We start from the raw sequence: 115,753 nt of genomic DNA, 5'->3' as shown, positions 1-115,753 counted from the left end.
CACTGTAGGGCCTGAGCAGTACCCCATTCTCAGGCCCCTGCATTGAACAACTGGCCCAGTTAGCTTAATTCTTAATCATCAGGTAGGACCGCCTCCTGAGCCCCACCTAGGAGGCCTACCCACCCACCTGCCCAAAAAAAGAGAAAGCAGTCACCAAGAGAAAAATTTTGAAAGAAGTTAGAAGGAAAAACTAAGGGAATGCTGTCTGACCTTTGTAAATGCCTTTTGTGGTGTCAGATATAGTGATACAATGGTTGAGTTTGCAACCTTAATTTGGATGGATAAAAAAAATCACATTTTTATACTTCATATTTAAGTGAAATTTAGCATTAGTTCCATCAGAATGTAGAAACACCATAGTAGGAGCGTGTAACTCACCAACTGAAAAATATGAACGCATTCGTTGTTGCAGATCTTATAATACACTATCACTAGGTCAGTGTGAAATTATTATATCTGTGATAATTATTATAGTTGGGCCAGAGAGATTGCACAGGGTTTAAGACAAGGCAAAGAGGTTAAGGCAGGGCAAGTGACAGACCAGAGATTCAATTGCTGGCAACACAAAGGGTCCCCCAAACACCATCAGGAGTGACCCCTGAGCACAGAGCCAGGAGTAGCCCTTGCGCACTATTGAATATGGCCCAGATTCTATGCTCCCTGTACTCATACCAAAGTGAATATATTAAAACCCTCTTTCAAAGTCTAAAACCCTAGTTAAGTTGCATTGGACTTGGAGTGATGTGGATGGACCCTGAGAACAGACCAAGGTTCGGCGGCCACCAGTCTTTGCTATCAGGCCCCCAGGGGTCGCACCCCTGGCATTACTGCTGGTGTTGATATCAAAGAGGCCAGTGGAAGCAGAGACTTCATTATCTTGATCTAAAGGAAAGTTAAACTTTTAAGAGTCTGGTTATAAAACTGGAATGGCCTTCCCTGTTTGGCACATGTAAAAACACTGCATCTTTGTCATTACTTAGCTTTCTCGGTACATTTCCTTTCCTTTCTAGCTAGATTATACTTTAATCCAGTTGTTTTCATGTTCAGTAAATCCAAACCATGTTTAACCGGTTTATTCATCAGAGAGTCTCTGAGGTGAAGAAAGTTTTGTCCTTTCAACTGCACTAGGGATTTGCTGTCTTCTTTCTGCAAAGGGGTTTTCCTGGACCTGTAATCTGAACACTTTGACCTGTAGGCTTGGGTTTTTTTTTTTTTCTCCTCTGAGCAAATTTGTGAAGCTTGACCCTTTGTATGCTGTGGCGCAGAGACAATGGAGTTTCATGAACATCTCTCTTGAGGACCGCAGTGGAAGTGAGGAATGTTAATCATTAGCTCTCACTTGTGCTGCTTCACAGACCTGTCCTGATGATGTTTGCTCAGGAACGTCTTAAAAGCTGCCTGCCACTGAGGACACTGGCTCCCTCACAGTAGGCTGCGATGGCAGATCCTCACGCCATTGTCAGGTGGAAGGATGAGTTGGCAGTACCTCTGTGGAACGTTCTTGGGCAATTGCTTGTCAAAGCTCTGAGCCCAGAAGCCCCACTTCTAGGAACACAGCTCAAAGGCTTTGTTTTGAGAAATGATATTCACAGAATAAAGATATTTTCTCTGAGCCTGAATGAAATGTCTCTGAAAGATTCCTTAGGAAACAAGTCACCTTGGATGCCTGGTTGTAGGTGAGTAGTCCAAGCATAAAAGTGAGACGAAAACATTTCACCCTGTACTCTTACTTTAAATATTAAAAAATAAACTATTGGGCTTGCTCTTTAAGCCCATATTCTCCCTTGAACACAGCTCATTGTCTCAGTGTTTTTTTCTTGCCTATTTCCACTCTGGAAAAGCCTATGTTCTCTCTCAAACATGTACTCTTTTTCTCTCCCTTCACATATTTCCAAAGAAGCTTCAATAAAAGCTTTCTTCAAAAAATAATTTTTAAAATCATTAAATAGAATAATTTTATATCTACAGAATTTTTCAAGATAATACAAAGTTCTTATCTCTCCTCACCTAGTTTCCCCTCATATTGACCTTGTCCATGAACATTTTGTATTGAAATTTTTGTCAAAACCAAGAAACACTAATGCATTGCTATTCATTGGAAGACATATTTTCCCATTTACCAGGTTCTTTTGCCAACATTCTTTGTCGCTTTCTGGAGCCAGTCCAGGAGACCACAGCCAGTCAGCCACCACGCCTCTCTAGTCTCCTTTCATCTGTGACAGAGCCTTTAGAATTTTTGAATTCTGTATCTTGTGACTATTAACTATTCAGGGATAAGTAAGTTGGCCAGGGCTGCCCAGGGATGTGTCTCAGTCAGAGCATCATGCAGGCTAAGACCCCACATCCGCCCCCCTCCACCCCCGCCCCACCCAACACTACCTAGTCAAGTGCCATGTGGTGGTGTCATCCTCAGCACCATAAGTGCCTTTCACTGGGACACCCCAACAAAGAAAGCCACAAAGGGAGAGAGTCCTGGGATTTAGAACTGTAAGAATCTCACAGTCAGCCTCTCCCAGCTGCTCTGCTTTCACACACAGGAAGGGAGTCAGCCACGGGCCTCCCTTAACCAGAGCCCGGAATGAAAACTGAGAGCCAGGGTGGGGAATTGGGGTCTGGGGAGGAGCAGAAAGAGCAGGTGCTTTAAGCACCCACTAATCTACCATTTGGGACCGTGGGCCAATAGATTCTTTTTTTTTTTTTCTTTTTGGGTCACACCCAGCGATGCTCAGGGGTTACTCCTGGCTTTGCACTCAGTAATTACTCCTGGCGGTGCTTGGGGGACCATATGGGATGCCGGGGATCGAACCCGGGTCGGCCGCATGCAAGGCAAATGCCCTAACAGCTGTGCTATCGCTCTGGCCCCTCAATAGATTCTTTTAAATATGTTTTCCTTATATACTTTCTTCTTAGGCAAGTACCCACAACTGACACACATCATTGAGCCCCTAGCCCCCCTTTTTTCCCATCTGGATTCTTTTGATTTTGGTTTGGGGGGCCAAAAATATATCACGGCTTACTCCTGGGTCTGTGCTCAGGGATCACTCCCGGTTAGCTCAGGCGACCATATGAGATGCTGGGGATTGAGTCCCAGGCGGGCAGAGTTGGCTGCTTGCAAGGAATTTATCACTGAACTATTTCTTTGGCTCTTCCCCTGGATTCTGCTCAACGTTCTGTTTTAAGATTTAAACATTTTCACCTGTCATAATTTGTCTAAAAGACCAAACGAAAATCAGTTCTTTGAGGAAGGAGTCAGAATTTCTGAGAAGTTATTGAGAAAAGCATTAGTTGAATAATTCCGTCCTTGATTTCTCTTTTTGTGCAGGAACACCCTCCATAAACCAGACTCACCCTTCCGGCCAGTGGAGGGGAGCCAGGGCAGGTGTGCTGGGAGAGAGAAGGCCGTCTCTATCATTTCTAGCAAGAGGACGTGCTTGTCCCAGGGCCCAAGTCAACACTCGCTACAGGAGTAAGCTAGGCATTGCTCCACTTGTGCACCTGCGCATTTCCGTTGTCTAAGCTGACAAAGCCTGAACGCTGGGGCTGGAGTAGCTGTATGACCCAGAGCTGCCACTCACCTGCCAGGACCTGCAGACTAAGGTGATGGGCCTAACCAGCGTGCGAGCATCTGAAGTTTCCAGGTCTCCTCTCTGCTATCTCTTCATTTGTGCCCACAGCTCTCCAGGAAGCTCTCTTGCTGGCATGCCTTTCTTTCCTGTGTATTAATGAGACTCCGTGGAAAGGGATTTCACCAGAATGCACCTAGGCATTCACAGAAGACAGCTATCTGCTCGTTACCTTCCAGATTAGTTTTGTTTCCACCACTCTGCAGCTCTGTAGATTTCCTGCCATCCAGACTAGATTACGGACCAGGGCGAAAGCTCCAAGTGAGGGAGGGCAGGCTCGGCATTCAGGAGGCCCAGCTCTGAGCCTGAGCCCTGCCTGGACAGGAGGAGGCGGGGCTCCCCTCTCCTATAAAGACTAAATTTAGTTGAGGCTTTAACTTAGGAAATATAAAAATTTTAAAAATTAATTGGTGGGGAGACATCCCAAGCAGGGCTCAGGGGGCCCAAGGACCACCTCTGGTGATATTTAGTCAACTGGGCTTAACTGTTCAGTGCTCGGACCTGGCAGTGTGAGGGGGTCACCAGGACCACACTTGGTGGTACCTGGAATCCATGCAGTTCTGAGAACCAAAGTTTGGTCATTGTATTGCAACACGTGCACCTCCCCCTGAGCCATCTCTAATGCCTTTAAATAAGCTAAATTTGGGGCCGGAGCTATAGTACAGTCATACGGCCCCAATCTGGGTTCAATCCCTGGCATCCCATATGGTCCCCCGAGCATTGCCAGGTGTAATTCCTGAGTGGAGAGCCAGGAGCAACCCCTGAACATCACCGGATATGGCCCCAAAACAATAAATTAAGGGGCTGGAGAGATAGCACAGCGAGTAGGGCGTTTGCCTTGCACCCAGCCAACCCGGGTTTGATTCCCAGCATCCCATATGGTCCCCTGAGCACCGCCAGGGATAATTCCTGAGTGCAGAGCCAGGAGTGACCCCTGTGCATCGCTGGGTGTGACCCAAAAAGAAAAAAAATTAACTAAATTTGTTCACTGTCGGTATAAGTATTAATAATAGAAACTAATATTAACATAAATAAATAATAATATAAAATTATTAAAGATAATAAAAACCATCTACCTTCTTTGGAAAATAAATGACTAACTTATCCATGATCCCGTATCTCTCCCTATGCAGATTTTCATGTTATGATATCTACACAAGAATCCTGCAGCTGTAACAAGTGTGAATGGATACAAAACATATTTGTGCTATATTCTACTACTAGAAGATTATTGGAGAATTCCATGATTTCCCACATTTTATTTATTTATTTATTTTTGGCTTTTTTGGGGGGTCACACACAGCACTACTCAGGGGTCACTCTTCACTCTGCACTCAGGAATTACTAGTAGCAGTGCTTGGGGGACTTCATGGAATGTCAGGGATTGAACCCAGGTCAGCCATGTGCAAGGCAAACAGCCTACCTGCTGTACTATCAGTCCAGCCTGATTTCCTATAATTTAGCATTAACACCAACACTGTGGTGTGTTTCTACATATGTGAAGCTCTTGCTTTATCTTTTGGTTTGTTTCAAGCCACTATTGCAGAAGTACGTCTAAAGATGTGAGAGAATAAATATTTGTGGTTGCTAAGTTGCTTTTTACAAGAGTTGTGTGACAACTTCCTGTCACAAACATTTTGTAAAAAATGCCTCATTCAGGGGCCAGCAACCTAATACAGCCGGTAGGGCATTTGCCTTGCAGGTGTCTGAGCCAGGTTCAATCCCTGGTACCCCATATGGTTACCTGGAACCTCCCAGGAGTGATCCCTGAGTGCAGAACTAGGATTCAACCCTGAGCACAGCCAGGTGTGACTTCAAAATAAAACAAAACAAAACAAACACACAAAAAAATGCCACAGGGTGAGAGAGAGAGAGAGAGAGAGAGAGAGAGAGAGAGAGAGAGAGAGAGAGAGAGAGAGAGAGAGAGAGAGAGAGAGAGAGAGAGAGAGAGAGAGAGAGAGAGAGAGAGGGAGGGAGAGAGAGCGCTCAATGCAAGCTCTCTGGTTCAGAATGCAAGGTTTGCATAAAGGAGACCCCATATCTCATGGCCCCCTAAGCTCGAAGCCAGACCCCCATCCCCCACCCCCAGTCCCAAGTGCAGAACTAGGAGCAGTCCCTGATCACCACCAGGTGTGGCCCAATAACAAAAGTTAAAACAAAACCCAGCTCACTGTAACACCTTTTAATTGGGAAGAGATTCCTCACTAGTCGGTGTGGATTCTTCCAGCTGGGAGGCGAGGTTGGTATTCTAACTCCTCTGCTGGCTTACTCTATAGAGATATTATTTCCAGATCTTAGCCAACTATTTGGGCAATATCTGCTGACCTTATCCTCTCTGGTATTTACTGCTCACATTTCTAAGCTATCGTGGAAGCAGTGTTATACAACAGACCGCTACCATTTTCTTTCTCAGACAACAGAGTTAGAGTTTCATTTGCAGGTGAGAAGAATTTGTGTTTGTTTCATAGCCACATTCTGCAATTCTGAGGGTGCTTAGCTCAGTGCTTGGGGGTCACTCTCCAAAGTGTTCTAGGTGGCCCTTAAGGTGCCATCCACCAAACTCAGGTCTTCTGCATACAAACTGGAAGTGATTTTTTTTTTAGGTTTTTATTTTATTTTTTTAAATTTTGTTTAAGCGAGGCCTGGAACAATAGCACAGCAGGTAGGGCATTTGCCTTGCACGCGGCCGACCCGGGTTCGATTCCCAGCATCCCATATGGTCCCCTGAGCACCACCAGGGGTGACTCCTGAGTGTAGAGCCAAGAGTGACCCCTATGCATCGCCAGGTGGACCCAAAAACCAAAAAAATAAAAATTTAAAAAAAATTTTTAATTTTATAACAAGCCAATCAGAGCCTTGTTATAACCCATTTCCTCTCCCCTCCCCTCAAATCAACAATTTTACTAGATTCTATGAAATAGAATGAAAAGTTCATTTATTCTCTGGGCCACATTCTGCCGTGTGCTCAGGCGTTAGGAAACACCCAAGGTACCTGGGAAGCTACAGGGTTCTGGGGATTAAGCCCAGCCTCCCCTATGTGAAACATGAACACCAGACCTTTGAATTATCTCTCCAGAACTGCAAAGTTAATTTTTATCTCCAGGCGGCAGGTCTGAGTTTGTGAAAAAGTCTGAGTGAAGTGTGACTAAAATACTAAAATATAATACTTCAAAATAATATTATTAGGGGGCTGGAGGGTTAGCACAGTAGCTATGGTACTTGCCTGGCACATGGGTTACCTGGGTTCAATCCCCAGCACCCCATGTGGACCCCAAAGTTCTGCCAGAAGTGATTTGTGAGTACAGCTGGGTATGCCCCCAAAACAAAATTCAAAAAAAGTGTCTTTTAAAGCCACTTTTAATGTGTTTTATTTTATTTTATTATTATTATTATTATTATTTTGCTTTTTTGGTCACACCTGGTGATGCACAGGTGTTACTCCTGGCTTTGCACTCAGATATTACTCCTGGTGGTGCTCGGGGGACCATATGGGATACTGAGAATCGAACCCGGGTCAGCTACGTGCAAGGCAAACACCCTACGGGTACTATTGCTCCAGCCCCTCAGTGTTTTATTTTAAATTTTATAAAGGGCCGGAGTGATAGCACAGCGGGTAGGGCGTTTGCCTTGCACGCGGCCGACCCGGGTTTGATCCCCGGCATCCCATATGGTCCCCCAAGCACTGCCAGGAGTAATTCCTGAGTGCAAAGCCAGGAGTAACCCCTGAGCATCGCTGGGTGTGACCCCCCCCCCCAAAAAAAAGCAAAAAATAAATAAATAAATAAATTTTATAAAATACCCCTTGGGGTCAGAGAGATAGTACAGGGATTAAGAAGTCCCTAGATGAGATGCTCCCCACCAAAAAACCCACCCTTTTACCTCTGTCTCTGTGACACTTTCCACATATATACAGGATACTGTGCTGAACCCCACTGTGCTAGACTGAACTTGACTCCCCATATCTTCCTGCAGGGTCAGGGATTAGGTGGAGGGAATTCAGCTGTGGCCCCAGGTCACTCAGATTATAGCTCCCCATAAGCAGGAAGAAACCTCTGGGATGGGAGAAGCGAGTTATGGCTCAATTGCAGCTTGTGGAGCTCTGAGACATCAGAAAACCAAGGGGCCCTGGAAGGAGCGTGTGAAGCTCTGAAGCTGAAAAAACACAGCATCTGTATCCACAACCCTTTCAAGCCAACTCAAGGTGCCAGTGTATAAAAACTTCATTGATCTGGCTGTTGAACAGGGCTCAAAGGGTTGGAGCACATGTTTTGCCTGCAGAAGACCTGCATTGGATTCCTGAACACACAGGGAGGGGCCCATCTCAAGAACAAAAAAATTCACTGATCTGGGTCTGGAAGATTGTTTTGTTTTGTTTGCGGGGGCCACACCTGGCAGTACTTAGAGCTTACTACTTACTCAGAGATCATTCCTGGTGGGTTCAGAGGATGCTATGTGGTTACAGGGATCAAACCCAGATCTGCTACACGCAAGGCAAATGCCCTATAGGCTGTACTATCTCCAAGGGCTGAAGGGCAGGCCTGAAGGCACAGTGCTCTAGGCTAATCGCTAGCACTGCAAGGCCTCCAAATAAATAATTCTGTGATCTTCCCTGGCCTGTGTTCTGCAGAGACCTTCCCACCAAAGGGAGCAGGGGGTGGACCAGGGGCAGCTGGAAGTGCTTCCTCCTGTCCACCTTCCAGATAGTAGGTGGGAGCTCGCTCAGCTCTGGGGGACGCCAGCCACAAAGACCTTGGCAAGTCAATCCTGGGTGCCTGGCCTCTTCTGCACGGCGACCCACCCCTCCTCCAGCCTCCCCACAGCCTCTGGATGCTCTGCTCCGAATCACAGGCTGCTGCCAATTACAAAAGGACTCTTAACTCTGTTTCACAGCCCCTTGATTGATAGCACTGGTGAGTGAAATTATAAGCCTTAATGATCACGTTAATTTCTGGGGAAAGGGAGGCGGTCAGAAGAGCTCTCAATCATAAGCGCCACAATCAGCTGGGTGAGTTCAATGACAGGCCAGGGCAGCAAAGAGGGGAAAGAATTAACTTTTTTAAAGGTCACCAGTGAGTAGGGACAGAGCAGCCAGTGCTCAGGGCGGAGGGGCACAGAACCCCCTGAGCCTGAGCTCATGCGTCCTCTCATGGCTCTGACCCTCATATTTGGGGTGTTGGGGATCGAACTCCAGATCTCACACACACAAAATGTGTCCACATTCTCTGAGCTAAGCCCGTTGCTTCCTCTTTTTTTAATGTTTTAAATTTATTTTGTATTTTCTGCTTGGGGAACATAAACAAATACTACTCTCAGCTCTCTGCTCAGGAGTTAGTTTCTCCTGACCATGCCAGGGGACCAGGTGGTGCTGCGGGTCGAACCCTGGGCATCCACATGAAAAGCATATGCTCAGTCTATTGAGCAATCTAACTTTAATACTCCTCATTATTTTGGGGGTGACCATTCCTGGTTATTCTCAAGGGCCATAACTGTTTGTGCTCGGGGACGACATCTGGTGATACTTAGGACACATGGTGCAGGATTCAGACCAGGATCACAGCCACCACAGCAGTATACAAAGCAAGCACCCTACCTACTGTTCTATCACTCCGGCCCAGCTCCCTGTTCTTAACTGCACCCTGGAACCAACCCACTGGGAGCCGTTAAGCTCCCCAGTGTATGTCCAACAGACTGAGAGAAGCTTGACCAAGGGCTGGAGGAGCAAACAGCAAATATGAAGTCAAATTTGGTAAGAAACATTCTGATCAGTCCTGGCCACCAAGGAGAATTTCTTCTGAGAGTCCCCTGGCTCCACACAAAGACAATGATGATGAGGGAAATGAGTTGCGCCCAAGCTCAGTGCTCTTTTGCATAAATAGAAACAATGCACAGAGGTGATCTGTCTGACCTGAAGTCACATGGGCCATAACTAGAACCGCAGCGTCTTCCCTGACCAGTGCAACTTCCCCGGGTCATGGCTGGGCCAGAGCACAGAAGATGGACAAGATCTCTGAGTGCCAGAGCTTCTGCTGCCTCTGGGTCCTGTTTCATAACTGACACACACTAGATATATGAGCACCACTGACAGAATAGCGTTGCTTGACTTCCACAAGGATCAAACCTGTAACCTCCTCAACCCACGACCCTCCTAGTGATCTCCCAGAAGGACATTGCCGCACTCGGGCACTTTAGGAGACGCCCAGGCTCTGTGACACACTGTGGTTTCTTCATCAGAGAGGTGGTCCACAGTACATGGCTACTGAGCAAGCCCAGTTCAGTGGCAACTGGAAGTTCTGGTGACTCCCCACTACTGAAAGTCGGGTCAGCAGTATTGGGAAAACCACTGCCACATTCCAAAGTGAGAAAATATCTAACAATTAAACTGGTGATGTGATTTCGTGGTCAAATGTGCACCTTGCATGCATGGGTTCAATCCCTGGTGCCACAAATAAAACAAACAAAATCTGGCAACATGACAACCACACATGCGCGTGTGTGTGCGCGCGCACACACACACACACACACACACAGTATTTGAGAGCGGGGCTGGCACAACAGTACAACACTTAGGAAGTTTGTTTTGCATGCAGCCCAGCAAAAGTTCAATCCCCAGCATCCCATCTGATTCCCTGAGCCCTACCAGTAGTGATTCCTGAGTGTAGAGCCAGGAATAACCTCTGAGCATCACCAGGTGTGACCCAAAACCAAAAAATGAAAACTAAAATTTGTGGGATCAAAACTGTAGTCCAGGGGTTAAGAGGCTTAACTTCCATGTAGCTGACTTCAGTTTGATTCCCAGAAGCACCTCTGGTTTCACAAGCACTGCTGGGGTCACTCTGGAGCACAGAGGAGGGAGTAATCCTGCTCCAACACAGCTGAATGTGGCCTAAACCCACTTTCCCCCAGAGAAACAATATTGGGCCACAGATAATACAAAGGTTAAGGTACTTGCCTTGCATGCTGCTAAAACCAGGTTTTATTGTTTACTTGTTTTTGGTTTCAGGGTCATATCCAGTGGTGCTCAGGGATTACTCCTAGCTCTATGCTCAGGGGTTATTCCTAGCAATGCTCGAGGACAACATGGGGTTCCGGAGATCAAACCTGGATCAGTAATGTGTCAGATAAGCACTATCTCTTCAGTTCCTGTGTATCCCAGTTTGATTCCTGATATGTTCCCCTGAGCATTGCCAGAAGTGATTCTTGAGCACAGAGCCCTGAAGTAGCCAGATGTGACCCAAATGCTCCCACACTAAAATAGATAAAACAGAAGAAACAACATTTACCAGGACTAGAGAGGCAGTACAGTGGGTTAGGCACTTATTTGCCTTGCATGCAGCTGACCCAGGTTCTATCCCCAATATCCCATATGGTCCCCTGAGCCTGCCAGGAGTGATATGAGCATGGAGGCAGGAGTAAGCCCTAAGTACCATTATATGTGGTTAAAAATAAAAAATAAAATAAAACAGCATTTGCAGCAAAGTCCTTGGAGTTAGTTTTTCAACTAAAAATTAATCAATTTCCTTAAATGGTTATAAAAATATGATTATATTGTGAGTGGCATAGGACTCTTAGAGATTTGTTGGGGAGAAGGGGGTGGTCACACCAGTAGTGCTTAGGGCTTGGTTCTATTCAGAGCTCAGAGATCACTCATAACTGATCTTGGTGGACCTCATGGGATGCCAGGGATCAAACCCTGATTGGCTGTGTGCAGTGCAAGCATCCTAACTGCTCCCCAGCCCTATAGCATCTTTGGAACAGAAAGTATCTGTCCTGTTGCTTCGACATTTTCATTTATTAACTTTCTTTTTTTTAATTTTAAATTCTTTTATTAATTCACCATGTGGAAAGTTACAAAGCTTTCAGGTTAAAGTCTCAGTTATACAATGCTCAAACACCCATCCCTTCACCAGTGCACCTATTCCACCACCAAGAATCACAATATACCTCCCCCCTTCCCCCCACCTCCCCAGCCCCCCACCCCGCATGTGTAACTGGTAAATTTCACTTTACTTTCACTTTACTTTGATTACATTCAATATTTAAACAAAAAAAATTCACTATTATTGATTTGGAGTTTCTCTCCCCTAAAGTCGATCTGCTGAAAAGAAAGCATTTGGTAATTTGTTTTCCATTGCTGAGAATGAAGAGATATGAGGTCAGGAGGCCGCACTAGCAGCAGCATAGTTTTGGATTTCTGTATTTTAGTATTTTAGTAACTAAGTCCAGAGAAATGTCTGCCAGGAATCGCAACATTGTAAGCTTATACCTCTCAGCTACTTTATATTCCACATATGAGTGCGATCTTTCTATGTCTGTCTCTTTCTTTCTGACTCATTTCACTCAGCATGATACTTTCCATGTTGATCCACTTATATGCAAATTTCATGACTTCATGTTTTCTGACAGCTACGTAGTATTCCATTGTGTAAATATACCAGAGTTTCTTTAGCCAATCACCTGTTTTCGGGCACTCTGGTTTTTTCCATATTGTGGCTATTGTAAACAGAGCGGCAATGAACATGGAAATGCAGATGTCATCTCTACTATACCTTTTTGCCTCTCCGGGATATATTCCCAGGAGTGGTATTGCTGGGTCAAATGGGAGCTCAATTTCTAACTTTTTGAGAATCGTCCATATTGTTTTCCAAAAGGGCTGAACCAGTCGGCATTCCCACCAGCAGTGAAGGAGAGTCCCTTTCTCCCCACATCCACGCCAACACCGGTTGCTTTTGTTTTTTGGGATATGGGCCAGTCTCTGTGGTGTGAGATGATATCTCATTGTTGTTTTGATCTACATCTCCCTGATAATTAGTGATGTTGAACATTTTCTCATGTGCCTCTCAGCCATTCGGATTTCTTCTTTGGAAAAGTTTCTGTTCATTTCATCACCCCATTTTTTGATCGCGTTGGCAGTTTTCTTTTTGTGGAGTTCAACCAGCGCATTGTATATCCTTGTTATCAACCCTTTATCGGATGGGTACTGCATAAATATCCTTTCCCATTCTGTAGATTGTCTTTGTATTTTGGTCACATTTATTAACTTTCAAACTTCCTGGTGACATGGTACATTGCAATAAGTAACCTTGTCTGAAAAAACTGGGGAGCTGATCTCTAGAGATGGGTGACACCCACTCAACCAGCCCTGTAGACATGGTCATTGAGGCATTTTCATGATAGGAACAAGCATTCTCTGTATTTTCCGAACAGCTTCTGAAGTGCTCATCAAACTTGTGTCTGATTAAGCACTTTTAAATTCTAAGCAAGGAAATGGGCCCTTTCAGGCCCTCTTGGTGGGAAAACGAATTGATACCCTTTTTGAGAATCATTTGGCTCTATGTATCAAATTAAAAATGCATATAATATTTGACCAAGAAATGCCATTTCTTAGAATCTCTGCTATTAAAAAAAAATCCCCTGTAACTCTTCAGAAGATTATATAAAATGGTTCTCTATGGGCTGGAGTGATAGCACAGTGGTTGGGCATTTGCCTTTCAGGAGGCCGACCCAAGTTTGATTCCTCTGCCCCTCGGTAGAGAGCCCGGCAAGTTACCGAGAGTATGGAGCCCGCGCGGCAGAGCCTGGCAAGCTACCCGTGCGTATTGGATATGCCAAAAACAGTAACAATAAGTCTCTCGATGAGAGACGTTACTGGTGCCCGCCCATCAAACAAATCGATGAGCAACAGGATGACAGTGGTTCTTTATAGTTTATTTTTTTCATAGACAAAAACTGCAAGTAACCCAAGTCTATTCATCAGGAATAAATTGGATAAACTATAGTCCATCTATAAAATGAAATATTTTACAGATGTTAAAAAGAAGAAAGTAAAGCCAGAAGATCCACTAGGAGAGAGAGCCACACACTCTGAAAAAAAAAAAAACAGGTGTTTGTAGAAAATAGAAAATAGGTGGCTTTCATTTTTATATTATTATTATTTTTTGTTTGTTTTGTTTTGGGGCCACACCTAGCAATAATTAAGAGTTACCCTGACTCTGCACTCAGGAATCACTCCTGATGGTGCTTAGGGGGTCATATGATATGCCAGGGATCGAGCTCTAGTTGGCTGCATGCAAGGCAAAGGCACTACCCACTATACTATAGCTCTGGCCTCGCAGGTTTCCATTTTTTAAAAACAATAAGATGCCAACCACAGTGCAAGTTCCTGGATTCAGTTTTTGGGTTGCTAATTTGGATGAAAAAACCTCAAACGACTGAACACAATGGCCACTCAACACCTTTATTGCAAACCACAACACCTAATCAGAAAGAGAGAACAAAAGGGAATACCCTGCCATAGTGGCAGTGTGGGGTGGGGGGAGACGGGACTGGGGAGGGGGGAGAGGGATGTTGGGTTTACTTTTGGTAGAGAATGGGCACTGGTGAAGGGATGGGTTATCAAACTTTGTAAGGGAGAAACATGAGCACAAAAATGTATAAATCTCTAACTGTACCCTCAAAAAAATAAATAAATAAATAAATAAAAATAAAATAAAATAAAAAAAGAAAAAACCTCGAACTATAAATGAAATTATTTGGGGTCCAGTCAGCTTCTGAACCCATTACCCTTTTTTCCCCCGTAGTATCGAAGAAGAGCTGAAGGTTATTCAAACACAAGGCCTGGAGCAATAGGACAGTGAGTAAAGCACTTGTCACATGCATAGCCCACCTGGGTTTGATCCAAGAATAAGCCCTGAACACTGCTGGCATGCCCCCCAGATAAAAACCTAATTTAAAAAAAAAACACAACATAATGGGGCTGGAGTGATACCACAGCAGGTAGGGCATTTGCCTTGCACCTGGCCGACCTGGGTTCAATTCCCAGCATCCCATATGGTCCCACCAGGAGTAATTCCTGAGTGCAGAGCCAGGAATAACCCTGGTGCATCGCTGGGTGTGACCTGAAAAGCAAAAGTAATTCCTGAGTGCAGAGCCAGGAATAATCCCTGTGCATCGCTGGGTGTGACCTGAAAAGCAAAAAATAAAAATAATAAAATGGAAAAAAAACATAAGGCTTTGGTGTAGTATAACTTATATATACGTGTGTAATATACATAGTAATTTGAACACAAATGAAAGACTTCTAATTGTTATAGTACATTCTTTTGAAGACCCTTTCCAGATTTACAAAACAGTTTGTCAAAGAAGAAGCAACTAAAAACTTGACTTTGACAGTAGTAATAGTAGTGATCGCATCACAGGACTCATCTGCTTGTTTGTACAATCAATTGCGTATTTAGGATATATACTGTAAATTCACAATGTGGTGTGGGTGCTGTGATGATGCAAGGATGCCTGAGTTTGGTGAGAGCTGTTTCCAACCCTCCCCAGCAAAGAACAGGAACCACGGACTGATGGTGAAAATGGCCCGTTTAATGTAGAGTTGCTAGCATCTGAAGGGGGGTTGAGGTAAGGACAGGTGTGATTGGTCACTTACATAAATAAGCATTTGGCTGAGGAAATTCTCTTAGGGAGATCAAGAAGACACTCTGTCTCCCAGGGACAACTACATTGCTTTTATGTTTCCCTCTAATTATAAGTTATCAATACTTCCAGTTATTTGGACAAACACAGTAAGAGACAAAGATCCCAACACTTAGTTCTCTGGGCTGAGAGCAAGCAAGGCTTTTACTGTAAATCCCAGACTAAATTCTCAGGCCAGTTTGGCTAGTCCTTCCCCTCAGGTTTCCTGTCTCTTAGGTTGTAACAGTTTGCATCAAGACCATGCATTTTTGCTTTCTAGAATGTCCCATTTCGATACCAGGTAGCTTTGCCACTTGCCCCAGGTCCATCCTAGTCCCATGGCAGGACCTCCCTTTTGCGGGGTTAGGAACTACAGCAAATACAGCCTGAGTCAAGTAATTATGACCAAATAATTATGCCCAGGAGCAGATACATTTCAGACTCAGTCAACTCCCAAATATTAGGAGCATAGCAATAATGGTCTTTCTGTGTTTAACCAAAGAACATTGCTCTATAGTAAAATATAAAATGGCTATAGGGGAAATAAGTTAGGGATGCTAGCAAGAGCATGTTAGACTTCTCTGGGAGGAAGAAAAGAGGCAATTCACTGATGAAGCCTAAAACACTTAGGGTTGATATCCAACATCTCTCCCTTTTCTGTTTATGAAACACAAAAAACTGAAATAACGAGGAACAATTCCATCACAAAAGTTTCATTTTTGTTCTAAAACGTCAATCCACCCCTGGGGGCTGGAGCAATAGCACAGCGGGTAGGGCGTTTGCCTTGCACGCAGCCGACCCGGGTTCGATTCCCAGCATCCCATATGGTCCCCTGAGCACTGCCAGGAGTAACTCCTGAGTACAGAGCCAAGAGGTAAACCCCTGTGCATTGCTGGGTGTGACCCAAAAAGCAAAAAAAATAAATAAATAAAATAAAACGTCAATCCACCCCTGGACGCAGAGCAGTACTTGTTGTAAACTGTCCAATAGTCCTGCACTGTCCAAAGGTGATAAGAGTCATTTAGTCACATTTTGATGAAATCATGTGTCTGGATAGAGGTTTGGAGAGTTGTTCCTGCAAGAACAGCGGTAATGGTCACAGAAAGAGTCCCAAGAAAGTAACAATCAAGACTTAGCTGAATTGCAGGTAGCACTGGAGCAGGCAACTGGACTTTTAACTCCAAGCTTTTAAAAATGTTGAGCATCAGGTCTGATCTGTAATGGTAGAGATGTCATTCCAGCAAGATTCAGTGGCATGGGACTGAAGAGATAGTACAGAAAGTAGGGTGCTTTCCTTGCACAGAGCCAATCTGGATTTAATTCCTAGCATACCTTTTTCATCCCCAGAGCCCAAAGGAGTTATCCCTGAGCACAGAGCCAGGAGTAAGCCCTGAGCACCACCAGGTATGACCCCAAAATAAAAACAAAATAAAAAAGAATCAGTGGCAGTAGAGATGGCACATGTATTTCTATGTTCATTGCAGCACTGTTTACAATAGCCAGAATCTGGAAAAAACCAGAGTGCCCCAAAACAGATGACTGGTTAAAGAAACTCTGGTACATCTACACAATGGAATACTATGTAGCTGTCAGAAAACATGAAGTCATGAAATTTGCATATAAATGGATCAACATGGAAAGTATCATGTTGAGTGAAATGAGTCAGAAAGAAAGAGACAGACATAGAAAGATTGCACTCATATGTGGAATATAATGTAACTGAGAAGTACAAGTTGGCAACGATGCAACTTCTGGCAGATATCTCTCTGGACTTAGTTACTAAAATACTAAATTACAGAAACCCAAAACTGAGAGGCCGCTAAGTGTGGTCACTCGACCTCATACCTCTTCATCCTCAGCAATGGAAAACAAATTATCTAATGCTTCCTTTTCAGCAGGTCTGACTTTAGGGGAGAGACTCTCCAAACAACAATAGTGAGTTTTGTTGAAATATTGTATGCAATCAAAGTGAAAGTAAAGTGAAATTTATTAGTTACACAGGCGGGGGGGGCTCAGGGTGGGGGGGCTAGGGGCGTGGGGAGTTAGGGGTGTGGGGGGGCGAGGTGGAGCTATACTGGGATTCTTGGTGGTGGAATATGAGCACTGGTGAAGGGATGGGTATTCGAGCATTGTATAACTGAGATTTAAACCTGAAAACTTTGTAACTTTCCACATGGTGACTCAATAAAAAATTTAAAAAAAAAGAATCAGTGGCATATCACAGGAAACGTCTTTTAACTTTATTGGAACCATTTCATTTTATCATACTAAATATTTTATTGTATTATGTAATCAATTCTCACAGCTATATCCCAAACTAAGACTATTTTAAATAGTTTAGATGATTACAATTGATTTTTTGTTTGGGTTTGGAGACCATAGCTAGAATACTTCTGGTTTCGTGCTCAGGGGTCTCTCCTAGCGGTACTTGAAGGACCATATATAGTATCAGGGAGTAAACTGGGATCAGCCACATGCAAGGCAATTGCCTTTACCCCTGTTATATCTATGTGTGCCCAATATAACTGATTTTCTTACAGGTCAGCAGACATCCTCTCCTTCACCTTCCTCCATGAGAGAATTATGCTTCTCTGGAGGTTGGGTTGAACTTGTGTCTGGTTTTTGCCAGCACGAAGAGTGTATGTGACCAGTAGGAGCTTTAAATGTGTTGCTCCACGTCTTGTTCTTTCTATTGTCATACAAAAGTATTGGTTGAGGGAAGCAGCTACTCCAGAATAAGGAGGTTACAGAGCACCTCTGTTTTTGTATGGTTATTTTTGTTTGTTGTTTCTGTGCCACAACCAGCAGTGCTCAGGAGTTACTTCTGGCTCTGCACTGAGGAATTACTCCTGACGGTGCTCAGAAGACCATGAGGGATGCTAGAGATGGAACCCAGGTTGATCCACCACAAGCAAGGCTACCTGCTGGACTATCACTCCGGCCCCAGTAGAACACCTTTTAATGCAATCTGCAGCCTGTCTCATGTGAGCAGAAAAAGCCTTCAGGGCTATTTACTATTCAGTTTTACAGAAACAAAATTTTTCTAGTAACAAGGGACCTATCTGGAAATTGTTCTTTACATTGTCATTGTTCTTATATTTGTTTCTGATTCTTTTCTGTTTCCTTTTTTTTTTTTTGAGTCACACCCAGCGATGCACAGGAGTTACTCCTGGCTAATGCACTCAGGAATTATTTAATTATTTCTGGCGATGCTCAGGGGACCATATGGGATGCTGGAAATCAAACCCAGGTCGGCCGCGTGCAGGAAAATGCTCTACCCTCTGTGCTATAGCTCCAGCCCCTGTTTCTGATTCTTACATCAAATAAAATAAACATTTCCAGAAATATCTAAGAGCCCTCTTGGCATCTTCACCAAAAACACCACTCCCAGAGGTAACTATCATTGTTGTGCATCATAGGTCTCTCAAACTCATTATTTATTTATGTACTTATTTATTTACCTTTGAAGTATTTGGACCACACCCACCAGTCTCAGAGGCTATTTCCAGCTCTGTGCTCAGTAAAGCATATGCGGTTCTGGGAACCAAAGCAGGACTGGTGTCATGTGAGACAATACTTTAACCCCAATACTTTCTCTCCAATCCTTCATGTTAGTTTTAAACATTTACTATATGGTTAGAGATCTACAGACACTAACTCAGTATTGTTCTGTGTATTGTAAAGCTTTTATGTAAAAACCAAACGTAGGTATCCTCTGAGAATCATTTCCCACCTGCCACCACCACCAACTGGGTTAGATTTACCCATACTCTGGCTCCAGTTTCTACACTGTAACGACTGTGACTCTGTGCAGACCACACAATGCATCCATTCTCTGTTGGTGGACGTGGCAGTTATTAAATCCTAACAGTATTGCAAAGAACATTTTTGCATGTAACGTAAGATTAACCTTGCTGCAGAATCAATGGGCCAGGAATGTATGAATGAATAAAATTCCACAATTTCCACACGTGCAAACACTAAGGTCAGTTCAGCCAAATTGTGCCTCTGTGCTAGACTCATTTGTTTATTTGTATTTTTTTGGTAGTGCCCAGAAACTACTATAGTAATTCAAGTGCTTCCTGCGTGGGATGAACCAGGGTGCACATAGTGCACTTTGGCCCTCTGAGCCGTCTCTCCACCCGCTGTGTCCAACTCTGGCTGGAGCCACTGCCCAGAGGAGCCCACCATATTGTAGACTTGGGCATCTCTGATTTCCCCTGCTGTTTTCCAGCTATGGGTTCCAGAGACTTACTGGGAACATCTGAATGCACTTTCTGCTGCTCCTTCCATCTCTTACTCCCCATAAGTAGTTTTTCCCATTTTATCTCTTTGATCATTAAATCAAGTTTTCGGTCAGGACTGAAATGTTGGCAAGAGTTAGGAACAGAGGAGTGAGTGAATGACGGCTTGGTTAATCGCCTCTTTCTTCCTCACACAGCAATTTTTCTAACAGATGCAATTACATTGGAGAGCTGCAGAGAAGGAAATCTTATGTTTTATTTCTTTATTCATCATTTAACAAATGGAACTCACTGTAAAAAGGAAATTGCCTTTGTAGTTCAATTTTCAAGGCTACAGTGCTCTGAGCTTCAGGTTTTAAAGCAGCAGCTGCCACCACCTTGAATCTAGTGGGTGGGAATCAGCCAGGGAGGGAGACGAAGACATCAGGCAGAATTCATGTAAATTCAATATATTTTTATTCTTTGTAAATACAATGAGTACAACCTTTTAACTTCACAAATCAGTTAATTCACTTTGTACAAGAAAAGTTTTACTCATCCTATGATAGTCCAAGTGCTGAATATTTTTTCTCAGTGCTAGTACCTAATAAATCAAAAACGTGAAAAGTACAGCAGCTATTTTTAAATGCTTGTTTCTACATTTCCATAAGTATAGATTCATACCAAAGGAGCAGCTTATAGTATAGGACAGTGTGTGTGTGTGTGTGTGTGTGTGCACTAGCGTGTGTGTGGGAATGCCGACACACACTCATTCAAGGCTTTACTAGAAACCAGTTTTCTGAAAGGCATTGAAGAGTCTCAATGTTAGCAGTGGACCAATCAAGAAACCTTTTAGCATCCATTCCCATGAAGTTCCTTCTGCCATGAATGTGTTCACTCTCTGGTGAGACTCGCTGAAACATGCGTTTGGACCCCCCACTGCCTTTGGTTTCAGCACTATGCTAATGGGACAGCGATCTGCCTCACTCATTCATCTCCATTTTATTTGGTTTTGCTGTTTTGATTCATCCCCCCTTATTTGTGTTCTTTTAGTAAAGCTCTTCTGTTTTTGAGATGTTATCCAACCTGAAGTCTTGGCGATAATCTCATTTTCGTCCACCAATTCCTTTGATAAGGTTGCCTGGCCTATGGTATTCAACAAAAAGAAAGAGAAAAAGAAGGGAAAAGGAAAGGAAAATGATAGAGAAAAAGCAAACCTCACGGCGTCAGCTACCTTTCACTTAGAAAATCGGTTCTGAAGGCCACTTCATGATGCATCACAATAAAAGGGAAACTTTTGATAAAACTCTTGATTAAAAACCTAACATCATTTTTAAAAGAAACTCTGACATAGGATAGATAGTTTTCAAGGCTGCTGCCTGATGTTATACATAGAGCTATATTTATTTACCCAACCTTATAGGCTAAAAAAAGAAAAGAAAAGAACAGAAGAAAATTTTACTAGTGTTCCAGCTTCAGTAGTCAGCCTGATCTTCTGGGTAGGTGGTGGGAAGGCCGTTGGCATCCCCCGAGCTGGTTCCTCCCAGGCCTTCAGTAGCAGTGAGCTGTCTCTGCAGAGAACCTGGGGTGCCCCTCTGCTTTGGGGGCTTCCCTCCCCTTGTAGAGGCTGCAGGTCAAAGCTACTGGAAGTGTTTTGCGTCAATTGACTTGTTTTTTCCTGAAGGCTACACATTCCCAGGTTAGTTGAGGTTCACTCTCCATTGGGTAGAAGTTCATCTGATCTGTCCCATCCTAGATAGTAGGGCCTTGGAGAGCTTAGATGTCACTGGATTTGTACATATCTGAAAGCAGTCTTGTGATTGGCACATTGCCAATGGTTTTTTTGAAAAACACTTCTTCTATGGTTGATGGGCTAATAGATCGTAAAGCTGGCAAAAGCAACAGGAGTTTTCCAAAGCGACAGGGTTGAGTGGGATATCTGGAATATGAGAAGCCATGAAAGCAAGGTCAGATCTGCTCTGAACAGGAATATCTCAACCTCAAACACACACTATTTCCAGTATAATTTCCTGATTAGGCCTCATTAATAATACAGTATTCCTGTAACCAACTTCTAAACTGCCACCATTGTCCTTGCTTCACAAGTAGGATAATCCAGGTATAGAGAACATAAATGATCACTTAGTAACTGTCTCTCCATTACCAAAGAAGTGTTTTGAAAAAAATGGAGGTGGGGCATATTGGAGATGTCCAAGTGCTACTCCCAGCTTTGTCCTCAGGATAATAAGAATGGAATTGGGGTTGGCCGCATGCAAGGATGCATTATCTCTCTGTTCCCAGGGGGAAAAAATCTTAGGAAGCATTTTACTTAGTTTAGGCCAAATAATACATCTAAGATTTCTAGTGTAGCAAGCAATCATGGAATTTACCATCAAGCTAGTGAACACACTCATGTTTTCTGATTCTCAAGGTTCCTTCACAAGGCCATTTCCCTCACATGAAATGGATTCCTTTTCTAAGTAATTCTCCAAATTACTATGCAGGCTTATTCTCAGTCACTCTCAGGAATAATTTCATCCTTATTGCACTGCATATTAAAGACGTAGTTCTGTTGGGTGGCAGTGCCCAACTTTCATGTCAATGAAATCGGCACATAATTAAAGACCTGAGAAATTGCTTAACAATTTCTTCCCTTGATTTCCAACAGACATCTGTGCTCAGATGTGCAAAATCCACGTTCAGCTACTTTCAGATGCCTCAAAGCCACCTTCTCACCATGTCTCCAAGCTTTTACTGTTACTAGCTTGAACTCAGATGTGAAGATACTCGAACATGGTGAGCTCTCCCAGGTAACTCACCGTGAAACAGTGAACTCTAGAGACCTCATTCTGCACCTAAGCAAGGCTCAATGCATGGCTGCAAGATGCTGAACATGAACAGATGTTCAGTTCAGCCACATGTCAGTAAGCTGCTTGACTTGATTTGCACCTTCTGCAGTCAGGTAAGTAGCTTTCACACTTGTCCCTTAACTTTAGGCACATGAGAGTCCCCCTCTCTGGCGCTAAGGAGATAGCACATCATGTAGGGCACTTGCCCTGCATGCAGCCAACCTGGGTTTGATGCCCAGCACCCCATAAAATCTTCCGAGCAGTAACAGCAGTGACCTCTGAACAGAGAGCCAAGAGTAAACCCTCAGAACTTCTGGGTATAGCTCAAAGTTAAAAAACAAACAAACAAACAAGTGAGCCATTTCTCTTCAATCTGATACTAGGGGTATCAACCATTCATTCCAGGCTGCCAGCAGGCCAGCTGGGTGGGTTCATAACCCAACTTCATATACACATGTGGACATATGGCCACATATTACTATTTTTTTAATTTTGGGTTTTGAGGCCACATTCAGCAATGCTCAGGGGTTATTCTTGGCTCTGCATTCAGGGATCTCTCCTGGTGGGCTCAGGGGACCATATGGGTGACAGAGATTGAACCTAGGTTAGTAGCACACAAAGCAAATGCCTATCTGCTGTACTATCTCTCTGGCCCTGACCACAGTCCACTCACTTACTGATGGACCATAGAAGTAGGGGGGGGGGTGATCTACATTCTAGAACTAACTAAATCCCACCACTCGTTCTTCATGCGTATCTCCATCGTTTCCTGAGAAACAGCCATAAGGCCTGTGTCTCTCTCTTACTTTGGCCTCCTCAGTACTTCTGCTTCCCTTCTCAGGATCAAAGAAGAGAAATCTCACAGCAGTGGGAGGCTGCAGCCCCCGGGGCAGGCTGTTCCTTGTCTGCAGCACCCCACTCAAGTAGTTGGAGAAAGCACAGAGCTGAGGAACTTTTCTCAGAAGGAACATATTTGGGGAGACTCCATTGACAATTGACTCTTAATTTCCTGTGAATTAATGATGCATTCCCTTACTCACCCATTTAGTTAAAAAATGACTGGTTGGTCTGTCCATAAGAATTAATTGTCTCTGTGTAGTATTTGTGTTACTTAGAAACACTTTACAAGGTGGTTGTGTATATTTGTGTGTGTGACAGAGAGAGATAATGAAAGAGAGAGAAAGAGAGAGAGACACATGGACCCCCATGTGTCTCTTTCTGCAGATAGTATAGCAGAAAGATGGAGAGAGAGTCTACCAGTGGTAACTGATCTTTTTTTTTTTTTTTTTTTGCTTTTTGGGTCACACCCAGCAATGCACAGGGGTTATTCCTGGCTCATGCACTCAGGAATTACTCCTGGCGGTGCTCAGGGGACCATATGGGATGCTGGGATTTGAACCTGGGTCGGCTGCGTGCAAGGCAAACGCCCTACCCGCTGTGCTATCACTCCAGCCCCGGTTACTGATCTTTTTAATCTATGCCCCTGCCAACATTCACATAAATAATTGGGAGTTTTCTCTTTAGATATAAGCATGGTGTCATAGTATCATGCATTTGATCTTCAGGCATAACACACCCACATAGCTTGTGTGACATGCCAATTCCTAGCCTTCTCCTTATGTCCTCATAAATAGCTTACAGAGCTGTAACAATCAGCTCCACTTGCAATGTGAACAATTAACGTACAATTAGCTCAGTTTGCAATGTTAACTTCTCATTTCAATTTCAGATTTTATTTTTCCTGACAGGAAAGTACTAGAGGAGAATGTTCACTGATTTGAAGGGGCTGGGAAATAAGGCATATCAGTTTTGTCACGTGTGTGACTCTAGATATTAACATTAAATAATAGCTGTAGCTGATATCATGAAATAAGAATTCCAAGTCAAAGCAGATGAGTTTCTTCTTCCATGAATTAGTTCCTTTTAAAGGTGACAGAGAAGCAGTATTCTTGCTGTTTCTCTAAAACTGACTTTAGCTAATTCGGGGCTTAATTCTCAGAGGTCCCCCAATAAGTAGCTCCAGGCACTTTCTCATTCTCCCTCCCCACTTCTCTGGCACCTGTAGCAGCTCCTTTGCCAGCACTCCCACTGGTTCACATTGCACCCTCTCTCCCTGTTGAAATCTGACCTTCAAAAAAAACAGCTCATGTTTTTTCAATCAGAGAGATAGTGGCAGGGGTAAGGCACTTGCTTTGCATATGTTTGACCCTAGTTTGATCCCACATACCACCTCATATCACCTGAGCACCATCAGGAATGGTCCCTGAGCACAGAGGCAGGAGTAACCCCTGAGCACTGCCAGGTGTGGTCCAAAATAAAACAATCAAAAAGCAAAGCAAAACAACCACAGTAAAAATTTTTTTAAAACCTCCTCAGAATTTGTCCCCTCCATCATTCAGCCTTTCCAAATCTTCCCTCTGCTTCTTTATTTCTATAGTAAGGTCATTGTAGTATCTGGCATAAGAACCCTGAGTAGAAGCTCTTCAAGCAAAGACTTGGCCAAATTAATCGCCTGAAATCATCATTTTAGTTTGACATTCTCTATACCTTAATGCCTCTAAGTGTTCAAAGTTAATTATAATGAACAACTTAGTCTTTGGTGGGGTGGAGGGGTTGGGGGGGTTGGGGAGAGGCTGGCAAAAGTGCCCAAATTATATGCTTCTCCTTTTTGTGTTTTGGACCACATCCATTACTGTGGAGTGAGGGGCTACTTCCAAGCATGGTGCTTGGAAGTCATTTCTTGAAGTTCTCAGTACTAGAAGTTGAACTAATACCTTGCATGGAAAACATGAATTTCAGCCTTTTGAGGCATCTACCCAGTCCTGTATTGCTCCATTTTATAAATTTTTTGTTCCATTTTTGGGCCACACCTGGCAGTGCTAAGGGTTTAGTCCTCCCTCTGAGTTCAGGGATCACTACTGGTGAGCTGAGAGTTCTTATAGGGTATCGGGCATTGACCCTGGGAAGGCCACATCGAAGGTAAGTGCCCTACCTGCTGCACCATGACTCCAGCCACTCATTTTATAATTTTTAACAAATATTAAATGCCTGCCATATGCTTTTGAAACTTAACAACGAATATATTTTAAGTCATGGCATTTTAATTTAGAAAAATGTATATACTTGCACTATCACTCAATGTCATTTTTTTCTATGCCATGGAAAGGGAACAGTTTTATTAATTAGTAATCAAGGAATTTAATAAAAAGTAAGGAGATTCTAGTAAAAATGGTATTAGTCCAAATGAATACCATTGACTCGGCATTTATCTGACCCCACAGGTAGAGAGGCATTAACATATTTGGTTTCATTATTCCTAGCACATCTGTGAGTGAGGTTGAGATGACAGATAGACGTTTCTAGAAGTTCTCCTTTTGGATCAATCTAGACAATAAATAAGAATAGCAGGGGACCAGAAAGACAGTACAGTGGTTAAGGCACTTGTCTTACATGTGGCTCACCCTATTTGCCCTACCATAGCATATAGTACCCTGAGCACAGAGCGAGATGACCCCTGTGTACAGAGCCCAGAGCAGCCCCCAAGCACCCAAACCCCTTCCACCATAACAAGCAAAATCCGCGACTCTATTATAACCTCATATCTACTAGGCTTTTTACTGGGGGAGGGGGGTGAGGAAGAGGGCACACCCAGTGATGCTCAGGGTTTACTCCTGGGCTCTGTGTATAGGAATTACTGCTGGTGGTGCTCAGGGAACCATATAGGATGCTGGGAATTGAACCTGGATTGACCATGTGCCCTACACCTACTATCACTCCTGCTCCTACAGCCGTAGGAAGATACCAGGGTTCTAATAACTTGCTTTTTCATCGGAAATGGAGTCAGAAAGTCTATGTTAGTGGGTTTGACCAATGGGTGAGCCAAGAAGAACATTGCTGAACCTCCAGAGGCCACATGTTTCTACTAAGAGACAAGAAGAACATCTGCCAGTGGGCCCTGTCAGCCCATGTAATTAGGTGTTACTAGGACTCAAACTCAACAGACATCTATAGGCAAAGGCAAACAGCAGTTATGATAAGGTGAAAGACAGCTTCTCCAAAAGTTCTCCGGTCCTTCCATTTGCCATTTGCATTCAAAGGAGGGCACTTGCCTTTATTGAAAGGATGACTTGGGTACCCTCTACCATGTCAGTCATAACACATTAGCCTTCATTTTTGACCTTTCCCTACCTAGTCCATTTCCACATGTGTGCAGCTATTTAGATTGGTTGACTCATTCATCCAGGACTGCAGTAATGTGCCATACAATGCTTTCTTTCACTCTGACAATATAATTTGATTTGTCCTTCCCACCCAACACTGAGAGGTAGGTGAGGACACCGATTCTACTAAATTAACTGGCTGGCAACAGGATAATTAGTCCCAGTGTTTGAACTGGCTTATTACCGCTGGCTCCTGAAAGCACAATGGCAGCAATTTGCTTAAGTACATGTTCAAGGCAAACAAGAGTCACCTGGTGTGGATGTAGCTGTTGAGCGTTAGCTGCGCCTCGTCTTGAAGAGCGGCGATGGCGGCAGCATTCCGGAAACTTCTCAGCTCAGAGCCACTGTGTGTAGGAACTAGAAATGAAGATCAGGCACCCATGATCAGGCAGCACAGGAAATATGACTGGGCAGAGTGCCTTTCTCTGGAAGGGGATGGAAGCAGGAGAGCCCTCGGGGTCCCACAGCCATGGACGATGAGCCCACCCGAGAGAAGCAGCTCCCTTCAAAACCCTCAGGGTTACGTCTCCTCTTTTTGCGTGGGACAATCTCGACAATGAGGTGGCTGTATTAACAATGAGGTGGCTGTATTAACAAGGGGGTCACCTATGTGCAAGGAGTAAAGGACAGGGATTTCGGTCTGCTCACCAGCTTTGAAAGTGACGATGCATTTTAGACAAGCAAATTCAGTAGCATCTAACCGGAGCTGTCTAAACCGGGCCACCACCTCCTGTAAAGCCTGTATTTCAGAAATGATCTTGTTCAGCTTCTGGGAATCTGTGTTGTCACCGTTCATGCCTAGAATAAAAATATGGAATAAATGCTTTAATATGAAGGCATTTTCATGATTTAATATTGATTTTTGACAAAATCCTGCATATCAATATCTATTCAATTGTCACTCTAAGATATCTGATCCCATGTAAACTGGCTATATTGTATGAAAGTTAATATAAAATCTTCTCTTGGATGATAACAAACACAGTAATTTGCATTTAAATAACAATGCAAGCAGTCATGAATACAACAAAACAACATTATTTGCATTTAAATATAGATTTATAAATGACAGGTATACTCTATTGTTCAGCAGGAATTTGTTATTCTTTACATGTTGTTCTTTTTTCAGTAATGTATTTTTATGGTAATTTCTACAACAAAGTCATTAAATTGTGCAATTCTTACCAGATACAGCCAGTAGAGTGTTAGCATCAACCGGAATGGCCCATTGTGCTATTCCTAGAACAAACAGTTCTCTCCAAGCATCTTCCAAAAGCATCAGCTGTCATACAATAGATGTATAATATAATATAGTGTGTAATTTATAAATTTATAAACAATTTCAATATGTAAATTTCCATTATTTAAAAAAGAGTTTTAAATGCCTGTCTTGGTCATTTTCCCTTTGAATATTCTATCTTTCCTTTATTTTCCCATATTTTTCTTTTTGTTAAAGGTGCTTATAGATAAATACGTGCTTTGGGGGCTAGCCATTCTAATTCCCCAAACTTCACTTACCCTGGAAAAGCATTCATTCTTTTGGTCTTAGCATTTGTTTCTGACCACCTAGAACCTTTGCTCAGGACTCAAACTCTATGAAACACCAGTCAGAGCTCAGCAGGTGGGTTTCACGTATAGAAAATACTCAGATTATCAGGGTTAGAATTCCAGACTAAGCCTGGTGATCTGGGCCCCATCTCCTGGATGGCTGAGTTGCTCGGGAAAGAGAGAGAAAGAGAAAGAGAAAGAGAGAGAAGAGAGAAGGAGAGACAGAAAAAAGGAGAGAGAGAAGGAGAGAGAGAGAAAAGGAGAGAGAGAAAGGAGAGAGAGGGGAGAGAGGGAGAGAGAGAGAGAGAGAGAGAGAGAGAGAGAGAGAGAGAGAGAGATCACTAATTCCCAAGAGGCATTCAGGGAAATCAGGGTGTAATTATGTTAATCAGGTTTTGCTGAGTTTACCTCATCTCACTGCCTGATTTTTCTGAGACTCATAAGTGGACAGCATCAAGGTGCTTGTCATTTTCATTCTAATAAAAATGTGCTACTGAATATTTAAAATGAAAATGTGGCTCCTTTTCCAAATTAATATACTGGATACCACTTCACCACAGTTTACTTGTTGTTAAAGGGCTTCCGCCAAAAGCTAAGTGGCAGGCAGTAAGGAAATTTTGTTTGGATTAAAGAGTCTGCAAATACTTGTTTTGAGGGAAAAATAGCCAACACACATACACACACACACAGTGGTTGAAGATAACTAGTAAACCTGATCAGAGAGAAAAGTCTGATTTTCTGAAAAACCTTTTTAAAAAAACAGTGAATTGTGGATTTTGTGAAAGAATTTCCTTTTGGGATCTAAATTGAGTTATGAAGGTTTGTGACCAAAAGCACAAATAAACAAAGATTTGGTTTTCCAATGCTTTAGTTTTAGTTTTAATTAATTAAATATAGAAAACAAAATTTTTAAGTGCAGGGTAAATGGTAGCTAGTTCTGGTCATATTTAAAAGCCCAGACCACAAAAAAAAAATTCCAGACTAGATTAAATGTTTTGAGCATATTGCCAGTTCTCTCTGTAGGAAACATACTTCATATTAAGGGGCACTATTATGCTTTAATTAGGTATAAAATGAATTAAAGAAACAAATCCTTTACTTTCGGAACTACTTATTAGTCTTTTGGGAAATTTGTCATTAGTTTTTATAATACACCAGTGTGAGCCAATGGCTCTGAATATTTTATTTTCCTTCTTTCCCTTAAAGTCAAAAAATTCTGATGGAGGTTATTACTGATGTTCCTGGTAACAAGACTTCTTGGTTAGGTGGGGTGTAATTTTTATCAGCATACCTTTCCCTCCCTCTTAATGCAATTTACAGTCACAGAATTATGCACAATACCTATCTGTTTATAAAATTCTCAAAAGCACTTAGAGAAAGGAAGGAAGCTAACTTGCAGAGCTGTGCTGTGTACCCCTTAATTCTACATGCAGAAATCCAAATGGCTAACCCTGAGTATCACAATGGAAAACAACAATAAAGCTGCAAATATAAGACAATACTCTCATCTCCTATCTTTCTCAACTTCCAGGATCTTAAGAAAATATTACTGGGCTGGGGAGATCACTCAATGGACCAAGTAGATGCTTTGCATGCAGGAGGCCCAGGATTCATCAGGCACCACCAGGAGTGACCCCCTGCTCCCCGAACCCAGCACAGGATCTGGAGGAGTCCCATGAACACCACTTGGTATGAACCCCAAAACCAAAAAAGAAAATCTTGTTTTATTAGCAATTTAAAAATAAGTATTGTTAAATTTTGTGATTAAATTTGATGTTTCAGTTACTTCTTTTTTTAAAAAAAAAGGAGCAATGTTCTCATATGTTATTTCTTCATATGCCATACCCAGCTTCCTGAAAATAACATAATTATGTTTCTTAGTAAGGACTCCATGCAAGATATTTTGAACCCATAGGAAGAGGCTTCAAAAATAATTTTCTCATGGTTGTCTAGAATGGTATTTGGTCTCCGAGGGCCCCTAATACATAAAACTATGTGCTTTCTTCCCCAGCACCCTGCTCCCACCTCCCGAACTCACTGCCCTCCTGTTCATACCTGGTCCTGCAAGGACAGCGTGGAGAAAGCAGGCACACTCTTAGCCCACTTGATGCTCATAAACAGGAGCCTGGCAGCAGACTCACACACAGACTCTGTGGCCACCTCATAGAGATACATTGGGGTCCCATTCACTTCGTGGGGGTACTAGGCAAGAAAGAGAGAGAGAAAGAGAGAAAGACCGGGGAGTGAGGAAACCACAGCCCTGCAAGAAGAACAAACTTTTACATTTTCTCATTAGGCAGGGTGCGAGGTTGAATGTGGTTGCTGTGGAATCATGCAGCCGCCATAGGCTGATGAAAAACAAACATCACTATCTACAGAGTTTGGGAAATAGACATTGTTGGGAGAGGCCCATATCCACTTTTTTTGGGGGGTCTCTTCCTTTCAGGGGGGCATCTGGCTTTTCTCTCCCCTGCAGTAAATGTTCCCTGGGCTGCACCCACTGCCAGGCCTATCTCCAAATGTAGACAAGAGCTGCTTACATTTGTGTAAATAAAAATAGATGTGAAAAAAGTATAAATTAATAGGCATCCCAAACACAAATATGCATATGAGTATTTTTAGAAAGGATTAGTATATTATGGAAATATTTCAATTAGACATCTTAATCATTCACAGAGCACTCCCATTCATAACTGACAACATATTCATAACACTACTTTCCCAAGCTTATTATACACATCAAGGGTAAGAAAGCAATATTAAATATTGTGCGTGTGCATGTGCCCAGGTGTTTGGCTTCCCTGCAGCGTGGGTCTGCAGCTGGCCCTCCTCTGGGGGAGATCCTGAGCCCTTCTGGGTTTCGAGTGGGGGCTCCGGGTAGGGACAGGCAGAAGCCTAGAGTTCCGAGGGAGTTGGCCTTTGAGACCATTCAAGCTTTGGCTCTGCTCCTACTGGCTTAATCCTCAATGTCCATGGGACTCAGGAGTGAGTGAAGGTAGAGTGGAGCATGAGGGCAGCTTCTTCAAACTGTTACTAACAGGCTGAGGCTGACCTTTCTTGTATTAGGGACCCACAGTTTGCTCAAGAGAAAAAGAAGCCTGGGATGGGCAACTCAGGGGCTCTTCTGCTTGTCTATAAAAAAAAACAAATGTCTGGGCTGGAGATAGGTAAGGCATTTGCCTTGCATGCTACGGATTCTGACTCTATCCCTGCACAGCTGAGAGTGATTCCAGAGCACAGGTCCAGGAAAAAGTCCTGAGCATCGGCAGATGTTACCCAAAACCCAAAACTAAAATACAAGCAAATGTGAGAGATAGTACAGAGGGTAGGGTGTTTGCCTTGCACCTGAACGACCCGAGTTTGATCCTTGGCATCCCATATGGTCCCCGAAGCCCCACCAGGAATCATTTCTGAGTGCAGAGCCAGGAGTATCCCCTGAGCATTGCAAGGTGTGAACCCAAAATAAAATAAAACAAAAAAAAAACAGAATAAAATAAAAGTTAAAAACAGACAAACAAACAAACAAACATCTGTTCCTCTGGCCTCTTAGAACGTGTAGGCTAGCCCTCTCTCAGATTGGGTTCCAAACTAGGAGCATTTCTCCAAGTTGCAGGTTCCCAGCACCCAGATAAAGGTCGCTGAGAGAGATTCTGGGTTGAACCCTCATCCACCTGCCTAGCCAGGTCAGAGAGTGACCTAAACTCACACTCAACTGTCAACGCCCCTGGCTCAAAGGAGCAAGATGCCTCTGCAGAGCCAGGCAGGCAGGACCCCACTCCTGGCCTTGCCACCTGCTGCCCGACACAGCTCTCGGGTGCAAAGGCCGCGACCTCCTCTCTACCCTCCCGGCACGCGTCTCCCTGGGCCCCCTGTATGGCGCCTGACCTTGGGCGTGGGCTGAGCGAGGCTCACGAGGGTCTGGCGCTCGGGCGTGGCGGACACAGCGGCCAGCTCCAAGCCGTGCGGCTCCAGCTGCGTGACGGCTGTGAAGAAGGCGGGCGCGGGCAGCGCGGCCGAGGGGAAGTGCGCGGCCGCCCCGTTCTCCTCCTTGTGTCCGCGGAAGTAGAGGGCCACCTGCTTGCGGATGGTGGACGTCCGCGGCCCGCGCTCGTGCTGCACGGCTGCAGAGACAGGACGCACGTCGGGGGAGGTGGGAGATGGGGGATGGGATTGTCGCAGCCTCCATCACCCTCTGCCACTAGCCACGCAACGCACACTTGCACCGGCCAAGGCACCCCGGGAGGTGGGGAGAGGGGTACGGGGCACGGAAAGGGTCTCACTCCTGCATTTGGAAGCTGAGGCCAAGATGAGGAACCCACGGGTGAGGAAGAGGTCAACCCGCAGGCCAGCGTATAGCGGGACTCAGGGCTCCTCCCTAGCCAGGTAGCTCGCGGGGAGTCCAGACCCCTGGTGGGAGGAAGTGTCCTAGCCCGCGCCACCCGCCCGCACCGCGGCTCTGTGCGCTCGCGCCGTCGCCTTCACGATGGCCTCTCCCCTTCCACCTGCCGCCCCAGCCCAAGATGGTTATTTGGTCTCCGAGGGCCCCTGCAGAAAAGGACCTGCGCTGGGTTGCGGGGTCAGGGGATGGGGGTGGGAATCTGCAGGGGGTGAGCATTCAGGGAAGCCCATCCCCAAGTGTGCAGGAGAAAGGCAAGGGAGATGTGACAATTACCACCAACAGTTTCAATAAACAAATTAATTCAGGGCAATCTTTCGCTCGTGGAGCTTGACAACTTGTCAATACACACGTTCAACAGGTCTCCTGCTCCCTCCCTAAGCGGCTCCCTTCCTCCTCTCCCCCCAACGTGGGCGCCTTAGCCAGCTGCCATTTGGCCGCCAGGAGGTGGGCCAGGCTAAGCCCCACTTGAGGCCCCACCTGAAGCTCCCGGCCCTCTCTGCGCCCCCAGTCCACTTGGATTGCTCTCTAAGTACTTCCTAGTTGTCCAGGGGCCTTCTGCGTTGTTCACGGGTCTTCTGGGAGCCCAGAGCACCCCTGGGCTTACCCATCCTCACCAGCAATATTCTGTGGAACCGAGGGAAGGGCCTGCAAAAGCCCAGATTGCTGCATCGGCCGCACCAGCTCTTGGAATATGCATCGGGTCAGCCCACCCTCCTCCAGCACCCCATTATCTTCTGCTCCCCGAAGAGATACCACAGAGTGCGAGATCCTGAGGGCGACTCACCACCGGCAGGGGGGTGATCACCATGGGGTGAACGAAAATTAGGAGAGGGGCAGACAAGATTGGCTGCGGACGCTCCCCAAAGTGAGGGGTTCCGGAGAATGCTGCTCTTCTGGGGTGGGTCAAGTGGGGGTATGTTTCTTGAGTGGGCTTTGCCCCGGAAGTCTGGGGGGCGTGTGCAGAGAGGAAAGGAAGACTATGACTGAATGCCCGAGGCCAATTCCCAGCATCTGCGAAGAAGTGCAGGACCTAGATGATTGGCATGCGTTGTGTCGTGCATTTTTCCGTATATGTAATTTACTTACTACTCAATCAACATTAGAGAATAAAAGGAGGTCCTGATTACCATCTTTGTTCATGTTGACTTCCAAACACTTCTTCAGACGACACGCTCTGCACTGGTTTCGGTGCGTCTTGTCCACAGGGCAGCCTCCCTGGAACAGAGTGCAGATGGTCAGAGATCCAGAGGCTTTCAGACTTGGGGGAACGGGGTCTCGACGGGTGGGGACGCTAGACCCAGGGAACTAGTGAGGAGCCAGGTGCAGAGTGCCCAAGGCCTCCCCGGGAGCAGCTAGCCCTGATGCACTAACAAGGACCTTTGTCAACAGCACAATCAAGGTGAAGGCAGGCTGGAGATCCCGGAGCGACCCTCCAAGAAGGCCAGGCTGAAACATGGAAGAGGACAAGGAAGAAAAGTCCTTTCCTCAGAGGAAGTCAATCTGGAGGCCCTAGGCAAAATTCAGTTCCGCCTCAGCATGCCTGCCTACAGCTACCAGGGTTGAAAGGCGAGACTTTTCAGGACCTAAGACAGCGACCTGCCAAATTCAAGGAAGCAGGGATGCGCCGTGGGGAGCCAGCGGGTCCTCCTGGGTCCCTGCCACGCCCCCTTGCTGCCAACTCTTCTGAGTTCAGGTCTCAAGTTTAACTTCTTTGAGTCCTTTTCTGAGAGAGCCCATTGGTCTACCTGTTACATCACCTTACACTGGCCTTGAAACTTGCAGCCTGTTGTTGTCTCCAAGACGAGCCTCAGCCCAGAGTCCTAGAAACCATAGCCAGTCCCAGAGGTGAGGCAGAAGACAGGGAGGCAGGCAGGACACCTGAACGATGAGGCTGGGAAGGGAAGAGGCCCACTGTCTGAGTAAATGTAGAAATAGTCACCAAATCAAATATGGCCAGGAAGAAAATGCGGTTGCCTATCTGACAGAAATGGTAACCGGTTCTGAGACCAATTGAGCAAAGGGTAATTGTTGTTTTAGAGATATTTATTTGATGGGGCTGGAGCAATAGCATAGTAGGTAGGGCGTTTGCCTTGCACACGGCCGACCCGGGTTCGATTCCCAGCATCCCATATGGTCCCCTGAGCACCGTCAGGAGTAACTCCTGGGTGCAGAGCCAGGAGAAACCCCTGTGCATCACCGGGTGTGACCCAAAAAGCTAAAAAAAATTTTATTTGAGATGCACGAGAAAATAATTGTCTTACCTGCTACAATTATGGGAAAAATATTGGCCATTGAAAGAGGAAATTTAGGGGCTGGAGTGATAGCATAATAGGTAGGGTGTTTGTCTTGCACGCAGCTGACCCAGGTTCAATTTCCAGCATCCCATATGGTCCCCTGAGCACCATCAGGAGTATTTCCTCAGTGCAGAGCCAGGAGTAACCCTTGTGCATCACCAGGTGTGACCCATAAGCAAAAAAAAAAAAAGAGGAAATTTAGGGGGCCAGAGAAATAGTACAGGAATGAGGTGCTTGCCTTACATGTGGCCAGCCCTAGTTCAATCGCAGGCATCATATATGGATTCCCAAGCCTGACCAGGAAGGATCCCTAAGCATATGAGTACAGAGCCAGTACCTGAGCATCCTCAAAAAAAAAGGGGGGGGAACTTATGGAGAAGGTTTTTATGGAAGTTTTTCTGTAATAATAGGTGTTACTGAAGGAACATATCATAGATACAGAGTCACATCTATATAGGTGTATTACACACAGACACAAGAAGTTTGCTACTTCCTATGTAGATATGAATTGCTATTCAGTGTTACACTGCAGTGGAACTGAATGACTAAAATTAATATATTTCATTTTATGTTGTGATCTAAATATATATATATTTTCTGATGTTGATGTTGGAATGATTATGTTTTCTAAAATGTCCCATAGGAAATAAATCACACACTGGAAACATAGTTTAAGGCAACTGTGCCTTCTGGTTTAAAATTGTGTTGATTAATTTAAGACAAAAATAGAAGGATGGGGGCTGGAGCAATAGCACAGTTGTTAGGACATTTGCCTTGCAAGTTGCCGACCTGGGTTTGATTCTCTGCATCCCAAATGGTACCCTGAGAACTGCCAGAAGTAATTCCTGAGTGCATGAGCCAGTAGTAACCTCTGTGCAACACTGATGTGACCCAAAAAGAAAAAAAAAGGACAGAAGGTTATAACAATTTATAACTGTCCTAATTAGCGTTCATAATAAATTATGATATTGTTTGCCTTATCTTAAGATAAAAGAGAGAAAGGAAATAATTTTTGTAACCAAGTAAATTCTTCAGGACATTAGAAGAGAAGTTTGATACCAGGGACATAACCCAGGGACTCAGGCATGTGGGGCAGAAGCTCGATCACTGGAGCCACATACACTTCAGTGCATTTTTGTTGGTTAATATAATAGTTCAACATAAAGAAATTTAAAGAATTCATTGTTGATGCAGCATTAAGTCTTCTCAGAATTTATTCTTTTAGTGTTCTGACAAACAGCTAAAACAGAAACTTTCGCTAGTTCTTAAGAGTGTCTTCAAATTAGATTATATGTATATAAATTTCCAGAGCCTGAGAGAGCTTCAGATAGGTCCATTTATTCTTTTTGCAAGGAGAGGACCACCAAGACTGATGAGTCTATTATCACTCCTTTACAAGTACTTGGTCTGACATCGGTGCATTTGAATTGACAGCTAACCCCCTTTGAAAATATCAAGGATAGCCTTTGAGATATTGATTCCCCAATGTTGTAACATTACTTAACATTACACCAATATCAAAGATAACTGGAAAAGAAACCTGCTCCACGATGATGGCCCACAGTAATCCTACAGTCCTGTGCAGTTATAAAGGTACAATTCTGTATACACGATTGTCCAAATGGTGAAGCATGAACATGAACAGATAACAGGGCCGTAGAATTCAAAGTAATGCATCCAAATGCAAATATTTTCTGTTTGCCATTAACCCAAATCTACCAGAAACTGATAAGAGAGCCTGAGAGATAGAACAGTAAGGCTCTTGCCTCACATACAAGGTGACCTGGGTTCAATCCCCAGCAACCTATAGGGTCTACCATGCACTCTGAACACAGAGCCGGAAACTAGCCCTGACCACCTCCAGGTGTGGCACCAAACCAAGAAGAAAAGGAAGGAAGGATGAAAAAGAAGGAAGGAAGAAAAGAAGAAAGGAAGAGAAATTCACATGAATTGACAAGGCTTCAAACAACAGAAGGTAGAATAATTCACTAGCATTGTGTGTATTAACACATGCATACTATGTAATATTAGAACACACTGCAGATAATTAAGCATCTTGCTTACAGAGAATGACTTCTGACTCATGCACATGCTAAGATTCGGGAGGAGTCCAGGTAGAGATGTGTGCTGAGGGTTTGCTAAGGAGAGGGCAAAGTATGAGGGCTGGAAGACTGATCTTCTAGCTAGAAATAAAACTGTTATTCGTGGGAAAGTTAGTCTGAGGAGCTCTGATGACTCTTTCTGGAAGCTTTGGCTCGAAATCACCCATGCCAAACCCAACCTCCCAGCACATCTTCTAAGCAGAGAAAGAGGAGGAAGTGTGTAGAAGTTCCCCTTAAAGACTCATATTTCTTGGGTATCTTCTCTTTCTGCTCGCACTGGCCTTTTCTGATGAGGCCCAGCAAACCAGCAAAGTCTTGTGAGTGGGTGAGCCCCATTTCCAAAGAAGCCCTACAGTTTCTCCAGAGTTGAAAGGACTCAGTCCCTCACCAAACTCTTCTGTTCCAAGAGGTCCAAAGCCTTTTACTTCTGCCATCTCATGTAATGGTGGGGTCCCTATGCATCATGGGTGCTGCTAGCAACCAAGATGGGTTGGGAAGCAGGGAGCAAATATATATATTTGGTATATATATGTATATATACATATACATACATACATACATATATGTATATGTATATATATACCTTTGCTACTTGTGGTTTAGATCAGAAGTTCCCCCAGGTCCCCCTGGGCCGGCTCTATGCCATTGGTAGAATGTGGGTCTCCCACAGGGTCAAAATCTCAGATGATTAAGAAGGGGGAGGGGTGGATGTAGGGACATTGAGATCGCAGACTTTCTTCTGCATACTCCTCTATCTTCCCTTCCCCTGGTCAGTCTTTCCCAAGCTGATGGCCTCAGAGTTGAGGCCAAAAGAAGGAGAGAAGATAAAGGGAGTCTAACTTCTCAGCTAGCAAAGCCAGAGGACACTGGGCATAAACAAAGCAGGGGGGAGGTCGGGGAGAGGAGCCGGCAGCTTGACCCGGACCACAGTACCTGGTTTCCCGATTTGCAGACATAGGTCCTATTCCTTCGGATGCTCCGTTTGAAAAACCCCGAGCAGCCGTCACACGCGTAGACCCCGTAGTGTTTCCCGGAGCTGCGGTCGCCACACACTTTACAGGGGATATCTAAAATTCGGCCTAAAATCACAGGAGAGACCGGTGAAGGGGTGGGGGGGGGGAAAGGATGCAGAGAAGGGACCAGGAGAAAAGGAGGGAGGAAAGGAGGGAGGAAAGGGGAGAGGGAAAGAGAGAGAGAGAGATGCTAAGCAATCTGACCTCTGAAGGGATTAGCACCGGAGCTGCGGTAAAAGCAAATAATGAAGTGATTTTATAGCCAAACTTTTTTTCCTTGAGCAAGTGTCAGTTTCCTACAATGAGCATTACTCATGCACCGCTACATGTATTTGGGTCTGCTCTAATCGCTGAGACCCATTTCGGAATAAAAGATTACAGCAGGCCGGGGCGGCAGCAGGCCCCGCCGCCGCTGCCTTTCTGCTCCGAGAAAAGTTGGGCCGCCTCCCTCCCCCGCTCTCCCTCGGAACAGAGAAAGTTGTTAGCGAGCGCGCGAGGAGACAAACTTGAAATGCAAAAAGGAAAAGAAAAACAAACACGGCTGGAACCAGGAATGGCAGCTGGAAGGCAATCGAGTTTTCTCGGCGCTGCCCGGCGGTTGTTATTATTAGGATTATTATTGTAATGCTAATACTAGGATTATTAATGATAATAAGGGGAGTGCTAATTGCCCAACTTTCGCTTTACCTATTTAAGAAGATTTTTGGTGGATTGCCTTTGAGAAATTATTTCTTTTAGGAAAAAAATTTTTTTTTCTCCCCAAAGTAACTAGTACAGGGCTAGGGGTGCGAAAAAACAGGTTAGCACGGATGGGTCTTCGCACACCCCTCTAACACTCTCCAAGTTTTTCTTCTCTACAAGCCTACTCCAGCCGCCACTGTGTGGGTCTCTCTCTCATCCTGTTTTTCCGTCGCCGTGGGAGGCAGCTTTTTTTCAAAGGCTCTCACTGGTCCCTAGATGGGCCCCTACCCCCATAGGCCTCTACTGCCGCCAGGTTTAAGAAAACTTTCCCTCACCCGACAAACCCCTCCACAAAATGCGATGTGGCTGCTGCACCTGGAGACATGTTGGAGGGTTCCAGGCAGTGTCCCAAAATTCAGAGCACAAGGAGGTGTTTTCCTGTAAGATTCAAGAGTCCTAGAAACTGTAGCAGTCCCTCAGGACTTCGAAATCCTCCCTCCCGCAAACAGAGCAAATCAATGAGTCTTCACATAATTAAGACTTTAATGATGAGGAGGATAGCTAATAATACGAACTAATAACAATTAACTTCTGAACATTTCCATTTCCCGCCTCGACCCGTCCGAGGGCCTCCCAGCTGGGCTCCCTGCGACCTCCGCCTTGAGGGAAACTCGACAGCTGCTTCCCCAAAGAGCTCACGTTGGGGACCGCGGCGCGGCTGGGGTACGGACAGGCTGGGCAAGGCACGCCTAAAGCAACGGGGTTGGGGGAAGCGTTGGCAAGGTGGGGGGGGGAGCCTACCCCACCCCCAGACGTCAAGGGTGGAAACTTGAAGGTGGATCTCAAGGGGTCAGGATGGACTCGCGACTCCAGCCCGGTCTTGACGGAGCAGCCAGAGTGGGGGTGCAGGGAGGCCGCGGGCGAAGGGTTGGGGAGGGGATGCGGGAAGGACTAGGCCCGGGCGGCCTGGGTAATTACAAGCCCGCCGCAGCACCTGCCTATAGAGCCACCAGTGACCCGTCAAAAAGAGTAGCATGGGAATTCGGACGGCGACAAAGGCCGGCGGGGGAGGCTCGCTGCGCGGCCACTAGGCCCGCGCACCCCCCTCCCGGGCAGAATGGGAGGAGAAGTGGTGCTGGGGAGAGGGAGGAGCTGCGGAAAGCCCGGCGAGGCCACCGCCGGTCTGGTCCCTTGCCCCCTGGGGCCTGTCACCGCGCCCCAGGAAAGGACTGTAGCAGGGTTCGGTGCTCGGCGGCTCCGCGCTACTTCTTGCAGCCGCGCGCTGGGTTTCCGCAGGGAGCATCCTCTCGCCTCTGCAGAACGCACGCCCTGCGGTGGCTGCACTGGGTTGCCCGTCTGGGGTCTAGCCATCCTGTCGCTCAGCTTGTCCTGCTCTTCCTCCCTCAACTTCCCTTGACACGTTGGGTGACTCCAAGGCGGGGGAGGCGCGGAGCTGGTGTTTACTCTGGCCAGTCCCAGGCAGACAGGCCAGTCACGCACATCCCCGACTGGGATAGACCACTGAGGGGTGGGGGCGGGGAGGATAACCCTCCTTGGGCTCCTGGAGGCGGGGCTCTGACACGTGCCCCCACCCCCCGCCAGACCCTGACTGCGGTGCGCCCCTCCCTCCGTTGCAGATTCCGAGCAGCTGCTGCCCCCCCCCCCCAACCCCCGCGGTGCGAGCGACGGGAAAATTCCAGGGCAGAGAGGGCCTGCGTCTCAGGCTGCCACCCCAGACACGTTAAGGTGACTTGGGGTCACGGTGCGATCTGGTGGGCCCGGTTGCAAAGCTCTGTGGTGGGCTGCCGAGCAAGCTCCCAGTGGAGGCGAGCGGGAGCTTCCTGGGGCGGGAAAACCGCCCTTAACTTCCCTCCCCAGGGGGTCCCCTGGGGCTTTTTGTGTGTCATAATTGCCTAAAGATATATGGCAGCTTCGATTACTGTAATTACCATCAGAGGCTGTTGAAAGAAGTTAGTTGGGGCTGCAGGGGTGACTGGCCGGGGTCTGGTTACCACCCAGGCGGGGCTGCGGAGTGACATGGCCTTGCTCTCCCGCCGAGCCAAGCCGAGTCCGCCGGGCGTCAGCAGACGGCGCGGCCCTGCTGGGTGCTGACCTCGCCCGCCGCCGGGGGACCGGACGCCGGCAGATTCGGCCAGGCTGCCGCCGCCCGTCTGCAGAGTCCGAACGCAGCGGCGCGGCCCCGGGAGGGGGGTCTGCTGTCGGGCGGCAGCGGCCTCCCCACCTGCACCGGGGCTCTAGGCTTCTGAGGCCCAGCTCAGGGTCTAGGGAAAGTCTTCCCTCCAAAGTCTTCCCTCCAACCCCAAATGATTCACGGTGCCCTTTCCCCTAAAAGTTAGAGGGCCCTGGGACTTTTAGCCCCACAGAACACGGGGGCGCGGCCTCCAGCTCTCAGCCTGCCCCTTCCCTCGTTTCCATGACTCTCGCTTTGGGCGCTTCCCCGACTCCACTCTTCCCGCTGCAGACAACAGCCGCGTCTCCTTCCTGGCTTCCAGGGAAGGAAGCGAGAGCTTGTCATCGGACAAGCGAGTCTGGGGTGCGGGTGGGGGGTGGGGAGCTCTGAGGCCCGCAGGCTTTGCTGTTTTGCATCAGAAACCTGAAAGCAACAGGAAAGGTGTTCTCTGGCGCCTGGTCTCCTCCGAACGAGCTTCACAGGAAAGATCCTGGCTGCTAAAAGCAAGGGGGAAACCCATCAGCTGCCTGGAGCCGGATCTGCAGGGCCGCGGAGGCCCAGGCTAATTGATGACTCCTGTCCACAACCATGGACTCTGCATTCCAGCCAGGTTAAGGCTCTTGCTCTCCTCCCTCTGCTCTGCTTCTACAGATCTCCTTTTCTTTTCGTGCAAGTGTGTTTCTATCTGTATTTTTTCAAAAAGCAGCTGCACCCACACCACAACGCACGGACCAAATGAAAACCTTGAGGTGAATAAAGAAACACATCCCTCTTAAGCACGACTTCATTATAAGTCTTAAGAAGTATCTTGGACTCCCCAACTTTTCAAAGATTAGGGCACAATATGGGCAAATGCGGTGTGTGTTAGGGGATGAGGTTGGGGGGTTTTGGGGAAAGCACTGAGCCACCAAAATGCCACCATGAAAAAACTACAAGGGCCCATGGGAGAAGTTCAGGATATTGAGAGAAAGCAGGGGCCACCCCCTGCTTGAACCCTGGGAATTGGCAGTCTCTGGCCACCGGAGGGCGGGAACTGAAATTCCCCCTGGAGATGCCAGCTATGCGGGTCACCAGGCCCTAGTGCCAACTCAGGCCTGCAATAGAGCCGGGTTCCACAGGCTCTTGTGCATGCGGGAGCCAGGACCCAGCAGAGCACGGCACTTTGTAGCTGCCGGTGGTTACAAGTTAGCCATGGACCTGACTTATCGAGGGAAAGCCAAGTACTAAGGAACTTTGAAGGAGAGAAGTGCTGCGAAGGGGCCAGGCCGCACACTTTTGCCTCTGCCTAGTTCTCCATTGCGGGGTTGGGGTGGGTTGGGAGGAAGACTAAAATGAGGAATTTGCTCCTTTTTGCTAAAGCGGGTCCCCATACTTTAAATTCCCCAGTTATGACCTACGCGGATTAAGGGAAATGTGACTTTTAAATGGTTTCTGCTCTCCTAGTCTGCAGGATTATTTGAGAGAGCTAGAAACGGGGTGCAAAACATTCCATTCAAAATCCGCTTTGCGCAGAGTTGCTTTTGCGCGCCCAAGCTGGGAGTTTGGAGCAGCGGTTCCCTATGGCTGCAGCACGAGCTGCGGCCTAGTTCCTGCCCCTGGCGCTCCCCCCTCCCCCCAACTTCTCGCACCTGGAGGCTAAGTAGAGGCCCCTCACAGCATCGGTGGGTTGCAGGGGTCGCGACCTGCCTCGGAACCAGGGAGAAAGGGGAGGAAATCAAGCAATGCTGAGTGGACCAAATTGTTCTTCCCTCCCTACGAAACGCCCGGACTCCACAGTGTAGCAGGAGCTGGGCGAAAGCACACGCCGCTTGAGTTCCTCTTGCGGGTTAGCAGCGGCGGCGCTCGCTGCAGGACCACAGGGGCCTCCCCGCCCGCCCGCCCGCCCGCCCGCCCCAGCTTGCACGCCTGAGCCCCGCGGCGGCCCGAAAGGTACCCACTTGTTGATCCGGCGGGCTTGCTCATGCTGGCGGTCCCGGGGCGGAGTGGCTGGTGGGCACCGCCAGACTCCCGGCCAGCAGCGCCTGCCTCCCCGCCGGGCGCCGCGGCTCTCCAGCCGCCCTCCAGCCTGCGAGGTTCTGGGGCGGGACAGGTGGGTACCGGTTGCGCGCTGCGCCGCTCGCCGGGCACTCAGAATTCGTTCCACTGTAGCAGTGTAGGCATCCTTAAGTTTCTTCCCGGCTCTTGCAAAACCGCAGCTGCTGGGAATGTCGCTTGATACCGGACACACGCGTGGACAAACAAATGGAGAGACAGACAGGCGGCTGGAGGGCGAAGGGAAGGGAGAGCAAGGAAAGGGGTATGGAAGGACAGAGATGGAGGTACGGAGAAAGAAAAGAAAAGGTCTTCCTAGAGAACAAAAAGGGCAAAACCCCTCTCTTTCCCCATTCCTGGTCTCCGCCTTCAGCGTTAAGCAATGCGGAGTGTGGACAGCGCTCCGCAGACCGCCGGTCCTCCAGCGAGGGAAGGCAAACGCGCGCGCAGGCTCCGGCGGGCAGGCTGGGCGCTGGCCGACCCGGGCGCGGGGTAGGAAACTAGATCGCTGGGAAGGCTTCCGAGGGAACCGGCGGCCAGGTCCGGGGTTTCGGGCACAGCCGCACACACGGCGGCAAGGGGTCCCAGAAGTTCATTACCCCGTGACTTTGTGCCTGTCGCTGCGGGCTGGGTCCCCTGTAATATCTCCAGAAGCTCTCTGACAGGCAGCCGCGGGGAGGGGAATAGGGCGTCCCTGGCCCACTTAGCTTTTCCCCCAACTCCTGGCGGGGTCTGACGTCAGCCATGTGCGGGGAGGGGATGGGGAAGAGGGAGGGGGTTAAATGCTAATGATATTAATGAACCTCCAAGCGGCTCCCAAGGAAAATGCAGGCGCTCTCCCAGCTGACGAGTTCCAGAGCGTGAGCCTGGGAGTGTGGCTCTGTGCGCGCATGATGGTGAGGACCGTGCAGCTCTTGTAATAAAAATGAAGTCTGATATTTCGCGGCCAGGTGGAAGTGGGGGAGAGAAATAGTTTTCTCAACAAGCGCTGGCCTCCTTCTGTGCTGAGTGCCAGACAGATACGTGGAGAAAACTGGGCGGTGTGTGTGTGTGTGTGTGTGTATGTGTGTGTGTGTGTGTGTGTGTGTGCATATTTATGTGTGGGGCTGTGCGCGCTATGGCCATGTGAATGGGTTCATTCTAGGTCCCGTGCCCCTTCTCATGGGTAAAACTTGGATCTGGCCCGAGGTGAGTAATGATTCATTTTACAACTATCTGCGGAAAGTTAGAGCTGAGCGCGCCTTGTGCGGACTCTCGCTCGGCCTGTGGGGCAGGGGACTAGGGTGGGGGAGAGGCCGGAAGCTCTGCGTCCCTGTGGCCTTGGTGCTGTTGGTCTGCTCGGAAGGATGCTTGCAAAACCCTGCTTCTCAAGGCAAAAACCCATGGGGGAGCAGGGAGAAGCTTTTGGTTGTTTCCAAGATCGGCATAAAGAGGCTGCAAAGCAGATATTTTTCTTTTCTTCCTTCCGCTTGTCCCTAGTGGCTTCGCTCCCTTTCCTAGACCAAGGCATCCGCCACCGTCCTACTTCCCCTCTCCCCAGCCCGGCGCGGTCTCTCTCTCCACGTTTGCTGGGCTCTCTCCAGACGCGGTCTGTGCACCAGGCCGAGAACGCGCACGCCCAGGAACCCGCGGTCCCAGGCTCTAAGAGATTAATTCTTATTGAAGCTCTCCCAGCAGCTTGAACTTGTCGAACAAGTGCTCGGTCAGAGCTTGGGTCCGGGAAGAGGTCAGGGGTCAGGCCTTTGGCTCCCCCAGCCTCGGCGACCTGTTGGGGCGAGGGTGGGGGAAACTGATGCCCGCCGTCCACAGCGTCGCTCTCCCAGCCCTGTCCCCGCGCTTTCTGCTGATCTGGGGTCGACCTGGACTTTTGCTCGGAGTGTGTGCCAGGGCATGCTCCACCCCGCTCCCTACCCCACGGACCTAGGCGCAGGCTGTGCACTTCAGACTTTGGCTGCAGCACGTGACCGCAGGAACTTTCCACCCACAACCCGGGCTGAGCTGCAGCCTGCCCCCCTTCAGGCGCCTCGCGCCACCTGCATCCTCGCAGCCGCCCCACCCAGGGCTCGGGAGCTGCGACCTGAGCAAGTAGTTGTGTGTGTAGTGGGGTGGGGTGGGGATGGGAGGGTGTCTCTCTTTCCAAGAGACCCGTCCTCATTTCTCTGGATTGAGGTGCGACTAGCGAGTGGACCTGAGATTTTGTTTTGCTTTGTTTTGAGACAGGGCACAAAATCAACACTGTTGAGAGGCAAGTTGGATCAAAGAAGTGGAGTCTTCAAACCAGCTCACTGAGGTAGTGCCCGCTCAAACTCTGCGCCCCAAAGGAAAGTGGTTTCTGATGGGCATCTGAGAGACAGTCACTAGCTTGCAGGATAGTATTTGGAAGCAGGGGTCATGGCTCCCACCACTGGCAGAATGGAGACTCAGAGCTGAGAGCTAGGTCAAGGACAAAGAACTTTAAGTACCTAAGTCTGGGCAGAAACTGGAGTTGTCTTCAGGACTAGATCCTGACCCGTTCCGGACTTCCTGCTCCAGGGGACGGGGTAGAGGAGGTTAGGAATCTGGTGAGAAGAACTGGAAGCCCGTTTGTTTTTTGGGAGGGGGGGAGCCGTTCTGGGGTTTGAAGTTCCCAGTAGGGGATTCTGGGCTCCTGGGGATTCCCAGTGGTCTCTTCCTCCCCAGTCCCTGGCACTTTCACTCCTGTTTAATCATACTGCTGCAGCTTCCCAAAGTGTTTGAAAAGCGGGGAAAACCCTCTCTCAGTGACAACTTTAGAGAGGTGTCAAGAAGTCAAGTCACGGGGCTGGAGTGATAGCACAGCGGGTAGGCGTTTGCCTAGCACACAGTCGACCCGGGTTCGATTCCCAGCATCCCATATGGTCCCTTGAGCACAGACAGGGGTGGTTCCTGAGTGTAGAGCCAGGAGTAACCCCGTGCATCACCAGGTGTGACCCAAAAAGCAATAAATAAATAAATAAATAAATAAAAGAGGTCAAGTCACTAGAAACACATACGCGCGCACACACACACACACACACACACACACACAAAACCACACACACCCCTAGAGCAAAGACATAGAGTGAGCAGTGAGCAGTTCATCCTGAGCACACAGCTGTGATTATCCTGTATAAATCACAGTGCTGCTCTGAAATCACTCCCATGACTTCCTGTCATGACCAAGTCTGGGGAAATTTTTGGCTAGGAGGGAGGGACTAAGGCCTGACCCAGGAACAGGTCCAGGAGAAGGCTATAGGGACACTTTCTCCCCGCCACCCTCTCACCTTCAAGCTTCTGTTTTTGACAGCCCTGCAGGGTTTGGGGACATGAAATCTAAGGTTAGGACACTTGTGGAGGAGGGGGCAGAGATGGGGGGGTGGGGTAGTGGAGTAGTATCTGTGTCTGTCTCCCGGAAGTCTGGGAAAGAAAGCCTTTGCAAGCCAGATCTGTTACTTTTAATCTTCCTATCCCAGGGCTCCAGCATGCTGCATATGTGTTGGGTGAAAGAAGAAAGATTTGCAGATTTCCCAAGAAGCCACTGGAGGTACAGCAAGACTGACCACTGAGAGCCAGAGGTGTAGGTTCGGATTCTATTCTAACTACCTGGATAATTCTAGGCATGCAACACTACTTCTCTTGGCCCCAGTCCTTGAAGACAGATAGTCTCTCCATAAGTCTAATTTCAAAGCCATTCTCATGCATCCATGAAAGGAAATGACTGGTAAGAGGGAAAGGCCACAAATGCCAGAAATACCTTTTTTGTTTTAGTTTGGTTTGGTTTCGAGTCACACTTGGCAGTACTCAGGGGCTCCTGGCAATTCTTAGAGAAACTATGCAGTGCCAGGACAAAACATACATGAAAGGCAAGCACTTTACTACTGAGCCATATCTCTATCCCCATTGAAATAACTTTTTTTTGGTTTTGGATCACACCCAGCAGTGCTCAGGGCTTGCTTACTCCTGGTTCTGAACTCAAGGATCTTTCCTGGTGGGCTTGGGGGACTATATGGGGTGCCGGGGATTGAACCCAGGTTGGTTGCATGCAAGGCAAATGCCCTACCCACTGAACTATCACTCTGTCCCCTTAAAATATCTTTTGGATCATCTCTGGCTGTGTTCAAGGCTTATTCCAGTCTCTATGTTTAGGGATCACATAGGGGACTACACGTAGTGCTAAGATTCTAACTAAGGTTGGCTGCATGCAAGGCAAGCACATTGCCCCTAATACTATCTCTCAAGTCCACCAAAAATAGCTTTGGACAGAAATAATATTTGTATTAAGTACAGGGTGAGCTTTTATAGCCTTAGCTTGGGAGGAGAGTGAACCACATCTTGAAAATTCTGCTCCCTCTATCAGGTCCTGCAGCATCTCTTCATTCTCTTGTGAATACAGACATCTCAGCCAAACCAAAATCAAAATTCAGAGGTATTATCTTTTATCACAGGTTGTTTACATTTTGGCCTTAGATAAGAATAAGACCACACAAGATATCCTGGGGGATCCAGTAGTCTTTCTTTTCTTTTCTTTTCTTTTCTTTTCTTTTCTTTTCTTTTCTTTTCTTTTCTTTTCTTTTCTTTTCTTTTCTTTTCTTTTCTTTTCTTTTCTTTTCTTTTCTTTTTTTTTGTCACACCCAACGATGCTCAGGGGTTACTCCTGGCTCTGCACTCAGGAATTACTCCTGGAGGTGCTTGGGGAACCATATGGGATGTGAGGAATTAAACTCAGGTCAGTCACATGCAAGGAAAATGCCCTACTAGCTTGTACTATTGCTCCGGCTCCAGTCTTTCTGTCTATCCACTAATTTATCCCTTTCAACAAGTATGATTTCTACCTATCTACTAGGGGTGTGGGAGATTATTGATATAACTCTCTTCTCAAGGTTCAGGGGAAAACAGACATATAGGAGGTGACAAGGGCTTTGCATTTAAGTAGAATACAGGGAATTCCGGGGAAGTGTACAGTGGGCTATGCCCTGGAAAGCTCATCCTGGTTATGGAACTCTGCTTCTGAAAACCATCTTGTAATACAGCTCACTTTTATGCTAAGGTGAAGTGGAATCTTGTTCACTAGGCTGCATGAGAGAGGTACCTTCAGAACACTACCCAAGCATCAATTCTGTCTACTAGTTTCCCTAAAAGTGGCATCACTTTCTCCATTAACTGTATCCTCCTTTTCTTCTAAAAAAAAATAAATAAAAGCAAAAGAGAAAGGAAACACCCAATAGTAAGCAGAGCTGATGTACTTATGGAACAGAGAGCAGTGGCCAGCCCCCACACCCCCTCTAGTTCTGGCGACTCATTCCTTTAAAAAGCCTTCACCTTTCTAACAAGCTAGTTTAAGAAATAACCAGACTTGGAAACACCAATGGAGGTCATGTTCTAGTTTGAGAGTCTGTTTCCGAAAGGCATCCCATTATAAGCTTTGTCTGTGTGTTTGTTTCAGAGGAGGAAGACAAATGAATGAATGATTTTCACCTGTGTTCAAGTCCTAACCCAACTATGGTGGCTTTTTTCTCCTCCAGTGGGTGGAGAGAGCGTGTGTGCATATAGGTGGATCCCAGAGCTGAGTCTTGTATTAAGTACAAGCACAGCCAGGATTTGCTCACAAAATGAAAGGCTGGGATCCATCAGACTTGCTCTGAAGTCTCTACAAGTTATTTTATTCCTTCCTGATTGGAAACATCTAGGCGCTCTAGATCCTGGATGCTAGAGCTGCAGAGATTTGGGATGCCATTTCTTAGTTATGTGTTGGTTAAGGGTTGTCTTTTATTCCCCACTAGATGGGAAGACATACATGGCCAATGGGAAATTCAGTGACACAACTGTCTGCATGAGAGGAAACTTGTTTTTTCTTGAAATAAAAAACTAAATTTTTTCACATTCATTTTTTTTTTACATTCATCCTCCTTTAGGGCCATATTAGCAGGAGAAACTTGGGCAGAGGATTAGAAATATTTAGAGTCTCTCTGCATTTTTATTTAATTCTTACCCCAAGAATAATCAAGTAGAAACTTCCTTCTCCCATCACTTTATTTCCTATGTAAAACAATTTTGTTTACATCCTTCCTTGTTCCAGAAATTTGTCATGACTCACATATCAACAGGCTTTCATTTGGACCTGGGCTCCCTTCCTATAAGAGATGCAGCATTCCAGTATTTAAAACAAACAAGGTGAGATGTTACCCAAAGACCAAAAGAGCAATAAAAAAGATATTTCTTCTGGCCCCAGGGGGATAGGTCATAAGAGACTAGGCTCTTCCTATTTCCCAAAAGATCTCAGAAATGAAGATCAGAGGGGACATAGGACTCAGTTTTCCAAGGAGGCAGGGAGCTTCTTGAAGGCAGAAATGGATCTGATTCATTTGCCCTGAGTGATGCTTTTAAAGTGTGGAATGCATAGTTTGGGCTGCCTGACAGTCCTCACAAGAAACAAGGTTTGGGGTGGAAGAATAGGGGGAAGGGACAGGTGTTCTAGGTCTCCAAAGCTTGGGAAGCAAGGACAAAACCAAATGTTCTAAAATCAAAGAATAACTAGAAATCAAGGAAGCAGACTGCGTAAGGCCAGGGCTATAGTACAGCAGGTAGGGCACTTGCACGTAACCAACCTGGGTTCTATCCTTGGGACCACATAATGGTCCCCCTCACCCTGCCAAGAATGATCCCTGAGCACAGAGCCAGGAGTAAGCCCTGAGCACCACACACACGCAGCAGACTGTGGCCCAAAAACAAACGAAAAGCAGACTGCATTCAAAAGGAGATTGTCCCCACCCTTTTCAGTCTCTTAATTTCCCTATGAATCATGCAGTTTGATTTGGCTTCCGAGTAGCTCAGAATCACTGAGCATAAGGAGTCACACTCTTCTAGAGATAGAAGCGACCCGGGCACCCATATCTCTTGATAGATCTCAAATCTGACACTCTTTGAAATTCTCATTCCTCTGCATTGAATTACCTCCCACTTCCCAGAAGGCTCCTAGAGGCTCCAATTAAGGTAATTCACTCACTTAACTAGTGAAGTAATCAGAATTAAGCAAAGCGGTTTGTGCATTGTGAACCAGTAGTCCAGTATTTCTACAACTTCTGATTCCTTTGCTTCACAGCCTTTTTTCCAAATTCCCTCTCCACCAGTACTCAATTTTTGCTGTATCCCTGGGGACAGAAAACCTGTGAGTTCTGTTTCTGTTTTGAAGAGATGATTTGACCTAAAAGAAGAGCTACTTAGAGATGCTAATTGTAAATGCTGAGGAAAAGTCAACGGTTAAATGATCACTAGATTTGGTCAATTGACAATCTGCACCTTCTTTATTAAAAAAAAAAATACCCTCTGTTCCCTCTCCTAGGTTCAGAAACCTGCTTTATCCAGATTACTGCTTCACAACTAGCAGGAACAATTATTATGTAAAATGAGATAGCCAGAGTATAATTGTGGCTAATATATTTGAGAACAAGCTATGATTTAAAAAAATATTCACAAATAAGTGTATCAGGACCACAATGCAGCGAAAAGCATCATACATTCTAGTATGCTTTGTTTCCAAATGATCTAGTTCACACAGTACTCTGTTGTCCTATTCTAGTAAGTAATTTCAGAATTCACATCACTTACAAAGATGCCTAGTGGCTATTTAGGGAAGTCTGATTAAAAAAAAAAAAACCCTTCAAAACAAAACAAACCTCCCCCTCTCTTCTCCCTCCTCCAAACCCCACAAACCCCACGTGCTTTGTGCAAGAGGGAGTCAACCAGTGGGATTCACAGGAGGTCCCCAAGTCAAATGCTGCAGCTGCGATTTTAAAAGGGGTTGGATAAACTACAGCCGTTAATAACATCTGTATCTATGCAAGCTAAGATGATGATAGGGGTAATCAGATCTCATGCTTCAGGGCATAAGATGATTGCCTGCTGGGAGGAGGAGGATTTGGCTTTCAGGTACAGCAGTTCACAGCTCAGGAGGTAGGTTGCAGACATTTTGCCTAGTCTCTGAAACTTCAGGTATAACTGACATGACTTTGGGAGAGATTAAATAGAGATTTAAAATCTAACATTCCTATCATAAAAGAACACTGAATAATGAGAGATATGAAATACCCACATATACATTCAACATATGTGTAACATCTCACAGCTACAATAGACGTATTTAGCTGCCTTTTTCTTTTGAAGACTGAGGTTCTTGGATATGTTTTGACAGTCTATTTGAGCAAAGTGAATACTTCATAAACATTAAATAACAATAATGAAAACAGTGGAAGCAATTCAACTTTAATCTGCATTTATCGTTAACTGAAATGAAGTATAATCGCCCCAATATTCATAATTGCCTAATTTCTCTCCTTAGATATTTCTCTCTTTAGATATGTATTCCCAGTTGCATTATCCAAAAACCAATTTATATTGCATGTTTGAAATCCATAGAGCAGGCATTCATTTTAATATTTTGATAACTAAAGTAATTTAAGATACTTAATATTTGCTTAGAAGTGAGATAAATTATTAAAAAATAACCTTACCTTTTTAAATTTTTTAAATATTTTTAACCGCCTAGAGGGGTACACTTTAATATGGTTGCAGTATGGTTAATTAATTTTTAAAACACATGCAAGCTTAAATAGAGTTAAAGAGCTCCATTTATTAGAACACATAAACCCATGCTGAAAGGCATTTAGTACCCACATCTTAGAGACACATAATCTTTCAAAGTTGAATCTAGTACAGTGGTTAGGGTCTTTTTGGCATGAAGGACATTTCTTACAACTGGCTTCAACATTATTACTAAATCATTTACTTCTGCTCTATGTTGAGGACAGTTCTGAATGTTTGAACTTAAATACAATTTTAGAAGCAGTCCTCAAACAGGTTTAAAGTGTGAACTCCAGCAGCTGTTTGGCTGCCGCTAGCCCAATGCATCATAGTTAATAACCATTATTCTGTTGTCTGGGTTGTTTGTTTAAATACTATTGACACTGTGTATGTATTGTCATCTTCTCTAAATTGTAGCTCTTAACCACTGAAATCTTGTTAAAGACCACCTAGGGTTTCCTCTGTATGATGCTGAAGTGTGTATTCACCTGATGGATAAACAAAAAACAGATTTTCTTTTTTTCCCCCCTTTTCTTTTTTTCCTTCAATTTTTCTCTCCTGCAACTAGCAGAAAATTTTCTGGACTAAAGAAAGATTACTTGAGTACACTAGAAATAGACACGGTGGAATCCCTAGCTTGGTATTTCTCCTCTAGAGATAGAAAATGAACAAACCCATCAACTGATTAATACAATTCAGTTCTGCTTAAAATTCACAGATCTGTTTGGTATGAGGCTGTATTTTAAAAGACGCATACTTGCCATTAAGTGTGAAGAAATCAGTAACTATTCTTTTCATCAGCAACATATTGGGCTTTTTCTTCCCATTTAAATTTTGCTTATTAACTGAGGTCATTTGGGAAAAGAATTGCTCGGGTTAGGTGGGGGGAAAAAAAGAAAAGAAAAGCTTACAGCCCAGCCCGACTCCCAAGTTGAGAGAGCCCCTGATCACTGGCCATTGAGTACAAAGCGTTTCTATCTTGACTTATGAGGGGACAATAGGTGGCCTTACAGAGGCCCCACCTGGCATTCGGCACGGTTGACATCTTTGTTAAGGAGGAGCTGGAGGGCAGACGAGCGACAGCACGTGCACAATCCGGAACTTGTTGCCACGACCCACCTTCAGGCGAGCTGCACGCCGTTCCCAGGCCTCGCCAGATATTTGATTACAAGTTAGGGGTCTGGGGAGGAGGGAGGTGGGCTTTAGGAGGTGGGGAAAGGAGATTCGATGTGTGCAAGGTCCGGAGTGGAAGGGTGCTGCAGCATCCTTGCATTCCAGAAACATTCATATTGCAAAATCACGGAGCCTAACTTAAAAAGTACGCCAGGAAGAAGGGGGTGAGGGAGTCCCCGCGCACTGAATCCCGAGTCGTCCACTTACGGCTGGCCAGAGTCGGGCCGCCCCATTTTATAGGCGGGTAAACGGAGGTCAGGTCCGCGGAGCTTCGGGCTCGGCAGGTGGCGGCGGGGAGATCTGGGGACCCCCCGCGTGGGGTGCTGGGGGGGGGGCGGCGAGGAGGGCGGCGCGGCCGCGGGTGGTGGGACATCCTGTACCACTCCCCACCCCAGCCCCCCCGCACCCCCCAACCTTCAGGCCGGTGGCTTTTTGCTTCCTTCCCGAAGGTCGCTTCTGACAAATCTATCTATTTGGGGCAAATTGTCAGTGAGAAACTTCCGCTCGAACTGCCCGGGACAAAACCGGCTGTTTGAAAAGGGTAAATCCCGCGGCCCGGCGCGGCCGAACAATGGGGCGCTGGTGATGCTGCGGCGGGGGCGGCCGGGCGGGCGGCACAAAGGGCGGATTAATTGGGGCCGCGGCTGAGCGGTTCGCGCTAGCTCCACTCAGCCCGCGCCGCGGGGCGCCCCATTGACTGGGCCCGGAGCCCCACTTTTCACAAACTCCAAACAAAAGTCAATTTCTTTTTTATAAGGCGGGGGAGGGGGCCGCGGCCAAGACGGAGCTGGCTCGGCCGCCTCCCTCCCTCCCTCCCGCGGCTGGGGCGGGGGGCGGAGAGGGGGGGGGGATACCCGGGCGGAGGAGGAGCCGCAGGGAGAGAGGGGCATGGGGGAACAGGGGAGTGGGGAAGGGGTGCGGGTGTGGCCTGGCTCCACCGCCCCCCTCTCCAACTCCGGGTCGGGGGTGGCGGGTTACAGCCCTTCCCAGGCTTGGGGCGCGGGGAGATGCCTTTGGCTGGGGGTGGGGGGGAGCAAGGAGAGAGAGGAGGGTTGGGGAAGGTTGGGGAGGGGGCGCGCACCAGGTTGGGAGGGGTGCAGGCATATGCGACAGAAGGCACAGTTGCAGACTGTGGTCTTCAGCTATTTATGCAGCAACTACTACATTCTTCATGAGAAGGAATCCCAGCGAGTTTTGCTACCCAGAAGTTGGGGGTGGGAGGCTGCCCCCCAGTCCTTCAGCAGATAGGAGGGGATGGAGAGAAGGTTCCCCCCACCCCCCATTCAGTTCTCCAACAAGTGGTGACCCGCAGTATCAGGAAGAAGCTATCTGGTTACTCTGCAGGCGCCTAGTAGCTAGGAGCGGGACTGATGCTGATTATTTTTAACGTAGGATTAAGGCGGTCTCTGTTGCGGGAACCGCGCGCAGGCACCAGGAGTCCCTTCCCTCCTCTCAGACTTCTCAGGAGAGGGCGGGCGGGAGGGCTCTTTAGCGGAGGAAGAGCGCAGTGGCAGGACTTTTCACCCTGGAACTTGGCCCACTCCCCCTGTCTGCAGGCCCCCGTTGCTAGCCGGGTAGCGGTGGTGGTGGCTTCCCTGACACCGATACCCCGGGTCCTTGGGGTTAGTGCAAAGACCACATTCTTCCCTTAAGGACTGGTTCCTCAAGTGGAGGGCCGGCGGGGCGGCCCACGTGCTGGTGGAAGGGAGGCCATTTGTTGGGCCAAGGGCTTGAGCTAGGAAACGCCCAGGCTTTTCATTTTGGTGGGGAAGGCTCCAGCTCTGAGGCCTTGCAGGCACTTGTGCGTTCTAAAGCAGGCGGATTCAAGTCTTTCCAAGCTGAGCTTTAGGATGGCAGCCCTCCCAGAGCGTCAAAACAGGGTAGTGACACCAAATGGACAGGCTGGGCGAGCCAGAAGCTGAATGAGGCTCAGTAAAAAGGGTTAAGAGAATTTCAAGGACTGGCTGAAATGTGTCGGAGCACAAAGAGACCTAGATATTGACACCTGGGAACCAACAACAGCCGCAGATGACATTATCTGCTGGCAGATTTCACCCTGGGCTCCTTTTCAACCCCAGAGCCGAGCTGTAGATTGAAAATGATATTCTCCGGGGCCAGACTGCGAACCTTTCCAGATTTCTGTTGAATCAGAGGCTGTGAAAATCAAGGGCAAATATTTATCTAAAGATGTCACAACTTTGAATTTCAATAATAACTTATCTGCTAATCTCAGATGGAAATCTAGAACAGCTGTTACTCCATTGTGTATTTTTAATTTCCTCGAAGATAAATTTGGGAATCAACATTTTTTTCTTCCCTCCGTTCAGTGTGCTTCCTTTCTGTTTAGTGAGGATGCCTCTGCAAGTTAAAGTCAAGTAGGTGGCAGTATGTTTTGTTTATTATGAAAGTCTTTTAAAAAAGACTTAAAAAAACAACCAAAAATATAATAACTGTCCTCTACTGCCAACTGTGATGTGGCTGAGTGTGAATAGCTGAATGAAGAGGTAAAGATATGACTTGTATTATTAGGGAAAAAGAAAACACAAGTATAAGTCAGTGATGAAACTTCCAAGGTGAAGGGACCATTTGATAGCAATAACTGTAAGTTTAGACAGAATTGGTGGCAAGATTTATTATTTATTATCTATAAATAGAATGCTGATATTCACAGTTTCTAAGAACACACAGGGCAACTGCTGATGCTTTTTTGTTAGTGGGGATGAAACCCAAAGCCTCACACATGCAGAACAACTGCTTTACTGTTGAGCTACAACCCTGGCCCTTCTTGTCATTTTAATTTTTTATAGGTGAAGGTCTTCAAAGAGAAAAAGACCAGGTAAGTTTTTTTTTTTTTGGGGGGGGTCACACCCAATGATGCTCAGGGGTTACTCCTGACTCTGCATTCAGGAATTACTCCTGGCAATGCTCTGGGAATCATATGGGATAGCCCAGGTTGGCCATATTCAAGGCAAATGCTTTAACAGCTGTCCTATAGCTCCAGCCCTACACTAGGTGACTTTGATAAGGTTCATCCAGAAAGGGGTAAAGGGGTGGCATGCTGCCATCAGGTCTATCATCACTTCAATGTTGCTTGGCTTTTAAGACATATCTTATTGGATATTTTTGTTTGTCTTTGTTGGACAGGAGTGATAGCACAGTGGGTAGGGCATTTGCCTTGCACGCGGCCGACCTGGGTTCAATTCCTCCGGCCCTCTCGGAGAGCCAGCAAGCTACCGAGAATATCCCTCCTGCACGGCAGAGCCTGGCAAGCTACCTGTGGCATATCGGATATGCCAAAAGCAGTAACAGCAAGTTTCACAATGGAGACGTTACTGGTGCCTGCTTGAGCAAATCGATGAGCAACGGGATGACAGTGCTACAGTGACAGTGCTACAGTGCTTTGTTTTGGGTTTTTGGGCCATACCTGGTGGTGCTCTGGACTTAGCCCTGGCTGTGTGCTAAAGGATCACTCCTGGTGGTGCTTTTGGGAATCTTATACTGTGGCAGGGATCAAATAGGGTTTAGATGTGTAAGAGGCATCTAACCCCTTTGCCATCTCTCTAGCACCAAGGGTTACATTGCTATTATTTCTTTCTTTTTCTTTTTTTGAGACAGGGATTGTTTTGCTTTTTGTTGTTGTTTTATTATTTCTCTCTCTGGCACACACCCAGCTATGCTCAAGATTTATTCCTGGCTCTGCATTCAGAGATCATTTCTGGCAGGTCTTGGGGTGTCGAGGATGATGAAACCTGAATCAGCCATATGCAAGGCAAGTACCCTACCAGCTGTACTATCACTCAGGCTTCTTGCTTTGCTTTTTTTTTTTTTTTGCTTTTTGGGTCACACCTGGCGATGCACAGGGGTTACTCCTGGCTCTGCACTCAGGAACCACCCCTGGCGGTGCTCAGGGGACCATATGGGATGCTGGGAATCGAACCCGGGTCGGCTGCATGCAAGGCAAATGCCTTACCCGCTGTGCTATCGCTCCAGCCCCCTTGCTTTGCTTTTTAATTAAGAATTATTTTGGAATCATTCATTGTGGACATCACTAGAGAAAAAGGCTCTGGCAATAAACTATTCCCTCTTAGTCTTGTTGTCTGAGCAAAAAGTGCTCAAAAAGAACGATGATGATCTTGAGTCTTGAGACTAAGAACTTAGCATTGCCAGGAAAGTACAGAAGTTGGGTTTCTAATAATGGCAGAGCAGGTGCCAAATACAGCACCAGACTGATAAGTAAAAACCCAAAAGAAGGAACCCCCCACTCAGGAATGTTCTAGATGTAAATCAATAAGGGAATAGCCCCTGAACACTGCTTGGTGTGGTCTCAAAACAAACAAAATAATGTTCATATCCTTACAACTATGTTTTAAAAATAAATTCTCGGGTCATAAAGATAGTATAGTGAGCAAGGTATACTGTTGCTTTTTGCATTATTGACCCAGGATTGATCCCTAGTACCACATGTGGTCACTGACAGGAGTGATTCCTAAACACTGCAAAGTATTGCTCTCAAATTTAAAAAAAATTAAATAAGTTCTTAGTATTATCTGTAAGAATCCTTTTGCCCTCCCAGAATGTATCCCATCTCCACACACTCCCCTCTCACACACATTACACCACAAATAGTCATCACCCTGAAATGTTTTACTCATTTGCTTTATTTTCAGTTTTACTACCTGGTTGTAGAGAAATTACAACCTGTAAGGCACTTGTTTTGCATGCAGCCAACTCAAGTTCCATCCCTGGCAACACATATGGTCCCCTGAACATGGAGCCAGGAGTAAGCCCTGAAAATTGCTGGTGTGGCACAACAACAGCAGTCAAAAATAGTTTTGCTATTTGTTAAGGTATATCTAAATACTGAATAATAAAGCATGAAGAGGTGCTTCATAAAAAACTTCCTATAAACAGAAGCACAAAAAATATAGTTTTCAATTATTTGCCTAATGCTGGCATTCAATTAACATTAACACAATGGGGTTTATTTTATTTTTATTGTTGTATAGTATGCGACTATGTAAGTACATCACAGGTGATGAGTTCTCACAACTCACAACTGTGAATGGATATTTGGGTTTTCCTTGATGCCTGCCCATTCCTTTTCCTTCCCTCTCATCCTCTCTTCTCCCCCTCTCTTCTTTCTCTTGTAAATCTGAATACTGCTTTAAATCTCTCTTTTTTTTTGCTTTTTGGGTCACACCCGGTGATGCTCAGGGGTTACTCCTGGCTTTGCACTCAGGAATCACTCCTGGCAGTTCTCAGGGGACCATAGGAGATGCTGGGAATTGAACCCGGGTCAGCCGCGTGCAGGGCAAACGTCCTACCCACTATGCTATCACTCCAGCTTCTGCTTTAAGTATCTCTTGATTTTCTTCTAGCATACAATTGAAAGAATTTCTTTAGTATCCTGGCTTAGAACTGTTTTTATTTAATTTACAAGGCACTACTATAAAATTGTTTCCCTTAGTGGCTGTATTAATAAAGCGTGTGAATCCAGGACCTCACACGTGCAAGGCATGAATTCTACCATGGAGTCACATCCTTGGCTTCTCCTAAGTTCTCTTATAAATGTTTTAGAATGCTACCTTCCATATCTAAGTCATTAATTTAACTGGGTTTAAATTTTGTGTATGGTGTGAGGTAGGGTTCCAATTTTGTCTTTACACATTTGTTTAATAAGTTTTCCTGGTATTGTTGATTGAACCTTTCCTCATGTACCTCTAATATCCACTCTATGATAAAATCAATTCTTGCCATTTACTCGATTCTTTCCAGGTTTTCTATTATACTCCAGTTTTCCCTTTGTCCATTTCTCTGCCACTATCCCACTGTCTTACTTTCTGTACTTAGTGGTGCTCCAGGATGCTCAGAGGACCATGTGATGCAGGTGTGGATCTCAGGATCCACCCCTGAACTATCTCTCCAAACTTGTATATCTCCCTAGTCTTCTTTTGTTCATTACCTAACTATTTTTATGTTTTCACTTTACAAGTTCATTAATATTTCCTTCTTCTAAACTTTAGAAATCCTGATGGCTTAGGGTCTTAGAAGTCTTTTGATCCTTTTCTAGTTTTGGGATCCAGTATAGCTTAATCTCCTCCTCTCCCTTCCCCAAGTTAGCTACATTAGTGGTCAAATGGTCAGCATTCATTTAGACTTATCCTCATCCTCACCTGTATCTTTGTTGAAGTTTTCCCTTCTTTTGTAAGTGCAGTCTTTGCAATTTTCTTTAATGTTGACAGTCTCTAAACTTTTGGTTGACTGAACATACTTGTATTTTATACTCATGCTCGAAAGATGTTTCACTGAGGTTATAAATCTTGACTTACATTAGTCTTTTTCTGCACACGTTGTTAATATGACCCCACTGTCTTGCTTTGGTGATTGTTGCTGCTGGCTGGTGTTCGGTCTATGCATGCATGCTTGAAGTGATATGTATTAACTGTTTATTTTTGTTGCTTCTCCTCTCCCTCTGACATCTGCATTTTTACAGTAGTTTTAAATCTAGATTTATTTGTATTTATCTTTTCTGGGATACAGTTTGGCTTCCTGAATCTAAGCATTGGTGTCATAAACAATATTGGAAATTTTCAGTTGTTATCTGTTCGGACATTTATCTTCCTTATGCTATTTTTTAAAATTTCTTTATTAACCTTGGTTAAGAGACATAAAATTACTAACTTTATTTTAAATTTATTTTTATTTGTTTATTTTGGGTTTTGAATCACACCCATCAGTGCTCAGATCTTAGTCCTGACTTTGCACTCAGGCATCACTCCAGGAGAATTATATGGGATCATATGGGGTGCAGGGAATTGATTGAACAAGGGTTGGGTGACTGCAGGTAAGGCCCTGCTTGCTGTACTATTTGCTCCTGTCCCAAGATATATAAAATGATTGACATATATTTCATAATTTATTTTTCTAAAAATATTTTTTTTCAGTCCACTAGCTCTATTTTCAGGGCCAGAGCAATAGCAAAGAAGATAGGGCACTTGCCTTACATGCAGTCGATCCGAGTTCAACCCCTAGCATCCCACATGGATGCATGCCCAAGCACCACCAGGAGTGGATTCCTGAGTGCAAAGCCAGGAGTAACCACTGAGCATTGATGGTGTGGCCCAAAAAAGCCAAATAAAAAAATAAAGCTACCCCAAAACACTAGTTCTTTTTTCAATTAGGTGTAAATAACTACTTAACCCCCTCCCCCATAAAAATAAGTATTTTCTTTTTTATTTTCTGAAGTACTGATTGGTTACATTTCAGTTCTGCTTGCATGTTTCTTGATTACATATATATATATATACATATATATGCGTATATATGTGTATGTATATATATATATATATATTGCTTTTTGGGTCACATCCAGCGATGCACAGGGGTTACTCCTGGCTCTGCACTCAGGAATTATTACTTCTGGCTGTGCTCAGGGGACCATATGGGATGCTGGGAATAGAATCTGGGTTGGCCGCGTGCAAGGCAAAGGTTCTACCCGCTGTGCTATTGCTCCAGTCCCGATAATATCTTTAAACTCTTTCTTTCTTCATTAAGCATAAAAATTTTTATTTGGTCATGAACAGTGTCAGTATTTGATATTTCTAAGGAATTTCCTTTACTATGGACTGCCCTCTCCCTCTAGTTCTCACTTCACGGTGCCATGTTTCTTTCTAGATTTGGTGATTTTGTTATTGTTGTTGTTGTTGTTGTTGCTGGGGGGAGGCACACCCAGCAGTGCTTAAGGCTTACTTCTGGCAAAACTCAGAGGATCATATGGGCTGCTGGGGATCAAACTTGGGTCAGCTTCATGCAAGGTAAGTGTATTAACTTACTCACTGGAGACTAGCTATGTCTCCAGCCCTGTCTTTTTCTTCTTTGTGATTTTTTTCTTATTTGGGAGGAGGGGTTGAGGTCATACCCAGCAGCAGTTAAGGAATACAGGCTCTGTGCTCAAGGTATACTGCTGGAGTAGTGCTCCTGTGTTCCTCAGCAGTGCTCATAAAACCAAGTGGCACTAGGGATCAAACCTGGGCTCCAGCATGCAGAGCATGTGCTTTAGACCTTTGAGCTCTCTCTCTCTCTCTCTCTCTCTCTCTCTCTCTCTCTGTCTCTCGTTCCTCTCTCTCTCATCCCTCTCCCTCTCTATCTCTCTCTTTCTCTCTCACCACTGATTGTAGGCAAAATTTTCACTAGCCCTTTCTAGTCAAGTCACCTGGTTATACTACCAAATTTGGGATCCTTTATAATGAAATACTTGCTATTAGGATGAAAAGTTTGTTTTGGTTTTTGGGTCACACCCAGCAGTGCTCAGGGCTTACTTTTGGCTCTGAGCACAGGGATCACTCATGGCGGGGCTCAGGGAACAACATGGGGTGCTGAGGATTGAACCTAGGTCTGGCTCGTGCTAGGCAAGCACCCAATCTGTTGCACTGTCTCTTCAGTCCCAGGATTAAAAGACTTAGAGCTACACTACTTGGTCTGAATCCAGAGAGAAATCTGCATGAGACCTAGTTGTGGTTATGTTTCTTGAGGGAGTTTTTTTCTATTCTCCTAACATCAATTTCAAGATAGGCAAAAGCCATTGCATAGCACCCATGTTTGGAGAAGGGTTTCTCTTACTAATTTATCAATTTTACACTGAAGTTATAGCCCTTCATGGTGCAGGTTTTATTTTCCTAATAGGTCCCCCAATTTGAACAATCCCTCAAAATTATCTCAGAATTAGTGTGTCCAAGTTAAAAAAGAAAATTAATTAATTAATTATTGTTATTATTATTATCTTGGTTTTGAGGCCACACCTAGCAGTGCTGAGGGCTTACTCCTGGCTCTATGCTCCAGGGTCATTCCTGGCAGGTCCGGGCACTGTACCGCAAGTGCCCTACCAGCTGCACTATAGCTCCAGCTCTTAAAGAGAAATTTTCAGCTTCACATGACCTGGGTGCTTGCTCTCCTATCCAGGTTTCTGCTTCCACTCACTTTTGGGACTCTGAAGAGTATCCCCTCTGTTCAAACATACCATGAGGTATTGCAAAATGGGGCTGGAAAGATAGATGGTAGGGCTGGAGCGATAGCACAGCGGGTAGGGCATTTGCCTTGCACGCGGCCGACCTGGGTTTGAATCCCAGCATCCCATATGGTCCTCTGAGCATGGCCAGGGGTAATTCCTGAGTGCAGAGCCAGGAGTAACCCCTGTGCATCGCCAGGTGTGACCCCCAAAAAAAGCAAAAAAAAAAAAAGATAGATGGTAGAGCAAAGAAGGTCTTCTAATGATTGACCTGAGTTCAATCCCTTGCATTTAATATGGTCCTGAGTACTGCCAGGAATGATCCTTGATCACAGAGCCACTTTAAGGACTTGGTCTTTGAGATTCTGGACTGGTAGTGTGAACCTTGCCAATCTAGCAGGCTGGTAGTTTCAACAAGAGCTCAGGTTGACAGGTCTGAAAATTCCTTCCTATTGGGGAACCTCTAAAGTTATTTTTCTTAAGAGAAAAAGATCTTTTTTTGAGATGTGGCCCACAGTGTATGAAAGGTAATGTGCTTGCCTCAAAGTCTACTTACCCAGCTCTAAGAGGCTCCTTCATAGTAACACCTAGGTTGGGGTTGAATCAAACCTGGCACCATAGCCTAGTCGTGGTGGCACATAAAATTAGTCATCATCTGTGTATGTATGTATGGAGTGGGGAGACGAGCATGTGCATTTCTTGCAGGAGGCCTCAAGCAACAAGCTGGAAGTAGCCTCCTGTCCCTGCCAGATAGAGGCCAAATCCAACAGAAAAACGATAGTCTCCACAGAATCAAAGTCACCAAGAAGCTACGGCTTCTTGTGATAAGGTGATAGCAAAGGGGCACAGTAATGCTCTTGGAAGGCTCCTTTTTTTATGTACTTGTTTTGTTTTGAACCACACCTGCCAGTGAACAGGAGCTACTCCTGACTCTTGGGAGGGTCACTCAGGGATCACTCCCATTGGACCTTGGGGAACCATATGGGTTTCCATATGAACCCAGGTCAGCCAGCAAGTGCCCTATTTTCTATACTATCATTCCCGCCTGGGCACAGTAATGCTATACTTAGAGGCTTCGATGAAAACCAGTCGAAGAGACACTGACTCTCCTCTTTTCTTTCTGTCTTTGGTCACACTCAGTGGTCATCAATGAATACTTCTGGCTGTGTAATCCTGACAGTGTTGAGGATTGAACCTAGGCTTTCTGCATGCAAAGCTTGTGCTTCTTGAACTCTCCCCCTGCCCCTGAACATCCTTTTTTTAAAAATTTATTTTTAATAAGTGAGTCACCGTGAGGGTACAGTTACAAATTTACCCATCTTCATGCTTGTGTTTCCCTCATACAATATTCGAGAACCTATCTTTCCACCAGTGTCCATTCTCCACCACCAATGAACCCAGTATCCCTCTCACCCTCCAATCCTGTCCCCCTCACCCCACTCCACCCCGCCTCTGTGGCAGGGTATTCCATTTTGTTCTCTCTCCTTTTGGGTGTTGTGGTTTGTGATAGGGGTATTGAGTGGCCATTGTGTCCAGTCTCTAGTCTACTTTCAGCACGCATCTCTCTTCTTGCGCGGGGTCCCCAACCACATTTTACTTGGTGTTCCCTTCTCTACCTGTGAGGCCAGCTTCCAAGCCATGGAGCCAACCTCCTTGTATTATATACTACTATTCTTGGATGTTAGTCTCCTACTATGTTATTTTATATTCCACGGATGAGTGCAATCTTTCTATGTCTGTTCCTCTCTTTCTGACTCATTTCACTTAGCATGATACTTTCCATGTTGATCCACTTATGTGCAAAGTTCATGACTTCATCTTTTCTAACAGCTGCATAGTATTCCATTGTATAGATATACCAAAATTTCTTTAACCAGTCATCTGTTCTGGGGCACTCGGGTTTTTTCCAGATTCTGGCTGTTGTAAACAGTGCCGTGATGAACATATAAGTGCAGATGTCATTTCAACTATAGTTTTTTGTTTCTCCGGGATATATTCCCAGAAGTGGTATTGCTGGATCAAATGGAAGCTCAATTTCTTATTTTTTGAGAAGCGTCCATATTGTTTTCCAAAAGGGCTGAACCAGTCGGCATTCCCACCAGCAGTGTATAAAGGGTCCCTTTCTCCCCACATCCTCTCCAACAGCGGTTGCTTTTGTTCTTTTGGATGTGTGCCATTCTCTGTGGTGTGAAGTGGTATCTCATAGTTTATTTGATCTGCATCTCCCTGATGATTAGTGATGCAGAGCATTTTTTTCATGTGCCTTTTGGCCATTTGTATCTCTTCCTTAGAAAAGTTTCTGTTCATTTCTTCGCCCCATTTTCTGATGGGGTCTGAACATCCTTTTAGGAAGCTAACAAAAGATTCTATTCTCACGACCTAGGTGCTTATTCTATGTTGTCGCAAGCATATTTTTCCACAGACATGATAGAAAAAGGAAAATAAACCCAATTGCTTTATATTCTATACCACATGATCCAAATTATCCTGGAAAGCTGTATTATTTACTCAAACTTGCAAAAGTTTGGCAAGTATCTGAAACTATATAGGAAGAGAGATGAATTGAGGAAATTAGTTTCTTCATGACTGGGGGAATAAAAATAAGGTTCACCCTCCCATTAGAATCCAAAGGGTATTTTTATGTAATTAAAAGGATTCTTCTTTTTTTCTTGATGGTCATGATTTTTTAGATCCTAGAGATGATACAAGCACTGTAGCAATGTAGCACTGTCGTCCCGTTGTTCATTGATTTGCTCAAGTGAGCACCAGTAACATCTCCATTGTGAGACTTGTTATTACTGTTTTTGGCATATAAAATGCACCATGGGTAGCTTGCCAGGCTCTGCCGTGTGGATGGGATACTCTCGGTAGCTTGCCAGGCTCTCTGAGAGGGACGAAGGAATTGAACCCAGATAGGCTGGGTTGGCCATATGCAAGGCAAACGCCCTACCCACTGTGCTATCAGTCCAGTCCAGAGATGATAACAGAAAAACAAAAATTCACAAATTGCCTGGCTACCCATATACAGAATGTGATGTTTTCTTCACAGCGGTAGCAATAATAGGCTTTACTCAAAATGCTTTTTTGGTAGCAATACTAGGCTTTACTCAAAATTCTTTTTTGGGGAGGTAGGTGGGAGGTTGGTGGAGGGATGGTGGTGGGGTGTAGTGTCTACAATCAGGAAGAAAGGAGGTAGGAGATTTCTGAAGTCTCCATGTTCCTCTCACTTGATTTTGCTCTTTTTCTCTCCCTGTCATGATGAATTGAGCATTGTCTCAAAACGAAGCATCATTGCTTTCACATAGAACAGTGAAAGCCCCCAAAGGAATGTCAAAATTCATACACAAACAAGAGATGGAAGAGAATGTGAGCAGTTGTTATCTGGATGGCGGAACTGTCAATTTTTTTTATGTGCTATATTTTTCACAGTTTATAACCTTATATACAACACATAATCTTATAACCTTCCGTTGAGAACATAAGTTATTTTAAAATTCATTTTGTAGAGAAAGAACCTGAACTGTCTTGAGGAATTTCTGTTTGAAATATGTTTTCCCTATGCATAGTATATAAGACTGTAAAAAAATCAGATAAGATATTCCAGTGTCAAAAAAAACCCACCCTGTTTTCATGCTGACAAAATTAAAACCCATCAAATGGTAACATATTAAGGTCATTTGATAAATGTGATGAATAGATTTTATATTTTATCAGCAGAATTTTGGGGAGAGGCTCCCCTAGCTGTGCTTCCTCTGGGGTTCTGCAGGTGACCCTGCAGTTCCTGTTTATCTGGTGGCACTTGAGGAGCTTGTAGGGACAACTATGTGGTCCTGGGGATGGAATTCAGAGCCTGTACTCCAGCCCTTTAGGCTGTCTCCGTGTGCCCTTTTAGACAGATTTTAAAATCTATTTTGCTAAAATTAAAACTTAATTTCAAATTTAAGCTGGATTTGGTTTATGAAATATAGGCCTTAATAAGCTGTTGTATCTGAAACACATGCTTTGTATGTGGGAATCCTAGGTTTGATCTCCAAAATCATATGATCACCCGGCCATTCCAGGAGCAAGCCCTGAACACAGAGCTTAGAGTAAATCCCCCAGCCTCGACTACAGTACTGCTGGGTGTGGCCCCCAAACAAATTTACAAAAAGCTACAGTGTGTTTAAATACCTAGAGTAGGAGACAATATTTTTTTTTTCCTGAAGGCTGTGTAGTTTTGTCTATTTGTTTTAATTTGGGGGGCACGTCTTATTGTGCTCAAGGATCACTTCTAGTAGTGTTTGGGGGCCCATATAGAGTGACAAGAATTGAACCCTGTACTATATCTTCAGTCTCCTGTGATTCTTTGACCTGTGCAATCATAGAGAGGCAGGAAAGATCAGTTTGGAGGCAAGGCGATCCAAGGTCATTCATTCTTGGGAGTAATCACATTAAATAGGAAGTGTGGACTTTTATGAACCCAAATCATTCATGAATTTCTCTGCAAAAAGTAAAGATTAACTAAGAAACTAGGAAGAGGAAAGGGCTGGACTAGAAGTGACATCACAACTGTGGGGAAGGGATTTGGCATTTGGTGGTGATGAAAGTGCAATAATTTTGTATATGAAAATCATAAACATAGGTGCTCGCTTCGACAGCACATATACTAAAAATTGGAACAAAAATCATAAACATAGGCCTGAGAGATAGTACAGGAGCTTAGGAGCTTGCCTTGTATGTATCCATACTAATTTGATTACAGGCATCACATATGATTCCCAAAACACCAAAAGTGATCCCTGAGCACAGAGCCAGGAATAAGCAAGCCCTGATAACCACCAGGTATGGCACAAAACAAACAACACAAAATTGTAACCATGTTACTTAACATACAACTGTAGCACTGTCATCCTGTTGTTCATCGATTTGCTTGAGCAGGCACCAGTAATGTCTCCATTATGAGACTTGTTACTATTTTTGACATATTAAATACGCCAAGGGTAGTTTGCCAGGGTCTGCCATGCGGGCAAGATACTCTCGGTACCTTGCAGGGCTCTCGGAGAGGGGTGGAGGAATCAAACCTGGGTCGGCTGCGTGCAAGGCAAATGCCCTACCACTGTGCTATCGCTCCAGTCCATACAACAAAAAGTAAAAATAAAGAAAGTAGTATTAGTGGCAAGACCTCATAGAACTTGATAAGCCTTTCTGAAAAAGAAAACCAGAAAGCCAAAAGGTTGAGTAATAGTAAAGTAGTCTGCCCTAGCATTCATTCTTTTCTGGGGGTTATATGGATGGAACATCACAGAGAACAGTGGCCACTGGAGAAGGAGAGACATTAGGATGCAGAAAAAAACTGCAGAGGCCCTTAGACAGAACTAGAGAATTCTTTGCCATATGTGGATACAGAAGTGCATGTATAGTAAATTAAACTCCTCTGACATAGGACCTCTGTATCAGGGGCTGGGTCTAAGAAGGCTGCTAGACCACTTGTCATTTTAATGATAAACTGATCTTTTGTCCCAAGAAGCACAACTCAGAATTGAGAATTTAGAAATGCATAATCAAGACTGTGTGTGTGTGTGTGTGTATTTGATGATGATGATTATGAAGAGGAGGAGGAGGAGGAGGTATGTTACTCTATTAGAGCTTGATGTGACAAAAAGAGAAGCGAAGGAGCATTGAGAGGAATAAATGGAGGTGTATGATTGGATAGACAGCTCAGTGGGATGAATGATACTTTAAGTTCAATCTCTGGCACTACAAGTACCCCCCAAGCATCAGTGGAAGTAGCCTCTGAGCGCTTCAGGTTGTGTTTCCCAAAACAAGCAAGAAAGGAAGTGTAAAATAAGAAGGGGGGAGAGTTGGAGCAATAGCATAGGGATTAAGACTTGCCTTTCATACGGTCAATCCCAGTGTGATCCCAGACTTATATATGGTCTCCTGAGAACTACCCATAGTGACTACCCCCACCCCAAAATGGAAGAGAGTAGAGAAAAGGACGGGAATTACAAGGGGGAAAGGGGGAGAAAGAGGAAATATAAATTGGGGCTGGAGGGATAGTACAGTGGGTAGGGTTCTAGCCTTGCATGTGGCCAACCAGGATTAAATCCCTGGCATTCCTTGTGGTCCCCTGTGCAATGACAGGAGTAATTCTGGAGTACAGAGCCAGCAAAAAGCCCTGAGCATCATTGGGTGTGACCCCAAACCTCTACCCCCAAAATAAATTGGGGCCAGAGAAATAGTCAAGGGTAAGGCAATGCAACCAACCCAGATTTGATTCCCAACACTGCATAGGGTTTTCCGAGCACCACCAAGAGTGATACCTGAGTACAGAGCTAGGAGTGACACCTGAGCATCATAGGGGGTAGCCCCCCCAAAGAGAAAATATAAATTGGATAAGTATATTAAATTGGGGTGAATGGGAAGTAATGAATCTTCTGGAAAGTTTTTTTTGTGGTACTGTGGATCAATCTCAAGACATACCCTTTCCATTCAATTACATCTTGACCTTCCCCACCAACTTTTAAAATAGAGAACCCATCCCATAATCAAGATATAGACTTTCAGTGGAGAAAACATGTACCTTCTTAGTTGTTTGAAAACTTCTTCACTCTAGGGGTATATCATCCCTTTCGGGGTAGGGGGGCTTGTTGATAACAAGAACAAAGGGGCTGGAGAGATAGATGATACAGCAGCTAGGGGGTACTTGCTTTTGATGCTGCCACCTGGCTTAGATCCACTACACTCTATATGAACCCCAAGCCCGCCAGAGTGATCCCTGAACTAAAAGCCAAGAGTAAGCCCTGAACACAGTTGAGTGTGGTCCAAAACACACACACACACACACACACACACACACAAAGCATTAGAAAAAAAAAAGACCAAACAATAAGATCAAAAAGAGAAGACACTGGAGCCAGAGGGCTAGTACATCAGGTAGGGTGTTTGTCTTGCAAGCAGCTGACCGAGTTCGATCCCTGGAGTTCCATAGAATCCCCTGAGCCTGCCAGGAGTGATCCCTAAGTGCAGAGCCAGGAGTAAGCACTGAGCAGCGTTGAGCATAAGCACCCCCCACCCCACCCCCCAAAGAGAGAGAAGGCACTGATAAGGATGGTGAGCAATGCTGAGATCACCATCCACGGCTGGTAGTTTTGTCTGAACTGCTCCATTAATGTCCGCCATTAGAAGATTCTTTCTCTCCTACCTTCTGTTGTCTACTTTTGTGGGGTGAGCAGAGGAATAATTAAGGATTGATGTGACTATACTGAAATGATTCTATAAGAGATGCTCTAATCTCTTCAGTGAAAGACTTACTTGCTCACCTTACCCCCACTTTCCCTTGGCCAACTGTATTTTGCCTCACAGGAGCAAACAGGAAGACTAACTGAGGCATACTGATGGAATAGAAACATGGACATCTAAGCATCAAGCCCAGATAAAAGAAATTGCTTTGGAAGAAAGCAATGGAAAAATCTTACACTTTCCTTTCTTCTTACGTTTGTCTTTTCTCATAGCATTTGGTGTCAGGCAGGACGAGTGGGATACACTATTTTGCAGTATACACTATTTTGTTTGTGTATTATAAATGGAGGGAACTTATGTGTTGTAGCAGATATTTTTCACGTATTCATAGCTAATTCAAAAATCTTGTGGTTACAGCGGGTAACTACATAGCTGTCTTGCACATAGCTGACCCAGGTTTGATCACTGGCATCCCATATGGTCCCCTGAGCACTGCCAGAGTAATTCCTGAGTGCAGGGCCAGGAGTAACCCTTGAGCATTGTTGGGTGTGACCCCCCAAAAAGCCAAAAAATAAATACATAAAAATTAAATATTGGACTGCAGCGATAGCACAGCGGGTAGGGCATTTGCCTTGCACACGGCCAACCCGGGTTTGATTCCTCCATCCGTCTCGAAGAGCCTAGCAAGTTAATGAGAGTATCTTGCTCGCATGGCAGAACCTGGCAAGCTACCTGTGTCATATTCGATATGCCAAAAACAGTAACAATAAGTCTCACAGTGGAGATGTTACTGGTGCCCGCTCGAGCAAATCGATAAACAACAGGATGACAGCACTACAGTGCTAAAATCTTATGGTTACTGACACTAAATTTCCAATGTTTTTGTTTCCATATCTGACTATTGCTAATTTATTTATTTTCAATTTAGTAATTACAACAAGGTCAAGGTCTTTTGTTTGTTTTTTGGACCATACCCACCAGTGCTCAGGATTTATCCTGGCCCTGCACTCAGGGATTACTGAGTGGGATTACTCTTGATAGTGCTTTGGGAACCATGTGGAGTGTGGGGGGATTGAACCCTGTTCACAAGCTTTCCTATCTTCTGTACTATCTCTCCAGCTTCAAATTACATAGTTTTTAAAAAAATACTCAAGGCCTGAGTGATAGTACAGTGGATAGGGCATTTGCCTTGCACACAGCCAATTTGGATTTGATCTCTGGCATCCCCTAAGCCACTCCCGGAGTAATTCTTTAGTCAGAAGCAGGAGTAACCCTGAGCATTGCTGGGTGTGACCTAAGAACAAAACAAAAAATAAATTTAAATAAATAAATTTTAAAGCACTCAAGATGTTTATTCATGTCAGTTGGTTAAATACAAATATGTGTCCTGACATGTAGATACAAGATCTTAAAATACAGGAACAACAACAAAGGGGTGATGAACCCTCCTCTCCGTTATGTGTGCCAGAAACTTTGCAGCTTTAGGTCTCTTGTCTCTTTTAGCCCACTCATCCCTCTTATGAAATAGTTGTTGCTTTAGGTCCATTTTATAGATCAATAAACAGAGGCCTGTTGTAGGGACTACGAATCATTCATTAAAAAAATTGTACCGGGGCCGGATCGATAGCACAGCGGGTAGGGCGTTTGCCTTGCACGCGGCCGACCCGGGTTCGGTCCCCGGCATCCCATATGGTCCCCCAAGCACCTCCAGGAGTAATTCCTGAGTGCAAAGCCAGGAGTAACCCCTGAGCATCGCTGGGTGTGACCCAAAAAGCAAAAAAAAAAAAATTGTACCAAGTTCCATTCATGTATTTGTTCTAGAATGTGTTGTTCATCTGGACATGCTCCTCTAAGATAGACTCTGAGCCTTCATGAATTTATGTACTGGAGAATAGAATCTTCATTCATTATAACTCAAATGACAGCATAAAAACTGATCGATTAGAAAAATTATCTCTTGGGGCTGGAGCAATAGCACAGTGGGTAGGGCGTTTGCCTTGCACACGGCCAACCCGGGTTCGATTCTCGGCATCCCATATGGTCCCCTGAGCACCACCAGGAGTGATTCCTGAGTGTAAAGCCAGGAGTAACCCCTGTGTATCGCCGGGTGTGACCCAAAAAGCAAAAAAAAAAAAAAAAAGGAAAATTATCTCCTTTTCTTCCTATGCTAGGGAGTGAACCCATGGCCTAAAATGTCTGAGACATATACTCTACAACTAAACTATATTCCTGGCCCAAAATAGTCTTTTAATATTTTGCTCATATGCATTTGTGAAGGTGATTCTGGGGTCTTTTAAAACTATAATTATGGGAGGCATTTGCTTTATAAAATTTCTCTTTATGGTTTTATTGAGCTAAAATTCATGCACCATAAAATTTACCTTTTAAAGTCTACTATAAATCATTAGTTTTCTGTTTCTTGTTTTTAACTTTGGGCCACACTCAACTGTGTTAAGGGCTTGCTCCTGGCTCCAGACTCAGAGATCAGTCCTGGTGGAGCTTTGGTGACCATGTGAGGTTTCAGGGATGGAGCCCAGATCAGCTGCGTGCAAGGTCTTACCCACTCTACTAGCTCTTCAATCCCTCAACCAAATGATTTCCAATGCCATTTTGATAGATTGGACTGAGGGTGAGGAGTGGATAACATTAGCTCCAGGCTTTAGTTCAATGACTTACAATGCGGAGAGAGGCCAAAGAGCTGAGTACAATGCTTTGCATGTGGGAGTCCTGGGTTTCATCCCCAGCATCTCACAGTCCCGAGTACTACCAGGTGTGATCCCTCAAATAAGGAGCTGAACATTGCCCAGTGTGGTACCCAAACAAAATAGACAAATATAAAACTCAGTATGTGGGAATGCTGTGAACAGAAAGGATTTGTGCAATACAAGATCTTATTTGATTTCTTTATCTTTTTCTTGGCACATCTCAAGTGTTAGGAAATATTTCCACAATTTTGAAGCTTACAGCATTTGTCCCAATACACATGCTGATGAAGTCTCTGAATGTTTTATTTATATCTTAGCAGTTTGTTGAATTTTAATTTTGAACAATTAAATCACAGAGTGCATTACTCTGTTTTCATTTTAAATATATATAAAGACTTCAAAGAGACCATAAGTATACCTTCCATTTGAGGGATTTTTTTTTTTTTGGTTTTTGGGTCACACCTGGCAATGCACAGGGGTTAGTCCTGGCTCTGCACTCAGGAGTTACCCCTGGCGGTATGGGACCATATGGGATGCTGGGAATCGAACCCGGGTCGGCCATGTGCAAGGCAAACACCCTACCCGCTGTGCTATTGCTCCAGCCCCTGAGGGATCTTTTAATCTAGGCTGACTTTGAGAAGCTAAAACTATTGATTGAGTATCTGGAAAGAAATAAGATACTTTTGAGTCAGTGCTGCCCTTCAAGAGTGCAGAGTGAGGCACAGAGGAGATGGGAAAATGGCAATCTTCTCGTTTATTAATTTCAAGTCATATTTTAATAAATAATATAGTTTCATAGTAGAAAAGTTATAGCTGCAAAGTTATAGCTGTGGCATTCCCTGCTACAACTGTGCTTCAGTCCATCAGTTTTTTTCTCCCAATATAACTACTAGAAGAAAAGTTTTGTGAATAGACAAAAGACAAATGATACTAGACAAATGGTACTCTTTCCTTATGAAGGGCACTGCATACTTCACAAACTATTATGCTCCTTAATATTTTTGTTTGTTTGAGCCAAATAACTATTTTGGAGACTATTTCAAATGGCAATTAGTGAACATCTAACATTTTTTGGTGGGGAAGGGCATACCCAGCAATGCTCAGAGCTTACTCATGACTCTGAGCTTAGGGATTACTCCTATTGGGCTAAGAGAACCAAATGGGACACAGGGGATCAAACCCAAGTCAGCTGCATGCAAGGCAAACCCTCTCTAGCTGTACCATCGCTTGGGTCCCACTCATTTATTTTTTATGGCTGCCTAGTATTCCATTGGATGGATGTGCCATAGTTCTTTAACCAGTCCTTTGTGGCAGACTTTCATCTTCAATCTATCCTGAATGGTGCTGCCAACATGAACTTTATTCATATCATTTTGCACATGTACAAGAGTGTCTTCAGAGAGAGAGAATGTGCAGTTGTATGGCCTTCACCTTGAACTTTCCCAACCCCAGTTTGATCCCAAAAACCATATAAGATCTCCCCAGCACCGCTCAGTTGTGACTCCTGAGTACAGAGCCTGGAACAGTCCATAAGCATAGCTGGATGTGGTCCCCCCAAAACCAAAAATTAAAACATTTTGGACCCCCAAAGAGCTCTCTTTGGAGAAAAAGACCTGCTCATTTGCTAATAAGGGTCTTTAAGATCCCCAGAAACCTTCCTCTTGGGCATTCTATTTGGAGCCTTTCCTGCCAGAGGCGACTGGGAGATGCCTGAGTCTGGCCAGCCCGTGCTCCCTCCTCCAGCGCTCTGGGATCTGTGGTTCGCATTTGCTCTCTAAACTCCACTTCTTTTGTGAACTCTCAGAGGCTTACACCAACCCCCCACCCCGAAGGTAATTTGAGAGTGCTGCTGAATTTAGATGCATTTTGCTAATTTGTTTTTATTATGCATAGAAATATTGGTATAAAAGGTGTTGCAATTATTTTCTAAGGGAGGGACCTATGCATTCTCTGCGGCCACAAAGCTTTCAAATGGAGTTATTTTTCTCCACCTCTATAATCGTCCTCCCTTTTAAGTACCCCAGCCGAAGAAGTAAGTTTACAGCTCGGCCAGGCACAATGGGCCTCTTCACTTTTTAGGTTTGGGAGACCTGGGTGACCTAGGAAAGTTAATTAGAAGGTTAACAAAGACGAAGACAGAGTCGAATCCGTCGCCTCTCCCGCAGCCAAAGATGTCATCCATTAATTAGGGAAATCGTTAAGGTGGCCTTTCGAGGAGCCATAGAAATGCTGTCGTTGGCGGTCGACAGTTTTGATCAGATTTTCTTCGTCCCCAAGAATGCTCCCCTCTGTGGTGCGAGATGCCGCGGCGGGCCGGGCCGGGCGCGGGCGCGGGGCGGGCGGGGGAGGGCCAGCTCGCGGGCGCGGTGCAGTTCACCGGCGCAGATTGGGACGCCTTTGATTGTCAGGCGGCCGCATGCCTGCCCCATGAGGTAATCCTCATTGAACCTGCAGCGAGCGGGAGGGAGGCGGCCAAGGCTGCGGCCGCGGCTCCCGCCTCGCAGCCGCAGCCGCAGCCGCCGGGCCCGGGAGCTCGGAGCATTGCCGGGGTCCCAGCGCCCCAGGGCTGCGCTGCCCGGGGGACACTCGAGTGGGGCTGGGCGGGGGACGCGGGTAGGCTTGTCTCCTTGTTTTGGAGAGTAAGATTTCTCCTCCTCTCTCCTCCTTACCTGAATTGATTCTCCCTAACACCAGCTCTGCTAAATAAAACTTTGCATCACTTGGCCCCCCTTGAGAAGGGCTAACAGAACGCCCCGGGGTTTTGCATTTTGCACAGACGCCTCCTCTCTGCCCCGCAGCTGGTGGCCTCCTTGCCTTCACCTCTGAACTTCCAGCTTTTTTTTTTTTTTAAGGGAAAGTCTGCAGGGTTTTCGATTTGGTATTATATACGTGGAAAGATGGTATTGGTTCTGAATAAGGAATGCTTTTGTGTTTTTTTATGTGGAATTTTTGGAGGGTTTACTTTCTTCTCTCTCTCTCTCTCTCCTTTCTTCCCCCCCCCTTTTTTTTGCATTTAAACCTTTTTAAAAAAATTTTAAGCCTACTACAGGTGGTCTATGTTTTCATGTTCATGAGATCTTGCTCTCAGCGCCGATTTCCAGCTTCTGAACTGCAACTCTGCATGCGGGACTTATTTTCCAAAGGATATTGCATTAGGTCCCACGGGTTCTCAAGTTATCAGGACATTTTTCTGTAACGAAGTAACATCTTTTAAGGAGTTTGGAAGTTGGTGCACAGTTCTCCTTCAGGCAAAGGCTGGGACGGGATAATACCGGCCTTGTTTGCCATGCAAAACATTTCTACGTGTTTTGGCCTTTGCTGGATTGGTATGAAGCAAATACTGTGCCTAGTTTCATCCACGTGGAAAATGACTGTTTTGCAGCATTTTTCCCAGGGCCCACTATGGGGACAGCTGCTGTCCCAGAGAGAAGGAAGAACCCCTCTCAGCTTTTACCATTATTCAAGAAAAACCTAAAGGGCCCAACAAATTTGTGAAGTCCCATCAACTTCTTTTTCAGCCAAGCAGGAAAGGACTTACTTTCTCTCCACAAACATCCCTCTATCTGCTTCCTCCCTTCACCTCACTGGAGGCAAGTCCTGGCCAGTCAGGCCACAAAGACTCAGCCAGACCCTCTCTCTCAGGTTGAGAGCACTGCACTCACGGGAAAATGAGGGAGGGTGGTATCCCCTAACATGGCAGAAGAAAATGTAGTGCCTCAAAAACTCAACTAGGTACTTTTAATTTATTACTTATTTATTTTTAATTTTTTAGGGCATCATTTGTCTCTATTTTATTAGTTTTTTTGATTTGTATGATTTTATTTTTATTAAGGAACTATGATTGATAATGGAGTTTTATTTCAACACCAATCTCATCACAGTGTCAACTTCCCTCCAACGTATTTCCATATTCCCTCCTCATATTTCCTCCCCACTCCAACCCTTAGCCCATCCTTGCCTCAGTTGGGTCATTTTTTAAAAATGCATGAAGAGGGGCTGGAGCGATAGCACAGTGTCTAGGGCATTTGCCTTGCACTCGGCCGACCGGGGTTCGATTCCCAGCATCCCATGTGGTCCCCTGAGCACCGCCAGGGGTGATTCCTGAGTCCAGAGCCAGGAGTAACCCCTGTGCATCGCCAGGTATGAACCCAAAAAGCCCAAAAAAAATTGCATGAATAAAAACAAAATATACATTGTAGTATAGTGTAAGCCAAAGTTCTATGTGCCACCAGCACCAGAGTTTAGATAAAACTCCACTGTTGCTATATCCAGATTCTCTGTTTCCTCCCAATTCTTTGTGCCTTTGGTCTTGGAAGTTTCACTCCATTGTTTACTTTGCACCTGTGAAATTACAATACTTGCTAGTCCAGCAAAGTTACTGCTGCTACCTCCAGCAAAGTCTAAAGGGCCCTCAACGAATTAAGAGATGATCAGTGGTTGCTCAGTGATGGCACCTTGGCAGGATCTCACAGCCCACTGCCCTGGGATGTCTCTGCTCCACTAAGTTTGCTCCCTAAGGCAGCTGGGTGCCCCCCCTCACCCCTCACCCCTCCTCCCCCGACCCTTAACTGCTTGTTAAAATCAACTGAGTTTTTTTTTTTAAATTTCTAAGACCTGAGCTGCACTGAATTCTCTTTTTGGACAGAAGTGTTGAGGACCAGAAAGAGTCTTTTCTGAGGGCTTCACGGAAAGCTGAGGGGCTAGGACTGCCCCTGACCGCAGTCTTGATTGTCGCCTCTGTTGCCTCGGTATACAATACACCAAACTAAAGAGGATGATGTTTCTCAACACTTAATTGCTGTTGGAATTAGTCTTGCCATGCCAGAGATGTCCCTGGATTTTTAGGAAACCCAGCAGTGCTCAGGTGGTTCCAGGGATCAAAGCAGGGTTCATCACATGGAAGGTAGCATTGGCTCTGGACTATCCCTCAGCCCTCCTATATCTTCCTTTTGAAGGACAATGTCTCTTCTATGCCAGTCTCATTGCATTTTAGAAGCAGATACCTCACCTGGTTTCATAGGAATTTTGCCTTAGGATAATTTATACCTCCAGTCTCTCCTATTTCTGATTTCCATGGACCTTTGGATTCACTGAAATACTGAAGCATTTATATGAGACTCAGGGCTTTAGAGTTGATACTGGCATAAGTTAAGACTTTGACACTCTTGGGATGGTGTGTCTACATGTGAGGGGCACATGAATTTGAAGGGACTGTTGACTTTTTTGTTTTTGGTTATTGTAGTGCTTAGGTTTTTGGTCCCTCCTGGCAGTGCCCAGGGCTAGCTGCTGGCTATGTGTTCATGGATCATTCCTGATGGGACTCAGAAGATCATATGTGGTGTTGGGGATTGAACCAGGACTGACTGCATACAAAACTAGTGCCACAACCCTTGTACTATCTCTCAAGTCTCTAATGTTGGGTGGGATATTAAGGACGAATGCTTGTATCTACTTACCCTTAAAGGATATCTAGACCCCTAACTTCTAGTTAATTCCCAGTGTGACTGCTATTTGGAGACAGGCCTCCCCCACCCCCACCCCCAATAGCGCAGCAGGTAGGGCATTTGCCTTGCATGTAGCCAACCGAGTTCGATTCCTCCGCCCCTCTCAGAAAGCTCAGCAAACTACCAAGAGTATCTCGCCCGCACAGCAGAGCCTGGCAAGCAACCCGTGGCGTATTCAATATGCCAAAAACAGTAACAAGTCTCACAATGGAGACGTTATTGGTGCCCGCTCGGGCAAATAAATGAGCAACAGGATGACAGTGACAGTGACCTACTTTTTTTTGACCATTCCTCGTGATTCTCAGAGGTTACTCTGGACTCTCCACTCAGGAATTACCTCTGGTGGTGCTCGGGTCATCTTGGTGGTGACCAGAGATAAAACCCAGGTCAACCACCTGCAGGGCAAGTGCTCTGCGTACTTCACTATTGTTCTGACCCCCAGGAGACAGGACCTTTGAGGAAGTGATAGGAGCATACCCTAATCCTCCAGGGCTGGTGCCTTTTAAAAGAGAAAGCAATATGAGAGCATACCCTTTGGTATGTCACATGAGGACACAGGGAAAACCTCGAGCCAGGAAAAGAACCATCATCAGAACCCTAACTGATCAATACCTGGCTCTTTTTGTTTGGACATACCCAAGGGTCCTTGGGGCTTACTCCCAGCTCTGCATTCAGGAATCATTAGGACTCAGAAGGCTATATGGGGTACCAGTTATCAAGCTCAGGTTGGACATGTGCAAGGCATTGGACATGTGCAAGGCAAGTGCCTTTCTTACTGTGCTATCACTCTGCCCACATAACTGGTTCTTGAATGTCTCCATTTTCAGAACGGTGAACAAATTAATTTAAGTCCCAGAATATGGAATTTTATTACAGTAGCCAGAGCTCACTAAGAGAAGAAACACAGAATGGAGACAGTAACCATTGCTCTTAGTCATATCCTCCCCCGGAAGACTCTGCCCCATGTCCTCAGCTTCTTCCTCTGGACCAAGCACTAAGTTGACTCCAGAGACTCTATTTATGAACCCCCGAAACATTTCACACTTAATTGTATTATTAGTAGTAGTATTTTGGTTTTTGGGCCACACCTGATGTGCTCAGAGCTTACTCCTGGCTCTGTACTCAGGGATCACTCCTGGTGGGCTCTGGGGATCATATGGGGTGCCAGGGATCAAACTCGGGTCAACCATATGCAAGGCAAACCCGTATCTACCTGCTGTATTGTCACACTGGCCCCACATTCGCACGTTAAATCTCACAAATTAGAGCTATATTGAGGTCCAAAAGATTTTGCCTTATTCATTCTTTTTTTTTAAATTGAATCACTGTGAGATACAGAGTTACAAAGTCATGCATGATCAAGTTTCTGTAATACAATGTTCCAATACCCATCCCTTCACCAGTGTATGTTTCCCACAACTAATGTCCTCAGGTGGGGAGGGTGGCAGGAGGGAAACTTGGAAGGCTTATTCATTCTTTGGGGAATAACTCATGTTAGATAATTTAGTTTAGTAAAACCTATCTGGAAAGCTGGTTGAGATGGTGATGTAGAAGCTCAAGGCACTTTGAACAAAAGGCAGGCCAAATAAGGGTCACTGTGTTAGGACTTTTCAAAAACGGAGGTTGGTCTGGGGATGTAAGGCCCCTCTGTGGGGGAATGGCTAAGCAGTGGGTAAAGGGAAGTAATGGGCAGATTGAAGGAGATAAGTGGAGTCCTGTGTCAGTTTTCCAGACCAAATGTAAAAATATATTTGTATATTTTAAAAAATTAGTTTAACCACAAATGTGTGGGGGCCTGAGGGTAGGTAAGATAGAGAAGAAGCCGCTATGACAATAATAGGTGGGAATGATCACACTGGACAAGATCTGTCAGAGTTAAAAGGAGAGAGAGAGAGAGAGAGACAGAGACAGAGACAGAGAGACAGAGACAGAGAGAGAGAGACACGGAGGGATGGAGGAAGGAAGGGAGGGAGGGAGGGAAGGAGAGTGGGAGGGAGGGAAGGAGGGAGGGAGGGAGGGAGGGAGGGAGGGAGGGAGAGAAGAAAAGCATCTGCCAAAGATGCAGGCAAGGGCTGGGGGGTAGGGGTGATGAGAGGGAACCTGGGGATACTGGTGCTAGGAAATGTACACTAGTGGAGGGATGGGTGTAATACTGTATGACTGAATAGGAATACTGTATGACTGAAATTCAATAATGAACAGCTTTGTAAGTGTTCTAATTTTTTAAATTAGTTTAAAATTATTTAATAAAAATTAAAATGAAATTTAAAATTATTTGGGATTACTTTAAACTTATATGTGAAATGATTTGATAAACTGAGAGTATAAATTATTTTATTTATTTGGGGGTTTTGAGCTACACCAGGAAGTCTCGCGGCACCCATGGCCATGCTGGGTGAACACAAATGGTGCTGGGGATCACAATAGGGCTAGCAGGATGCAAGGAAATGCCTTAATTCCTAGATTTCTCAGGCCCTGAAAGTATGTTATTGTTTTACTCTTTGGCAATTAAGATTTATCCTGTAGAAGTTTGCTCAATGATTTCTATGGTTTGAATGAGCGCCACATACAAGTATAGGAAATTGGGTGGAATACAAATTCCAGATCAAAATTATAAAAGCTAGTTGTTGATTATACTCACCCTTCCTTCATTCCTCTTTCCCTTCCTTCCTTCCTTCCTTCCTTCCTTCCTTCCTTCCTTCCTTCCTTCCTTCCTTCCTTCCTTCCTTCCTCTTTCTTTCTTTCTTTCTTTCTTTCTTTCTTTCTTTCTTTCTTTCTTTCTTTCTTTCTTTCTTTCTTTCTTTCTTTCTTCCTTCCTTCCTTCCTTCCTTTCTTTCTTTCTTTCTTTCTTTCTTTCTTTCTTTCTTTCTTTCTTTCTTTCTTTCTTTCTTTCTTTCTTCCTTTCCTTCTTTCTTCCTTTCCTTCTTTCCCCTTCAGCTTACTCCTGGCTCTGGGGTCTTTCTCAGAGATCACTCTTGTCATTGCACTGTATGCAGTGCCAGAATCAATTCCTGGATGACCAACTGCAAGACAAGTACCATATCCCTATTCTATTTCTCGAATCCACTAATTACTGTTATTATTTTGTCTCTTGGGCCACACCCAGCAGTCCTCAGAGCTTAATCAAGATTACATTCAGAATCACTCCTGGCAGTGCCCAGGAAACCATATGGGGTGCCGGGATTAAACCCAGCTTAGTCTGCTGCAAGGCAAACACCCAATTCACTGAACTCTTTCTCTATCCCTAACTACTGATTATGACCTTTCTGCCCTATTCAGTTCTGTTTTTCAAATTTCCTGTAGATACTAAAGATCTTTCATCAAGAATAATAATTAAAAATACCAGTGGGGTGGGGGCAGGGGGTGAAATGATAGTACAGCAGGTAAGGCACTTGCTTTGCATGTGACCAAACCTGGTTTGGTCCCTGGCACTATATATGAACCCCCAATCACCACCAGGAATAATTCCTGAGTGCAGAGCCAGAAATAAGCTCTGAGCACCTCCAAGTGTGGCCCCCAAAACAAAATTGAACAAACACAAAAGAAAGAAATACTAGGAGCATTTTCTCTCGAAGCTCAGGTACATGACTGGAAAGTCTAAAATCAATGTGAAAAAGATGGAGCTCCCACTGACAGGCTAATTGAGTGAAGTGGGCTGACAAATTTCTAGGCTAAACAGCAGGAAGGGCACTTGCCTTGCTAGTGGTTAACCTTGGTTCAATCCTTGGACCAATCACATGTGGTCCCCTGAGCACAGCCAGGAGAGCACAGAGAGCCCTGAGCACTGCTGGGTATGGCCCAAACCACTCCCCTCCACCCCCCACCCCCAAATAAAGCAACCAAACCAAAAAGAATAATTTTTTTTCTTTTTGCATCGTGGAGACACTGCAATAAAGATGTCAGAAGCAGGCTGATGGCCTCACTCATAAACCAAGCTTGTGACAGCAAACCATTAAGGCTGCTTGGTAACTGCTAATGGAATGGATTCAATGTACAACATAGAGTTACTAATGTTCTGCTTTACCCCTGTCTTTGCTGGACCATGAGAAAAAAAAATCCCACAACAGTTGGTTGTATAAGCAAAATTCAAGACAAACAAACTAAAAAAAATAAATCTACCAAAAAAATTTAAATTAAGAGGTCACAAGCCAGGAGCAGACAAAAATCAGAAAAACATTTTCTAATCAGGAAAGCCAAAGAAATCAGGGCTTTTAGATAATAGCGGAATTAGGGTTTGGATAGTGGTATTCTTTCAACCAACTTTTCACAAATATCTCCTGGAACAGGCCCAAGGACTGAATCCTAATTCAGCCTACTCTTTTTCAGATGTGATTGAATTCACTTGTTTAGGTTTCTGCCTCCCCCACCTTCCAGCCTATGGCAAGGAACTTCTGCAGCTCTGCACAGGGCATGTTCCTAAAGATGAAGTCGGTTGGATCTATTTGCATTTCTCTTTCCCAGCCCTGATCCCTTCTTCAGGGATCTGGTCCCTTCTTCAGCAGTTATTATCTCCCCATTTAAGAAATTTCCTTCCGCTTCCCCTCAGAATTGCTCACCAACATCTCCACCACAAACACACACTCCAACTGCCTCTGCACAGTCCCTCCTGTGACATGCGTGAGTTCATCAGCTGGGACGGCATCCAGTGCAAGAAACCATGAAATCATGTGGGTCATTGATGATAGCCCACCAGGGGACATCACCTGCATTGCTTGTGGCTGGGGGATTCAGGCATGGGGTTGATAGCTTCAATCAAAGATCAGTTGATCAGGCACTAATAAAGGACTTTAGTGGTTCCATTGGATTGTTGCTTGGGGTCACGGGAAAGGGTTGAATGGAACACAGGGAGAGGTTACAGTGAGTCTCTTGGGACACATTCCTTCCCCCATTAGTCTCAGCGAGGCAGCTCTGGGGAGCAATGTGAAGGTCATGGCCACAGGGAGAATGTGACTTGCTAAGTAGCCGACCATCCACCAGAATCCCCCCCACACATGCCCCCTAAAGTTTTCCCCGGCAGTTGAGCTGGCTCCAGCTAACTTCCAAGTTTTGCATATATTCACTTACTTCTCTGCCTGACTCTGAAGTTCAAAATATGTTCAAAGGAACGTGCTCCAGGGGAAGTGTAAGAGGCACCAGGCTCCTTCCTTTTCCTGCATGCAAGTGTAGAGGAAGTTGTTAAGCAGGAATATAGAAATAAGATTTCCTTTACTCTGTGGGGATGGGTAGGCAAATAGATTCTCTTTTCTGTCAGAGGTTAACAAACAATAGTTTGAAAGACACATTCTCACACAAGCACGCGCGCCCCCAGCACCCTGCATGTTTGTTCTTATACTCACATTTCATCCCTGAGGACTCCCAGGCCTTTGGGATGAGAACCCACCATCACCGTGCAGTAATCTGGTGAACATCCAGTGAGCTGGTGGGCCCCTCGAGTGGGAATCTCTGTGCGTCCTGCCATGGCAACCCAGAATCTCGCTGTTCAGTTCCCCAGTGCTGCCTTCGACAGGCAGCAAGGGAATGTGGGATCCTTTGAAACAGGCTTCTTGAGGCAGAGCCCGGGGAGCCAGTGTGAAGGGTGTCAGCGGCAGTGACACGCCCCAGGGGAAGATGTGGGCTAGCTGGGCTCCATGCCAACAGCATGCCCGGGAGAGCTGCTGGGAGAGGGAGAGGGTGCTTGCTGGAGTCTGCTTGCTCCTGAGCATCTATTGTCTTTCTAAAGTGGTGCCAACATTGCCGGTCAGGTCCTGCCTCCAGGGCATTTACTAATCATTAAAGTATTCCTCTGCAATGAAGTCCTTCTCAGACAGATGGAAGTGTTGTGTCTCCACAGCCCGTGAATCCAGAGCATTGTTCCCATTTTATGGATGCAGAAACCAAGGCTGCAGAGTGGTATATGTGACCAAGGTAAGGCTGTACCAAGAAATTGCAGACTGCTTTAGAGACCTTTTCCTTGTATGCCTCCATCTAGGGCTTTTGTGTGTGCTATATTCCTAACAAAGAACAAATCTCTAACACAGCACAGAACAATTAGGTAACAGCACTGAGACATGGAGCTTCTTAGTCTGTTTTTACAACCCGGTTAGCCAAAATAAAGTGGCAAGGAAGGGCTGGATAATGTGTTTTTAGTAGTTACAGTTTCATTATTGTACTAACAAATATTTCTTGATGTATTATAGCACTGTATAGCACTGTCGTCCCATTGTTCATCAATTTGCCCGAGCAGGCACCAGTAACGTCTCCATTGTGAGACTTGTTACTATTTTTGGCATATCAAATATGCCAAGAGTAACTTGCCAGGCTCTGCTGTGCGGGCAGGATATTCTCGGTAGCTTGCTGGGTTCTCTGAGAGGGACGGAGGAATCAAACCCGGGTTGGTCGCATGCAAGGCAAACGCCCTACCCACTCCAGTCCTCTTGCTGTATTAACAAATAAAAAATTCTGTGCCAGTCACTAGGATAGGAGTAGAGGGACACCAAGATAAAAAGGACACATACTCTATTTTCAAGGGACTTCACTGATCAGAGTTGTTCAATGGCTTCCCACAGGTGCCTGGGTAAAATCCCAAATCTTTCATGAGGCCCCAAGGCTGTTGAACATTTGTTCTCTGTCTCTAATAGCCTTGCTCTGTGCCAGTTATACTGTGCTCCGTTCAGTTTCTCAATCAGATGAAATCTTCTTCCTTCCTTCCTTGAGGTCTTTGTGCCTGGGTGTCTTCACAGAAGAAATGGTGTGTGTGTATGTGTGTGTGTGTGTGTGTGTGTGTGTGTGTTATCATGAAGAATGCACAAGAGATTTCCACGCAGAAAGGCCTGGGAAGAAGACAGAGATAGTAAGAGTGGCTGGGGAAGTCTTCACAGAAGAAGCAAACTGTTCTTAATACTTAGCTGCTATTCTCAAGCTGTAGACTAGAGTTGGGGAGGAGCAGAGAACCGATTGAGAGCAGGACCCACAAACCGAACCTCAGAAACTGGAATGATCCGTGGGAGAGGAGGGCAAGGAAGGGTGGGGTGGGGGTGGGAAGGAAAGGGAGATTGTTTCATGGAATGGAGTGGCTGGCAGATCTCAATTCCATTTGCAGCTCCACCGCTGCTACTTTCATTGTGACCTTGAAAAAGTCAGCTTTCTTTTCTGGGCCTCTAAACTTGCGTGTGGAGTGGAGGAGTGGAGGGTGGAACAGGGGATTTACAAATCTCTCCTCTCCAAATGAAATGTGCCCTTCGGAGTTCAGAGGATGATAGTGTTGCAGAAGCCTGACTGGATGGGAGATGCTGGGAGAGAGGAGGACTCCCAGCCGCCAGGAGGGAGGGAGGGAGGGACGACGGGGGGGGGGGGGGGGGGGGGGAGAGAGAGAGAGAAAGAGAGAGAGAGAGCCCAGGCCTAGTGGCATCAGAGGCTGAGCACCTGGGACCCTGAAGAGGGGCGACTGGAGGGAGAGCCTGAAGCCAGTGGTGCAGTCCTGAGGGTCCCCCCAAGATCACACTAAACCCCACTAAAGGAATTTTCCCAGGCAACCTGTCTTTACCTCCTTCCTCCCTGCTCTCACAACCTGGAGTGGAAACTGCAGTCCAGGAGGGGAAGGAGCTCTGGGTCCAGGTCGAGAGAGTACAGGAGGTGGGGAAGGCCCTGAGGGGCTCTCAGCCCCGGCCAAGTGACAGCACCAGCCTGTCATCACCCCAGGGTTTTTCTCTTAGTGACCCCATTCTGCTCTGTGGATGTCACTTGTTTTCTCTCCCTTTCTCTTTTGGAGCTTTTTTGGGGGGGTGGGGAGAGCCGGGCAAGGAAGGTGGGAGGAGCCTTTTCTTTTCCACAGGAGTCTTCAGAATTACAGTTCACAAACTATTCAGTAAACTGACCGGCCTCAACCTTCCCTTCAACGGCCTAATCTTAGGGGTGGATCTATGTGTTTTGTTGCCTGTCAGAAACAATCGCCCCGCGGCCCATTACATTTACAGCACGTCGCTCTTTAATTGGTGTAACACGCTGAGGCCTGAAAGGAGGAGAGGCCCACAAAAGCGCCGTGAATGAGCCCGGACTCACACAAAAACACTCTGCAGAAGTTCAGGGCTGGCCACTAACAAGGAGGTAGGGAGTTAGTTTGAAAAGGGGGTGAAGTTCAGAAATGTGTCACCTTGAGGAGCCTCCCATCAAAGCAATGGTCGCATTGACAAGCTGCAAAGAAAAAAAGTTAAACCTTCTGGGCCTTGGACTTGCCCGCTGGAGGTAATTCTTTTTAAACTTGAGCAGGGCTTAGAAGAGCGGAGAGTCATTCTTGGGCGCCTTCTCTTCCCCACCCTGTCTGTCTTCTCCCCTCCTTTACTGCAGGGTGGGAGAGAAATAACAGGGCACCTCCCACCCCAAACCTGTCCTCCCCGCCCTCCCCCAAGACAAATGGTTTAAAAATATAAACCTATCTAAAAAGTCAGGCATGCGATGCAGCCCATTTCAGCCTCCATGGGAACTGCCTTTGGTCTGCACTCCTGCCCTCACAACCACCCCCACCCCATTTTCTAAGCAGACATGGGGGGTAGGACAGTTTGAGCACCCAGATTCCAGTAGAGGTGGGAGTATGTGTGGAGGCTCACCTTGGATGGGGGAAGGGGACTGGTCTTTTGGGAGGGGAGAGGGAGTCTTACTCAGAAGGTCCCTTTGGTGGCAGTCCTGCCCCAGGCTCCCTGGACGACGAACGTGGTGATGGTGTGATGGGGACAAGGGGGACCCAGATTTCTCTCCTGCCTAGGAGACCGTACTGCCCAGGCCAACCGGTTTTACTTGGATTCAGTTCGCACTCCGTAGGGACGGAGGAGAGACGGGGTTTGGGGGGCACCTGCCATTTCTCTGAAGTCTAGGGTCACCTGTTCCGTGCCCTAGCGCACCAGAGATGGGGCCGCACCCTGCTCTCCTGACACCCTCCCCTTCACCCTCTCTGCCCTCCTAGGCTGTGGGAGAGGGATGTGTGGAGTGTGTGGGGGTGGGGAGGAAAGTCCCAGTCCCACCTGCGCGCCCCGGTGCAGACAGAGCACCTTGTCCACTTTCCGGGTGCGCGCCCGGAGCCCCGGCCCCATCTCGGCCCTCGCGCCTTTGTCTGGCTACGGGACCCCCCGCCCCCGCGCTCTCCTGTGAACCGGCTGCCCCGCGCCGAGGCGGGAGCGCTTTTCAATGAGGCGCCGCCGCTCCCTCCAGATTTGTAATCCGCCAAAAAGCCGCTGATTGCCGCAATCGTTACTTTTCATTAAAAAAACTTAGAAGCAATTTGGGAGAACCCTTCTCAATGAATACATTTACCCCCGAACGGTCTTTATTCTCCGCCTCCACTTGATGAGTTTCTCTGGCACGAATCCGTTCTTACAGGCACAGAATGGGCAATCCCTTGATCCCCGTCAATTGTCATCCCGAGTCGGGGCCACTTTGACCGCCAATAGTGGGGAAGTCAGAGCTAATCCTCCGAAGGAATCACGGGAAAAGAAAGGCAACAATAACCAAGTCAAGCGTAAAAAATGAAAGAGAAATCTCTATTATCACTCACTACATTTCCCAGCTATGTACTGAAAAAATCAGCTCGCTTGTCATTCGAGTCAGACACCCGCACAAGACTCAGGGGTCGTGGTGGGTTGGTAGACTCACACGACGTCAGGAGCGAGATGTGAGAGCCGAAGGCCTCTCTCCTGCCGCTGCCAAACCCCCTCACATCCGCCACAACCATTAAATACAGACTGACTTTATTCAGCCTGGGGGGGCCGGGGCTGCGGTTGCGGAGGTGAGGGAGCCCCCTCCCACGGTGCACGGTTACACCCCACCTTCCAGGATGGTGGGGGGTGGGGTGGGTGAGGTATGGAGAGGGCGAAAGAAACGCATCCCTGGGAGTGGGGGGACGCCTCCCTTGCAACTCAATCAGGCGCGCGAGAGCCCCAGCGCCACCCCGGGCGCCCGCTCCATGCAGGGAGCCAGCCTGCAGCCCCGCGGGCGCACCCTCGGGTGGGGGCGCACGGCGCCCGCAGCACTCCCGGGGCCTAGCCGGCCGCTGGTTTAGACACCCCACGTCTGGGACCGCGCGCGGGGGTGGGACGGCTGGGGTTAGGAAGTCCGAGAGGCCGCTGAAACACCCCTCAGAGAGACCGCGGGGCGCGCAAACGCGGAGACTTTACATGCGGCTGCCACTTTGCATTATCCGCCGCGGGCCTTGATGCCGAGACGCAGCGAGGGGCCGAGATCGTGCGAAAGAGGCCCCGGAGGTGGTTTCCAGGCTGGACCCCGCATCTCTCCCCCGAGCGGTGGTCCCCCGCAGGCGAGCACCCATCTCTCCGGTAATCCTAAGAAACTTGGAAATCTGGGAGCGCTCGGGTGCCGGTGGCAGAGGAGTCTACATCGACCTTCAGCCTCCGCGACCCGAGGGCTCCCGAACCACCTTGGGCCGAGAAAGAGCCGCAGGGCCAGGGAGGAGGTGCAGGGCCCGGCTGGCCCAGCGACCTTCCCACGTGCGCTTCTCTGCTTATGTTCCAAATTGGTTCTTGGGGGGCTTTAGGCTACTTCTCTCCCCCCCTTTTTTTGTGATTGTGCCACACCTGGCTGTGCTCGGGCTTACTCCAGACTCTGATTAACATCACTTCTGATGTTGCTCAGGGAACCCTATGTGTTTGCTGGGGGATCAAACCGGTTGGCCGAGGGCAAGGCAAATGTCTATGGCTGTACCATCTCTCGGCCCCCCCTAGGCTACTTTTATTTTCCCTGGGCGGGTCCATGACACAAGCTTCAGTGGCCAAGAGCTGACCAGAGCTTCTTCTCTAGGGCATTGGCAGGGCAAGTGAGGAAGGCACAAAAGCATTTCCTTCCTTGCCTTCTTCTGCACCCAGGTTCAGGGCTGGCTGGTGTGTGTGTGTGTGTGTGTGTGTGTGTGTGTGTGTGTGTGTGGTCTCTGTATCCCTGCAGTCTTGCACCCCAGTCTCCCTCTGTGCCATGGGGCTGTCCAATGTCAGGGTCCAGCTCCCACATCTGCCTCTGCTGAAACGCTGTTGCGCTGATCCCTATGTAATACCTCCCCAGCCTGTCCCTTCCCCAATTCCAGACACACACAGTAACATGTGTGTCTGCACAAGCCACACACCTCAGTACATCACTTACAAGCACCTTCTCGCCGTCACTCTGTGCATTGTGCACATGGTGCAGGCACAATCTGCTCATGCAGCAAGAAGCTCAAAATTCACACATCACCACCAGCCCTGGACCTCCTCAGGTCCCCACAGCCTTGCATACAACACACACACTCACACACTCATGGCCCTGGGTGTTGGAGACAATAAAGTCCAGAATGGCAGGTCCAGGGAGCTGAAGGAGTCATAGCGGGGTGCTGGAAGAGGTCATGGACTCCAGCCCTGGGATCCCACTGGTCCTCATCAGAGCTGGGATCTCTACCTTGATACCTCAGCAAAAACCACTGTGAGGCTCTCCTACGTGTATGTATGGGGTAGGGGAGAGGCTAGAAGGGAGGGAGGGGGCAGAGAAAGAGGGGATACAACTTGATTCACTCCCACCCTCACACCTCCCAGGTCAGACATGTGTGGCCTAGAGGTCTGGGTATTAATGGCCAGCCCAAAAGCAAGGACTTGGCCAGATTTTTACAGAAACTGCCATCACTGCTTCCACCACGATCTGGAAAGGGTGCTTGTGGAGAGGGCGACATTCTGCAATCCTAATTAGTGATTTTTGTCCCCTTGTTACTGGGCTCGGCATCTCATGCAAATGAACTCTTCATTTCAGCCACATTACCCCGGCTCCAGAATTAACTGACTCTTATCTTTAATGATATGCCGCTGAAGTTCTCCGAGCCCGGCTAGCTTTTTATCTTGATTACTCTAATCAATAAGAAATGATAGAGTAGAATTATAAACTCTATTGGCTTTTAAATGTTGCCGACAAGCCCTCTAGATGCCATTCCCGTTCATTGTTATTTATTAAAATGATCCTCAGACGAACAGCGGATGCAAATAGAGAGGAGAACAAGAATTAGCCTTGGGATCGGTCCCAGGCAGTTTCAGACAGACTCCCAACCCCCAGCCCCAGGGAAGATTCCTGTCAGTTGGGGCTTGAGAAGGTGGAAATGGATTTAGACAGAAAGGAGAAATTATAAAGCTCTAAAAGAAAATCACTCTTTTGGAGGTGCAAAACAAATATTTTTAAAAAGAAGCATCGGCTTAGATACCCCATCTGGAGAGTCCTAAAGGCGAAAGCTTTGAAAGGACACTTTGAGGCAAGGGTGCCTGGGACTCCCACATGCCTACTACCTCCATGCCTTGCCACCCCCAGCTCACAGATGTTTGCATATTAATAGCCGTGTGTGTGTGTGTGTGTGTGTTTGTATGTGTGTGTGTGAAATTCCAGACAGAAGTTGGGAAATACACATACAAACCATGTACACACTCAGTTCTTAGGAGAAAGATGGGGTTTGAACCCCTTTTCATCTGAACACATTACCTTTGTTTTAGCTGGACTGTCAGACTCTAGCCCAGGGAGTCATTGGGACATTGTGAAGCTCCTTGACGTTCAACACCAAGTAGGCTGACATGGAGGAGAACTCATGCGGAGAGCTAGTACTCCAGGTAAGGCTTTGCTTGCTAGCTGGGTTTAATCCCAGGCAGGGCTTATCGTTCCCTCATCACCCCCATGCCAGGAATAAACCGTGAGCACTGTGGATATAACCTGCCCCCTTCAAAACAAAAGCACTTCCAATGGGACCTTATGGAGCTCATAGACATCCACCACTCAGTAGGTGGAGACCCAGGAGATACGTTCTGACTGGGAGCACTGCATGCCACTTTATCACAGGTCTGGTACCTCATGCCATCTTCCCACTGGCACTTCCCTCACAGGCTTCATCTGCACTCTTTTGAAGAAAACAACTGGAGGGTACACACATTTCCTCTGGTCCGTGCAGAGTGAAAGAGTCTAGACTTGCAGGTGGGAAACCTCCCTCCCCTCTCCCACCAGTGGTTTAACTCTCTCTCTCTCTCTCTCTCTCTCTCTCTCTCTCTCTCTCTCTCTCTTCTCTCTCTCTCTCTTTCCTTTTTGGGTCACACCCAGATGCTCAGGGGTTACTCCTGGCTCTGTACTCAGGAATTACTCCTGGGTGCAGGGGGGGGGGGACCATATGGGATGCTGGGAATGGAACCAGGTTGGGCACGTGCAAGGCAAACGCCCTACCCTCTGTGCTATCACTCCAGCCCCAGGTTTAACCCTCTCTTCACCCATAACCTCAGCTCTGAGTTTGACCGGGATGGGTCAGGAGTTGCTGAGAACACAGAATCACATATAGTGGACCCGGTCTCCTAGAGATGTAATAAAAACCCACTAAGAGTCCACACCACACCAGGGCGCTTTGTGAGGGAACGTGGTCCAAGTTATGAGACACCGAGAACATTTCCCTGACTGGACTTCCATGACTTGCCACCCCCTTCTAGCTTTGAAGGAGTTCTGGGTGCCCCTGGCGCACCAAATTCGAAAACAAGAATGCAGAAAATGCGCGTGCACATACACACACGCGGCGACCAGGCCTGCCTAGTCCAGCGGCCTCATGCAGCTCCACCACAGTGCAGTCACTGGTTTTCGCTCACCGCTTACCGCTTGGCGACCACTCCCCAAAACAGCCACGCGGCCCCCTCTAGTTCGGTCAGACGCCCCTTCCCAGCACAGCACCGGTTCTCGCCCAGCCCAAGCATACTCAGTGGAGAAACCCTCGAGCCACGGACGCACCCCCTGGGGCCTGAGCATCCGGTTGGGGGACTGGACCCTGAGTCCACTGTGTCCAGGCCTCGGCCGCTCCGTGGGAGAAGGTGGGAAACGCAGACGGGCTAAGCTTTTTTCCTTCCTCTCCTTCTTTTAAAAATGACACGTGGGGGGAAGGGCTGAATGTATCGAAATCATGTAAAATTTCTGTTCTTAGCAACATCCTTGTTATTAGGAATGATGACTAAACCGCCAGGATTATTCTGGACTGTAAGTTATCAAGAGCCCACTAATTTCACATTAAAGCCCATTGACTGCGACGGCGTGATTGAAGGGTTTTTAACAATTAACATAATCAGAAAATGAGCTGAGATAATTTTTATTCAACTCATTACTTTTTAATCATGTATTTCTTTTAATTAATATCTTCTTCGTGAACATAACACAAAGCGGAGCCCCAGCGCTGGCCCAAGCCAAGCCCGTGGGACTGGATTTGACACAACCAAACATTTCGCCAGCCGTATGTATTCATCGCGTGTCTATTGTGGTGTTCGGGGGAAATAGAAAAATCTTGTCCAAAAGTCACCATGGTGTTTTGAAACACAATTTAAAGGAGGGTGTGTACGTGCGCGTGTGTGTGCGTGCGCGTGTGCGTGCGTGTCAACTGGGAGAGCGCACGCCCTACGCTTGTAATTCAACCTGACTTTTATATTGGGGCTCCTCTATGGTTTACAGCCAGAGGGATGTAAATGAGTAAGAAGAGAAAAAACAAGAAGAGCTTTTGAATTTGAAGGTCCTGTCTAGGATTCAAGGGGGGCAGAAAACGGGCTTTGACTGATCGCTCTGCCCCAGGCGCCCAGGGGGGCACTTTCCCAGGCTCTCCGCGCCCGCGCGGAGCTTGTACTTGCTCCGGGCTGCTCTCGCCTCACCCCGGGGGTGCAGCTGCCTGGCTCAGGTGTTACCTTCACCCCACAATTACCGGGCTCCGATTCCCGCCTCCCAGCTACGTCCTGTCCGGTCCCCTAGTCCAATAGGTATCGGGCGGCCACCTGCTGGCTCTTCCTTGCTCCTGAGTCGCTGGCCCCCAGGTCTCCGTGCGCGCAGTCCAGGCCTTTGCATCGCATTCTCCAGCACGTGACCTCCCCGGACCCGGACACTTCCTGGTACCTAACACAGGAGACAGGACCCTCCTCCGATGACTCAAATGCTCTGCTGAGCGGGACAGAGCAGCCACAGGAGGATCCCAGTCTTGTGTGTGTGTGTGTGTGTGTGTGTGTGTGTGTGTGTGTGTGTGTCCGTGTCCACTCACATTGGTTATTCTGACCAGCTCGCTTATGTGGGCACCTCTAGGGAAAAGGATTGTTTCTGGATGAAGATCTCTCTCAGCCTTGAAAGCTGCCTGTTTCAGATAAAAGAAACAAAGCCGACCCCTGGTGGAAGAAAACGAAAGTTTAGGAAAGCAAAGGAGGTTTGGGGGGAGCTGCTTGCTCAAATCCTATATTCCTGGAGATGAGAGGAAGGGGAAGTAAGGAAGCAGGAGAGGGTGGCAATGATAGATAAGAGAAAGGAAGATTTAGGGACCAGAGTAACCCAAAGCATTCCATATGGTCCCTGTGCCTCGCCAGAAATGATTCCTGAGTGTAGAACCCACAGGTGTGGCCCAAAAAGAAAGAGAAAGGAAGAAATCAGAAGAGCAGAAAACAGAGGCACAGAGTAGCAAGTGGAATGGAGGTGGAGAGAATAGAGAGCAAAGGATGTGAACGCCCATCCTAGGACCTTCCCAGACATTCCTGCAAGAGGCAGCACCTCAACTTGTGCCACTCCAGTATCAGGCTTAAGGTGGGAACGTCACTTTCTCTCTCTCTCTCTCTTTTTTTTTTTTTGCTTTTTGGGTCACACCCAGCGATGCTCAGGGGTTACTCCTGGCTTTGCACTCAGGAATTGCTCCTGGCAGTGCTTGGGGGACCATATGGGATGCCGGGGATCGAACCCGGGTCGGCCACGTGCAAGGCAAACGCCCTACCCGCTGTGCTATCGCTCCAGCCCCGTCACTTTCTCTTTAACAAAGGTGTATACACTTTAGGATTATAGAAGGCATATTTCTGCTGGACACTGGAAGCCACTGCCAACTTATCCCAAAGAGCATCCAGGTTCCAGAATCTTTCTTCTCTTTTTTCTAAACAAACCTCTGTGGTCTGCCATTTTGATCTCTCAGTTTCAGTTAGGTGATGACAACTAAGTAAAAATTCCTACCTACCCAGAGGGCTCACAGCTTAGAATGCAAGCTCCAGTGCTCCCTCATTTTGATTCGTTGTTGAATTTTAATGGGGAATGTCTGGGACACAAGGGTTATGCCTATACATTCAAAAGAACAAGAGCAACCAGTGCTGATGTGGATGCAGGGAGAAATGGACTGTCCTTCATTGTTGGTGGGAACGCTGGCTGGTTCAGTCTTTTTTGTAAAACTATAGGAACATTCCTCAAAAAATGAGAAATTGAGCTCTCATTTGACCCAGCAATACCACTTCTGGGAATATACTCTGGGTGCCCAAAAAATACACAGCAGATATGTCCATCTGCACTTCTATGTTCACTGCAGCACTGTTCACAATAGTCAGAATCTGAAAACAGTCCAAGTGCCTGGAATAGATGACTGGAAGAAACTATGTACATCTGTCACTGTCACTGTCATGTCATCCCATTGCTCATCAATTTGCTCAAGCGGGCACCAGTAACATCTCCATCTTGAGACTTGTTGTTACTGTTTTTGGCATATTGAATATGCCACAGGTAGCTTGCCAGGCTCTGCTGTGCAGACGAGATACTCTCGGTAACTGGCCAGGCTCTCCGAGAGGGGTGGAGGAATCGAACCCAGGTCGGCCACATGCAAGGCAAATGCTCTACCTCTATGCTATTGCTCCAGCCCATGGTACATCTACACAATGGAAAACTATGCAGCTGTTTGGATGAAGCAATAAAATTTGCTTATAAATGGACGGACATGGATAATATCATGCTGAGTGAAATGAGTCAGAAAGAGAGGGACAGGTATAGAAAGACTGCATTCATTTGTGGGATATAAAAAATATATAAGGTATGAGACTAATATCCAAGACCAGGGTAAACAAGGGCCAGGAGGACTGGTCAATGGTGGAAGCTTGCCACAAGAGTATGGGGGCCAAAGGGCAGTTAGAAAAGAGAAGGGACCGACATGACAGTAATAGTTGGAAATGTGGCCATTTCCAACTACATATATTAGCAGAGGGGGTGGGAAGGAAACTGGGACCACTTGTGGTGGGAAATAAATACTGGTTGGTGAAGGGATGGGTGTTGGAACATTATATGACTGAAACCCAATTGTGAACAACTTTGTAACTGTGATTAAATTTTAAAAATTTAAGGGTTGTGCCTGGGGAAGGTACTAGATCAGGCACTACAGAAAAACCATGCAGGGAGAAGAGTAACCATCCTGATGCCTCAGTTCCTGCTCATGACCAAATGGCTTAAAGATAAATGACAGGGCTGTGGAGAGAGTGCAGGGGTGAGTGCACTTGCCTTGCATCCCTCCAAACCAGGCAAGAGAAGCCAACACTGAATCTGGTTCCCTGAGCACAAGGCCAGCGATAGCCCCTGAGCACTGCCGCAGGGTGTGGCTCAAATCCAAGGAAAAAGAGGACTGGGGGGGATGCTAAGGAGGGCTGAGCATGTGCTGTACACACAGGGAGGCACAATTTGATCCCGGACACTAGCACACCTTCCCATCTCCTGCTCACCACCCCTCCCCCACCCCCTCCCCCCCTGCCCCGGTACACAGCAGTAGCAGCTTGAGCACTGCAGGGTGTGGCCCCCAAACAAAATAAAATTAAGAAAGGCAGAAAGGAAAGAAAGAAAGAAAGAAAGAAAGAAAGAAAGAAAGAAAGAAAGAAAGAAAGAAAGAAAGAAAGAAAGAAAGAAAGAAAGAAAGAAAGAAAGAGAGAAAGAAAGAGAGAAAGAAAAAGAAAGAGAGAGAAAGAAAGAAAGAAAAAGAAAGAGAGAGAAAGAAAGAGAAAAGGTGCTTTGAAAGAAGAAGATCTCACTGACGAACAAGTCACTGTTTACCTAGAGCGAGAACGTTAGGTTCATGAAGGAAGTGCAACGAGTGGTATTGTGTCCTTGAGTTCTTTCCAGAGCTTCCTTGAATCTGCTCCCAAATGGTACCTCCGGTAATGAGCCCTTATCTTCTGCTATCTTCCACTCCTGTGTGTGCTGATGGTCATAGTCCTGACCTTTCACATACCACCACACCTGCACCACTAGAAGAAGCATTTTGAAATCCACCCTCCTGCTCCCGCCCTTCCATCCATCCAGTGGATGGCGGCTTATCTATCCTTGATGGTACAGGTCAAATTTTGCCCTTCTAAATGGAATCTGTTATTTCCCCTTCTTTCAAATCTCTCTCCTATAATAACTAACTTGCCCTTGAGTTTTTTTTTCTTCTTTCAGGGATGCCCCACAAAGTAATACTTTCTTGCACATCCTCCCTCCCCGACTCCTTCTACCAATTAGCATTGCTAGTATTGCTATGGGCTAGTTCTCAAGGAATATTTGTTGAATTGCTGCCTCTCCTCTGAATTTTAGAGTTTGGGATTATAAATCAGGCCTAACATCTCGAGATAGCACAGCAGGTTGGGCTTTTACATTGATGCAGCTAGCCTGAGTTCCATCTTTGGTACCCCCTATGATCCCCCAAGCCTACCAGGAATGATTCTTGGGTATAGAGCTAGGAATAAGTCTTGAGCCCCACCAGGTGTGGGCCCCAAACCAACAGATTAGAAAGAAAAAAAGAACAGACCTTGTAGCAGGATGATTCTGGGCTCTTCATTATGAAATCTGGTGAATTGGAAGTCATTCTTTGGCTAGTGAGAATCACCCTTGCTGAGTACCATGACAGGATGCTGTTGGAAGCTGTGTCTGGGTATATACTAGGAAGGAAAATCCATATGCTTTGTCCTGGACTTTCCTGTCATGCCAACATGAAGGGAGCTCAGTTGTTCCAAATTTTGCTTTGAAAGAAGTGGTCGGGAGGACCAATCTGGCATACTGGGAGAGGACACATAACCTTTTTCTGTTAGAAATTCATGAGATAACCATCACAGGTGTTTACCAAGAATGCAGACTGTGGAAAATATTATAGGCAAATCTCTGTTACTAAAGGATAGATAGTTATGTCCCATAAAGTTTTTTTTTTTATTTTTTTGGGTCACACCCGGCAATGCACAGAGGTTACTCCTGGCTCTGCACTCAGGAATCACCCCTGGAATCAAACCCGAGTCGGCCACGTGCAAGGCAAATGCCCTACCCGCTGTGCTATTGCTCCAGCCCCTGTATCTCCCAGCCTTTATTTATTTATTTATTTATTTATTTTGCTTTTTGGGTCACACCCAGTGATGCTCAGGGGTTATTCCTGGCTTTGCACTCAGGAATTACTCCTGGCAGTGCTTGGGGGACCATATGGGATGCTGGGGATCGAACCCGGGTCGGCCTCGTGCAAGGTAAACGCCCTACCCGCTGTACTTTCTCTCTGGACCCCTAAAATGGAAAACTCTTAACAACAAAACTTTATGGGACAGGGGCCGGAGCGATAGCACAGCGGGTAAGGCGTTTACCTTGCACACGGCCAACCCGGGTTTGATCCCCGGCATCCCATATGGTCCCCCAAGCACTGCCAGGAGTAATTCCTGAGTGCAGAACCAGGAGTAACCCCTGAGCATCGCTGGGTATGCCTCCAAAAAGCAAAAAAAAAAAAAAAAAAAAAAAAAGTAAAGAGTTTTCCATTTTATCTTCCAAAGTGGAACCAACCTTGGCTTCAGCAGAGCTTTGATTCAAACTGGCCTAGGGCCCATGGGCCAGAGAGACAGGATAGACGAGATGGCACTTACTTGCCTTTCATGTGGCCACGATGGCTAAGATCCTCTTTCATATCCCAGCGCCATACATGGTTCCCTTGAGCACCGCCAGGGGTCACTCCTGAGAACAGAGCCAAGAATTAGCCCTAGAGCACTGGTGAGTATGGTCCCCCAAACTAGCCTAAATAACGACTCAGACTTGAGATGAGGGATGCCAAGACAGCCAAGGAAGACCTGACAAGAGAATCATAATCCTCTGGCTTTGCTAGCAGCCAGCTGCAGAACTGTTGTGACCTCACTTTGACCCAGACACTCCCTCTGGATTGCTTTCATTCTTTGAGACTTTCCTTGGGGTTGGAGATAGGACACAAAGGGTGTGCCTTTCACTGGGTCACAAAGGTGGCCACTCTTGGAGGTCCCCCTGTGGCCTGTGGGTTGCTTCCTGCCCAACAGTTGTTACTTGCTGAGGTCAGGAAGAAGCATCAGTGGCTGCTGATGCCAGAGAAGCTGCATGAGAGCTGACAGAACTGATGGGCTTTTCACCACCAGGGTCCTGTGGTCAAGAGGAAGCATGAGTAAACAAGGCCAACCATGTCTGCTCCAAGCAGTGGTAGAGGGAAGGTAGGGGCTGCTCCAGAAGGTATTCAGAGCACTGTGTTGCAAGAAATATGAGCCACTACCACATTGAAAAGTGCCTGTGGATTGGTGGATCTGTTTTAAGGCTGTGTTTCTGGTTGAGTTTTATTCATTTATTTATTTTTCTGGTGGTGGTGGGTGAGAGGGGGTGACAACTGGCCTGGCTCAGTGGATATTCCTGGCTCTCTGCTCAGGAGTGACACTGATGGTTCTCAGAGGATATGCAAGGCCAGAGAATTGGAACCAGTTGCAGCACGTAATGTAAGAAAGTGCCTTACCTCCTGGATCTTATCTCTGGCCATTGAGTTTGGGTTTTAGTTTTTATGATATTTTTGTCTTTGGGTCACATCTTGTAGTACTTAAGGGCTTACTCCTGACTCTGTGCTCAGAGATCACTCCTAGAAGTGCTTGGGGGATTATGTGTGGGATTGACCACATGCAAGGCAAATGCCCTCCCGCTGTGCTATTGCTCGGGTCCCAGCCTTTTTCCTACTTTCTGGACTGGCATTTTATTCTAAAAAGACACATGTCAATTTTCAGTAGCAGAACAGTTGGTTGTCCTTTTTCTTTCTTTTTGATTCTTGGGCCACACTTGGCAGTGCTCAGGGGTTACTCCTGCCTCTACACTCAGGAATTACTCCTGGAGGTGTTCAGGGGACCATGTGGGGTGCCAGGAATTGAACCTGGGTTGGCTGCATGTAAGGCAAGCACCCTGCCTGCAGTACTATCTCTCTGGCTTCACCACTATTGGTTTTGTTTCTCCCAAAGAGGCCATACCAAAGGAGAGAACATGTAATCTAATGAGCTGTGGGATGGATGGATGCACCCTGAACGAACCTCACAGCAACCACACTAAAAAGGGGGTATTCATTTGGGGCTGGAGAGATAGCACAGCGGGTAGGGCGTTTGCCTTGCACGCGGCCGACCCGGGTTCAAATCCCAGCATCCCATATGGTCCCCTGAGCACGGCCAGGGGTAATTCCTGAGTGCAGAGCCAGGAGTAACCCCTGTGCATCGCCAGGTGTGACCCAAAAAGCAAAAAAAAAAAAAAAATAAAAAAAAAATAAAAAAAAATAAAAAGGGGGTATTCAGAAGGGAAAGAAAGTTTCAAGAATTAAGCTGCCAGCCCAGGTGGGATGGACATGTGAATCAACCCTAGAAGCAAAATTTCAAAATAATATAAAAAGCTTTGTAAGTTAAGATCTTTCCAGCACTGATATAAAACAAATACAAAACAGTTACAAAACTGATACAAAATAAGTTAAGATCACTCCAGAACTGACAAAACCACAATATTTTGAGCATTACCAGGGACCCAGAGAAGGGTGATGAGACTAGTTTCCTATGACTAACGCTACTACTGAATGTCATTTTCTCTTCTCTTGAGGAGGTAAGAGAGCGAATAAGGGCTCACCTCAATCTAAGGGACACATGATTTATTCTGCTGAGAGGTGAGGGAGATGTGGAGCAAGGATTTAGTCTCAATAATAAAATAAAAAAATTTATTATTGAATTACTGTGAGATACAGTTACAAGCTTTCATGTTTGAGTTTCAATCATGCAATGATCACCCATTCTTCCACCAGTGCATAATCTCCACCACCAATGTCCTCAGCATACTCCCCCTTTCCAACCCTCCCCCTGCCTCCATGACATACAATTTCCCCCATACTTTCTCTTTACTTTTGGGCATTATGGTTTGCAATAAAGATACTGAGAGGTTATCATGTTTGGTCCTTTATCTACTTTCAGCACATATCTCCCATCTAGAATGATTCCTCTGACCATCATTGACTTAGTGATCTTTTCTTTATTACAGCTGCCTTCTCCCCTAGCTCATGAGGCTGGCTTCCAACTATGCTGCAATATTCCTGGCCCTTGTATCTACTGTCCTTGGGTGTCCATCTCATATTATGCTATTTTATATTCCACAAATGAGTGCAGTCCTTCTATGTTTGTCCCTCTCTTTCTGACTCATTTCACTTAGCATGATACTCTCCATCTCCATTTACTCATAAGCAAATTTCATGACTTCATCTTTCCTAACAGCTGCATAGTATTCCATTGGATAGATGTACCAAAGTTTCTTTAACCAGTCATTTTTTCGCAGGCACTCGGGTTGTTTCCAGATTTTTGCTATTGTGAACAGTACTGTGATGAACATATAGGTGCAGATGTCATTTCTACTGTGCTTTTTTGTACCCTTAGGATATATTCCCAAAAGTAGTATTGCAGGATCATATGGAAGCTCAATTTCTAGTTTTTGAAGCACTGTCCATAGAGCGTCCCTTGTCCCCCACATCCACGCTAGCACTGGTTGCTTTTGTTCTTTTGAATGTGTGCCAGACTCTGTAGTATGTGATAATATCTCATTGTTGTTTTGATTTGCACCTTCCTGATGATTAGCAATGTGGAGCATTTTTTCATGGGCCTTTTGGCCACTTGTATTTCTTTTTTGAGGAAGCTTCTGTTAATTTCTTCTCCCCATTTTTTGATGGGTTGGAGGTTTTTTTCTTGTACAATTCTACTAGAGGTGTCACCATCTTAATTTGAGTCACTTCTGATTTTTTTGTTAAAGCAGTAAAGAAAAGAAAGTTGTCCAGAGACACCTTAAGCTGAAAACCTGAATAGCACTTTCTTTTTTCCTTTGCTAACCCTTCCGGAACCCTTTTTAATGCAGCCTGGCTGGTCCTGGTTCAGGACACTGAGGTTGCCCACAACATACTCTTTCTCTGGGCTGTGTAGATCTCAGTAAGGCAGGCCCAGTCTTTCCCTTCTCTCTGCAGATGACAAAATGTAATCAGCTGTAAATTTCTCTTTGAAAGTGAGAAAAGATTAGACTGCTGCTTTAAAACTCTGTAGTGATGTAAGACTCTACTTTGAGGGATCATTTCTATAGTGCATTACTAGAGAAGTTCCTGATCGTGCAGAGCACCGGAAACCACGAGGAGGAGCCAGAGCCTCCTCTCCTGAGCGCGAAGCTGGTTCTAGGTGTTGCTTCCGCAGCTGTCTTTTACCATTAATGTTCGTTCTTCTCTTCTTTGGAAGAGTGAGGGGAGAGGATGCAGTCTGAGTGGTTTCTTTAAAAACAAACAAACAAAAAACAAACCCAAAACAAAGCAATACTCGGTGGTGATTTGGAATGTTTTACAAACACTTGCTACAACAAAAGAGTTTAAATATAAAGCATTTTATATGAAAATATGCTTTTAAAGACACTTTGCATTATGTTCACATTCCCTTGAGACATTTCCCCAGGTCCTCTGCCCTGAACCCAGAAGAATCTCTGGGGAGAGGCAGAGACAGTTCAGCAGAGAAGCGGTGGCAGGGCTATGGAAGGAAAAAAGCAGCCTTCAGTCACAAATCGATGCATTTTTTTTCTGCAATCGAATCGATCTGTGATTTTGGAGGAGCAGCAGCAAGGCAGGATTTGGGGTGTTCTAAATCTCATCTGGGTGAGGTCTGCTCCAGCCTCCTTCATATGTAGAGGTGTTCTGCGGTGCATTTTACTGTCATCTGCCAAATTATCACTTGTCTTTTTCAGCTTGGCTACACAGGTCTCCCATCCAGCTCAGCACTGGTCTCTGCCTCCTTGAGTTTACCAATAAGAATCTTTATCTCTTCCTTTTGTTTGCCTTGTTTTGGGGAATACTTTTCTTTGGCAGCACTCAAACACTTCCAGTTCTGGTCCCTCTGTTGGCTCTGTTTGTCCTTCTCTCAGCATCGAAGACACTCCCAGCTCAGCCTTCTCTGAGCAGTCCAAGTTTCCCTCAATGATAAACCACCTCTTTGTACTTCCAACCTGCCTCTTTTGCAGTATTCTTTTTTTTTCTTTTTGGGTCACACCCGGCGATGCACAGGGGTTACTCCAGCTCATGTACTCAGGAATCACCCCTGGCGGTGCTCAGGGGACCATATGGGATGCTGGGATTTGAACCCGGGTCGGCCGAGTGCAAGGCAAACACCCTACCCACTGTGCTATCGCTCCAGCCCCTTTCGCTTCTGTGAGTTGAATTCCCTGAAGTTCCATTTTTCTTCATCTCTTAATTAAGACCAGTTTCTCAGACACCTTCATTCCTCCCTCATGCTTTGTTGCAGCTTTCTCAGCTTCCTCCAGCTTCAGCAGAGCAGTATCCAGATGTTGCTGACACAGCCCAGCTCACTTTCTTTCTTTCTTTTCTTTTCTTTTTTTGCTTTTTGGTTCTCACCCAGTGATGCACAGGGGTTACTCCTGGCTTTGCACTCAGGAGTTACTCCTGGCGGTGCTCAGGGGACCATATGGGATGCTGGGGATCGAACCCGGGTTGGCCGCGTGCAAGGCAAATGCCCTACCCACTGTGCTATCGCTCCAGCCCCCAGCTCACTTTCAACTACCTGAGTCCTGCAATTCAAAGATGCCACTCAGCCTCAGCCTGTTCCCAGGCCTGCCTTTCTCCTTCTGTTCCTGCTGGAGGTGCTCTGCACTTTGCCTGTTGTTGCAGAACCTGGATCTTATGTTTTGCTGCCTGAAAGCTGGTGATCTGGGCCATGGTCCCTGAAGCCCTGCTTCAAGAGCATCCCCTGCTGCCTGCCTCATCTGCTGCTTCTTTCCCTTCTCTTGCATCTATCTCTTCTTTCTTTCTCTTCTTCCCCTTTGTCTTTCCCTTCCCCTTCTCCTCCTTCTGCTCCTTTCTCCTCTCTCCGGAGACACCTGCTTTCTCTCATGGAGTGTTTTCTTTTTCTCTCCCTTTAAATAACATTTTTATTTCAAAAATGAAAATAAATAAAACATCACATTATTATAATATTTTAATTGCTAAGTTTTGGTACAGGAGTGTGTAAAGTGATAAGTTTAGCAAAATATAACACAGGTAGGAATGTGCAAAGTGATAAGCTTAGCCCAGAATATAAACCTGAAAACAGACTAGTATATGTGAGTGTGTTTGTGTGGGGGGTTGTCTCTTGATCTATAATACAGGTATGGTTTATTTACTTATTTCATTGGGTCCCACTCAGCAGTGCTCAGTGGTGCTTTACCTGATGATATGACTAGATGGTTCTTTACTTGAGCTGGCAGTGTGGTATTGAGCGAACCTGTGTCAGCCACATGCAAGGCAAACGCCTTACCTGCTGTGCTATTGCCCAAGCCCTGGGTATATTCTTTAAATTATTATTTTTCTCATTCTCTGTAATTGCAGGAGATAATGGAAAAGAGAGTGAGCTCATTTAAATTCTAAATTCAAAATCACCCCATTTCAGGAATGATATAGAGACATTAAAAATGGAAGAAGTTATTTGTTTTTGAAAACTATTTCATGCTAATTTGAAAATACAAATTACCTAGGCAGATGCCAAAGAGGTGTAATGAGAGAAACATTCAGTTGTCCTAGGACTCAGGCAATACTCCCCTCCCAGAAAGCAGGATTGGGGCTACTTAACTTTTGTTGTTGTTCTTTCTTCTCCCAACCTTAAGAAAAACCAACTTGGGTGGGCTGCACTCACAGGGTTCCCCCACTGGGGGAAATCTCTCCTTTTTCATCTTCACTAAGGTTGCCCGTACTATTCAGGGTATCACAGTATCACTGTCATCCCGTTGATCATTGATCATTGATTTGCTTGAGTGGGCCCAGTAACGTCTCCATTCATCCTAGCCCTGAGATTTTAGATTTTCTTTCCTTGTCCTTTCCAATGGTGCTGCATTAGAGGCTCTTCAGGGTCAGGGGAATGAGACTCATCTTTGTTACTGTATTTGGCATATTAATACACCACGGGGAGCTTGCCAGACTCTTCCTCATGTAGGCAGTAAACTCTCAGTAGCTTGCCAGGTTCTCCAAGATGGAGAACTAGGCTATCAGATGGCTAGTTTATTTTTTGCTTTTTGCATCACACCTGGCAATGCACAGGGGTTATTCCTGGCCTTTTTTTTATGGCCATCTGATAGTATGCTTCCAGGAGCTTGGTTTTATAGTCTCTGGATGTTGGCAGTTGATTACACAGCACCGCTGGGGACAGTTTCTGGGTGTGACTGCCTAGCTACTGGAAAATGGGGAATCTGGATGGAAGAGGCCTGGTCCAGATCCAAGCAGCCTTGGAGATCTCGGCCTGGGGTCCCACACACCTGGGTTCCTCTGCCAATTCCTTCATACGTGAGGCTCCTCCGAACATGTGGAGAGTGGCCTTGAGCATGGCTGTGGCTGGGTTTCTGCTCAGGGCAGGGAGTGAAACTCAACCTGCCCCCTCTGAGGGACCCCAGTGAAAAACAGCCAGGCAAGGGGGCAAGAGACTCTGCGTCGCTCTTTTCCAGGAGCTTGGTTTTATAGTCTCTGGATGTTGGCTGTTGATGGGATTTCATGGTGCTGGGCTGGAGCGATAGCACAGCGGGTAGGGCGTTCACCTTGCACGCAGCCGACCCGGTTCAATTCCTCTGCCCCTCTCGGAGAGCCTGGTAAGCTACTGAGAGTATCTCACCCGAACAACAGAGCCTGGCAAGCTACCTGTGGCATATTCGATATGCCAAAAACACGATGGAGATGTTACTGGTGCCCACTTGAGCAAATCGATGAGCAATGGTATGACAGTGACAGGGGTGAAATTATTCAGGGTAACATTGCTTTTACCTTTCTCTGGTTTTCTCTTCTCTCTCCTCTCTCTCTCTCTCTCTTTCTCTCTCTCTCTCTCTCACACACACACACAATGTTTTCTTTCAAGTTTTCTCCCTCAATAAAACTATTTTACTTCACTGTCTTCTCCAGAAGTTCTGTTTTTTTTTTATGGCAAAAAACAAAGAGTCTAAAACCAGGTAGAGATCAGGATTGACTTTCTATTTTCTGAAAATTGCTTAACCTCACCCCATCTGGAGGACCACAGGTCCCCCCAAATTCAGATGGTAGGTTCAAAGCTGTGTGAGGAGGTGCCTGATGGTCACCTCTGGGTCTTGCAGGATCAGAGCTCCCTCAGGCTCTCCCAGTACCCAGCTTCAACATCTGTATCTGTTAGATATAAATTTTTCTAAATAAATTCTATAAACAAACTTCATATTTATTTGTATCATTCAACCTGATAGACTTATTAGTTCTAGCATTTTTCTGTAAATTCCTTAGGTGTTTTTGTGTCTATGAATTCAGACAGATTAACTTCTACCCAATATGGATACCTGTTTTTTCTTTGTTGTTGTTGTTGTTGTTGTTGTACTGGCTAGAACCTTCAGTGTTGAATTTAATATGATTCATGTTCCACAATTTAAATAGTTTGATCTATGCTGGAATGATAGTGTAGCAGGTAGAGTGTTTGCCTTGCACACAGCTGACCCAGGTTTGTTCCCTCTTATTCCATGTGGTCCTCCAAGCACTTCCAGATGTGACTCCTGAGTACAGAGTCAGGAGTAATCCCTGAGCATCACCCGGTGTGATCAAAAAGCGCCCCCCCAAAAAGTTTTATATTCAAATACATTCTTAAGAAAATAAAAAATGGTTGATAGAAAGACAGTATGGGAGCTAAGACACTTATAAAAATATGTGTTGATAGAGATCGACCCTGCTTTGCGCCTGGCATCTCATATTATTCCCCAAGCGTGGTCAGGGGTCAACTCCTGAGCACAGAGCCAGACTAGTCCCTGAACAATGGAATGTAATTTAGCATAAATACCTTTCTGGCACCATCCTACATCCTGGTATAACCAGGTGGTACTGTGGCATGATCCCCAGTGCAACAAAATGTGTGAGTTGTGCAGAGCCAGGATTGCAGAGCCAGGAGTAACCCCGAGCATTGCTGAGTGTGACCGAAAAAGAAAAAGAAAAGTGTGGTGTCTAGGTGTGTGCAAGCATCACCAACTAAAGTGTACAAACCCTGGCAAGCACTGCAGCTAGAATGTGTTGGAGCTCAGCAAGTAAGTATGCAGAAACTGACCTTTCTTCACACTCCCTTAGAAAAGAAAGGGGGATCAAGAAAAAAAAAAGGAAATAATTAAAAATAAATAAATAAAGGATTTTAATAAAAGAGAAAAACTGGGGCTGGAGTGATAGCACAGTGGGTAGGACATTTGCCTTGCATGCGGCCGACCCGGGTTCAAATCCCAGCATCCCATATGGTCCCCTGAGCACCACCAGGGGTGATTCCTGAGTGCATGAGCCAGGAGTGACCCCTGTGCATTGCTAGGTGTGACCCAAAAAGCATGAAACAAATAAATAAATAAAAAAAAGAGAAAAACTAACTTAGTATTTTTTATTTTTGGGCCGGAGAGTTAAGAGGCTAAGGTGCCTGCCTTGCACACAGCTGACCGTGGTTTCATCCCTAACATGGCACATGGTCCCCAAGCACCATCAAGAATGAACCCCTCCCTGCCACTCCCACAAAAAGAGAATAACCCTGTGCACAGAGCCAGGAGTAAGCTCTGAGCACTGCTGGGTATGGTCCCACTAAAATGACATATGTAGGGACTAGAGCAATAGCACATCGGGTAGGGCACTTGCGTTGCACATGACTGACCCGGGTTCGATTCTCAGCATCTCATATGGTCCTCTGAGCACCGCCAGGGGTAATTCCTGAGTGCAGAGCCAGGAGTAACCCCTGTGCATCGCCGAGTGTGACCCAAAGAGCAAAAAAAAGAAAGAAAGAAACAGTGGCTGAGCCAGAGAGAGCTATAAGTGCAGAAAGCTTCTGTGGTCCGGGATTTGGGGGAGGCAAGGGTCACAGAACCTTCACAGTTGGAGTGCTGGTGAGGGTAAAAAGGAAATAAAGAGTTCTTACTGTAAAATATCTGGTGTTAAAATGACATATATAATTATTTAAGTTACTATTTTGTCAGTTGTAATACAATCCTTGTGAAATAAACTTGTATGTTTATTTGGTGTTTTTTTGGGGGGGGTGACCAAGATCATATAAATTTAAGTCATTTAGGTCTATAAATATATTACCTGTGATAATTTGATAAGTACGCAAATTAAGTATGAGGCTTTAATTTTAAGACTCATTTTCATGTGTTTTTTCCTATTTTTGAATTAGCCATTTTTTGAGGGACATGTTGAGTTGCTCTTATGGAAAATCCAGTATAACTGTGCTTCTTTCATTCCACTGTGAATGGTACAATTAAGATTTAATTAGAAGCACAAGAGTAAGAGAATTGAAAGCTACTCTAAACCTGTAAATGAAATGTTGCACTTTTAAATTGCTGGCATGCTGCAACTCACCCTCTCTAAAAAGCTACCACATGTAAACTCAATTTGAGATGGAGATTTTTAAAATGACATGATTGCTCGTTACATCAACCCTTTCCCACATCCTCTGCTCACCAAAGAGGCCCATTTTATCTAAAGAAGACTCGCAGATGCTTCAGGGAAGAAAGAGGAACTTGTCAGTATATTTGCTTTACAAAGAACATTCTGTGTAAGTATTTAAGAGTGGGGAGATCTGCTGGCCTACTTCTCCTCTTTCCCCAACTTCATAAGGTGGCAGATTTGGAAATTGATTTGTCCATTACCTATAAATCAATTTTGAATCAAGATGCGACTTGACATTTAAAGTGACGCTTTGAAAACCCTAAGGCTTCCTATTAGAATCTGCCTCTTCATATTGCCTTAAATTCCAGTAACTTTTCTTTAAATTTAGACACTGTCACTTTTAAGACTGAATTAGAGGGCATATTTAAAGTGATGTTGCAATTACAGCTCGTCTGATTTGAATTAGGACTAATTAATTTTCTGAAAGGTGGAAAGAATAGCAACGTAGAGGTTTGAGCCCTGGTGAAGTAAAAGAATAGAGCTCAAGGCTGCTCGAAATGGTAAGCTGAGACCCTGGGCTCTAGGTAGAGAAGTATCTCTCCTCCAAAGTTGTTTTTAGGCAATTAGGAACACAACTGTCAAAGACCACGAAGGTTTCTGATAAAAAACCTTTCATATTTGGAAGCTTTTCATAGCCAACATGTTCTTTATATTGAGTTTAGAGAGCCTGATTATGGGATTGAACAGAACTACCAAGGGTTTGTGGTTATTATAGAGATCAGGACTTGCAGAAAATTCTCAACAAGGTCTTACTGTTGTTTTTGGAGTTACTTCTAGGGTATGTCTAGGGTGGGTTTGCTGCTGGGGGACCATGTAGGACCAGAGACTGAACCCTGATGGTCTCTTTCATGAAGAGCAAGAGACTCCGAAGAAGGCTCTGAGCTTTCAGCCAACTCCCTGTTCCCAACTCTTTGTTGGGATGTTGTTCCCAAACATCCAGGAGCTTGAAATTCAGTGTGACCTAGAATTCACATTTTGAGCAGAGATTTCCAAGTGTGTTTGGTTTATTAGCCCTTTTCAGAGAGAGAGAGGAAAAAAAAACAAACAACTCAGTCCTCTTCCCCCTCAACCTACCTTGTGGGAAGAAGAAGAACAACCTAGAAATAAACTGTTTTCTAATCAAATCCAAGGCTGCTACCTCACCCAGGATCATTTCAGTTCTATTGCTTCTTCCCACCCTACCCCAACGTGTGTGTGTGTGTGTGTGTGTGTGTGTGTGTGTGTGTGATTGAGGGAGAGAGAGACAGACAGAGACAGAGACAGAGAGACAGAGAGATAGACAGAGAGAGAGATGGGGACAGTGTGCCTACTTTGCTGGGGGGTGCCGGAGCCACCCAGGCTCGTGCCGCAGGGGAGAGTTCAGCTGGGTTAGCCTGGTTGGCCCATTACAGCTTTTAAAAGACAAATGGAATAGTGGTGGTCATGTATAAATTTACGAACATCATATTTCTCTCAGGGCAGAGAGACAGTATGGCGGGGAGGTGCTTCCTTGCACATGGCTGACCTGGGTTCAGTCCCCAGCAACAGATATGGTTCCCTGAGCACAGTCAGGAGCTCAGACTGTGGAGTAAACTCTGAGCACTTCTGGGTGTGGCCCCCAAACAAAACAAAACAAAACAAAAATATCACACCTCTCTCAGTTTGAAATTTATTCACCAGAATCATGTAGCTACAGAATTTCTCTTTTTCACTTTTTTCTTATAACCAAATCATCTAAACTATTTTTTGTGGGTTTGTGCCTCTTCTTTCCCAGACTCCCAAATTTAGAACTCTCCAGGTTATGAAAGCAAAAACAGGGCTGGAGAGGTAGTTCAATGGGCTGAATGTACACTTGGCATACAGGAGCCACACCCAGGGTCACATGGTCCCCTGAGCACTGCTGGGTGTGAGCCCTGAGCACAGAGCCAGGAGCACTCCAACTGGACAATATAGGACAGTGGAGACAGCAGAATGGAGCCCCTTTTCACCGATAGTCACCTTTCCCCTCATTACCAGGCTGAAAAAAACACACACACTTGATGCTGCTTTTCTGCTTTTTTTGTTTTGTTTTGTTTTTTGTTTTTTGGGTCTCACCCAGCGACGCTCGGGGGTTGCTCCTGACTCTACACTCAGGAACTACCCCTGCCGGTGCTTGGGGGGGACCTTATGGGATGCTGGGAATTGAACCGGGGTTGAACATGAGCAAGGCAAATGCCCTACTCGCTGTGCTATCATTATCCCCTTTATTCTTTTATTTTATTTTATTTATTTTTTTGCTTTTTTTTGGGGGGGGGTCACACCCGGCAATGCTCAGGGGTTACTCCTGGCTCTGCACTCAGGAATTACCCCTGGCGGTGCTCGGGGGACCATATGGGATGCTGGGAATTGAACCTGGGTCGGCTGAGTGCAAGGCGAACACCCTACCCGCTGTGCTATCTCTCCAGCCCCCCCCTTTATTCTTTTAACAAGTTAACTTTCAATTCTTTTATTCCCTTTGGTTTTGGGGCCACACCCATCAGTGTTCAGTATTATTTCTGGCTCCGAATTCAAGCATCATCCTTTGCAGTGCTCTGGGGACCATATGGGGTGCTAGGGATCAAACTCAGGTCAACCACATGCAAGGCAAATGCCTTACGACTGTACTAACACTCCGGCTCATCATTAACCTTCTATTTTTTTCAATCATCCCTCCATTGGAAACCACATTCTGTGGTTATAGTCTAAGGGCTTATTTTCATAAATTTGAAAATTTACTCCCTGACTTGTTTGCTTTGTATAACATATACAAGTGAGATTTTCCAGTGTTTGTTTTACTCCTTCTGACTTTTTTGTTAGCCTAACTCCGTACCAGCATATTTCCTATTCTAAAACAGAGAAATCTGATATTTTAGGTGACTTATTACAGCTTTATTCAGGAAATTTTTTTATCATTTCCTTTAGAATTTATGACATATAGGAAATAGCTTATGGATCTTCAAGTCTTACCTTGGAGACTTCCAGCTGCCTAGGAACCTCAGGCTAGAACTTAAGGGTTTACAAGATGGAAACAACCATGTTACTGCTTTTCATTATGGCTATTTCAGACACTATGAGCATTTGTGTTGAATCTCTGCAAATCTGATCCAGCTAATTAACATATATTTAAAGATGGCTCAAAATGCGGAGATAAATTTGCGACAATTAAATCTCTGGTAAGACTGTCCTAAATTGAGCTCTATTTCGTATAACCACTTACGGTATGAATTGAGGAGGGTCCCCCAAAAGCCTGAATGTCTCAAAATTCCTTCCTTTACCCAACCGTAATACTATGATCAAATAATCAAAATTTTGTGTCCTCTTTTCTTCTTGTCAAAACTAAGACTTGACTCTCTGAGATTTAGGAAGTGAAACAAGTTGACTACAAGATTGTGCTTTAGACCAGCATCTCTCAACTAGAAGCCACATGGTGCCTTGTTAGCCCCCAGGATAATCCATGGAGGCCATGTATACAATTGCATCAGTGGCAGACCACAGCATGAGACTAGGGGACTAGGGGACCAATGAGTAGGTGGTGGGCATAGGAAGGAAACAAGATCTGAAGAAGGCCAATGGTTGGAAAAAGTTCAGAATTCAGATAGTGGGGGAACCCTGTTCTAGGGAGCAACTATGTTGTTAGGTTCTTTTGGTCCTGCCTGGACAGACAGACAATTACAAATATGTTGGCTGTGACAGAGACCCCAGATATTAGTGGAGAATGTGGCTAGTGATGACCTGACCCACAACAGCTTTTTCTCTTACTCTCATACTCAAAGCACACCTAGGACATTTTCCCACTTTTTCCCTTCTCTCCCCTCTTTCCCCACCCCTAATTCGAGCTATGTGTGGCAGTGCTTAGTGACCTATAGGTGCTACATGGTGCCAGGAATTGAACCCAGACCAGGCACTGTGTTACCTGCTGTACCATTTCTCCTGACTTTCCCTACTTTCTTCTTTCCCTTCTTTCTTTTTCCTCCTTCCCTCCTTTCTCCTCCCCTTCTCCCGTTCCTCTCCCATCTCCCCTTCCCATTACACTCGACTTTCTATACTGAGGACCAGGTGGTACCCTGAGGGCCCCTGGGATATTTCAAGGAGGCTTCAATTCAAGAATCTGAGGATGTGATACTACTTGAGTCTTGTGGTGCTGGGGACCACCACGGCTACCCTGATGGTGCTCAGAGGCCTCCAGACTGCATCCAGTGGTACTCATGAGACCAAGACCAAATGGGGCTGGGGATGAAACAGGGTTTGGCTATATGCAAGGCATGCATTTAATCACTGTTAGGCTTCTTTTGTGGGCCCTCAGCCACTTTCTCTATTGGTTCTGTACAGGTTTTGTGTGTTCCTTAGGTGCTTCACAGCTGCTCATGTTCATCCTCTCATAAATATGCATAATCTCCCCCCAGAAACTAGGCTCGAGAAGGGCTGGAGCAACAACACAATGAGTAGGCATTTGCCTTACACGCGGTGACCTGGGTTCGATTCCCAGCATCCCATATGGTCCCCCAAGCACCACCAGGACAAATCTCAGAGTGCAGAGCCAGGAGTAACCCCTGAGCATCACCAGGTGTGACCTAAAAAGCAAGCAAGCAAGCAAACAAACAAACAAACCCAAAACTGGGCACTTTCATCACCCTAAGCTATGCAGCATAATGCCAGGTTCTCATCTTTCCTGAGCCCCACCTTGTCTACACTCACTCTCTGCTTGTGGATCCTGTGATTTTCATATGATTGCACCAACGACTCCCTTTTCCTTAGCGTGGACTTTACTAGGCCTCTTTTTAAGTTCAAATTTCTTTTAGAAGCTAGGAATATAAGGGGGAAGGGGTTAGTGCCAACAATGGACTGGAGAAAGATAGTACCATGAGTAGGTACTCATGGTTCCATGCATCTGACTCATGTTTGATCCCCAGCACCATATATGGTCCCCTGAGCCTGACAGGAGTGATCCCTGAGTGCAGAGCCTGGAGTAAGCTCTGAGCACTGTCAGATGTGGCTTCGAAACAGAAACACACACAAAGGAGTGAGAAGGGACTGGCAGTGGATACCTGTTAAGTTTGTCATGCAAGCTCCTTTCTCCCTTTCCTTTAATCCCATGGATACAGGGTTGCCTCCTCTAAGCTGCCTCATACACTATGGCTCCTAAACTTTAATCCTTGCTGTAGTTTGGGCTGAAGCGAGATCCAGATTTCCTTGGGAAATCTGGAATTGGGAGGAAGAGATCTGGTCTTTGTCTATGTTGAAGCACTGATGTTTGTACAAATGCATGTGTGTTGTTAGGGATCCAACCTAAGGTTTCACACATGCAATGGTGAGTTCTAGTCTCAGCCCAAGTTTGAGATCTTTGTGCTTAGAGCTTACTTCCGACTCTGTACTCAAAGATCACTCCTGGAGGTACTCAGGGGACCATATGTGGTTCCAGGAATGAAAGCAGACCAGCTATAAGCAAGATTGAGTACCTTAATACCTGTGATATCATGTGGTTGGTTGGATTTAAACTTACTTCACATGGTCTTCTGAGCACCACCAGGAATGACCCCCCCACAAGCAAAGAGCTGGGAGTAGGCCCTGAGAACCACCAGGTCTTATCCCTCCCAAGTAAAATACTCTTTAAGACAAGAGATATTGGACTGAAACGATAGCACAGTGGGTAGGGCAGTTGCGTGCATGTGGCCAACCCAGGTTTGATTCCTCAGGCTTTCTCGGAGAGCCCAGCAAGCTACCGAGAGTACCCCGTCCACATGGCAGAGCATGGCAAGCTACTCGTGGCATATTCAAAATGCCAAAAACAGTAACAACAAGTCTCACAATGGAGGCATTACTGGTGCCCGCTCAAGCAAATCGATGAACAATGGGACGACAGTGCAACAGTGCTACAGTGCTACAAGAGATATTAAAAAATGTAGTATGTTGGAGCCAGAGAGATAATACAGGAGACAGGGGGCTTGTCTTGCATGCAGCGGACCCAGATTCGATCCCCGGCATCCCATATAGTCCCTGAGGCTACCAGGAGTGATCCCTGAGCATAAAGCCAGGAGTAAGCTCTTAGCACCTCTGTGTTTAACCCCAAAACAAAAACAAAAAAATAAGTTTTTTTTCTTTTTTTTTAACACACACACACACACACACATATAGGCACACAAGACACAACCTTTAACAACATCTTAGTCATCTCTTATGGAGGTCACTAAGGGCTTACTGGCCCCTGGGTAAAATACAACTATCTTTACACTCTTTCCTCTAAGGAAACTTTTTTGTAGCATTTTCAGCAGTTTTTCATAACAACCAATGCAAAATATATTATTTCGGTTCTGCTTTGGGCCAGGGGTTTTGGGTTTGGGATAGAAACATCCAAAATATGGTGGTGGGAAGGTGTAATGGTGGTGGGATTGGTGTTTGAATATTAAATGTAATCAAATATTGTGGACTACTTTGTAAAATAAAGAGTTTTAAAATGAGTTTGTGTGGCATATTTTCTATCAGAAAGACTGGGTAGTTAAAGAGATACACGAGTAGAATGAAGTCAGAATGTTTGGCACATACTTCCAGTCCTATTCTGAGATGTGGACTTGCATTTTCTAGATTTTACTTACATGAATGTGAGCTGTATTTTGTTCTTTGACATCAAAATGGACCCAGCAGGTAGACTGTGTAGATGGAAGAAACTCGACAGGCCCCATAGTTACCTCATTGCCTCTATCAGAACAACCAGTGGTTATCCTCAAGTGCACAGACACTCTGGGTTCTGAAAGCCCAAGCATACAAATTATTGTGCACCAGGGAAATTAAAATGAGATCTTGGTTCTTATAAGGCTAAGATTTATATTTGCATAAATATATTTCATTGCCATAAAAACCAGTAACTCTGTAACATCACCCAAAGTATTAGAAGATTAATGATGTCTGTCTGGAATAAGGTGTTTTAGAGTTTTGAAAGAGAGCTAACAGTCTGACCACATGGGTCTTGGAGCAGCAGAATAAATAGGTTTTTTGTGTGTGTGTATTTCTTTTTGTTGTGGGGGATTTTTTGTGGATGATTTCTTTCTCTAATTTTTGTAAGAAAAGAATGACCCTGTCTTTAGTTTAATTATTCAAGTACAAAAAGCGAAGCCCTCTTGTCTTCATAAAAAGCTGAGATGGACCCAGCTGGTAAGAACTGGATAATTAAAATTTCAATCGGAACAGGAGAGATCAGATGATGTTACTTGAATAGAGAGATTGGACAGAATTCGAATTGGAAGGAAAATAAAATAGTTTACAAAAGTAGCAAAGCATACAATTTAGCATTGGCTCCTATCTTCAAGTAACCATCATGGGAGGAGAATAACAAGTGTTGCTTGTTGTGAATGTTGTCAGAGATAAAATGAAGACCATCCGCTTCTCTGTGACAAGGACAGGCAGACACTTAGCCTTTGTTATTTTTGCTTCCTTCTGCCTCTGTTGTCATGGCCAGAGTCAATAAGACTTCCTCATAAAAGCTTTGATATTGGAAAAAGGCATACTGTATAGGAATAACATCATTTATTCATTGCTTTATCAATCTATATATTTCAGTAAGTCAAATACATAATAAACAATGAATAATAATAAGACACAGGGGAACTGTCAAGCTGCATATCAAATCCATGTTTGGTTATTGGTAAGTTCCAAACATTTCAATTATTTTTTTTTCTTGTGGGACGCACACCTGGCTTACACGTGTTCAGGCTTACTTGTTTTTTTTTTGCTTTTTGGGTCACACCCTGTGATGCACAGGGGTTACTCCTGGATCTGCACTAAGGAATTACTCCTGGCAGTGCTCAGGGGGCCATATGGGGTGCTGGGAATCGAACCCAGGTCGGCCGCGTGCAAGGCAAAAGCCCTACCCGTGTGCTATTGCTCCAGCCCCTCAGACTTACTTCTGACTCTGTGTTCAGGGATAACTCCTGGCAGGGTACCTAAGATGCCAGGAATCAAACCAGGGTCAGACATGTGCAAACAAAAAGATAGACATGTACTATCTTTTTAGCTCTAACAAGACTTTGGTTTTTGAGTCATTTGGGGGGGCCACACCCTGCAGTACTCAGGGCTCTGCATTCAGGAATCACTCCTGGCAGTCGTGGGGACCATATTGGCTTCTGGGGAATCAAACCCAGATTGGCTACATGTAAGGTAAGAGTCCTATACACAGTTCAACATCTCTTGTCTCCTAACAAGATTTTTTAATTATTTATTTAATTATTTTTTACTTTTTTTTTGCCATATCTAATGGTACTCAGGGATTAGTTCTGGGTCTGTGCTCAGGGATTACTCCTGGAGGTGCTAAGAGGACCATATGTGGTGCAGGAGACAGAACCCAGGTCAGCAGAATGCAAGGCAAATGCTCTGCTACTGTACTATCTCTCAGGCCTAAAAAGATTGGAAAATAGTGTAATTATTTTTCCATTTCTTATGAAAATATTGATATTAGTGTCAGGATTCTTCAGAAATATTTATCTGTAAAAAAACTCATATATTCACTTATCTGTAGAAAGATAAAGAGATACTAAATTATAAGACAATGCCTTGCTTACTTACAGAGATTGAGAGATCCCAGGATCTACGTTCTGCAAGCTGGGGGTCTAGGAGAGCTGATGAATAGTTCTGGTTTGAATCTGAAAGCCGGGTAACTAGGATAAATTGGGATAAGTTGGGATAAGCAGTTGGGATAAGTTTCATCTGAAAGTTCATTGCTTTAAGACTCAGGCGAAGCTGATGTTTAAGTTCAAGTCCAAAGACAGGAGGGGAAAAAATAGAATTAGAGTTCCAGCTCAAAGGAGACGTGGGGCGGGAGTTCCCTAAGACTCAGCCTTCTTGTTTTGTTTAGGAAGGCCACCACAATAGAGTGCACCTCGAGAACGTCATGTGACGACTGGAATGGGAAAGAATAGGAGTGAAGATAGACAGTCGGCAACTACACCACCTCTGCTTCGCTGATGACATCATTCTCATAACGCCCAACATTAGCCAAGCGGCACAAATGCTGGCCGACTTCGACCTCGAGTGTGGAAAGGTCGGACTGCAGCTGAATCTCAGCAAAACGATGTTCATGAAAAATGAACTAGTCCCTAGTTCATTTGCTAGTTTCATTTGCTCTCGATGGAACGAACATCTCCAAATGCAGCAGCTATGTGTACCTGGGTCGAGAACTCAACATGAGAAATGACTTGGTGCCAGAACTGCACAGGAGGAAGAGAGCAGTGTGGAACGCCTTCAAGAGCGTCGAAGAATTGGTTAGGGGGACGAAGAACCTTCAACTTCAGGCACATCTTTTCAACTCCACTGTTCTTCCTGCACTAACTTATGCCTCAGAGACCTGGGCCCTATGCAAACTGGATGAGAACGCTATTCGGGTATCCCAAAGAGGAACTGAAAGAGCTATGGCTGGAGTATCACATTTCGCTCAAGTGAGAGAAGGAATCCCAAGTTCCAACCTCCGTC

The 115,753-nt window shown here is 45.8% G+C and overlaps 1 protein-coding gene, 1 long non-coding RNA gene and 1 other non-coding gene across 4 annotated transcripts; 2 read left to right on the top strand and 1 right to left on the bottom strand.

Moving 5' to 3' along the window:
• Nucleotides 1–19,763: 19,763 nt before the first annotated feature.
• NR2E1 (nuclear receptor subfamily 2 group E member 1) lies at nucleotides 19,764–43,339 on the bottom strand. Its single transcript, XM_004605706.3, has 9 exons — nucleotides 42,538–43,339; nucleotides 37,649–37,794; nucleotides 33,447–33,534; nucleotides 31,806–32,041; nucleotides 29,976–30,122; nucleotides 27,558–27,654; nucleotides 27,021–27,170; nucleotides 26,624–26,729; nucleotides 19,764–21,242 (listed from the first exon to the last, which is right to left on the bottom strand). The coding sequence occupies exons 1-9, from the start codon at nucleotides 42,560–42,562 to the stop codon at nucleotides 21,080–21,082; spliced, it is 1,158 nt and encodes a 385-aa protein (XP_004605763.1). The 5' UTR covers nucleotides 42,563–43,339; the 3' UTR covers nucleotides 19,764–21,079.
• Nucleotides 43,340–43,429: 90 nt separating this feature from the next.
• LOC129404307 (uncharacterized) lies at nucleotides 43,430–89,403 on the top strand. Of its 2 annotated transcripts, none has more exons than XR_008629824.1 (5): nucleotides 43,430–43,527; nucleotides 44,852–44,921; nucleotides 46,102–46,209; nucleotides 82,643–82,716; nucleotides 89,289–89,403. It is a non-coding gene; the product is annotated as an uncharacterized LOC129404307 (long non-coding RNA). The 2 variants fall into 2 exon arrangements; XR_008629823.1 differs by having other exon boundaries at nucleotides 44,848–44,921.
• Nucleotides 89,404–99,914: 10,511 nt separating this feature from the next.
• On the top strand, nucleotides 99,915–100,124 carry LOC129404474 (small nucleolar RNA U3). Its single transcript, XR_008629887.1, has one exon. It is a non-coding gene; the product is annotated as a small nucleolar RNA U3 (small nucleolar RNA).
• Nucleotides 100,125–115,753: the final 15,629 nt, after the last annotated feature.

Source organism: Sorex araneus, chromosome 4 (genome assembly GCF_027595985.1).
Source record: "Sorex araneus isolate mSorAra2 chromosome 4, mSorAra2.pri, whole genome shotgun sequence".
NCBI classification, from domain to species: Eukaryota; Metazoa; Chordata; class Mammalia; order Eulipotyphla; family Soricidae; genus Sorex; species Sorex araneus.
This window is presented reverse-complemented; position numbering and strand designations above follow the sequence as displayed.

What these genes read in the sequence shown, in the direction of transcription:
- NR2E1 (XM_004605706.3), bottom strand. Translation starts at nt 42,562, where the DNA reads ATGAGCAAGCCCGCCGGATCAACAA. An exon ending in CGCTGTCCTTGCAGGACCAG is followed by an intron (nt 27,655 to 29,975) that starts GTATGAACAGGA and finishes ATTGTATGACAG; the next exon opens with CTGATGCTTTTGGAAGATGC. An exon ending in CACTCTACTGGCTGTATCTG is followed by an intron (nt 27,171 to 27,557) that starts GTAAGAATTGCA and finishes TTTTTATTCTAG; the next exon opens with GCATGAACGGTGACAACACA.